We start from the raw sequence: 121,285 nt of genomic DNA, 5'->3' as shown, positions 1-121,285 counted from the left end.
CCCTGACTTGCAGGTCACAGCACCAAGTCCCAGGAAGTCGGGACTGCTGGGGATTCACTCTTCACAGCACCACACATTAGGCGGGTCCCAGCGGAGAAGGAGAACTCAGAAGCGTGAGGCACTTGGAAAATGCAGAAGAGAAAACAAGGAGCACTCAAGAACAGTGGCGAGCGGAGCCGAAACCTTTGGCTTGACGGCTCAGAGGGGGCCGGGGCTGTGCTCCCCCTGCTGTCTACACTGCCTGCAAATAGTACCTGTCTGAGTCAGAGTGACCCTTGGGAGTAAGGGGATGCGGAGGCTTTGGTGGGGGGAGGGGGGCGGCGTGAGGAGGGAACTTGACGTGTTCACATATGGCCACAGAGCCAGGAGCTGTGACCTCAACCAAGCCCTGGCTGGAGTGACCCCTCCTGATCAGTAAAGCTAAAAGGGACAGTAAGTGCCCAGCCTCTGTCCAGCCTGGGACCTCTGAGGAAGATGGAAGCAAAGGAAAGCTCTCATGCGTACCCTCCTCCATAGGACGTGGATGGATGGCTTCTCCAAGCTGAGTCCTGGCCTCAAGGGCTAAACAGACTTTTCCCAGCTGGGCTCGCCAGCTCGGACAGCCTGCACCAGCTCGACTGTCACCTCTGGGGTGAGGGGCCAGCTGAAGGGCGGATAGGGGACGAGCAGCCATTCAACCTCTTCGGCTCTGCCCTCCCTACCTGGGGCTGAATATTGCACAAAACAACACTTGGATGCCATTGATGGTAGGCACTCTGGGCCTCTGTGGAAGCCGAGGTGGCACTGAGTCAAGGAGGAGATTTTTCAGAGATGCAGTCGTTCCAGGAGGAGGGGAGGGGGGTGGGGGGACTCAGAGGTGGCCAGGCATGCTTCCTCCAGATTCCGTGGCCACGGCTCCTCTGTGGTGTTCAGAGTCCTCACAGGAAGGGAGAAGCGCCTTCAGACGGGTCTAGATTTTCGAGCTAGCCATCCCCACAGCCCTCTGTGACCTGTATTCAGGAAACTGCAGGGAAAAAAGAGAGGGAGAGAGACATCAGCTCCGTGCTATCAGTGGGGAGCTGTCCTCTGGCTTGTGACAGGTGGGCATGAGTGGCAGGCTGTCACCTGAGAAGAAGGGTTTCCGCAGAAGTCTGTCCACATGTCTGCTCGTCCAGACCATCAACTCTGCAGTAAGAGGCATGGTGGCAGCCCCCAACCCCCAGCTGACAAGCCATTCCCCTCCCCCCTCCCAGCAAAGCTGCAGCTCAGCCTGCAGAGTTCCCAGGGCCTCGCAGGAACACAGGGCAGTGAGCCAGCTTCCTCACCTGCTCCCCTCTGCCCCAACTCCCAGGACTAAGACTAAGTCCCAGGACTAAGTCCCAGGGAAGATGTATTAAGAGGGGCCATTTGTGCACAGCCTACCATAGGCCAGCGGTTAATGTAAATTAACTGCCTTGACCTTCACAGTAACCCGATGGGGTTGGCTATTTCTGCTTCGTAAAACCTCTTTCTAGATAAGGAAACGGAGACTCAAGATTGAGTGATTTGCTCAGGGCCGCTCAGCTCAGCTCAGCTCATCAGTTGCAGACCCAGGTTTGAAGCTACCATAGCTCAGCCTCCTAAACATCACCTTTCACATGAAACCAAAAAAGGGGGTGTGCAAGGGTCTCACCAATTTAAGGGACAGTCATGCAGGCACCAAGAAATGCCAAGCTTCTGTCCTTTGCTTTTGTTCTGGAAGTTCAGCACTACATCAAGAAGCATCAACTGGTCTGTTTTCTCAACTCTTATTTTTGTCCCCTGGATCCCTCTGCCCCAGCTTCTACCTCGAGTGTTTCTGAAGACTCACCTTTGGGGTAAGCACAGCCAGGGGCCGGGTCTGCTGAGGTCTAGAGGCAGGGGGCCACAGAATGGAGACACCACCTGGCCTGGGGAGACTCTTGCGGCCTGGCACCGGGTTAGCCGGGAGTGCCTTCTGGGGCGGCCGAGGCCTGGAGAAATCCTGGGGAGAAAGCCACAAGCCTCACTCAAAGGCCAGAGGGGCCTGTTCGAAAGAAAATGTTCTCAATATTTTACAGGTCAAAAGCAGATGAGAAAAGGGATATACTATTTAAAAAGAATGGTCCCTCCGGAGCCTGTGCTCCGCAATGGGAGAGGCCACAACAGTGAGAGGCCCGCGTACCGCAAATAAATAAATAAATAAATAAATAAATAAAAATAAAAAGAATGGTTCCATTTAAAAAGAAATTGTGTGCATACATGTTTACATGCTCAGGAAAAAGCCTTTTTGGAGAGCAATTTAGCAGTATCTATTAAGATTAGAAATGATCATTCTCTGACCTAATACATAATTTCATTCCCTCTGAGAACTATTTGCACAGGTGCACAAAAATGAAATTGCAAGGATGTTCCTTGCAGCACTGTATGTGACAGCTAAAATAAACTATAAATAACTAAAATTTCCATCAACAGACAAATTACTAAAATTATACAGTGATATATAAAGCAGCATTTCAAAAGAAGGAAGTAGGTTGATACGTGCTGAGGTGGAAAGATGGTCAAGAGTCATGGCAAGCTGCAGTACAAGCTATACAGGATAGTTTAGAGAAAATAAGTCACCCCACTACCCCCCACCAATGTAAATGCAGAGGTATAGAGGAAAGTCAGGAAGGATGAAGACCAAATTGATAACAGAGGTCAGAGGTTCAGAGTGGGCTGTGCATAGGGAGAGGGGTCGTCCAAGTGAACATTCAGTTTTTTTAACAAAGCATATATGTGTATTACTTGTGCAAATAAAAATAAAAATTGTAAAAAGAAGAAATCATATTTTCCGTATTGTTTGTCTATGGGTGGCACAGTCTTTCCTTTGTGCTTTTACATTACCTTCATGTTTTGCCCCCTTCTCAATAAGGCCTTCCCTGATGACCTTATTTAAAATTATAACACCCCCAAACACAACAATACACAATCAACAGGATGCAGCAAAAGCAGCCTAACAGAGAAGTTCATAGCGATACAGGGCCTTCCTCAAAAAACAAGGAAAATCTCAAATAAACAACCTAACCTACCACCTAAAAGAATTAGAAAAAGCAGAACAAACAAAACCTAAAGTCAGCAGAAGGAAGATCAGAGAGGAAATAAATAAAATAGAGATTTAAAAAAATAGAAAAAAAAATCAATAAAACCAAGAGCTGGTTTTCTGAAAGGATAAATAAAATCGACAAACCTCTGGTCAGGCTCACCAAGAAGAAGGAAGAGGACCCAAATAAAATAAGAAATGAAAGAGAAGAAATAACTACTAACACTGCAGAAATACAAAAAATCATAAGAGAATACTATGAACCATTACATGCCAACGAATTGGACAACCTAGAAGAAATGGACAAGTTTCTAGAAACACACAGCCCACCGTAACTGAATCAAGAAGAAACAGATAATTTGAACAGAATGATCACTAGAAGTGAAGTGGAATCTGTTAAAAAAACAAAACAAAACAAAACTCCCTGCAAACCAAAGGGAGTGGCTTCCAGGATGGCTTCACTGAGGAATTCTACCAAACATACAAAGAAGAGCTTACACCAATCCTTCTCAAACACTTCCAAAAGATTGAAGTGGAGGGAACACTCCCTAAGTCATGCTATGAAGCCACCATCACCCTGATACTAAAACTAGACAAAGACACTAACAAAAAAGAAAACTACAGACCAATATCTTTGATGAATATAGATGCAAAAATCCTCAACAAAATATTAGCAGACTGAATCCAACAACGTATAAAAAAGACCATATACCACGACCAAGTTGGATTCATCCTAGGGTCACAAGAATGGTTCAACATATGCAACTCAATCAATGGGAAACACCACATCAACAAAAGACAAAACTCACATGATCATCTCAACAGATGCAGAAAGAGCATTTGATAAAATTCAACATCAACTCATAATAAAAACTCTCACCAAAGTGGGTATAGACGGAACATATCTCAGCATAATAAAGGATATTTATGACAAACTCACAGCCAACATAATACTCAACAATGAAAAGCTGAAAGCCTTCCTGCTAAAATGTGGAAGAAGAAAAGGATGCCCATTCTCATCACTTCTATTCAACATAGTATTGGAAGTCCTAGACAAAGCAATCAGACAAGAAAAAGAAATAAAAGGAAATTGGAAAGGAAGAGGTAAAATTGTCATTATATGCAGATGACATACTATATAAAGAAAACCCTAAAGACTCACACAAAAACTACTACAACTGGGACTTCCCTGGCAGTCCAGTGGTTAAGACTCCATGCTTCCAATGCAGGGGGTGTGGGTTTGATCCCTGGTCAGGTAACTAAGATCCCACATTCTGTGCAGCACAGCCAAAAAAAAAAAAACTACTAAAACTGATAAATGAATTCAGCAAGGTAGCAGGATACAAGATTAACATACAGAAATCTGTTGCATTTCTTTACACTAATAATAAAATTATCAGAAAGAGAAGTAAAAATACAATCCCTTTAAAAATTGTATCCAAAATAAAAATACTTAGGAATAAATCTGACGAAGGAAGTGAAAGACTGATATGCTGAGAATTATAAAAAACATTGGCAAAGGAAACTGAAGATAATTCAAAGAAATGGAAAGATGCTCTTGGATTGGAAGAATTAATATTGTTAAAATGGCCATACTAACCAGAGCAATCTACAGATTTAATGCAACCCCTATCAAATTACCCATAACATTTTTCACAGAACTAGGGCAAATAATCATAAAATTTATATGGAACCACAAAAGACCCAGAGTTGCCAAACGATCCTGAGGAAAAAGAACAAAGCTGGATGCATAACCCTCCCAGACTTCAGACAATACTACAAAGCTACAGTTACCAAACAGTGTGTTATTGGCACAAAAGCAGACATATGGATCAATGGGACAGAATAGAGAGCCCAGACATAAACCCACACACCTATGGTCAATTAATCTCAACAAAGGAGGCCAAAATATACAATGGAGAAAAGACAGCCTCTTCAGCAAGTGGTGCTGGAAAGCTGGACAGCCACATGTAAATCAATAGTTAGAACACTCTCTCACGCCATACACAAAAATAAACTCTAAATGTCTTAAAGTCTTAAATGTAAGACATGACACCATAACACTCCTAAAAGAGAACATAGGCAAAACATGCTTTGACATAAATCGTAGCAATGTTTTCTTAGGTTAGTCTCCTAAGGCAAAAGAAATAAAAGTAAAAATAAACAAATGGGGCCTAATCAAACTTACAAGCTTTTGCACAGCAAACGAAACCATAAACAAAATGAAAAGACACCTATGAAATGGGAGAAAATATCTGCAAATAATGTGACTGACAAGGGCTTAATTCCCCAAATATACAAACAAACAGCTCAATATCAAAAAACAAACAACCCAATCAAAAAAATGGGCAGAAGACCTAAATAGACATTTCTGCAAAGAAGACATACAGACAGCCAAAAAGCACATGAAAAGATGCTCAACATCGCTAATTATTAGAGAAACGCAAATCAAAACTACAATGAAGTATCATCTCACACCGGTCAGTATGGCCATCTTCAAAAAGTCTGCAAACCATAAATGCTGGAGAGGGTGTGTAGAAGAGGGAACCCTCCTATACTGTGGGTGAGAATGTAAATTGGTGCAGCCACTATGGAAAACAGTATGGAGGTTCCTGAAAAAGCTAAAAATAGAGCTACCGTATGATCCAGCAATCCCACTCCTGAGCATATACCCAGAGTTTTATGGTGTCATGTCTTAATTCAAAAAGATACACGCACCCCAATGTTCATAGTCGCACTATTTACAATAGCCAAGACATGGAAGCAATCTAAGTGTCCATCGATAGATGAATGGATAAAGAAGATGTGGTATATATATACAAGCGAATGTGCCATTTGCAGCAACATGGATGGACCTAGAGATTATCACGCTAAGTGAAGTAAGTCAGACAGAGAAAGACGACTATCACATGATACCACTTATATGTGTGGAATCTAAAAAATGATACAAATGAACTTATTTACAAAACAGAAACAGACTCACAGACTTAGGAAACAAACTTATGGTTACCAAAGGGGAAGAGGCAGGAGGGATAAATTAGGAGCTTGGAATTAATAGATACACACTACTATATATAAAAGAGATAAACAACAAGGACCTACTCTCTAGCACAGAGAACTACATTCAGTATCTTGTAATAACCTATAACAGAAAGAATGTGAAAGAGAATATATATATATATCTCTGAATCATTTTCCTACACACCAGAATCTAACACAACACTGTAAACCAACTATACTTCAATTTTTAAAAATTGCAACACTCCCCCAGTCAGCATTCCCAGACCCCTTTATCCTAATCCACTTTTTCTTTTTTGGTATATATCACTTATCCCATTCCACCATACTATACAACTTACTTATTTTTTATTTTCTGCCTCTCCATCCCCCACTGTATAAGAAACAGGGGCAGGGGTCCTTTTCTGTTTGATTCAGTGGTACAGCTCAAGCTTTAGAACAGTGCCTACTATACAGTAAGCACTCAACACGTATTAGCTGAAAAAATAATAAAACTCTGCACCTGTCAAAAAAATTTAAATAACTATATTCTGTGATTCAAAAAATAATTTTAAGGGGCAAAGAATGGATCTCATGCCACCACCCACAGATCCCCAAGCTGGTGGGGTGCAAGAGAGAAGCTGATTCCACAGGTGAGAGTTCCAGTGCCTACTGTCCTGGATCGCTCCCCTTCCTGAGAAGGTCACTAGCAAGCATAAAAATGGCTCAAAGGCAAGCATGGGGAGAGAATGGGAGTAAATCAGAGATCTTCTGAAAGCAGCTTCTCAGCCAGCAGAAAAGTGAGAGCAGAAATGAAAAAGAGCAGCAGATTCTCATGACCAAAGCACCCCGTTGTCCAGCGCCATCCCTTCCCGGAAGGACAATGCGATCCCACACGCTTCCAGCCCAGAAAGCTGTCAAATCAGTGGCTGCTGGAGGCCAGGACAGAGACCTTCTGGGGGAAGCAACAGCTGGGGGCAGATATCAGGATGCCGTGGGGAAATGCTGTGCTCCCTTGGCTGCTTTCTGTGCCAAACGAACGATTTGTGTGTGTGCAAGTGCACACGCAGGGCGGGTCATCTGGGCAGAAGCCTCATCAGCATGGCAACACTGGGCCTCCCAGAGCAGGGTCATGCCACTGGCCACGTCTGCTTTGACCCAGCTCGGCTCTACCAGGGGCCTCACCCAGCACTGTTTTCTAGAGGCAGAAACTGTCCTTGAACCGCTCTGGCCCACTGCTCCTGTCCTCAGCGGGTGGCACCTCCATCAGTCAAGCTGCAGAAACCAGACACTGGGCAGTTGTCGGGGGCGGGGGGGGGTTTGGGGGGGGTTGTCATCCCCTCCCAACCCTCATCAGCAACTGTTCCCCTGTCTTTTCTCTTCTACACATCCTTCATCAGCTTTACCCCATCACCGCTGTCACCCCCCCCTGCTCCAAGCTACCATCACCTCTCCTCTGGACGCTGTTTAAACTTGTAACCCCTGCACCCAGTCTCATCCCTTGGATCACAATGCCACTACAGTGAGCCTTTCATTCTTTAAAACTAATTTTTTAATTAAAGTATAATATACATAAAAAGAAATGAGTCATACAAGCAGATGAATCATCAGAGTGAACACACCTATGTAATCCTCACCCAGGTCAAACAATGGAAGATTAATAGTCTCAGAAGCATCTCTGGGCACCCTCCCAGGCACTGTGCCTCCCTCTTGCCTAAATGTAGCCCAAAGTGAGATCCCTGTAGATGGCAAATCTGTAGGGAAATTTCCCTGTAGATGGAAATCCCTGTAGATGTCACCCATGCTCCACCACTGCCCTGTTCCCATCAAATGCAGACCAAATTCCTAGTCCGTGCCTGTGGCACAGTCTGGCTTCCCCTGGCTCTCCAGCCTTTCATCATAGCTCCATGGGCCCCAGGCAAAGGGGCCTTGAAGTTCCTTCCATCTGTGGGCTCTCTCCATCACAAAGCTTCCCTACCATCAGGTCCCTGGTCCAAGAACCTCTCCCACCCCTCACAGCCTGCTCACCCCGCAGGTCTCAGCTCAAATGTCACCTCCTCACGGAAGCCTTCCCAGATTTCCCAGGCTAAGTCAAGTCCCCCATAACTCTCTTTGTAAGAATGCTGAACCTCTCCTTCATAGCACTTACCACTACTGTCACTACATGTATACCAGTCTCGTCCCCAGCAAGCTGTGAGCTCTGTGAGGCGGAGATGGCATCTGCTTTGCTAACCACTGCCTAGTACAGAGTAGAAGTTCATACACATTTGTAGACAGAATAGGAGAGGTTACGAAGCTTCACCGTCCACCTCTCCAGAGTGGTCCATGTCACCAAGCTAGGAGGTGGTGGAGCTGAGATCTGGAGAGCGTGAATTCCCCCAGGGCAAGTGGTATCTCAGCTCTGGGCTCCAGGGCCTAAGCCAGGACCTGACCCACAGGGTGGTGAAGGGTTTGGAGTCAGCCCTGGGTGCAAGTCCTGGCTACTCCACTTACAAACCGCCACTTTGGGGTAGCCCCTTCAACACCATGAGACACAGCTACCCAACACCGAAAATGAGGGCAGCAGAAACTCTCTCCTTGGAATGGTTCTGAGGAAGGGGGCGGCGCCCCGATTTAATCCCCGCCACCTGCTCAGAGAAGCTGCCTCCCACTCCCCGCCCTTGAGAAACCCCCATCTGGGCCCGGGCCCAGCAGAAGCCGTGCTTGGCATGTGTTTTGGGATAACTTCCACCGGCCAGGTGGCCCTCTGAGCTCTGGATTCCTGCCAGCAGCCACCAGGGAAAGTGGGAGTCAGGGCAGGACATGGAGCCTCCAGGCTTCCCGTCCCCCCAGCTGGAGTCCACTGCCCCTGGAGACCCCTCCCCCAACCTACTGCGCGGCACCTTGGGGTGAGGCTGACACCATCTCCACTGAACAGGCCTCCAGTGTGGGTTTTTTAGGACCAGTGGTTTCAATGGACTGCTCCCTCCTCCTACACCTCTGTTCTTCCCACACCCCTGTCTGCACGTGGCTGCTTTCTCCCCTCTTCCTCCCTTTCTCTCCTCTTTCCTTCTGTCATGGGCTGAACTGTGCCCCGCCAAAATTCATACGTTTCCGCTCTAACCCCCAGTACCTCAGAACGTGACTGTATTTGGAGACAGGGCCTTTAAAGAGGTGACTATGTTGAAATGAGGCCGTTAGAGTGGGCCCTAATCCGGTCTGACTGGCGTCCTTATAAGAGGAAATGTAGACACAGAGAGACATCTGGATGCACGTACACAAAGGAAGGACCATATGAGGACACGGCAGAATGCAGTCATCTGCAAGCCAAGGAGACAGGCCTCAGAAGCAACTAGCCTACTGGACTTCCAGCCTCCAGAACCATCAGAAGATAACTTCCTGTTGTTTACACCACCGGGTCTGTGCTGTTTTGGCCCCCCAGGGAGGCTAACGCACCCTCCGTCTCCTCGTCCCTCCTCTACTCCTCTTGCTCTTTTCCCTTTCTCCTTCCCTCTTCTCCCCCTGTCAGTCTTTCCTTTCCCTTTCTGCATGGAATTTTCTATCCCCCCGCTGCCCCAGATGAGAAAAGTGGGATAGTAGCAGCTTCGCATCATCAGAGAACCAAAACTGATGCTCTCGGCTCTGCTAAACCATGACACTGCCATGTCCCAGGTACCCCCCCAGGACCCGGAGCCAACCACAGTCCTTAGGGGCAGAGACAGCCTGGGCCCCATGGAGCCCTCTGGACCATGCCCAAGAACAGCAGTCCCAGGAGGAAAATGGGCAAGTCCCCTACCCCACCTGAGGGGCTCCACACCAAAAACACAGGCCGCTCTGGAAGGCACCACGCCTGGCCACCTTCCTGGAAACATCTGTGTCTGTGCTACAGGAACTTCTGCCAGAAGGTAGAGCTGGAGCCATCAGAGCACAGACACACCGGGTGAACAGACTGCTGGGCAGGCAGCTCTGCTTCCAAAGAACACCAGTGGTGGGGGGATAGCCCAGCCCCTACTCAGAGGCCCGGCCCCTTGACCAGCCTCCCAGACGAGCGAGGCATCACCACCGTATGTCCCTCAGTAAGACTTCCCGACTAGTGCAAGATACCAAGAGGCACAATTTGGTGGAATAAGTACTATGATGACAGAAGTACAGAGGCACCAAACTCAGGCTTGGGGGTCAGAGAAGGCTTCTTAGAGGAAGTAGCATCTAAGAGGAGACCTAAGGATGAACAAGAGCTGGCCGTGCAAAAGGAAGTATATGTGGCAGAAGAAACAGCATTTGCAAAGGCCTAGAGGAGAGAAAAAAGACCATGGGGAACTGAAACATTAACTGAACATTAACATTTGGGGTGGAAGGTGGGTAGTGGCTTGTCACAGAAGAGGCCAGCCAGGAAGGAAGTCCTCGGTAGTGTATTTCCTCATGCTCATCACCCTCACTCTCTGTGTGCCCTGTATCTACCAGAATGCAGAAAAGGCAGCCAGCCCATGAGCCAGCAAGCTCCCTCTTCCCAGCCTCTGTCATTCCTCATGGCTGATGGCCTGAAAAGTGATGCTTCCGGCCCAGGGTTGCTGAGAAACCACTTACCTGGGAGAGGATGCACTTTGGTGCGGGGGGCACTGGCCGGCTTGGGGGAGGCCTCCTGGATGATTCTTTCCTCTCTACTGGGGGTCCGGCCCCTGGGGAGTTCCTAGCAGTCCTGCTGAGGTGCGCTGGCAATGGCGCAGGTGGGGACCCACCATGCAGGTAGTCCGCAGGGGGCCTAGGAGGAGGCTGGGAGGGCTTCCGTAGGGTTTCAGGAGTGTTGGTCACCTGTATGCATAAGACGAGGAATGCCTGAGACACAGGAACCCTTAATGCACTTAAAAAGTCAGGGGTGGTCTTGTGTGTCTCACTGACATGCACAGAGGCCTAGGATCCCAGAGGTCAGATGCAACGTTTAAAGTCATTAGGGGATGGCAGAACCAGCTGACCATCTCTCAAGCCAAGAAAGTGTCTTTTATCACCAATCCCGTGGGCCCACAGAGGCGCTTAGGAAAATCTAGCAGAGTCCTGAGGGACAAAGTTAAAGTGGCAAAGTTCATGGTGCAAAGCCCTTACCTTTCGCTTGCCCTGGGGTGTCTGCAACTTGAACGTTGGGTTGGCGTGGCCAGTTCCACTGTTCTGAGACACCCTGAAGGGACAACTAGTAACAAGGAAGGAGAGAGGAAGAGTAAAGGGGGTGTTGTTCATTGAGGATCAGTGCCTGACATCCCTCTGACCGAGGCATGGCAGTGAGCAGCTCAGTCATCCCAAGTCTGCTCTGGTGGAAGTGGGATGGGTCCTCCTGAAGCCCAGCTCCCTAGGCATGGACACGGTGGCCAATGGAAAACTCCCAAGGAAAGATAATTGGCCTCATACAAAGCAGAGTGTTCCTCAGCACCTTTCCTTCACCCTTTTAAGACCTTTCTCCCCCAAGAAGACGAGGATGTCACCAGCCATCAACCAATCTCCCTCAGGCGTCGTGCCAGGAAGACCTGGGATTTAAAATCCCCTCTGGAAAAAGTGCCATCTAAAAGAGGACTCAGAGACTATACACCTTCAATATTCAAAGGAAGGAACTGCTTAGGAAAAAAACTACTCTGTCTTGAGCTGATGTCCAGCCACCCCTGTGATTGACGAGCTAGTCAGTTTTTCTCTGTTGCCTGCCTCAGTTTCCTGCCCTTTAAAATGGGGAGCAAATCAATTAGATAGATACACGCTAGCAAAGAGGTTTCATTTCTATTCCAACTTGAATTGGTGGGGGCATTCTGCTGAGAAGGATTCTGAAGTGATGACCAGGCTCAGCCAAGCTTACTTATTAATAAAAATCAGCTAGTAATGTCTGCCACGGTCAAGGAGCATGGCAGCAGCGGAGAGAGTGGCGTGTACCTGGCATTTGCCTTCCCCGAATTAGACCCACCACCACCAACTTTCTCACCAGGTACTGCTTATGGAAAGCTCTGTGATCTCCAAGTGGACCCCAAATCCTTCACGGTACCCCGTCATACCTGAACTGTTGCCTCAACTTGGAAGGGAGGGCTAGGGGCTTGAGGTAGCCCAGTTTGTTGTTCTGTTTACAGCAGTGGTACATCAGCATGAGGACCGCCAGCGCAAAGATGGCCGAAAACACACCGGCTACTACAGGACCAGCACCTTCCAGAAATAGAACCCAAGTGAAAGACTTAGAAGCGGTCTGAGCTTTAGCTGTGGATTTCAAATAATGTATTCCTGACACCCTTCAGATATTTGATCTTCATTTACGTTGTATTACTTACTTTAACTTAAAAACTATAATAAAAAAACACACATTATGTCCCACTGGGAAGCCACTATTGTTAGCTTAAACAACCAAGTCAACTTGCTTGGCACAGATCTCATAATAAAGCTTCTCTGGCCACTTCTGCCTAATTGAAGAGAGTGCCTTTTAAGGCAAGGAGTTTCAGCTCTATTATTATTTACCACTAGTTTTCAGCCTGAATCATGATGTTCCCGGACACAAAGCAACCAACACAAAACACTGAGAGTCATAGATTGATGTAAGATTAGAACTTTCACACATAATCCACAATTTCACATTGGGTTTCATCAAACTGCCTCAATGTTCTCACAAATTATAAATCTAAATGCACAAAATATATATAGACCAGTGACCCACTACTTTTATGTTTTACATGTTGAGGTTTCTTCCTTAAAAAAAAAAAAAAGTTCTCTATTACTTTTTAAAAGCTTGGAAACCAAAGAGCTAGAATCCCTTAGATTTCCACTAAAAAAAACTGTAACATTTTCTGAGTTTCTGGTTCCTCATTGGAAGCTTTGTTCATCCAAGGAGGTCTGAGCCACTATAATGTGCCCTAGGTTCATGATTATTTTTAAGTGGCCGAGAAGGGGTAGTCGCCTCCACCGCCCCCCAGAAAGAATGTGATTATTCAGTAACCTGTGGTCTGTCTGAATCTCTCTCTAAGCAGAACCATGCCCCTCAATAGAAGGGACAGAGGAAGACCAACTGAGGCTGAGCCCCACACCAGGCTGCTAGCCTGGGCCACTCCTCCCACTCGGTCCCTCTTGTTCTCTCATCTACAAAATCAGGAGAGTGATGCTGACTCGTCCTCTCTCTGCATCATGCCACCCGCTCCCATGGCACCCACCCCTCCTCACAAAGGTGGGCAGAGGCCCACACAGGCCAGGCACTCACTCTCGGGGGGCATGGGCCCGCTGTCGATGCTGCCCCCTTGGCCCGGTGTGTTGCAGAAGGGCGGGGCCCAGCCCCGGAAGCAATGGCAGTTCTGATTGTTGTTGCAAACCTGGAGCAAGGGCAGGGCAGAGGCGTCAGCACCCTGGAGAGCTCTGGCCTCCCATAGGGCCTCCCCCCTCAGTCATCATGGCAGAGGAGCCCCAAAACCCCAGGCACGCGTACCCCGTGGCCGTGACACTTCTTCCCACAGCCTTCTGTTTCGAAGAACGAGGTGTTCCTGCACTGCCCCTCGAAGCAAATCTGTAATGAGGAAGAAGCCACTCAGTACAACGGAAGGGACACTGGTTGGCAATTAGGAGACTGGGGTTTTGCACTCAGAACTTACGGGACTCAAAAAGGCAGCCTACTTCTGGTTATTACTGTGAAAAATTAAAAACAACCTAAAGAGCCAAGGACAGGATGGCAGTTAACTAAATTCTGCTATCACTTGTGTGATTAGGGAGAAAAAACCAAATATTGTATTTTTAATAAATATGTGTTATTCCACTCTACATTACTATATGTTGGTGATATGTTAATTACTTAACTGTGTATTAATATGCACTAATTGAAATATTATACTTAAAAATAATGACCATGGTGACAGCTGTCTGCTTTGTGCCAGGTAGTGTGCCAAGTGCTTCAAATGTTTTTTATAACATCATTCTCATAGTAAACTCTGAGACGCGGCCATTATTTTCCCCAGGCTTCCCTGACTCCTAGTCTAGTCCACTTCTCAGTTCATAAGATAATTAATGATAAGGACAAAAGAGATAATAGCCAGCCTTCTAAATGGTTTACAGGGATTATCTCGTTTAATCCTTATAACAAGTCTATGAGGTGGGTCTTGCTCTTACTAACATGCTTATTTAATAAAGGAAGCAAGCCACAGGGCCAGAGAGGTTAGGGAAGCCGGGACTTGAGCCCAGGCACCCTCGCTCCAGATTCACACTTTAGTCACTGCAACCCAGCGACTGAGTGAGGCTGGAGAAAGGGACTCACGTGGTTATGGCCGCATTTGGTCCCGGTCATCACCAGGCCTGGGTCCAGCATGTCACCCTCCTCCTCGGGACCTCGGTAGACGTGGGTGCCCCGACATCGGATCTGCCTCCCGTTCATGATGATGGTGGTGTCGATGGGCACTGCATTGGACTCCAGGGGCCGGGCCTCAGAACTCTGACACTGGATCTTCCCACACTTGGCATCTCTGGGCCCGAGAGAGAAGGAGGGAAGGAGATGGAATCAGAGGCAGGGGAAGAGCTGGGGCACCAAAGAGCTTCAATCTTTCTTGACCAGGACAGCAGGCTTGGATGGGGGAGAGGCAAAAGGGCAATGAGTGTGCTGTAGGGACTCAGCAGGAAAGACCCCATGTGGACCGAGACCAAGGATAGGATGCTAGATCTTTATCCCCAAGCAGATCGAGGCCAGAGAGCTAGCCTTGGAAAGGACAACTGCCTGACCTGAGCAACCTGCCCCCTTATGCTCCTTGCACCCCCATGCACTCGAGTGCTGCAGCCAGAAGCCTGGTGTCATCCCCGACTTCCCATACTCCCTCCCTCCTATATACCTACTCTAATTCACACCACCATCCTTCCTCACCTGGACACCAGGAATCTGTCTCCCTGCCTCCAGTCTTGCCCTATAAGAGTCTAATTTCCAAACTGCTCTCAAGCCAAAGTCCAAACTCCCCTAGCCATGCATTCGAGGCTTCTCATGATCTGGTCCCTGCTTAACTAGCTAGGCTCATTTCTCAGAAGCCCCCTCCCCACTGCACCCCAACATTATACTTTAACTCTATCAAATTGTTATCAGTTCTTCCTACCAAGGAGTTTTCTCTACTCATCTCTCTGCCTGGTACACTCTCCCAGGTACCAGCGCCATTCCCCATCCTGTTCAACTGGATAATTTCTCCAAATCTCAGCTTAGGCATAACTTCCTTTGGGAGACCACCTCAACCCACTAACATTTCCATTATTACACCGTATTGTTATGTTCCATGTACTCAGCACGGTATCTGGCACATGGTAGAGCCACAATAGATAGTGGATGGGTGGGTGGGTGGATGGATAGATGTTTGAAATGAATGAATGAATGGGTGAATAACAGGCTGTTCAGATGAGGGTATAATTCGTACCCTGTGGAAATGACCCAAGAGGGCTGATGCCCCGCCCTACTGTAAGAAGGCCCCAGAAGGAGGTCGGACCAGCTTTCTAGGAAGCATTGCCATCCGCGCCCTCCCTCCCTCAGACTCCCTTAGGGCTGAATGGCACATTGCCAAAAGGGCCTGGAACAGATTTATTTAAAGGCCCAGTTTGGGGCCAGCCAAGCTGCTGAGAGGGCGGGAGTGAGGACGGAGCAGGAATTGCTTTGTCACCCTCATCTCATGGGGTCTGCCCTATGGTCATCACCTCATGTTGCACTTCTTGTGTTTCCCATTCATGTCCTTCCCACAGTTTCCAAAGGTGTCCCCTGCCACATTAACCTTCTCGAAGCAGAGATCTGGAGCGGGCCGGGCTCCTGGGTGGGCAAGAAACATTTATCAGTACACTAGCCAACGTTAGCAGAAGCCAGAAGCCCCCAAAGGGCAGAGCTAGCCCTTGGCAAAATCAGAAGGTTAAGAAAGTTTTAGGGGAGGGAATACTCAGCCTGTTCTTTCTTTACCCCTATCAGTTATTCGACCCCCACCTCCTCAAGACCTACTCATAGAAAAAGGTTTTACATCAGTTCTTTATACCTTATTGGGGTTTTATATCTGTGGGAGGTTTGTGTGCTAAGCCTTCTCTCTAATGAAGAAGGCCTGTCCCACTTCAGGTTTTTTACTAAAGGTAATACCTGCACAACATTTTAAAGAATAAAGCATGTCTTTCAGTTTTTTCTACCTAGTCATTCCAGTTCCTACTTTCCTACAACCTGGTGAAGCAATCTTAATTAACAGTGTATCTTCTAAAGATAATTTTATCTCTACCGTCTAGATACAATTCTTGTGTATCTTCTAGAGATAATCTGTCTAATAAAGAGTGGCAGCATAGTCTATTCACTGGTCTGCGTCTTGCATTTTTCACTTAATTTATCACGAGAGATTTTTTTTTTAATTCAGTACATACAGAGCTGCCTCCTTTTATTCAGCTGTATAGTGTGGAGGTACCAGAATTACTTTAATTGGTCCCTACTGAAGGATTTATAGGTTGTTACTGGTATCACTAACAATGTTGCAATGAATATCGTTGTAAATCTATCTTCACATAAATGTGCAAGTGCAAATGTAGGATACATCCCCAAGGAGCAGTATGGATGAGCCCAATGACAGGTGCACTTAAAATTCTGGGATCTCCAAACAGCTTTCCATTGAGTTTGTACCTACCTGTTTTCCCACACCCTCCACAACTATATTATTATTGTTCTTGTTGTTATAGTATTATTACCTTATTATATTAATTCTTCAGTCTTTGCCAATATGATACATGAAAAAAATCCCATCCCTCAGTTGTTATAATTTGCTTATAGCTTAAGGCCATTTGCATTTCCTTTTCTGTCTCCATCCTCTGCCATTTCTGTTGGATTATTCTTATCCACTCACCCACTCTGAGAATTTAAAGCATCAAAGAACAAGGAAGAACACTGCCTACTGCCTCTTCCTGAAAGTCTACCCTGAGGCAAGGGGTTTGAAAAAAGGTAATATCTGGAGATGTTGTTTTAAAGCCAAGGATTCTAAGCTACCCAGAGTGCCTGAAGGGGGAGGCTGGCTAGGAAGCAGTGGGGTGGGAGGAGGGCCATTCCCCCCAGGAGAGCCTTACCAGGACCCCACAGCTGCTGGCACTGCTCCTGGTAGGTAAGGCACATGCCATTGTAGCAGTAGGCCTGGCCACCCTCGCAGGGGGTGCCGTCCATCTGGTAGAAGTTGGTGGGGCAATGGGGGGACTTGCCCGTGCAGAACTCCGGGAGGTCACACTGCCGCGCCTGCTCACGGCACAGTGTGCCAGGGGCCAGCAGCTGAGCCGAGGAACGAGAGCAGAAAAAAAGGTCAATCTGCCACCTGCCCTCAACCCTCCCAGCAAGGGCTCATGAGCATCACTCTCGTGGAGCAGAATTTCCCATTACCATTATTTCGCAGTGCTTTTTACATGACCTCATTAGCTCAAATCACCATCATTCGTCTAATATGAATAGTGACTTAGGGTTTCGAGGTGTTTTCACAAATGCTAACTCTGCATAGCAGTCTTAAGAAGTAGGTAAAAAATAATATTTAGCAACAATTTACAGTTTACTAAGTGCTTTAGTAATCACAGCTACTTTATGGAGCTCCCACTTAAGTGCAGTACAAATATTACTTCATTCAGTTTTCATGATAGTCCTATGTAATATAATTATCCCTATTTCACAGATTACGAAACCTGAGGCGAAAGAGGTTAAATAATGTCTCCAAAGTCTCGTGGTTAGTAAGTGGCAGAAGAGCCAAGCCCACTAATACATATGTAGAGATACACACACACACACACACGCACACACACACACACACACACACACACACACAGAGTAGCATTCATACGTCTTTTTTTTTTTTTCATTCATACATCTTTGAATTTACAAAGCACTCTGGCAATGATACATCCCCGTTACTGAGCCAAGCGCCAGGCTAAGTATGTTACACCTACTCAAGTCGTGAGATCCTCACAATATCCATGAGCTACATATACTGCTATTTGCCTCATTCTGCACATGAAATAACCTGATCAATAGCACACCTTGGGCAACCGGTAAACGCTGAGTTTCCACTTGAGTCTTCCAGCCTCCCAGGGTGGTCAGAGTTATTAGTACTCTTCCCGTCTTACAGATAAAGAACCTAGGCTTGGATGGGTAATCGGCTGCCCCAAATCACACAGAGGGCTTGAACTGAAGGCCTCAGACTCCAAGCCTCATCTTTTCCCACACACTTCTCTCCAGGAACTCCTTTTCAAGATCCAAGCTGATATCCTGGGACTGGGAGATGGGCGCTCTCCACACTCACTCTCAGGCCTTAGCCTGAGACTTGAGGACCTGACCCCAGCTAGCACAGCCTCCCTGGGGGACGCCGGGTGCATCCTAGAGTCAAACCAGATGGCGTGGGAGTTCCCCTGAGCCAGGCAAGGAGAGCTACATCTGAGAACAGCGCCCCTCCACACTCCCGGGTGACTCCACGCCACCCACAAGGCCCTCCCAAGACAGAAGGCAAGAATGGGCCAGCTGAGCAGCTTTCTGACAGTCTCAGTTCAAGGGTGGCCTCAGGATGCATCTCTCCACCTGAGAGCAAGATGGAGGGGAAGAGGACCCACCATGGAGCCAGCCTGCCTGGGTTCAAATCCCAGCTCCTTAACCAGCAGTAGGACCTATGTTTATGCACCCGTGAGGGTAATAACCCTCTCGTGGTTATTGCTAGAAGGTCATGCTAGAGGGAATGTTCTAATAAAGTACTTGAACAGTATGCAGAACATCACGAGCCCTCAGCAAGTGGTAGGTAGAAGCACAGTCCACAGTCCTATCCAAAACCGTGGGATCAGATGGGCTTCAGACTACAGATTTTAGAAAGCGGACACTACACAGATGTACATACGTGTGTGTGTGTGTGTGTGTGTGTGTGTGTGTGTGTGTGTATATATATATATATATATATATACACACACACACACGTACACATTACATATGTATGTTACATAACCCACCAGCAAGGCCTAGGATTATACTTTTTAATCACACACATTAATATTTCTGCAATGAAATATAATATTCACTTTAAGTATGATTTTTTTTTAAGACTATAATTAGACTCATGTCAATTCAGGTCAAATTTTGCCACCAGTAAGTTTAAAAAATTTTTTTGAGTTTTCAGAACTTCCTAAATTTCAGAATTATAGATAAGAGACTGTAGGCCTATAGTAATATTAGTGGTAAAAATGATGTGATCTTTCACATCAATATTAAGAGAGTGGGCTCCAGAGTCAGGTCAGCCTGGTTCAGCCTCCTCCTGCTGTGTGACCCCAGAGAAGCCACTTACCCCTTCTGAGCCCCAGTTTTCTCATCTTAAATTGAGGATATTAATACACATCTCATGGGGCTTTTATAAGGATTGAATGAGATGACATATATAAAATTCTCTGTACCATGCCTGGCACCTAATAAGCAATTCATTAATGTTAATCAAAACTGTGATGAAGACTACTATGAGTTCCAAATAAAATCAAGCCTACTCTTTCTGGACACTTTTCTTTTTTTAATCTCCCATCTTCCAGGAGGCACACACAGCCCTCTGGGATGATCTGGTCTCAGTGAGGCCCAATATAGAAAAAAGGTAAACTTTGTTCAAGGGCCCTTTCTAGCTCCATGTTTCTGAAACTTTGATGCCTCCACTTCCCCAGGATAGAGGCTGAATCCTGGCCATTACCCCCCAGCAGACTCTGGGACTGTTAGGTCAGAACCCTGGGCAGGGAGGAAAGGGCCACTTACCTTACACCGGTGACAGCAGGAGCCATGGGCACACTCTGCCCCCTCTCTCAAGGTGCAGTTAGAGGCATTGCAGCAGGGGTTATCACATTCCTGGGGAGGCAGTGGGACGGGGCGTGAGCCTCTGGGGCAGCAGGGCAGGGATACAGGGGACTAGGCAGGGTGAGGGCCTTTACCCCCTATCCTGCCCCACAGGCCCCTGGGAAGTCTCCACCAAAAAATCACTTTATAGCTTTATCATTAAGGTAATACGTATACATCGTAAAAACACACATATGCATAATCATCAGTAACACACAACTTGACACAACTACATTTTGTATTTTTCTAAGCACTTTCCTATACACACACATAGACATATACTCATTTTATAAAATCATAGTATCCATACTGCTTTTTTTATTTTTTATTTTTATTTATTTATTTATTTTTTGGTAAGCAGGCCTCTCCCTGTTGTGGCCTCTCCCGTTGCGGAGCACAGGCTCCAGACGCGCAGGCTCAGCGGCCATGGCTCACGGGCCCAGCCGCTCCGCGGCACCTGGGATCTTCCCGGACCGGGACACGAACCCGTGTCCCCTGCATTGGCAGGCGGACTCTCAACCACTGCGCCACCAGGGAAGCCCCATACTGCTTTTAACGTAATATGCCCATTTCTCCTTGTAATCATGGATTCTTCTAAAACATGGTTTTTAGCATAGTATTACATTATATGGAAATTCTGTGATTTGGTTTTCTCATCCCCAACACAACATCCAGAGACCATGTCTTCTACTGCTGTGCCCCCCACACTCCTAAACCTTACTATCTGATAAAAAGAGGCCATCAGGAGTCAGGGCATGCTGGAACAACTCCTGAACAATTTATGTCAGCCCCCGGGCCTGCTTCCCCAGACTTCTCTTGCCATCTGCTGCTCCTCCTCAATCCTCGCTGGCCTGGACCCTTCTCTAGGGGTTCCATGCTCTCCTCTCTTCCTTCCTGCCCTACGGGTCCTGATTTGCTGACATACAGAATGAGATTTAAAAAGAGGACGGGACTCCCCTGGTGGCACAGTGGTTAAGAATCCGTCTGCCAATGCAGGGGACGTGGGTTCAAGCCCCGGTCTGGGAAGACCCCACATGCCATGGAGCAACTAAGCCCACGCACCACAACTACTGAGCCTGTGCTCTAGAGCCCGTAAGCCACAACTACTGAGCCCACACACCACAACTACTGAAGCCCACGTGCCCTAGAGCCCATGCGCCGCAACAACAGAGCCCATGCGCTGCAACTACTGAAGCCCAAACATGCTAGGGCCTGCGTGCTGCAACTACTGAGCCCGCATGCTGCAACTACTGATGCCTATGGGCCTAGAGCCTGTGCTCTGCAACAAGAGAAGACACCACAATGAGAAGCCCACGCACCTCAACGACTGAGCCCACTTGCTGCAACTAGAGAAAGCCCGCACGCTGCAATGAAGACCCAACGCAGCCAAAAAATTAATTAATTTTTAAAAAAAGATGACTTTTATCTACAAAACAGAAATAGAGTTACAGATGTAGAAAACAAACTTATGGTTACCAGCGGGTAAGGGGTAGGATAAATAGGGAGAATGGGATTGACATATACACGCTACTCTCTATATAAAATACATAACTAATAAGAACCTACTGTATAGCACAGGGAACTCTACTCAATACTCTGTAACAGCCTATATGAGAAAGGAATCTAAAAAAGACTGGATATGTATACATATAACTGATTCACTTTGCTGTACACCTGAAACTAACACAACATTGTAAATCAACTGTACCCCAGTAAAATTGGAAAAAAAAAAAAAAAAAAAGATGATGAGATGCCCAGTGACTCCAAATGTCCCTATCACACCCCTACTATAGAGACAGGCCCATCCATGGGTCCCTCACAGCAGGATTATGAGGCACAATTATGCCCATTTCACAAAAGGGGAAACCGCAACTCAGACAAGTCCAGTGGCTGCTCGAGGCACATACCTGGCAAGTGTTGGAGCCGAATTCAAGCCATGTCTGCCTGAGGCCCACCCCGTGCTTATTAACCATATCATAACCATCACTGTCCAGGTCTGGCTTGTTGGAGAGACACATGCCACCACCTGACTACAGATACTCATCCACCTGTCTCCCCCTCAGAGAAGGAATAAGGGCACTTTGTTTCCATGAATCTCCTACCACCCTGGGCTGCAGGTAGACCTGTGTTCCTTCCCTTCTAGCACACCATGTTTCTTCTCACCCTAAGGCACGGTTCCTCCTCTAGCTGAAATGTGCCTTGGACTCCCTGCGCTCCTCGCTAACGCCTACCTCAGCCTTCGGCTATGGGGTCAGAGGTCACACTCCCACCTGAGTAGGGCAGTTCCCCTCACATTACATATACTCCTAGCATCATGCCATTGGCCCTCCTAGCACTTACCACAGTTGTATTTATACGTTTTTGCAATTATTTGGTCAACGTGTGTTTCCCCCACTGGACTATACCCTCCATAAGGACAAGGACCATGTCTATTTTTTCTGCCTATCTATTTTCCTATCCCTGGCACATGACATAGTACCACATACTCAGTAAATATTTGTTGAATGAGACGCTCCTCTGAATATAAGCCAACTGGCCAAGCCCACTCACAGTCTGCTCTTCAACCCCACCGGGCCCTCCGTGATAATACAACTCTCTCCTTTCTGAAGGGTCTGGGCTGATCTCTCTGAACTCGTGGTGCGGATGGTGAGCCTTTAACTAGTTCTTGTTTTATTATGAAAGTTACGTGCTGGCATTAAAAAAAAGTCAAACCATGGAGAGGATTAGAAAATCAAATAGTCTTATCCCACATATACAGACCCTCAATCTCACCCGCATAGTTTATTCTGAATACATAGAATACTCACGCATTCTCCCACAAATTATTTTGCATGTTAACGTACATATTTTCATCCTTCAAAAAACAGATATGAAACTATTCAGTTCTGCTTTCTGCAGAACAGCGAGCATCTGTTAAAAGTGAGAGAGCTATGCTGTACGCCCACCACTCTCATTCTGAAGATTATAAGGAAGGAAAGAGCTTGTACACCAAGAGTTCTGCTCCTTCTTCCTCCTAATAGCCCCTTTCAGACTTGCCAGTACTTCCTACATCTCCTTCCTTTCAATCATCTCTTCTCCAGGCCAAACAGCATGAGCTTGTTACCTTAAGCATCCTCGTAAGGCCCAGGTTCAAGTTCATATATCTGGCTGCATGGCCTTCAGAATAAATTCAGTGCAGCTGGAGGGCCAAGGAGGCCACCTGTGGCTTCACTGGCAAAGACTGTGGTTTCTGGGTAGACCTGATACTCACAATCTGAACATAAACAATGTCAACTTCAAACCGGGAGAGTCCATAGACATGGTCCATATTTAAGGCTTACCCCCCACATCTTATTTGTGACGGGGTCTTTGATAGCCACGTGTGTGCAGGAAATGCCTATGACTAATTTTTCACTTGCATTCTCTTTAACCTTGAGATTTGAAGCCAATGCAAAGTCTTCCCCTCCCACTAGCACCAGCACAACAGCTTACCTCCTCCTCTCCACAGTCACACTCTTCCCCATCTTCCAGGTACCCATTTCCACATCTCTGGCCTCCATACAGCGTCCTGGTGTCTGGCATGTTGGAGAGACACATCCCTCCGCCTGACTGCAGATACCTGTCCAGCTCCTTCCTGTTGCATCTATTGAACACTCTGGGAAAGGGGTGCCTGGGAGAAGAACAAGGTTGGAATTAGCTGGGAGTCTAAGCATCAAGCAGTCAGAACAGCATCAATCCTGCCGCCCATGAGGCTGATTCCAGCTGGACTCAGACCCCTATAGTCCCATATGCACATATATTCTGCCCGCCTAGAACATCAGCTGTACATTAACATCCTAAGAATTAAGAAATATTAACCACCCCATAATGCTTTTTTTTCTCACGCCCCATGGAGGATTTACTTGAGAATTTGAAGCAACAATTTCAGCCGTTTTCATGAAGGAGTTGCAATAAATAAAGGATAACTAGTGTGTCACAATAGGTCTCTTGAGCCTTAGAGCTGAATAAAATACCAGCCAACCCAAACTCTTCCTGAAGCTGATATTAGATGGAGATTTTCTTAGAACAGAAGACCAGGCCAAAAAAGGCCAAGTTCAAGGGTTTAATTTCTTTGTTGGGCCAGTGATCTGATCTCTGTTCTAAGGATGCAGGCAGCACTCCAAACTCAACCAGCTAACTCACAAACACGTGGTCTTTAATCACAAGAATATAAAAGGTCCTGGATCCCGCTATTGGGAAAAAGAGTCAAAAGCCGCACACTCTCTGGCGGCAGGTCAGTACCACAATTTGGGTCTGTAAGGGAAGAGTTATCCTGATCCCAATTCTCTAAACCAACTAAAGGTTAAACACTGGAGGGCTTTCTTCAGTTGTCAGGAATGTCACAAAGAACTTGTTACTAATAATTGTTAAACTACTAAATTTTGTGAACAGCTTAAAAACAAATATAACTCTCTCAACCATTTGTCTACAGATATGCTTTTTAGATTGAGAGAGAAAGAGGTGGACTTAATGGTGAGCTCACAGGGATTTGAGCGTGACCCATGGAGTTGTCCCCTGCATGTCAACATCATCCTTTGTGTGTCACTTTCTCTGAGAAGTGAGGAGAAAGCAATGGACACTGGAGCTCCAAGAAAGCTGCATCTCCTATCTATCTATCTACCTACCTATCTATCTATCTATCTAATCTACTTATGTATTTAGGCTGCGTTGGATCTTCACTGCTGTGCGCAGGCTTTCTCTAGTTGCGGCAAGCGGGGGCTACTCTTCGTAGCAGTACGCAGGCTTCTCACTGCGGTGGCTTCTCTTGTTGCAGAGCACGGGCTCTAGGCGCACGGGCTTCAGTAGTTGTGGCACACGGACTCAGTAGTTGTGGCTCTCGAGCTCTAGAGCGCAGGCTCAGTAGTTGTGGCGCACGGGCTTAGTTGCTCCGCGGCATGTGGGATCTTCCCGGACCAGGGCTCAAACCCGTGTCCCCCGCATTGGCAGACGGATTCTTAACCACTGCGCCACCAGGGAAGCCCCTGCATCTCCTCTTGGAGACACACCATTCCCTAAGAAGCATAAGCAGACCCTAATGGTTTGGGGTGGGAGGAACACAAGCTCCCACCATGGTGCCTTCTGAAGAGTGACTAGGGTCCCGGAAGAACCCAGTGTTCTCTGCTGTCTGAGTCCAGGCACTGACTTTTAAGCAACTCCAGAATTCTCTTCAAAGGCTCTGGTTTAAAGACCCCTCACAGCTACAGGGAGATGGAGCTGCCTTGTCCTTATTCCTTGTGGTAAACACAGCCTGTAAATTCCCTGAGGAGTCACTGGGGGGGTGTGGATGCTCCCCTTCCCTTTCCTTGTTCTGGAGGCCACCTCAGCACGTTCAATCTGGCCTGAGGCATAACAGCACTGATCACACTTCGTTCACATGGAGGGATTAAGGACTGTGGCTGTTATAAATGGGTTCTCAGCAAAAATTCATGAAGTGGAAAAGACACACGTGGTTATGCCAATTTTATAGCTAAAGAACCCCAAGACAGAAACTAAGTATATCGAAGGTTACACCACACCAGACTTGCTGCTAGAAACCTGTGCTCCTTCCACACGATTGTTTTCTTGGTCTTCTTCCAATGCTTTTGTTGTCAAAACCCCCTGTTTCTTCAATGCCCCCGTTAGTATAACAGAGGCTCCCTGGGCCGGGAGCAACACGGGGGCCACGCTGGCCTCTCGTGCTCTGCCGTCCTCCCCGTCCTCACCTTCCTGCTTGACTCACCCAGTGGCGGCTGCCATGATGCACCCACCATCCGCCGCGCTGGCGGAGCAGCAATCCGCAGAATCATGGCTCATGCCGAAGTTGTGGCCCATCTCGTGGGCCATGGTGGCAGCCACGCCAATGGCATTCTCAGAGTGGTCCTGCTCAGGGAGACAGTTCAGGTCAAGGACATCTCCCCACTACAGCCCTGCCTCTCCTTTAGCCAAGCCTCATGGTCCTCCACTGACTGTACAATTGCTGTGCGTACAGGCTCGGTGACTAGAGCCCGTGCTCTTAACTACCCTGCTGCATCTGTCAATAAATACAGGTGGATGGAGGGGTGGACAAATAAATGGACAGCAGCCTCCTTGCTGTCTACTTCACAGGTCACACACGAGTAGTCCAAACACTCCCACAAAGTCAGAGAGAACTTCAAAAGGGGGCAATAATTTCCTGTGACTCTGAGACAGGCTCTTGCTCCATAAAGATATACAGAACAACACGAGACTTCAGATAAAAAAAAAAAAAATTTCATCTCTGTATCTTACAATTTCTCAACCCCTGGTCTGGAACATGTAAGACATCTAGTGATGTATGATTAACGTAATTGCTTCAAGGTGTCTCCTGAGCTTGAAAATTGGGAATAAATTACAATAAATGAAAATTCATCCCTGAGTACCTCCACCTCTTAGAACGTAATGCCTTCATTTTAAACAACGGCCCTTCTTTATGTTCAATCTCTTTTTTCCTGCAACAATTAATACAAAATTATTCTTTATAAGATGACCTCCTGTCTTGTGGGGCAGTTCTCCGCCTTCTGCAGCATCAATATATTGGCTGAGACTCACCATGTTGACCCCTCCAGACTGGTACACAGAGCACATGGCCATGAGGGGGGCCAGGCCGATGGTGGTGCCGTGGAAAGACATGCCCCTGCAGGAGGGAAGGAGAGAGGGTGACTGGAGTGGGGACCGAGAGGGCTGTTTCCATGTGCCCAGGAGTGGGTGGCCATCACGGCATTCCCTGGCCCTGCTGACATTCCCAGATCATTCCCAAGGGGACAGATCCCACTACTCTAGGCCAGCTGGACAACTTCCAGGTCACCACCCCTCTCACTTCCTCTCACCTACTCTCTCACTGCTCCAGAGAAACAGAAGAGAGAGCAAAAGTTCACTTCTTCCCACAATATGCCCGTAGCCCCATTCCCTGGAAGGAAATGGGCAGGGCTTGCAAAGCTGCATCCCATTCCTGCCGCAGAGGAAAAGGTCAGAGGGTGGGGATGAGGGAAGGGTGGCACAGGTTCTGAGGCTGAAGTGAATCATGCCCACTTCCGCCAGCTGCCAGGGTGCCCTGCCATATCCCTGGCTCTGTGGTATGTGTATGGGGAGGGGGGGCCAGGGCAGCAGCTGTGGGGGCTGATGCTTCATTCCTGCATCACTCTGGGGCCAAGGAAACAGATGTGTCCCATCAGGAGCCTCACAAAGTGCAGCTGGGTGCAAGGATGAACTGTTTCTGCCTTTGTTTTGCAACTGTGCTCCTAACCTGCCAACAGCCAGCTACATTCCCCCAGTTTAATACACGCTCTTCTCAGCTGTACGCATCCAGGGCAGGGGCAAGGGAATGAGTAAAATACCAGTGTTTTCGTGCATACCACAAACATGAAATTTATTTAAAGCATCTACATGGACGTTCATTACATCATGCTTTTATATCTCTGTGTTTGTCTTCTTACTTAGACCATGATATCTTAGAGAGTCAAGGCTATCTCATGTATTTTGGGGTCATTAGAACTTAGCAAAGAATCAGACACGTAGTGGGTGCTTAATACATGCTTGTTGAATTCAAGGCACACTTATCTTCAGAGAAACACTCTGCAAAAGAAATACATGCAGGGCTTCCCTGGTGGCGCAGTGGTTGAGAGTCCGCCTGCCGATGCAGGGGACACGGGTTCGTGCCCCGGTCCAGGAAGATCCCACATGCCGCGGAGCGGCTGGGCCCGTGAGCCATGGCCGCTGAGCCTGCGCACCCGGGAGAGGCCACAACAGTGAAGGGCCCTTGTACCGCAAAAACAAAACAAACAAAAAAAACATGCAAAGCTCTATGACGCCCTACTGGTTATCTGATAAACTCACACAGGGCTCCGAGGAAGTCCTACTGGAAATTGGATTCAAGGTCTTGCCCAAAGCAGAACTCCAGGCTTTCAAAGATCAGGCCAAAGTTTTGGTAACCAAAGACTCTTCCTAGGTAAATGTGCTATCATGAAGTAAGCACTTGGGTTTGTGGTACGGCTATTTCCCCGGTCTCTTTTAAAGAGTAAACAAAGGTTTAAATGATTGTTGTTTCAGAGATATTTAGGAAACAGGAAAAAAAAAATTGGTTTTATTATGTATGTGCCTTTTGTTGTAACTTCCTGAGAATACCTTTGGAAGTCAACACTAATAAATACTAGATAATCACCACGGGGGACTGTCACGGGCCACCGCGACCCCCATCAGTTTCTGCTCTTTTCTCTCTGGGGATTGAACAAACTCCAACACATCCGCCCTCTCCCCCCACGTCTCCCTCCCCCCAAACACACTATTCCTGCACCACCTGCCACTTGACTGTCTCGCAGTCAACCCTGAGCCCCTGGGAATGACGTGAACGACAAGCAGAGGAGGCCCCTCTCCTGTGCCTGCTTTGGGCGATTAACACCTGTTCTAGAACAAAGCGCCACGAAGATCAAGGTGAGCCCCTTAGAAAGTCTATTTCAAAGCAGCCATGACCAACAGTCACTCACTTCCCAAATACACACCCAGTTGTTTCAGAGACTCAACTAAATATGTCTAAGGCTAATTGTCTTATTTGGGCTGTAAACACTTCTTGGGATTGCTATGACTCAGGCTTTTTAATATTTTCCTGCATATACTGGGTACGGAGCACACGCCTGAGGAACACTTCGTTACCTGGACTGGAGAGTAAGGATGGCTTAGTCCAGCCAGCCTTCAGCACTGGGGAGAAAAGGGCAAACAGCACACGCACTGCAGGCAGGGGCTTTGCGGCCAAGGCCAAGGCAACACATACGGAAAAGGCTATTTACGTGATTAACTGTGCATTGTCATGGTTCTTCCAGGCGAGCAGCTTGCGCCTCCAGCTAAGAAATGACCAGAGGGTAGAGTACGGGTTCTCCGAAACTTCACACATATTTCCATGAGTCCACACTTCCAAGCCCACGAGGGCAATCCGGATATTCAAGGATCGGTAAAACTGAAAACACACAGAGAAGAGAGTCACAGCATCATCTCTCAACACCACTTGAGATTATGAGCCCCTTCCTAGCCCAAGCGCTCAGAGCACAGATTCCAGATTTCTCTTCTATACATGCCTCCAAGGGGAAGAGGGAACACGTGTTGCTCTTCACCTTCTCAGAAGGGGGACATCCTGAGACAGGCACGACATCCTAAGAAAGGCTCTGCCCCTGGTGGCAGAGATGGGGTGACTTAGCTTAGAGAAATGAAGACTGAGATAGGACACAGAGTTGCTTTCAGACATGCACGGGGTTCTCATGTGGAGAAAGGATCAGCATTTTTGCACATAAGCCTAAAGCGGGGCTCAGTCTATAGGTAAAAAAGACAGGAAGACATTTCATTTCAAACAGGAAAAAAGCTTTCAAAGTGAGCTAAGCCACGCTGTCATCTATAATAAGGACCTTTGGCCCAGGTGTCTGGTACAATTATCCCTCCCAATTCCTTTACGGCCCTTATCATTTTTATACATGTCTAAAAGTTCTCTTGTATATGCATTTTCAAAACAACTTTATTGAGGTATAATTTACATATCACAGAATCCACCCATTTTAGGTGTACAGCTCAATATTTTGTAGTAAACTTACCAAATTGTAAAGTGATCACCATAATCCAGTGTTAGACTATTTTCATCACACCAAGATCCCTTATGTCCACTTACCATCATTGCCCATTTTCACCCCCAGACCTGGGCAATCACTAATCCACTTTCTGTCTCCACAGATTTGCCTTTTCCAGACATATTCTATAAATGAAATTATACAATATGTAGTCTTTTGTTATTTCTTTCATTTAGCATGTTTCTGAGATTCATCCATCTTGTAGCCTGTATCAGGCTGCCATTCCTTTTTATTGCTGACTAGTATTCCATTGTGCAGATATATTAATGGATTTATTGGAAGACGTCTCCGACTCGTTTTGGAAGTAAATGGGTGTAAGTGAAATACATGTAGATAGATGTGCTTACTTTGAAAATTTCCTTCCCCATCACTGGAGGTTTTTGGGTTTTGTGAAGGATGCCATAAGCAGGTTGCAAGCTTTAGGTTGCAAAGGTCCCAGATAATCTTCAGGATTTTGTCCAACCCAGAGATCCTGAAATTCTATACACGAGCCTTGATCCTTGGGCTCCTTAAGGCTAGAGCTACGCCTAACTTTCATGACACAGTATATTTCATCTCACACACACATAGCAGGAAGAGGGTTTTCCTTAAAGCGAAGTACTGGAAGGCGTAGGTACAAGGAATTCTTTGGCCTATCCTAGAGAATACTGAGACAGCAACTTAAAAAAAAAAAAAATTGCAGGTAAACCTAGGTCATGTGAGCAGGAGATGCCATCTTAATCCGAAAGTGGCAGGTACTGCCCCAAGGTAAATATAACAATCATAGCACCAATGCTTATCAAGTGCTTTCTATGTATTAAGCACTGAGGCCTAGAGAAGTTCAGTAACTTGCCAAAGTCTCAGCAGGAAGCTGGCAGAGCCAGGATTAAGGCCCGGATTATTAGACCTCAGAGTCTAATCATGACGACACTACACTGCTGAAGTGCTACCATATTTACACATCCAGAGAATCAACTTGCCCCCAAGAAACTGTGATGTAAATGGGCTCCAGATTCAGCAGAGTATCAGTTGATTTCAATGGAAATTTTGATTTTCCTGTTTTATGCTAGGTCAATCATTACAGAAAATAAAGGGTTTGGATTTCAAATTGAACTTGCTTCACTAGGGAGCTTTTTGAGGACTTAAACTTGGCTTTTTTCACAGTTAAGGAAAAACATTTTTGATTGGGTTCATGATTCAGCTGATTAGTGCAGTGCATTCCAGTTTTAGTTCCATAATAGTTCAGTTCAAGTAGGTGGGTCAGCAAGCCTCAGAGAAGTGAGTTTGCCTTCCCTAACCCCAGCCGGGAGTGACTAACCTCAGCTGCAGATGAGATAACCGAGACTGCTTCACAGAGCAGACCAGCTGGCAAGGCTGGGGACCTTCCAGCAAGGATGTGGTTTGCTAACGCCTCTCTTCTCCTTCCACTTTTCACCAGCACCACTGGTTCGATCACCCAGACCAGCTGCAGAATCTACATAGCGGAGACCCAGCCAAGTCTCCCACCTGCAGCATCTCCAGAACAATAGATGTCACATGGGGGATAACATGGTCTACCCCCAGGGAAACAAGCTTTTCTTGTTTTCCCAGATGCTGAGTGTTTGGGTTGTGGGATCATTTAGATGTTATTGCTGAGTGAACTGAAGGCTAGAGAGAGGACTGGACTGTGTCCCTGGAGTCCTTCCTTCCAGGAAATGCCAGTGTTTGACTTTCACCAGGCACCAAACACTGACCAGCGTTTCCAGAGTCATCTACGGCAAAAACACAGGGCATAGACCTGCCCATCCAATGACTTCAGTACACTACCAAATTTGCTTGTAAATCCCTAAAAATATTTGTTCTCTTCCTTATCCTCTAATATTTTTTTAAAAAATATATATATATATTCCCCCTTGAGACCTGGGATCCAGGAATCCCTAGCAGGCCCAGAGTTAAGGTTCAGAAGTTTCGTGAGTGCCCTGAAACTGTACAATAAATGTGATCAGATTCTCAGAGACCTGCGATCCCAAACATTAAAATCTACTTTTTAAAACTATTTACCACTCGCCTATCAAGAGGCCACTGTCATTCTAGGTTACCTCTTCTGCATTTTGCACTCTTTCATATAAACAAAGTATTTCCAAGTCCCAGACCAGCCTATTCTAGTAAAATTCAAGAATCTGGGTATTTCCTAAGAGCTTGTTTAAAAGAGCCTGACCTAGGAAAGTTAACCAACTGCATGGCTTTTCTAAGAGACAAAACCAAATGATTTTAGAACTGTTTTACAGATGGAGATTATACAGATTGACCCCAAACAGCCCACTCAACTTTTAAGGCACGGATGAGGGGAAGGGGGTCAGAGGACAGCACTCTGGGTCCTCACCCCTGCTTCAGCTTAGAGGAGTCTGTTGTCATCGGACTTCTATATTAGACATTGCAAAAAGGATTCCATCAGAAAAACAAAAACAATCCAAAGCTCTTGATTTAAATCAACCCCTCATTTTGTAAATTAAAAAACAAAACAAAACAGCAACCCAAACAAGACAAGTTACTTGGCTAGGTCCATGCAGTTGACGGTCTTGTCGTGACCACTGAGCTTCGGCTGCATCGCTACTGCCTCCCAGAAGCTGGTGGGGCGGCCAGTCGCGCAAGAGGCAAGTCAGGTGTGATCTCCTGTCCTGCAGCTCCTCTAAGGTGCTGGCACCTTTCCCACAAGGACACACCTGGTCTCACCTTATCAACGTAATTGGCGATCTCCATGAGCTTGTGTTTGGTGGCGTCCTGGTCTCGTCGATTCTTCTGAAACTAAATGGGGCAAGCAGAACTAGGTGAGACCCCAGAACCCTTCGCAGGACCCCTCGTGTGCCCCATTACTGGTCTTTGAATTCCTTTTCATTTTCTTCCGTCTTCTATGACGACTATCTCCCTGACACATAGTGTCAGCTTGGGAGGGCAGAACCTGGGTCACATCCATCTTGGTACCTCCAACTACTAGCTCAGTTCCAGGCACACGGTAGGCATGTTAACAGTTGTGCAGTGAACTGAACTGTCTTCCTCCAGCCTGTGAAGTCAACCTTGTTCTCCTGTCCTCCTAATTACAAGGCCTCCTGCAAACTTCCACTGGGGCTTAGAAGAGGGACCAATCCAATCCTCGCCTCGGTCATCACCCCAGCATGGAGCCGCCATCACAGGGATCTCACAAGGCCTCCGTGCACGTGATCAGTCAACACGGTCAAACTGTTGCTGAACAACTGCAGTGTGCAAGGCACTGCACTTGGTGCTGGGTAGGATACAAAGTGTGTGGTCCTGGTCCTAGCCTTGAAGGAGCTTCAGTTAAAACACAGAGCGGACCAGAAATAACAACAATGGCAGATGCTATGTTTAAGGAGTATGAAATAGAAACGGGCTGAGAAAACCTGCACAGAAATAACTGCAACAGGAGGCTGTGTGAATGACACAAAATGAGTGCTGGCAATGAGGATCATAAAACCTTGGGAAATAGGCTTCATCTAGGCACGCTACTCAGATCAACTAGCAATGCCTTCCACAGTGAGAAGAATTCTAAGACTGCAAGGGGCTCGGCAGCAAAAAGTGCTGTGCTCCATCAGAAATATCTGCCGTGGGCAGCAAGAGGGGCACATTTCTGTAGGTAGCCTCACTTAATCACGCCTGCTTCAAAAGGGTAGATCACGGGCTTCCCTGGTGGCGCAGTGGTTGAGAGTCCGCCTGCCGATGCAGGGGACACGGGGTCGTGCCCCGGTCCGGGAAGATCCCACATGTCGCGGAGCGGCTGGGCCCGTGAGCCGTGGCCGCTGAGCCTGCGCGTCCGGAGCCTGTGCTCCGCAACGGAAGAGGCCACAGCAGTGAGAGGCCCGCGTACCGCGGAAAAAAAAAAAAAAGGGTAGATCACTTTCAGCTGCAATGATGAAGGAAAGCTTCACAGCATAAAGATAAAACTTGCTACAACTGAAACCTAAATTTGAAAATGATGGGTACGTCCTATATGCTGCCATTGTTACACAGAACCTGGGTACCTATCTGATTTACCTTGTGTACACACGATATATGTTACTTCAGTCCAAACCTTCACGTCCTTCCTCCACTGCATCCCACAAGAATATACAAGAAAGAAATGAAAAGAACAGCCAAATAAAACACCCTGGGATATTTGTCCAGATGGGGGTGTGTCTCAGCCACGACAGGGGGAGAAACGCACCGTTTCCTATTCTCCCACTGCTTCTGGACCTTCCTGGGCCTCCTGGGAACCGTGACTCATCAGAACTGCAATCGTCTCACTTTCACCATTGCTTTCTACGGAGTTAAATTCAATGTAAGATCCTGGGACTTAGACCTTTCCAAGGTGTTAATCCTGAAGTTCCTCTTTACTCAGTCATCCCATTTCTAAACTCGTCTCACAGGCACAGAAAGTGCTGCAGCATTTAGGGAGTATTTATTAGAACATCAGAGTCAGACTTCATTGTCTTTCAGATATATTAATCCTATCTTCAAACAGCTGCCCGATAATACCACCATAGTTTTAAGGAATGTACCATGCTATCCTGAAGAGCCTCAGGCAAGAGTCAGCAAACTTTCTGCAAATGGCCAGACTGTAAATATTTTAGGCTTTGCAGCCATAAAGTCTCTACCACAACTACTCAACTATGCCATCGTAGCTCAAAAGCAGCCATGGACAACACATGCAGCGGCAGGCATGGATACGTTCCAGTAAAACTTTATTTATAAAAACCCGGAGTGGGCTGGATTTGACCATGGGCTATAGCTTACAGACCTCTGATGTAAAGAAAAGAGTATCTCCCACTTACACTTTCTGGGCTGACACAGGCCTTAAAACACGGTGCATCACCTGGTCTTTCCCAACTGCCCCACGTTCTGTCTGTATCTTGAAAAGTCCTTGACATACCTGTTCTCACAGCTGCCCTGTCTCCTCCTCCAAATCCCATCTTGCTCTTCCCCCACCTGGATCTCCCATTTCACCTAAGGAATGAATAAACTGAGAACCACCCCCAGGTGCTCCCACCTAGGCCCAGGGAGCTGCATGGTCATTTTTACTGCTGAAAACCCTCTCTCCAGGCAGCAACCCCATCCACGTCTCTGCTCCCTGTGCTAAGTCCAGAGCCCAGAGGCGAAGCCTGCCCTGTCTCAACACCAGGTTATAAATCACAGATAAGGCGCCCTCCTCTTCCCTGTCTGCCGTCCTCTCAGATTAATTAATTGTCAGTAATACATTTCTGCCCGTGGAGGATGAGAGGCCGCTTGGAGAGGGAGTGGGGGAGGAGGTGGTGAGGGGGGCAGGGATTTGTGAGCCTGTGAGCCCAGCCTGGCCTATTACTTCCCCACCCACCCCTGCCCAGGACCTGAGTAGTGAGCACATTCCCTATCCACCATCCCCTGAGCTGCATGAATCACGGCCTGTGGGCAGCACCTATGGGGCGCTGCTGGAGACCCTCCCTCTAGAACAGGAAGATGGCTCTATGCACAGCACAGTTCTGGAGGCACCTTGGGCGCACACTTTTCCTTTTGGGGGTTTGCTGTGACCCTGGAGGTCAGGAGACTGAAGATGTCCGATCCTCACCCCACCCCCGCTTCTCCAGCTTTCAGACTCACACCCAGTGGGTTTTAAATCCCCACACCAGGAGTCCTCTGGTGAGAGTGCAAGGCCGAGGGGGAGCATCACCCCACCTTTCCATTAGAGCAGCTGTGTTTCTATATGCTTAACTATCGGGGTCCCAGGAGCTTTCATCTGAACAAAGGATTCTGCAGCACACACACAAAAAGGTTCGAGACCACTGTATTAGAGGATCTCAAGATGTCCCGGAGCCGGGGAAGCTCAGCTCTCTTCCAGCAACCCTCCCACTGTGGCAGTTCTGTTAGGCAGGGGCCAGCGCCATTAGCATCCCCCATGACTGTGCAGCTGCGGCTTTTAAATCACTTAGGATTTTGCTCCCCACACCACTCCCCCATCCTACACACACACCAGTCTTTGGAAAGGAAAACAAAAGAAAAAAAAAAAGAAAGAAAGAAAGGCTGCTGGAAAAACCAATACCGACACCAATTAAAAAGCGAAACTCCTCTCAAAGCAGAACAAGATGTTTCCTCGGGGCTTCCCTGGTGGCGCAGTGGTTAAGAATCCGCCTGCCAATGCAGGGCACACGGGTTCGAGCCCTGGTCCGGGAAGATCCCACATGCCACGGAGCAACTAAGCCCATGCGCCACAACTACTGAGCCTGCGCTCTAGAGCCCACTAACCACAACTACTGAGCCTGCATGCCACAACTACTGAAGCCTGCACTCTAGGGCCCACAAGCCACAACTACTGAGCCCGTGCACCACAACTACTGAAGCCTGCACTCTAGAGCCCACGGGCCACAACTACTGAGCCCACGCCACAACTATTGAAGCCTGCACTCTAGAGCCCGTGCTCTGCAACAAGAGAAGCCACTGCAGTGAGAAGCCCGTGCACCACAACGAAGAGTAGCCACCACTCGCGGCAACTAGAGAAAGCCCGCGCGCAGCAACGAAGACCCAACGCAGCCAAAAATAAATAAATAAATAAAATTGAAATATATATATACATATATTAAAAAAAAAAAAAAAGATGTTTCCTCGGCCTGGGAAAGCCCTTCACCTCCGCGTCTCTGCGCAGTTAACGACTCCGTGTCCTTGCAGACACTCAAGGGCCACTTCCTCCTGCCACTAACACTGGAAGGCAGCTCTTCCAGCGCGAAGTCTAGTATTCTTCCCCCTTCCCTGCACTGCCTCCAGGATCTGTGCTGTGGGATTGCTCCTCTGGGGGAGCTGCTAACTAACCCATTTGGATGGTATGTGACAGATGGGAACTGTGATGAGTTCTGTCAGAAAGGGAGCCCCAGGCGAGGTGCAGTGTTAGAACGTGGGGAGTGCTCAGCTCATCTGACCTTCCATGCCCAGAAGATATGTCAGTTCTGTGGTTGAGCCACTACATAAAGTGAGAATGAGGTAAAATACGGCTAATTTAGGCAAATATGGGCCGTAGGGCCTGAATCCATTCTTTAGGAGTCAGCTTCAACACCACTGCCTTGGGAAGCTTTTCCCAATTCATTATCCGCACTCTAATCCTCTACAATGAACCATCCTACAGCAGTCATCACACTTGGAACTAGAGAGTTTTTGTGCTGCTACTGTAAACCCTGTGATGTGAGGGGCAGGTCTATCTCTATTCTCCCAAAGAATAAGCACCAAAACCTAAGGGTCTTCAGACCCAGTCTAAGAAATGTTAACCCAAATAACATCCTTTATCCTGATGTTCTGATTAATGCACTGAGCTGGAAGAGACTTCTCCTTGTTTTTTTTCCCAACTATGTTTAAAATAGCAAAAAGAGCCCTTGGTCAGATTTAAGGTCAAAATCACATGACAAACCGGAAAAAGAGGAATGCTTTAGTATTTCCCCAAAGCAGTTTGAAGGCTGGAATGGAAGCTATCAAGAGAGCAATTTTTCTGCTAAAACCCATTGCCTCCCCCTTACCTCTTCATAATCAGCCACAAGGTAAAGCTCCACATACTTCATGGAGTGTAAATCTTCCCTTTTCATCTAAGAAAGAGACATAAGCAGATCAGAGCTATAGAAATGGTGGACTTGACCTCATTTCAAAAAACTGCTCAGAAATGGTGCAGTTAATAAGCAGCGGCCCTCCTTACTAAATTTGTACCTGGGATCTAGAGACAACCCCAGCTATGGTCGCTTCATCATCACCCTCACTACACCTTCCGCCCGCCATCTTGGTTATCGCGGGAGGCTGCTCCGGGACAGCGGGTCCAGTCCTTTAGTCTCCAGAAATAACGAGCTGGCTGCCTAGTGCAGACAGAACAGAGGCTGACATACCGTGAGGGAACATGCTGACAGTCAAGTTCCCAAAAGACATTTAAACCACATACCTCTATTTTCGGTATAAATAAATACAAGCATTTTGTGCACATGGTTAAGTGGCTATTCCAAAAAGGGAGGCGTATATTTTTTTCTCACATTTTAAAGTTTCTGAAATCAGCACCTTATTTTAAAGGTAGTAATGTTTTCCCCCAAAGCTGTTATTCTGTCGAAAACAAGGGTTTCTCACACTCAACAATGACTTAGACTAAGAGGAAAAAGCTATTTCCTCCTTCTTAGCCATCTCCCTTTAATTTAGAAATACACCTGGATCCAAGGTAAGGGTCCTCAGAAGGGACAAGCCTATCCCCAGGCTAACTCCTGTGCTAAGAAAAACTCACCCTGCGAGGTCGCTTCTTGGTCTGGTTTGTAAACGGAAGGACCCAGTCCCTGGCGGTGGGCTTGGAGTGCTCGAACCCACAGTTCCTGGGGGGAAGCTTGAGATGTTCGGATCTGTAAATAAGGTGGTGGCCCTCGCTGTCAGGGAGGGGCTCGATGATGTAGCTGAGGTTACTGCTCACCATAATCAGTCCTCTGTTGACGGGAGAAATAGAATCTCTGGTCAAAGATTGTGGTCCTGGAAAAGTCCCTTGCTCAGGCCTCAGTTTTCCCCTATAAAAAATTTCACAGTTGGTTTTGATCATTGCTTCTTAATCTTATTATGGGGTCGTGCGCTCCTTGGTGAGAATCTGACGCAAACTCAGACTTCCTCTCCAGAGAAATGCACATGTACGTGAGATGTGGTGCACGGTTTCAGGGTACAAAAGCATATCACAGAGAAGCTTGAAGGTTCTAAAAGGGCTGGGCCAGGGACAGTTCATACTCATAAAGGATGGCAGGACTAGGATTCCAAAAAGCCTCCCAAACCCAAACATAGCATACAACAGATCACAGGTCAAAACTTGATAGACGGAGAAAAAGACATTCTGGTGACTGGAGGAAGCATGCTGGCCTGAGGATGAGGAGACCCAAGTTCTAATCTCAGCTCCAACATTAAATTGCCAAATGCTCTTCAACAAACCTCTTCAATCACTCCAAGCCTCAGTTTCCCCAAGTGTAAATGCAAATGATAATTTTCTAACTTCACAGGACTCTTGGGATGATTAAATGGAAAGACAAGTGTCCTTGCTCTTGGAAACCAAAGCTAGAGACATCACTGATGGCATGCCTACCAGCCCCAATTTCCCCGTGTCAGCAAGGCAGCTCTGCGGTGAGGTGACACCCACAACCAAGCACGTGTGACTACTCTTTTCTCTGGGTTACAGATACTAGCCTTGAACTCAGAATAAATATGTGTGTTCATTCATTATATTTTTTCATTCATTGAACCCTTACTCTGTATTAGATGTAATCTAGACATAATCCCTGCCCTTGTGTAATTCACATTCCATTGGAGGACAGACATTCATTCCACAAATACTTCCTGAGCTGCTGCTATGTGCCAGGCATCGTGCTAGTTGCTGAGGACGGACTAGTGAACAGGACAGACAAGACGCCTGCCCTCACAGAGCTTAGAGTCTGAACATGGGAATAAATCACTATAGTATGTTAACAGAAAAGGCAAAAAGCTTTCATCGCCCTTAACCCTGATGTTGGATGCTGCGGCCTGGGGTGCTGCATCAATGAGGCTTCTGGGCGCTTTATCTGGACTCGGTGAGAAACAGCGCACAGCTTATCACCAATCACTATCACCAATAATCAATGGAAGGGACAGCAGAGGCCCCCGTAGCAGGTATTTGCCATCCTTGACACCGTGAGATGAAAACTAGAGCAAGGGAATGTTATCAGGGCCCTGGGGAAGGAAGGTCCCAGCAATGTACCCCAGGGACCCCACAGCATTTCGTGTGCTCCAAAACCTCAGGCTCTATCCATCCAGAAATTTCAAAAGGTAAAATGTAGCCAAGTCAGTCTTTGCCACTCCAAACTGGCAGGACCTCTCTTCGGCTGTCTCGGCTTCCATCCCTGCCCCTAACACCTCCGGATCCCCGCCCAGGTTTTGCCCTTTGGGAAGAGCCTGTGATGCTCTCAGGAGAGACAGCGCCAGGCCCTGATCAGCAGCAGTCCTTCCTGGAATCCATCCCTGGTTGACCTCATTCCTGTGCCAGGGAGCCTGACGACTTCCCGGCTACCTCATCCAGGCTGACGCAGCAATCCCAGACCAGCCCCCCGGCGGGACGCCCAATGGGCTGCCTGTGCAGCTGGGGGTGAGAGTGGAACAAACAGCAAGGGTCACATCCGCTCCTGAGTCCGGACGGGAAAGGGCAGAGGGCAGAGCTGCTGTGGGCATCCTGTTCTCAATCTATCTTCTCATCTTGGCTGACCAAGGCCCCTCCCCGTCACCTCAGTTTCCCCCAATGGCTACAAACACTACAAACCAGCTGACGGCTTTGTGTGCACTAGGTTGTGGCTGTGGAGATAACACCCAGTGGGTGGAAAGTTCCAGTGTAGCTGACCAGGCATCACTTGAATAAACCTCTAGGCCGAATAGGACAGAGACAACACAGAAGTTTGGTGCACAGTGAACAACAATCATGGTGGTTATAAACTATTGAGTCTTTACTATGGACCAGGCACTGTGCTGAGTATTTTATTATTCACACCAACTTCTATGATCCTTACAAATATTATCCTCATTTTACAAACGAGAAAACTAAGGCTCAGCGAGGTTAATCAACTGACCAAAGTCACACAGGCAGTAAAAACCTAAGTAGTCTGGTTCTAGGTCCCAAGACCTTAACCATGACCTCACACTGCCTCTGTCACCAGAGCCCTGTAGAATAGCTATAAGTGACAAGAATCAGCAACTCTCCTCTGAGGCGTGATCAGCCATTACCCAACTGGCCTGTCTGAAGTAAGACACCAGCTGGGAGAGGCAGTCAGTCCACTTCTCATTTTTAGACACCATTTTTTGAGAGTTAACTATATGCCAGGCACTGTGCTTATAATTGTCATTCTTATTTCATTCTTACATCAATGCTGTAAAGCACCATTATGGGTCCCATTTGATAGATAAGGAAACTGAGCTCCAGAGAGATTAAATAACAAGCTCTCATGGGTATTCTGGGGCCAAAGATTTAAGGTCCGGCAGACTCTGGACCCCATGCCCTTAACTTCTATGCTATCTGCCTCTATCAGTGAGTTCCAAACCTAGGGGTCAGAGATCTTAGGATCAAATCTCCCAGATCTATCCATTAGAATATTCTCCAGGGTGTATTAAAAATGGAGATGTCCAGGCCCCACCTAGGAGATGCAGATTCTGTAGGCCTGAGCAAGTGAACAAGTCCCATAGGAATGTCCTGCACAGCCACACTCAGGAACCTTGACCTGGAGCCCAGCCTCTGGCAGGGCCCTGTCTTTTCACAGAGCTCTAAGCAATTCTGTTCCAGGGAGTGGGCAGATTATAACTGGAGAAACACAAGCTCAGAAGGACACTGAAGGTCCTTCCAGCAATACGACTCTGCGGCCGCTCCCCTCCCCTGCCCCTGCTGCGGCTGCTGGTAACGCGCCTGTGTCACAGTCGCCGCCTTCCCGACTGCCAGGGGATGGAGAACAGGCTGGCGCAAGCCCTAGCATGTCACAGCGAAGCCCAGCTTTGAAAGTGGGGGGATTTGTGAGAATCTACTTCCCAGGGCCCTTCACTGTCACCAATCCCAAGCCCTGCTAGCTGCCCTCCCCTGAACACTCGCCAGTCATTTCTCCTTCTAAGTGTCTCAGTTGATCTAATTTGCTAAATGTAAGCACTGGCAGAGCTTAGCGGGGGGTGGGGGTGGGGTGGGGTGCGCGGGAGGGGGACCCATGAGGTTGGGTGGCCAGGACCTCACACGCTATTCATTGTTGAGAGCGACCTCACAGGCTATTCATTGTTGAGGGCTTGATACAAATGAAATTGTACAGAGGAACCCTGGCAGGGCAGGCCAGGCAGGCAGCAGGTTTAACCCCTGAATGACTACAAGACTCGCTCAAATGCATCCTTCCAGGAACTAGGCAAGAACTGCTTCTTAGGAATTTGTCCATTCAGAGCTGAACCCAAGGGGACACACCCTACATGCCTACATCCAGAGCTGCCCTAAGAGGTAATCACTCTGTCACACTTCTTTCCTTCCCCCAAAATCTGCATGCAAGTGAGAAGGAGTTACAGGGAGCTTCAAAGGCAGCACAGAGGTGACGTGGTCACACGGGTGATGTGGTCCCTCTGGGATGGGGTGGCAAGCCACAAGTGGAGAGCATGGGCTCGGGAGTGGGACACACCTGGATTCAAATTCTGGCTCTGCTGTCTGCTAGCTTTGGGCTAAGTTACTCAACAAAGCTTCCCCTCTCACAGGGCTGCTATGACAGTTGACTGAAGTAAGAGGCAATGTTTACTAATAATTAGGGTAATATTTAAAAAGGACAGCTAATAGTCATTGAGCATGTATGATACACAAGGCAGGGTACAAGGCATCTTATTCAGTAGCCATTCAGCACATATGTATTGAGCACGTACTGTGTGACAGGAACAGTTCTAGGCACCGGGGATGCAGCGTGATAGGAAAACAAAAAAAAGTCCCTGATCTCAAGGAAGTTGCACTCATCACCTCATGTAAATCCACCAATGATGTCACTATTGTTGCTCCCATTTTACAGGTGAGAAAACTGATGCTAGGGAACTGAAGCAACCTGTCAGGTTTTATACCAGGAACTGCCTGGCTCCAGAATCTACACCTGACAAAACTTGATGCTGCCCTGTGAGCGCTTACTCTATGCTTGACACAGAGGTAGCATTTCTTATCTGTTCTGCAGAAGGAAGGCCAGGTATTCAAATGGGAAAGGGCCACGCCTCTCCTTGGCAAAAAGGCAGATAGGCATGGACTGGCTCCTTCTGTCCCAGGCGCCCCACCTCCTGGAAACTCTGCCCACTCTCTCTGCAGCACAGACATTTCTACACTGAAGAGTCCTTTCCATGGTCTTGTCTACCCTGCTTTCTCAGATCAGAGGAACCAAAGCCCAGAGAAGTAGGAACTTGCCCAAGGTCACCTAGTGACCTACTGTTAGAGCTGGGGGCAGATCCCAGGTCTCCTGACATCCAGGCTCCTTACTCATGGGCGGAGCCATGACACGACCCTCAGCCTCCCACCCAGGACTCAGCAGCCCCCTGCACCGTGGGCATCATCTAGAGAGCTGAGCTGGCCAAGGCAAAGACAAGGAGGAAATGAAATGAAACAGGGGGAGGAAAGCTCAGAGATCACAGAGCCGGGAGGTATGGAGCTAGATCTGAAACTCAGGTCGCTTGACTCTAAATTGTGAGCTCCTTCTAAGCCATCTCATAACGTTCACACACATCCTCCTCTGCACACTCTTAATTTCATATCCTCTCTCTCCCTCTCTCTCCCACAAAGTCTGAGTCCAGGGACCTGGGGTAAGGTATAACCACAGTGAGTATGGGCCCCAGGGTTTTGAGGTCAGATCTGCTATAAGAGTGATGCATCAGGGCTTCCCTGGTGGAGCAGTGGTTGAGAGTCCGCCTGCCGATGCAGGGGACGCGGGTTCGTGCCCCGGTCCAGGAAGATCCCACATGCCGTGGAGCGGCTGGGCCCGTGAGCCATGGCCGCTGAGCCTGCGCGTCCGGAGCCTGTGCTCCGCAACGGGAGAGGCCACAATAGTGAGAGGCCCGCGTACCCCCAAAAAAAAAAAAAAAAAAAAGAGTGATGCATCAAATAGATGACTACAGGTGATCTACTGTATGTCTTTGAAAGACTTTCTATGTAATTAAACTTGCCAGACATTAGTACTTAAGATACTATACAGCCATTAAGAGAATGAGCTAGATCTATGTGTGCCTACGACACAATGTTAAACTGGAAAAAGAAAAAAACAAATTACAGAATGGTATGTATAACCCTATAACCAATCTCCCTTGGATTAAAAAATCATATATACACATAATTATGTATTTCAATTATGTATACTCCCCAACAGATTACAGATGGGGAATGAGATTGATTGAAAGGGCAGGACAGGATAAAGAATTTTCACTTCTTTTAGTTTTATGCTCCAGTATTATTTGGATGTTTAGCACACTCATTAGTTACATAATGATAATCTTCAAGCACTTTCTTTACAAACAAAGTGACCAATCAGGTTTAAAAAATGTTTTTACTGTAATCAATACCTCTCCTGCTGATAGACAGTGAGTTGGACACACATGTGTGCACGTGCACACACACACACGTACACGCACGCCCAGTGTCTGCCAAATCCCACAGGTTCCGTCAAGGACACCTCAACCCAGTAATGTCTAGATTTCTTCACAAATAATCGTTGCTCCTAAAATTTATACTTTATGTTAATTTGCAAAGCATTTGTGCACACAAGACATCGTATAGGACATTTAGATGAGTCCTTCACAGGAGACAGGCTTGGGGAGTATGGACACTAAACACCCCTAGGAAATGGTGTGCCACATCGTTTCATTGGTGTAGTTTATAAATATCCAGAGCTGCCACTCTATTCTCGAAGGGGTCAGGGGCCTAAACAAGATCACAGAGCATTATATTACATACCCATGTTCCTTTTTGGAAGGAAGATTTCTGAAAGGATACACAAGAAACTGGTAACAATGGCTGCCTCTGGGGAGGGGGGATTCGGGAAACAGGAAGCGTACTCTTTCATTGTACGCTCTTGTATTATTTGAATGTATTCTTACTATGATCCCGTATTACCTCTTCAATTAAATGAGCCTAAAGAACTGCTTTGGAGAGAAGAGGACGCCCAGCAACAATCTAGAAACTCAGCTGGATTCCTCTGTATTTGTATCATCAGCCTGAAGATCCCACTTGGTATAAATCCTACCTATTTTCTCCAATCACAAAGAGTATGTTTCCAGGAGAGAAGCACAATTGCTATGGAGATTTTCCATTGCAGCATCGCTTTATGAGCCTTAGTGGGGGGCGACTGGAGTGTTCCGCGTTCCGTGGGTTTGAAGCCTGCTGCTGCTACAGCTGCTCCTACTCCAGAGTCTGAATCGAGCCATCTGCCAGGCGTCTCCAGCTCTTAAATCAGTCGGGCCCACAGACACCCTTGGTTTCTTAAGGTGTGCAGTGAGAAGGCTGGGAAAATAAGGCGGGTGGACCCCATAAAAGGGAAGCGTGCAAAATAGAAACACATGGACGGCTCACCCAGTTCCCCCCTATCAGCACAGCTGTGGGAATGATGTACAAGAGGCCAAGCCAAATTCCCACTGCCCCAGACCAAGAGGACAGAGGAATAGGCAGAGAGAAGCAAGTCACACCCGCATGTTCCCTTTCCTCCTTCTTGGGACAGACGCTGTTCACTTGCAGACTGCAGACGACTGGGCCTGTAAACACCACTGGAAGGCCAGTTGGCTAGGCTCAATCAGGTCACTTGAGCAGGGGATTTGGGGTCTCTGTTATGGCCTCCCAGCCAAAGCTTGTTTCCTGCCTAATCCCCTCCGGCCAGCTCACCATGAAGCCTTACAGATGAGACATGGCTCGATTTATAAACAAACACGTGGGATCGGCAGCATGATGGGCCTCCCGTTGGCATGCGAGCCTGGGTGAGTCTTAGCATGGTTTCACTGTTATAAGATGATGATAATCCCGTCTGCATGCTGTAGCGTTAACACAGCACTTAACATTCTCTACCATGCCTATCATCCATGCCCACTTTACAGATGAGAACCTGAGGGCTCAGGAAATTACTTTTATATGCCTGTCTTCCCTCCACCCGTGTAGGACATGGGCATAGAGCAGACACCCACTGTTAATTTGCTGAATGAAAGAAACAATCATTGGCTCAATCGATCAAGAGAGAGGAAGGGTACACAGTGGAAACACCTCCTACTGGCTCATGAGGGCCAACGTGTGCATATCTGCCCAATGCTGCCTTCAGTAACATCATGTTGATAGCTTCGAATTGGTCATGGTGGGAATATTTTTACCAGCATACTGGCAGATGCTACATATCAGTGCTTTTTTTTTCTTTTGGTTTTCATTGAGCTAGGTTATCAACACACTGGGTATAGGTGCCACACAGTATAGGCAATTAAAACCCAGGCAATTAGTATAGGCAATTAGAACACAGGTTTTTCAGATCATCATCTCTTTTCCAAAAGGAGGGGAGGGTGGGAAGAGTCTAAATAAATGATTTTTATTACTCCAACATACATGTATAGATCCTACTATATGCAAAGCACCAGGGTAGGCTGGAGGAGAGCAACAGATATTGAGATAGAATTCATATTCTCAAGGAACACATATTCTCAGGTATAAACTATAACGTGCACACATATCACCTGGGGATCTTGGTAAAAATACAGGTTACAATCCAGTAGGTCTGGGTAGGACCTAAGATACTACATTTTGAACAAGCTCCCAGGTGATACTGATGGTACCCCACTGAGGGCCCCGCCCAGGAAGCACGGGTCTGGGAGGTGACTGAGTGCTTGTATATACTGGCCAGTTCTAAACGTTAGATATCTATTAGCACGTGCAATCCTCACAACACGACAGATATATATTTCCCTTATCCACATTTTACAAAAGAGACCGTCAAGGTCCAAGGTCACCCCTCTGGTCAACTGCTACTTGCTCAAAGCCAGGTCGTCTGGCTCAGAGAATGAGGTCACTCTCTTTCCAACATGCCCCCTCGTTGGAACTTTTCAGTTCATTTTCTGTCTTGAAGATTATCCCTGCTTCTCCCTTCTCTTCCTGCTCTTTTCACTAGCTGCCCATTTCCTTTTTTGCCACCTATAAGCACTTCTACCAGAGAAGAGCAAAGGAGAAGTGGGAATAAATGCTCAAATTCATCAATTTCAAGTGTATGAACCATGTCTTCTATTTCCTATATCCTGGTGCTTTGACACTGGGACCTTGCTCCTGCCCCCAGGGTTAGCCACTTCCTACAGATGGTAACTCACCAGTGAGCACAGCATGCCTTTCCAATGGGCTTCTCACTCTCTGGGCTGCCCACCTCCCCGGGCCTGTTCACCCCAGGGCCAGGTACCAGACAACTAGGGACAGCCCCATGCCCCAGATCCCACCAAAATTATTCAAACTAGCCAATCCTAAGCCTGCTTACCCTGCCTTTCCTGTTCCTTTCCACAGAAACCACAATAAAGACTCTTGCCCACATTCCCTCTCCCCCGTCTGCCTCCTGACTGACCCCTGTGCTGCCCTGTGCCCCAGCCCCAGCATGGCGTGCCCCTCCTCCTGGGATCTTGAGTACAATAAAGTGTCTTTTCAACGGCAGTTGTCTCCTGCTCTGTGGGCTTCACCATACCTAAATAATAAGAAAACCTCAAGCTCCTCAGGAAAGAGTATGCTCAATCCCCAGTGAATCTGTGGGTTATCTATTATTAACGTTATTATTTTTACCGTCACCATCATCAAAGGATTACTTCCCTTGTCCCTCCCAAGCTCAGCCCTTCTCAGAGCTGGCTTGCATACATTCTCAATAGACAGCTTCTCAAAGTCCCTGCCCAAGGCCAGCCCCGCTTAGCTTAAAAAATTCCATTGCTGGGGAGAGTCTCAGGTGCGCCCCACCCAGCACTGTCAGGGCCTCTTACCTCATTCCCCGGCAGGTGCTGAGCATGACACTGGACTGTTCTGCCTTCCTCACCGTCCCATGGTAAAAGCAGTGATCCTAGCGTGGAGAAAGCGGGTGGTCAGACCACAGGATACTGATAAGCATGGCAACGTTAGTGTCTCGTGAAAGTCAGGGATGATTATATAGCCACCCTAAGCTTACAACCTGCAAAGAGCTTTCTAAGCCACCATTTTGTTTGACCCTCGCAATGTTCCTGGGCGGTGGGACAGGATGGATGCCATCATCCTCACTGAAAAGATGAAGAAGCTAAGGCTCAGAGGAGCAAAGAGATTTGCCGCAGGTCTCACTGCTAGTTGGGGAACCCGGGATTTCAGATCTCTTTTTTTTTTCAGAGAAACAGTTTATTTATTTATTTTTGGCTGCGTTGGGTCTTCGTTGCTGCGCGCGGGCTTTCTCTAGTTGTAGCGAGCGAGGGCTACTCTTCGTTGCGTTGCACGGGCTTCTCATTGCGGTGGTTTCTCTTGTTGTGGAGCACAGGCTCTAGGCACGCGGGCTTCAGTAGTTGTGGCACGTGGGCTCAGTAGTTGTGGCTCGCAGGCTCTAGATCACGGGCTCAGTAGTTGTGGCGCATGGGCTTAGTTGCTCTGCGGCATGTGGGATCTTCCCGGAGCAGGGCTCGAACCCGTGTCCCCTGCATTGGCAGGCAGATTCTTAACCACTGCGCCACCAGGGAAGTCCCTCAGATGTCTTTCTATGACACGATGCTGGCCACAGGAAACACTGGCTTCTCAAAAGCCTGCCTCCCCACTAGACTCACATCTTTGACCCCCCGTAAGGACTGAACAGTGTCCCCCGCAAAATTCATGTCTACCCAGAACCTCAGAATGTGATCTTATTTGGAATAGGGTCTTTGCAGATGTAATTAAATTAAGATGAGGCAATACTGAACTACTATTCTTATAAAAAGAAGCGAGGACACAGAGAGACACACACACACAAAGAGAAAGGCCATGTGCAGACGGAGGCAGAGATTAGACAAAACTAGAAGCCAAGAAGCGCCGAGCGTGGCCAGGAGCCACTAGAAGCTGGAAGAGGCAAGGAAGGATCCTTCCCTAGAGACGACAGAGGGAGCATAACCTTGATTTTGGGCTTCTAGCCTTCAGAACTACGAGAGAACACATTTCTGTTGTTTTAAACCTCCAAGTTGATGGCGCTGGTCTATCCCCCATCCTCCCTGCTCCCCTTGAATCCCTACCCGCCTGGAGCAGACTTGATTTGGCACCTGTGTCCATGGACGCTTGCAGGTCCGCTGCTGCTCTCTAGCCAGGGCATCTCACGGCCATCTGGTCTTCCGAACCCGGCTGGATTCCTCATGGCTACAAACCACTCTGTGCTAGGCCCAGGACTAGGCCCCGAGTGAGCAACAGACACAGCTCCAGCCTTCGTAGGACTTAGGGTCTTGTGAGAGCCAATATTAGTTTAAAAGCCGTACAAAGATAATTACAAATCATGAAGAAGGGCTTGAAATAAAGTTCGAGGTGCCAGCGGAGTGTTTGATAAGCAGGGCAGCCAGAGCATTTATGAGGCAAACCAGGACCCCGCTGAGAGTGATAAAGTGCTAAACCAGACAGACGGACACAAACCAGGACTGTTCCCAGCACGCCAACGGGTGATAACAAGGGACACATTCCTACAAGCTTCTTCCCAAAAGGTCAAAAGAGATAAGCTGGTCCGAAGAGAAAGAAGGTAAAATCTCCAGGGCAGAGCCAGGTTCTCAAAAAGGGCTTAAGAAGGATGTAAACTGCGTAGCTGCAGACACAGAAGCTTTCTCTTTCCCCACCAACGTCCTGGGCCTGAGCAGGGCCAACTGGGAATCTCTGGCATTCACCTACATAACAACAGTCCGAGTGACCCATCACCAGGACCACACTTGATTGTGGTTGTGCCTTGGTCCCCAGCAGGCAAGCATGTGACCCAGGAGACAGCTAACCCATTCGTCTACATTCTCTGGTTCCACCCTCTGCTCAGCTCTAGGCATGAGTATAGTGCAGCACACTTTACAAAGGGCTGTCACACACATCACCGCACGTGATGATAATGCCTGCCATTTACTGTTATTAACAGTAAGAGCTAACACCTACCCAGCTCTTGCTCCTGGATAAACAATTTACATGATGTTTTTCCCTTTAATTCTGACCACAGCCTTATGAGGTAGATACTCTCATTCTCATTTTTTAAAAGGGGGAACTAAAAGTTGGAGAGGTTTTAGGTCATTCACAGGGCCACACGGCAAAGTGGAGATTCAAACCCCAGCAGCCTGACTTCAGACTCCATGCTCTGTCTCTCTTAGCAAAAGCAGACCCAGCAAAGTGCATGGAACTTAGTTTGTCAAAGCTCTATTATCTTCCAGCACCAACCGAGACTGAGGTACTAGTCTAAGCCTTGCCTCTCACTGGTTATCTCGACTTCGGCATGTTCCTTTTTCTCTTCTCCCCTCAATTTCCTCATATGTAAGATGTGGCGTTGGAAGAGATGTTTATAAATTCCCATAAAAATCAGTGATTCATCTTACCCTTCCACAGCCCTGAGAGTCAGATCTTAGTATATCCAATTTTCAGATGAGGAAACTCAACACTAGTGTGGTCAAAAGGGTTTTTCAGGTCACACAGCTAGTTAAAGCCAAGACTAAAACCCTGGCTTCAGACCCCAAACTCTGCAACTCGTTCTACTGGAACACACTCACAGACCATTCCCCCAGTGATCTGACCTAGATCAGGGCTGGAGCCCACAGGCCCAGCAATGGGTTGGATAAGATTCCCACAAATCCCACTACCCCTGGCCAAGTTTGGTAGGAGAGTGTGATCCGCAACATCTGGGTCAAGCGAGGCTAAGTGGTTTATTCCATTCCCATTTCTCTTGGAGTCTTCAGCTCCCAAGTAAGAAAGCTGACTGGAAGCCCCCTGGGGCTGGGTGGGGGGCTTTGCAGGAGCCTAGGAGCAGGGGATGTAAGAAAACAAAGAGGCATCCCATGCTTCAGGCGAGATGTGCTTCTGTGCTTCAGTCAACGAGACCTTCAGGAAGGAGGGGCTCTCTGGGAGGGAGGGGAAGTTCTCTCACTGTCCTCTGTGTCTCAAAGGCCCTCACAACATCTCTGCCTAACCCTGAGAGCACAAAGAACAAGTACACAACAGCCATGAAGTCATCGCATTCCTTCCCAGCTTCTCAGCCTGAGGGGGCCACCCTGAGGGGGCTTTCGTAGCAGGAAGCATGAGCTCATGGCAAACTCAGAGCACTGAGACCCATTCTTCAGCACAGAAGTGCAGAAGCCAAGCCCAGAGGAGGGTGCTTTGTGAGGTCATAATGGCGAGGGGCTTTTGAGGCATGTCTGTCCCTTCCCCACCGAGCTGGAGACAGAGAACAGAAGTCTCAAGGGAGGAAGAAGTTTCAACCAAGGGGCCTTGAAGAAGGTGTGGAGCCACAGCTGGCCAGCCTTCCCAGAGATGAGAAGACAGAGCCTACTTGCCTCCCGTGGGCACCAGCCACTCCCCCCACCCCAGGAAGGTCTTGGTGAAGAAGGCAGCCCTGATCTTCACACCCAACAGTCCAACATAACCCCTCAGCTACCGACCCATCGAAACCTAACTGTCCTGTGTCCCTCTCCTCATTCAAGGGTGATCTGATAAACTCGTCTGTGCTGCTAACAACTGTTAGTGGCTGTCATTGTCTTCTAGGCTTTTGCACTCCGGCAGGGCTACTGTAGAGACTGGATCACGTGGGAACCTCAGGGTCATGGGAAGCTGTGGGAGGAGCCCATCGTGCTGCCTACACACCACACCCCCCAGATACGCACACCACAAAAGCCCATGACATCCAGCCCCAAAGGCAAAAGACTGCTCCTTCTGCTGGAGTCTGTCTTCCCTTCTCCTTCACCCCTGCTCTTTGGCACAGAGTCTCAGAAGGATCACTCAAGTCCAGAATGTCTCAGCTTGGGCACTATTGACATTTGAGGCCAGATAATTCTCTGCTGTGGAGGACTGGCCTGTGCATTGTAGGGTAATTAGCAGCATCCCTACCCACCAGATGCCAGTAGCATCCACCTCCCAGTCATGATAACCCAAACTGTGCCTACAAATTGCCAAGGGTCCCCTCCTTTGTTGGCTAAAACAGTCAAAGAGACAAATAGAATATTTTAGGGTAGCACCTGATTAAAATTGGTATAAATCATCACGAAGCGTATTTCCTTTGCTTTATGTTCATTACCAACATATTTAACAAAAATTTAAGGAAAAGAAATGATTTAAAACAAAATCACTCCTAGTGGAGAACCACCACTCTAATGCTACAAATTCTAAAAGGTGCCCTGTAGGAAAAGCTAGCAAACCATGAAATGTGTATGATTCATGACCTTAAATGTCCACCAGTGACCAAATGGTGTGGTGGAGCAAACTAAAAGACTAAAACTGAAACACCATTTTTTAAATGACGAATCTCTGTGCAAACAGCCAAACTCAACTTTGAGGGCAAAAATACCCAATATGAAGATAGCAGCAAAATAAGAAAATCTTCACATCCTAAAACCACATTAAAAAGGCAGAGTACAGGGCTTCCCTGGTGGCGCAGTGGTTGAGAATCTGCCTGCTAATGCAGGGGACACGGGTTCGAGCCCTGGTCTGGGAGGATCACACATGCCGCGGAGCAACTAAGCCTGTGAGCCACAACTACTGAGCCTGCGTGACTGGAGCCTGTGCTCCGCAACGGAAGAGGCCGCGATAGTGAGAGGCCCGCGCACCACGATGAAGAGTGGCCCCCGCTTGCCACAACCAGAGAAAGCCCTCGCACAGAAACGAAGACCCAACACAGCAAAAATAAATAATAAAAAATAATTAATAAACTCCTACCCCCAACATCTTAAAAAAAAAAAAAAAAGGCAGAGTACAAAACCTTACATGTCCATATGAAAAAAAAACCAAACACCTGATTGGGTGAGATGACAGGATTACCAGTAAATCATTTCTCTTACTTAAACTTTTGTTAGTATGTGGGTAATTAACATAAAGCAAAGAAAATGTATGCTTCACAATGATTTATATCAACTTTAATCAGATGCAACTTGCTTAAAATATTGTTTGTTTCACCATTTTAGCCAGCAAACGGGAGGGTACGCTTACGAAACAACAAATTCATATTTCGTGTCTCCTGCTCACTCCCTGGGTCTCAGTCAGGGAAACAATTTCTTCAGGGGAGGGACTGTCTCCACTGAGCATCTCCTCACTTCCTAGGGGTGGGTCTGGGATAGGGCATCTGCTTGACAGATATTGACCTGAACTTACCTCGGATTTCAGTGTGGTAGTTCGAGGGTTGCCACTTGGAGTATATTGGGTTTCTGTGTAGGCTGGAGCAAAAAGGTGCCTGAAAAGAATAAAAACAGGCATTTGTCTCCTTAGATGATGGACTTCACGGTCCTGGGAACAGCAGCCAGTGATTCTAACTAAACTTGGTAGAGCCACCCCAAGCGTCTCCACACAGAAGGAACTAGGCAGTCCTATGGAACGGCTCAAGGAATAAAAAGAAAAACAGAGTGAAGTTTGTTATGAACTTTGTGTTCATTGGGATCATCGCTTAAGTCAGCCACAACCAGATAGAGTTGACCACAAAAGCAGTTATCTCAGATCTTAACTTGTTCTGGGTCCTGGGAAAATACATGTGCAAACACATTCACAAAATTTCCCAGGGTCTATGGACCCTATTGTGTACCTTGACTGATTATTTCTCCAGCGTATCCACCAACTTTTGGTATCAGCACACCAATTTTTCTTTAAGGGAACCCCTATTCCCTGTTGCATGTTTTGGTAAGACTGTCAATCAAGGTATCCTATCTGGCCTTGGCCAAGGGTGGCCCTCGGCGCTAGCCAAGCCAATGGAGCAATGCTGCAAGAACTTAACAAATGGGAGCTATTCATCTGCTCCTGTTCCTGCTGCATGGGTTCCAGGAGTTTCCTTTGCCCATCTTTTCTGAGACCTAGTGGTTCAGATCCCCTGAGACCTGGTAGTTTTACGTGTTACCCTTCCAATATTGCTTTTTCTTTCCTAAAATTGGACATTGGTTTCTCTCTTGCCACAGACCTCTTGCAGCTGGGGTTAAAAATCCCTCACCAGGGCTTCCCTGGTGGCGCAGTGGTTGAGAGTCCGCCTGCCGATGCAGGGGACACTGGTTCTTGCCCCGGTCTGGGAAGATCCCACGTGCTGTGGAGCAGCTGGGCCTGTGAGCCATGGCCACTAAGCCTGCGCGTCCGGAGCCTGTGCTCCGCAACGGGAGAGGCCACAGCAGTGAGAGGCCCCCGTACCACAAAAAAGAAAAGAAAAAAAAAAAAAGAAAAGAAAAAAAAGAATCCCTCACCAAAGGCAAGGTGACCTCAAATAAGGCTTTCAGAATTTCCCTGAAAGTTAAAAGACAGAAGAGCCAAATGGACGTTTCAAATAGCTCAGCCACGTTAAAAGCAGAACGAATCTAAAGAAAATCGTGGTCAGGGGGCAAAGTTTGTAATGGAAGGCACCACTAAAAATTGAAATCTAACAAAAAAGAATTAAGTGGATCTATATCTACTAATGTGGAAAGATGTCTAAAATGGAGTTAGATAAAGACAATAAATTTCAGGAAAGTATGTACTTTTTAAATCCCTTTTAATGAAAAAGTAACAGCAGTACACACTAGTGCATGCATCAACAACAGCTGGAGGAGGGCACGCCCGTCATTAATGGTGGTTATCTCAGGGAATTACAGAAGATGTTCACAATGTAAGCTGTATAATATTTCTGAAAAACTGGTTGATCTTAAAGAATAATTATCATGTATTTATTCTGAAAACAGAAAATCTAATTTGAAACTGCTTTTTAAATAAGAAGATACAAGCTGAGGCCAGCATAGAAAGCCAAAGGGACCTGCAGGGACCACCCTGGTTTTGTAAGAGGTGACATTTCCCACAAGAGAGGGTCATTGAAGAGGATCTCCAGAGTCTCTCGGAGTCACTTCCGGCTCTAAGTTCCGGGACCCCAGACTCTCAGATTCCCCTCCACCCAAAGAGTGCAGTCGGAAGGCAAATGCCACAAGGGTTGTCTCTTGCACTATGTCAAGCCCTTCAACGTGCTGGCTTGGACGAGAAGAAAAGAAACCCAACAGGGAGATGTAAAAACAAAGCAAAACAGAAAACCCAGCTTGTGTAGAGAAACTCCAATTCACATGGAAAGCTTGGGTCAGTAGCTAACTTGCCAGATTCCGTCTCCCTTTCTCCTTCTCCTTAGCATCTAACCAGTCAAGGATCGAAGGGAAGAGTCACCCATTTGTCTGAGCGAGATAAACTGTAAGCCCCAGGAGGACAGAGGCCAAGCTGTTTTGCTCACCAGTATATACTGGTGTTTAACATGTACTCAGTGAAAGAATGTGTTAACTAATTACTGAATGAATGAGTGAGTCGTTGAGCATACTAGGAGCTTAGAACATGGTCTGGAGTCTGAGAGACTAAGTTTCAGTGCCAGTTCTGACATGTACTGTCTCTATGGCCATGAGCGAGTTGTTTTACCTCTCCAAACCTTTGTTTCCTCTTCTGCAAAATCCCTTCTACTTGACAGGGTTGTCATCTGAGTAAAATAACATAATGCATGAAAAGAGCTTAAAACCAGTCCTGGCTCAGAGTGGAGCTCAGTAAAGGTTAGTGATTATCATTATTGCTTTCAACAGGGATTATGATGGGAAGAACCCAGAAAAACTGGTGGAATTTACCTATTTCCTTTCAATTCCCCCCAGCCATTAACTCCCCAGTATATCACTTGAGAGAGGTGAAAAAACAATGAGCTCATTCCTGCAGCCCATTTCTTTGGTCTGCTTTCACAGACTGCATAATGGACGGCGAGTCAGGAGTTCAGAATTTAACAGTCCATCCTGGATGACAGTAGGGAGACGTGAGTTTTCCCACAGGAATGCACTCCTGGAAAATACACTCCCAGCCTCTTCTGAGCCTTAGTGGGGGGGAAATATTCATCCAGTGACACCAAGATGCTCCAAAGAGAGCAATCCAGACTGAACCTCAGAGGAGTCCACATTCTTGTCGTTTCTTGGCCACACATCCTCAGAAGGGTAAGCATCTTTCTGCACCTTCTTATTCAGGAGTTCTGCCACTGTCATCATAGGACTCTCAGAGCCTCAGTGCTGAGAGGGACCTCAGGAATCATTAAGCCAAACTCACTAGACTGTGGACTCCCTAAGAGCAGGGAGCACGGCTGCCTTGTTCAATGCTTCTCCCCAGCTCCTAGTACCAGGCAGGTTTATTCTGTGGAAAAAGTGGATGAATGAATAAATGAACGAATGAATGAATCTTCTACCTTGTGTAGGAATCTGCCAGATGGCCATTCGGCACTGGACATCTCCAGTGACAGGGAGCTCCTGAGACCACCCACATAAAATAGTTAGAGAAAGTTCTTACACTGAACCAAAAACTACCTCTCTCTGTAACCTGCACCCACTGGCCTCATTCTTGTCTGCTGAATCTACAAGAAACAGTCTGCTCCCTCTTCCACCTAACTGCCCTTTTCAGGACCAGCAGCATTAGCACCACCTAGGAACTAGTTAAAAATGCAGATTGTAAAAAAAAAATATATATATATATATGCAGATTGCCAGGCCCCACTGCAAACGTCCTTGCACACAGAAACTCTGTGGTTGGAGCCCAACCATCTGTTGTTGTAATAACTCTCTGAGTGAGTCTCGGGCAGAACCACCACCCTAGACCACGAGTTCTCAACATACTTTTAAAGCAGGCAAACTTCAGAAATATCCACTTGTCTCACTACCCAAGCCTCCATCACCCTTCTACCTCCACCACACCCTGGATCATTCTGAGCTTAAGAAACCCTGAAAAGTTGCCATCAAAACAGTTCACATGCCTTTAAGTGAGAAAGCATTTCACCTTCACAACATGCCTAGGAGGACACTGCAACCTCGGAACTGTAACTTGTCCAAGCTGTCACGGCACAGTGTCAGAGCCGGGTTTCAAAGCCAAGTCTGTTGGGCCAGACCATACTTTTTAAGCAGTTCTCTGCTCCGTCTCTATTAGAAGGTAGAAGCATAAAACTCAAGCACTGCCAGCAGTAGTCCAAAGCACAATTTGACGGTGATGACAGCAGCCTTGAGAACATGTGATGCCACAAAAAGGAGGCTCCTGGGTCTTAGATGTGAATACATGCAGAGAAGAGCCGTAGGGGTAAGCAAAGCACGGGGCAAGATAAAGAGGAGAGACATGTAAGGACGTCAGGGGTCGTTTTTGGGGGGGGTTGTTTGTTTTTTTTAATAACAACCCTTTCCCCAAATGCGGTTGCGGATGTTGACCAGGAGGGTCATCCTTCCTTCTAAAAGCAAAAGGAAGGGTCATGTTCCATCACCACTATCTGTGCAATTGTACCGATTCACAAGACACTGCTTTCACACGCTCCCCATCGCCCCAAGCCAGGCCCATCTATGCCTCCAGTCCCTGGTGGTGCCTTGGCGCTGCTCTCGGCACCAAAGACACTATCCCCTCAGAGACAGGACTGCAGGGCCACTGAGCAGCCCAGTTCAGCCCAGCCACCCCTTCTCCAACCACATCTTGTTCTCATCTCCTCTCTGACAAGGGGCTGGCTCAGCAGATCTGCAGGAAGCTGTCTCTCACCACTGGAGTGTGCTAGGATTTTCAGGAAACGAGTTGTGAGTGATGTGCATCCAGGAAGAGAGAAGGACTGTCCAAGATTTCCCACCCTGCCCCCTCCTTTTTCTGGCTTTGATGGAAAAGCAATTTCTGAAGAAGTGCCTCCCACCCGTGCCTTCAAGGCTCACAAGCCCACAGGCAAGCAGAGATCACACATCATCCCAATGCTAATAGCAGCCGGCACTGCAGTGCTCCCTTTGGGTGAAACTCAGGTTGCCCAGACCCCAAAGTCCTCGAGCAATCTTCTGAATCTTTGTATCTTCTGCATCCCAACTGGCAAAATAAGCTGTCCCCCAAATATTGGACATAAAATATAAGGTCACTCTCCAGGGAGGGAAAAGAGAATTGCCCTTGGTGGCCTGGTAACTGTACACGCAGCCACACCCCCCAAAACACACTGCAGCTCCAACAGCCCTGACCCACCTTTCCTAAGGCTCACAGCCTTCGAACCCAGAACCGTCCCTTTAAGGACTACGTACTGTCAGACTAATTTCAAATGCTTCTCTAAAACCCCCTCTAGGGAGAGAGAAGCAGCAGGACTAAAATTTGCAAAACATCTTCCCCAGTCCAATCCCCCCATCCAGCATGCTGCTTCAGATAAGCAAATCGGTGAAGACAAAGGGATAATTTCCAAACTACCTTGAAAAACAACCCTACCCAGATATGCTCAGCATAAACAAACAGCACTCTGCTCATCCCAGCGGCTATGTTTACTGACACCTCCTTCTCCCAGGTCTTGCTCCATATCTAGCTCTTTCAGGAGTATTGGGGGCACTTATACACTGGTGATGCTTGGGAGGTACAGCCTTGCTGGTCCCTCTTATCTTCTCTGGAGGAGCCTCACCCTCACCCTGTCCAACCATGCGGGTGATAACATAAGGCTCTTTCATTTCTCACTTATACTTACAATGCTGTCATAACGGGACTCAGCCCAGTAACACCACACCCGGAAATGCTGTTAAAAAATATAAAATCCCAGGCCCCATCCCAGCCCCACTGAGAATTACATTCTCTAGAGAAGGACTCAGAAATCTATATTTTTAATAGTTTTTCCAGGTGATACTTTTTCAGTCTCTGGGAATTCTCCGCTGTACCAATTTTAACATTTTTAATTCTTTTTCTTAGTTCTAGCCTCCTAAGCACCCTGTCAAAATCTAAAGATGATATCAGCACAGCCTAGAGGGAAAGTCCCGGGCTCAGAAAGGTTTGGTTCGAGCACCCGCTGCATTACTCTCTACATGACTGTCATTTCAAACCCTGCCAATGAGGCAAAAGATCACCGTAATGCCTTTCAATGTCATACAAGAGCACCCACCGTCAAATCACAGGCTCTGGGAGCCCTAAGGTTCTTTGGACTCCTTGGGGGGAAATGTAGCTTTGAAAGACTATTTACAATTAATTAGGGCAGCTCTTGTAAAACCCTGTAAAATCAGATGTTAACTTGTAAAAACCTAGTAAGATACAATAGAGATACAAATGATTTCCATCTAGCAGAAAAGATAACTCTCAAGGTTATGATGTTATTGCCCATAGAATATTAACCAGTTTTGTATGTAATTTAGCAATGTTATCTCAGCATTCCTTCCTCACTATTGAAAAAATATATATGTTTCCTTTATCTATCCAATTTTTAAACCAGTTTTATCATTTTGTTGGTTCCCCATTAATTAAACAAAACTTTGACAAACGCTCACTATCTGTATTTGAGAACTGTTTTCAGTTGAGCCACATAAATTCTGTTTTTTTCCTAGACTGAAAATGAACAGGGTGATAATTATGATCTCACAGCCCCACTGAGAGGATCAAATGAGAAAATACATTCAAATACTAGCTAGGACGTTTATGAGTTCTGTGAACTTGGGCAAATCGGCTAGCCTCTCTGTGCCTCAGTTTTCTCATCTATAAAATGGGGGAAATAATAGAATCTACTTCATAGGGTTGCTAGACAATGTTAGGAGAGTGTCTGACTATGAATATTTGCTAAATAAAATGAACAAATGTGAAAGAAATCTTTGCAAAGTATAAAGTATTTCTTTCTACAAATATCAGTTAACATTTTCTCCGGGACTATCTATGTGTACATGTGGTAAAACTTGGTAATTGTTAACCAAGATAATGGGCTTCTGAGAGTTCATAATACTAGTCTCTCTCCTTTTGGGTATATTCAGAAATTTTAATATTCATATTTTTTAACTAGCAAGGTGATACTATACACATCACAAGCTATTCAACCTCAGTTTCCCTTTCTATCAGTTGGAAATGGTGATGCCCAGGACAGGCAGACATTGGGAAGAGCTTTTGAAAAGCAGAGAATGATATTCTAATGTAATGGCTAGTGCCTGCCCATATTTGGGACAAAATAACAAATTCAATAAGTAGTGTTTTGTTGTCTTTTGTTTTCAAAGAGCAAGAAAGAAAAGGGGAGAAGAGACCGCTCAAGCTGTCTCAGAACCAAGATTTCCAAAGCAGTGCTCACTCCACCTCTGACTCCAAAGGAATGGAAACAAACCAACATGCCAAAGGCATGGCCCTAAAGCCAAATAAGGGGCCCACAGGCAGAGGCATTCCTTTTTGAGGGAACAGAAAGTTTAAGGAAGGGGGAACTTTAAAGGTTGCTCCTGATGTAAAGAGTAGGAGATCTCCTCCTACTCCAAGGACTCACTTGAGCAAGCATCATCGCTGCTAGAGGCCCAGGTCCAGAAGCAATGCCGCAAAGCAAGATGGTGCCACCCACAGCCTGGCATAAAGCCGAAGCATGTTGTCTTTACTCTTCTATTAAGGAAGTGTCCAAACAATGCATTAAATCAACGCTCCTTGTCACCAAACGCATCCCATTACATCTTCTCCCAGTCCCCACGAGACCCGGCACCCTTCCGACCAGGCCCTGGTCCTGTGTTTTGCTCTTGTGTTGTCGACCAAAGGATGTTTGGATGAGCACTGTTTACTCCTTTGGCCAGCAGGGTCTTTATTTAATCCTCTTCAGGCCTCGCTCTTGGCTGCCTCCACGAAGATGGAGTAACCTCTCTGTGCAAATAGGGCTGACCTCTTGGGATCAAGATGCTGAACTGTCAGGGACCCGAGAGGCCCTCCGAATGGCTCACCCGAGAAGAGTTTACGGGTTTGTTTTGCAGTGTCCTGTAAAGTACCCATTACAGGCACTTATTGGAATTGGATAAGAACAGTTCAGGGAAATGGGGTACTATGTTTACTACTTCTGAGAAAAATAAAGAAGTGGAAACCAGTTACCACGAGCAACCAAACCCATTTCCAATAGCAACAAGTTTCTGGTAAATCACCCCAGTTATCAGATTAACGTGAAGGGAAGGGCCAATGCAAGAGGCAATGGTTCAGTTGTACAGATAAACTTTGGGGATAAGACACAGGAAAAGTGAAGAAAAGAAATCTCTAAGATCACAGGACTTATGAAAATATGCTTAGAAAAAGGGGAGTAGGTGGGCTATCCCATGAATAAAAGCACACAAAGAAAAAGCAAAGACCACAAACCAACCTGCCCTAAATGTGGGTTCTTGGTCCCTTTTAGGCTCTGATTAAATATCCCAGTAACTCTGATAAACCTTGACCAATGTTTCTTAGCATCCTAAAGCACAAATCACAGTGAATGCACAAGTCAGGAAGGTTAGAACTTGGAAAGTCCTCCTAGAACATAGTGGACATACGTTGTCCTGCACTGCCCAGCAGCCCTGCCACTTTCTTGGGAAAACAGTGCCAAATTTACATTTAGAGAAGTGTTCCCCTCTTGCTGCATGCTGACTGGGCCCACCTGGAGTCAGTCATAACAAGTCAGGACCATCAGGTCTCATTTCACTGAATTTCTAGATGAGTGACACCGGTAAAAATGGCTGGAGCTGAGACACACCATTGGTGGTGCCTGAAGATGATGTTGAAATCTCAGCCTCTGCTTACTGATGCTGAATCGAACCTCAGAGACAGAGTTTCGGGTGAAGTAGAAAGAATAGTGTTACTGCTGTGCCAGGCAAAGGGGACCACAGCAGGCTCCTACACTTGAAAACCATGTATCCCAATCCGGATGGATGTTTTTTTTTTTTTTTTTGGCTGCTTTGGGTCTTTGTTGCTGCGCGCAGGCTTTCTCTAGTTGCAGCTAGTGGGGGGCTACTCTTCCTTGTGGTGCGCAGGCTTCTCATTGCATTGGCTTCTCTTGTTGCGGAGCACGGGCTCTAGGCACGCGGGCTCAGTAGTTGTGGCTCGCAGGCGCCAGAGCGCAGGCTCAGTAGTTGTGGCACACGGGCTCAGTTGCTCCACGGCATGTGGGATCTTCCCGGACCAGGGCTTGAACCCATGTCCTCTGCATCAGGCAGGCAGATTGTTGACCACTGTGCCACCAGAGAAGTCCCCAATCTGGATCTGATGAGGGGTTTTATAACAGTGGTTCAAGGGTGGGGTCGCTGACAAGATCAGGATGTACACACAGGCCTGCACTCCCTTAATCCCAGGTCTCAGGTCTCCTAATCTTGATGAGCTTCTCGGGGTCCGTTTAATCTCGCCTCAGGCGGTTTCTGGGCTGCTCCTCCCTTGATTAGCAGCTGTTCGAATCTGCCTTTTGGAACTCAGGGAAGGTCATGGGGGCTGGAGTCTTGCCTACAAGAAATGGGGAACAAAAAGGCCTCCGTGCCCGGGAGCCCCACAGGGTCCTGCTCGGTTTCAAAGAGACTCTCTATGAATTCCTAGACCCTGTCCTTTTCAAGCCCTAGTTCTTCAGCTTTTCCCTCATTCTATGTGTTGCCTCATACGCTTCCCATAAAGTTTTTTTGGAGGGGAGGGGGACTGCTGAATAAATGGCAGAGTCTACTGCAACAAAAAATCTTTACATGTCACCCTCTCTGTTCAGTGCTTACCCCCATTCCATTCTCATGGATGAAAAATTTGAAAAAGAGCAAAAGCAACTTCCCGACATCACAGAATTATATTTGGCTTCTAAACTCGTCAGTCTAAATGAACGAAAGCTACCTAAACATCAGCATCAGCAGTAGATAAGCCAAGAGTTAGGCCATCCAGACACTCCCAAAAGGCAGAGAGGAAAGATGTTCATGCAAACTCATCAATGAACGCTTTTTAAGCAGCATAATATGGTACAAACTGCGGGGCACATGGCCTCGGGAAGACCAAGTTCCTCCTGGCTTGAATTCATCACGTATTTGCTCTGGATTCTTGGCCAAGCTGCAGTGCCTCTTCTGAACACCCATTCCACAAATATTTAATGGAGGCCAATCATGTGCCAGGCACTGTGCTGGGGGACGTGAAGGAGGCAAGCACAGCTTTCCTGCCCTGCACGTGGCATCTCGCTCATGAAGATGAGAGGAGGCTGAAGGGCGGCAGCTTATGCCACCCCAAACATGCCACTTTAGCACAAGGATCATTCTGAGCTGAAGGCAACTGAGAAGAAGCAGATACAAGAAAAGCTCCTTGCCCTCCTACTTGCCTAAAAGCGGGTCATCAGTTCTCAAAGGTGTCCCTCCTCCTCTCTCTACCAGGAAGGACAAAAGTTAATCACCAGAGACAACTTTAGACCCCATCAGCCTGGAGACGGCACCAGAGGAATCCACACAACAAACTTTAAAAACTAGCCTTTATCTATCATTTCCCAAATATTTACCTTCCCACAGTGTACGGCCTTTAGAAGCCTAAAACCTCTTTCCTTTTTCCTAACATTTCTCTACAAACTTATTGTTCTTGGTTAAAGATGCTACAGAAGCCTCAATTCTGTGTCACTCACTTTTCTCTGGGTATCTCCCATGTATACATGTTAATAAACTTCTGTTTCTCTTTTGTTACAGGGTACCCAGCCGAGAACGTAGAAAGGAAGACAGAAAATTATTTCCTCCTTTCCAAAGTCATCTGTGAAAGTACTCTGCAAACACTAACAGGCCACACAGAAGGTAGGTATTACTCTTTGGTCCCTAGAAACCAAGTCTCTATATTACAACCTATCTTCCTTCCTTCCTAGAACTGCTGCAAACCACAGCTGCAATCAACTTCCAATTTCCCCTAACAAGCTGCCTACACAGCTTCGGAGGAGGGGTGCCTGTGCATGAGAGCGAGAGAGAGAGCGAGAGAGCGAGAGAGCGAGAGAGAGAGAGAGAGAGAGAGAGAGAGAGAGAGAGAGAGAGAGAGAGAGAGAGAGAGCGCGAGAGAGAGAGCGAGAGCGAGAGAGCGAGAGAGAGAGCGAGAGCGAGAGAGAGAGGGAGAGAGAGAGAGAGAGAGAATGTTGAGCACAGAGAGAAAGGGCCGCCTAGGGATCAGGAACTCACTATCCTCAACACTGCTGATCTCCTTTTCCACAGCCATATTCCTATCACCACATAACTGAAAGGCCAGTTTAACCTTCGCATTCTTACCCAAGCCCCAAAGCCAGCATCGATAAGAGACCAAGAGTTTCTAGAATACAAGGGGTCTGACATCTTTCCCAACACTTAGATCTCCTCCTTCTCTAGCACTCCAGTCTTCCTCCAAAGGAATCCCTTTCCATGACTTGTCCTTCCTTTCCTGGGAAGGGGGGCAGGGGGGCGGCCTTGGAAAAAGAAACCAAGCCTGATATAATGCAGTCATCATAGCCCCTTTGGCCCATCTAGACCTCTCTCCAGGGAGACTGATGCAAGAGGAGAAAACGTGGGGGCCGCCAGTTTCCTGCAAACCCGTAACCTCGGGGGTAAAAGAAGGAGGAAAAGGGGGCAGTGGGGCACATGGGAGCCATGGAGAGGACTGGAAGGGAGCCATAAGTACAGAAGTCATAAAGACCCATTTCTCCTTAAACTGGCTCAGGAAAGCCTGGCCCAGCTCCACCCACTCAATGATATCATTGTTTTCAACAAAAGCTGGTCTGAGAACCCGAAGGGAGACCCCCAGCGAGGCCTCTCCAGTTCCTGGGAGATCAATCAAGTGCTCAGAATTGTAGATAAGGGGGGAAGTCTATGTAAGGGTGCAAATTACAGAGATAACCAGGGTAAGGACAGACTTCGCTTCTGCCAGGACTTTTAGGGTCACAGAAAGAGTATAGGATGCTACTTGTCACATAGATTTTATCAGTGGATTCCCCACCACCAGAGTTGATGACTGGAGATTATTACCTTCAACTAATGAGAAAACTAAAGATCTGAGAAGTTGCTTATCCGAGGTCCCACCACAAACTAAGGACAAACACGGGGACTTGTACCACTGTCCTGCTACTTACGCAAGCCCGGAACCTCAGATTGGCCTTTGAATCCATCCCCTTCCTCAGCTCATATCCAACCCATCTCCCAGTCTCCATGATTCCACCCTGTAAGTATCTCTGGAATCTGTCCCCTTCTCTCCATATCTGCAACCACTTCCCTATATTAGATCACCATAATTACCCCCTCAGATTAAAATAAAGCTTTAGAATGGGTCTTATTACTATCGCCAGTCTTGCCCTTTCCAATCCATCCTCCACACTGTAGTCTAAGTAATTTTTCTCACATGCACTTTGGATGCTGTCACTATCTGGCTTTTAAAATTTCTTCATCGGCTCCCCATTGTCCTCAAGATACACACCCAATCCTTTTAAGGAGCCTACAAGGCCCTTCGAGGACTCGCCCCTGCCTACCTGGACAACCTCTTCTCTCACCGTTTCTTTCCTCCCTCTTGCTCTCTGCTCTAACCACAAAGAACATCTTTTCATCATCAACAAAGGCCTTAGAGCCTTTGTTCCTGCTACTTGCCCTGCGTGGAACCCATCCCCTTCGTATAAGCCACAACTCTACCACCACCCTACTTCTCCTTTTACTTCGCTTCCTCCTAGAAGCCTTCGCAGGCCCTCAATCCAGGGTAGGTTCCCCTTCCCCATGCTCCCATGGTACCTTCTACTTCCCCCAACATAGCCTGTCCCAGACTGCTCAGTAATGGTTGGATTATCTCTCTCCTCCACTAAGCCCTAAGCCTCATGATGGCAAGCTGTGTTTGCTGGCCGTTACTCTTCCAGGAATACCCAGGACCTAGCCCAATGCCAGCCACCAAACTGGCACGCACAATATTTGCTAAATGAAGGAAGAGAAGGTAAGAGAGAAAGGAAGTTAAGAATTCCCAATGAGTAACCCAGAGCTCAAGCCCTGGAGACTCAATACACTGGAGACTCTTGTCAGAAAAACCACAGGTTCTCTGACCCAATACCTACTCCCAGTTGAGTTTGAGCAAGACCTGCAACTTGCTCCGGGGTGCCCAAAAGCCTATTTATTTAGCATCCAAGGTATCAGCCAGAGGTCTGTGTACGTCACTGAGTTCTAAATAGAGAAAGAGTAAAGGTTACATTCTTAAAATCAGAGTATCTCCTGGGCAAAATGTAAACGTGGCTTCATTCTCGGGACAGAACCAGTCCAGAGGCCTCAGAACTGGCCTCCTCCTGTAGACATTTCCCCGGGGGTAATCATGCCCCATGTCCTAAGCACAAAGGTTGGAGAGTAGAAATCCAGCTTCCAGGGAGTCTGCATGAAGAGCCTAGGCACATCCTTGAAGATGAAAACAGAGGTCTGGAAGGGGGGACTTCCAGCACGTCTCCCAAGTCCCAATGTAGATCCGTCCCGCCCACCAGACCCTGCTTCAAGGAGATGCCCCCAACTCCCCGAGTTATGAAGAAGCCATCTTGGCCTTGGGCTCAGCCCCTTGCAGTCCACGGCTCCATCCGCCAGGTACACCTCCACCCACTGGGCTCAGCCCAAATTTCCCTTCGACGGCGAGGGGCTGGGGAAGAACTTCTTCTCATCCGAGGTGCAGAAAACACAGCTCAGCTTTAAATTGCACCTCAAGCCTCTTTCCTAAAAATACCCCATCTACCTCTCTGACAATATGGTTTTACCAGAGGCAAGAGAAAGCCCAACTCAAAGTCAAAAATAAAAGAACAAAAAAATTTGAACTCTAAGCCACTCAAATCCTCAGGTAGCCCAGCTGTGGAAGGGAGAGAAACCCCTTTCCCACTGCCACATACCACTCTTCTGAATTATAATGATTTGGCTAGCTGGAATCCTGAATTCCTAAGAGCTTATTAGCACTCCAGTTTTGGTTCCCCTAGATCCAGACCAAATATTTATATATTAATTTCTCAGTCTGAATTCCTTTCTCATTCTTCCACTCATCTCTCTTCCCTCCCTCAACCGAAGCCTCCCCTCCTTGCTCCCACAAGACAGAGCTCCAAGGTACCCTCCTGAGGGAAGTTTTCTCTAACCCCCAGGGAGAAATTCCCCCTTCCTTATCGCCCCCTCAGCACTTTACTTTTAACGGTATTAAGTAAATTTGTAACCAACCTCGGATTATGCTGTTTGAGCATTTTCTCTCCCTTAGAGAGTAAACGGCCAGAGGGCAAGGATATGGTCTTTGCATCTGCTCCCTACAGCACCAAGCATAGGACTTTACACACAGGTGCTCAATCAATATTTGCTGAAATCAATACTACAAAGCTACAGTAATCAAAATAGCATGGTGTTGGCACAAAACAGACATATGGATAAATGGAACAGAATAGAGAGCCCAGAAATAAACCCACACACCTACGGTTAATTAATCTTCGACAAAGGAGGCAAGAATATACAATGGGAAAAAAACGGTCTCTTCAGCAAGTGGTGTTGGGAAACTTGGACAGCCACATGTAAACCAATGAAGTTATAACACACCCTCTCACCATACACAATAATAAACTCAAAATGGCTTAAACACTTAAACATAAGACCTGACACTATAAACTCCTACAAGAGAACATAGGCAAAACATTCTCTGACATAAATTGTACCAATGTTTTCTTAGGTCAGTCTCCCAAGGCAATAGAAATTAAAAGCAAAAATAAACAAATGGGACCTAATCAAACTTACAAGCTTTTGCACAGCAAAGGAAACCATAAACAAAATGAAAAGACAACCTTCAAAATGGGAGAAAATATTTGCAAATGATGCAACTGACAAGGGCTTAATTTCCAAAATATACAAACAGCTCATACAACGCAACAACAAAAAAAACAAACAACCCTATCCAAAAATGCACAGAAGACCTAAACAGACATTTCTCCAAAGAAGACATACAGATGGCCAACAGGCACATGAAAAGATGCTCAACATCACTAATTATTAGAGAAATGAAAATCAAAACTACAAGGAAGTACCACCTCACACCAGTCAGAATGGCCATCATTAAAAAGTCTACAAATAACAAATGCTGGAGAGAATGTGGAAAAAAGGGAACCCTCCTATGCTGTTGGTAGGAATATAAGTTGGTGCAGCCACTGTGGAAAACAGTATGGAGGTTCTTCAGAAAACTAAAAATAGAATTATCCTATGATCCAGCAATGCCACTCCTGGGCATATATCCAGACAAAACTATAATTCAGAAAGATACATGCATCTCTATCTATGTTCATAGTAGCGCTATTCACAATAGCCAAGACATGGAAACAACCTAAATGTCCACTGATAGATGAATGGATAAAGATGTGGCACACACTGCTATTTTTAATAAAATAGATAGCCAACAAGGGCCTACTGTAAAAAAAATTTTTTAGAAATTTAAAAAGAACTATATATGTCAGTAAATGTTAATAACATAAAAAAAAGATGTGGCATACACACACACACACACACACACACACACACACACACACACACACACACACAATGGAATACTACTCAGCCATAAAAAAGAACAAAATAATGCCATTTGCAGCAACATGGGTGCAACTAGAGATTATCATACTAAGTGAAGCAAGTCAGAAAGAGAAAGACAAATACCATATCATATCACTTATATGTAGAATCTAAAATATGACACAAATGAACCTATCTATGAAACAGAAACAGAATCACAGACATAGAGAACAGACTGGTGGCTGCCAAGGGGAGGGGGGATCGGGGGAGGGATGGAGTGGGAGGTTGGGGTTAGCAGATGTAAGCTTTTATAGAATGGATAAACAACAAGGTCCTACTGTATAGCACAGAGAACTATATTCAATATCCTATAATAAGTCACAATGGGAAGGAATATTAAAAAAAAGAATGCATATATGTATAACTGAATCACTTTGCTGTACAGCAGTAATTAATACAACACTGTAAATCAACTATACTTCAATTTTTTAAAAAATCTGCTGAAATCAAACTTGTAGAGTGGAGTCAAGTTAGCTCTGGTTTATAAGGCAGGAGATCCATCAACTGATGAACAGATAAACACAATGTGGTACATCTATACAGTGGAATATTATAAAGCAATAAAAAGTAATGAGGTACAGATGCATGCTATACAACTTGGATAAAACTCAAAAACATTACACAGTGAAAGAAACCAGTCACAAAAAACCAATATTGTATAATCCCATTTATATGAAATACCCAGAATAAGCAAATCTATAGTGACAGATAGCAGATTAATGGTTGCCTAGAGCTGATGGCGTTGGGGGAACGTTGTGGGTAACCAGTCATATTAGTTTGCTAAGGCTGCCTTAACAAAGTGCCACAAACTTGAGAGGTTTAAAAAACAGGAATTTATTGTCTCACAGTTCTAAAAGTTAAGCCTAAGATTAAGGTGTTGGCAGGGCCATGCTCCCTTTGAAGGTACTAGGGAAGGATCTGTTCCAGGCCTCTCTCCTAGCTTCTGGCATTTCCTTGGCTTGTGGCCACATAACTCTAATCTTCATATGGCATTCTCCCTCTGTGCGTGTCTGTGTCCAAATTTCCCCTATTTATAAGGACACCAGTCATATTGGATTAGGTGCAATCCTACTCCAGGATGACCTCATCCCAACTAACTACATCCACTATGACTATCTCCAAATAAGGACACTCTGAGGTATCAATACAAGGGGTTAGGACTTTGACATATGAATTTGGGGGGGGGGACATATTCAATCCATAACACTGCTAATGGCTTCTTTTTGGGGTGATGAAAATGTTCAAAAATTAGAATATGATGATGGTTGCACAATTCTGTAAATATACTAAAAAACATTGGCATATTTATATAAATGGATCAGCTGTATGGTATGTAAGTTACATCTCAATAAAGCTGTTAAAAAAAAAGCAGAAGAGTTGGGTTTAAAGATTCTGCCCAAGCTCAATAACCAACCCATTGGTGAGAGTGTGTGAAACAAATTCTCTCAACACAGGTGGTGGATTTAACTTACAGAGAAGCCAAAGGCAAAGTGCCTTTATCTACCTGTTCTGTGTAAATTCCCTGTGACCCAGTGATTCACATCTAGGAGGTGATTCTCTAGAAGTACCTCTCAAAGAACATGAAGGTGTCCACTCCAGCACTATTTGTAAAAATGAAAAAAAAGAAAAAAAATAGTTTGAATGCCCATCAATATGGGGTGATTAAATTGATCATGACATCTTGATTATTACTGAATCTGAGTGATGGGTATAAGGGATTCATTATATCATTCTCTCTACTTCTATGTGCATTTGATAATTTTTCATTATACGAAGTTCTAGAAGTTAATTATGGCATATGCATACAATGTACCATCATATAGCCGTATGATCTCACAAATTTACATGGAAATGTATCCAAAATATACTCCCATACTGTGCTGTATGAACGTAAAATGGTACAGCCTTTGGGAAGGAATCTGTGGAATGGGAGGTACGATTTGTCAAAATTTAAAACATTTTAGACATATATGCTATATGACCTTGCAACTCTACTGCTAGGTATTAATCCTACAGAAATACTTGCAAATGTACTCAAAGATTATGTATAAACCTATTACTGCAGCATTATTTGTAATAGCAAGAAATTAGAAAACTGTCTATTAATAGGCAAATTTTTAAATTCCGGTTCATCCATTCAGTGGAATCCTATGTCATCATTAAGAAGAATGAAATAGGTCTATAAATATGCTAATGTGGAAAGATATTGAAGAGAAATAATAAAAAAGCAAATTATAGAATGGTACATAAAGTATGATCTCATTTATTTTAAAACTCTATTACTGGGCTTCCCTGGTGGCGCAGTGGTTGAGAGTCCGCCTGCCAATGCAGGGGACGCGGGTTCGTGCCCCGGTCTGGGAAGATCCCACATGCCGCGGAGCGGCTGGGCCCGTGAGCCATGGCCGCTGAGCCTGCGCGTCCGGAGCCTGTGCTCCGCAACGGGAGAGGCCACAACAGTGAGAGGCCCGCGTACAGGGAAAAAAAAAAAAAAAAAAAACAACTCTATTACTTATGTAATTTTTTGCTAGAATTTTATTATCAAAGTTTCAAACACTCCAAAAAGTTCTTCTGTAAATTTTTAAAAATAATTGATGATTGCCCATGTTATATTTCCAAATGAAAAAAAAATAGGTAATAAAACTTAGGATATAGTATAACCCCATTTGGATAAACTTACATGGAAATTTATACAGGGTTAAAATAAAAATCCATATGAAACAGTATGTTCAGGGTAAATGTTCACTCACTGGATGCCAGCTATCGTTGTTATCTTAAGGTAAACAGCCTGATGGTCAAGGGTTCCTCAAACTCAAGAATCAACTCTCGACTTCCTCCAAGTACACAGCTTCCCTTCGCTCTGACAAGGGTCCATCTAAGGCCAACAGGGCAGCTGACAGCTTCCTCCCATTCATTTTACCCTGTGCTCCTGCTGAAGGGCCGCCAGGAGAAATAAGCTTGAGACAAAAGAAAACCATGGACATCCTTCCTGGCTACACAGGCAGCCCTGGCTGCGGGTCCCTGAAAGGAGATAGAGCCGGAACTGGTGTACAAATCCCAACCTCCTTATCAGACAGCTCAGAACCTTGCCAAGGGAGTGCCCAGGCACTGATTCTGCAGGCAGAGACAAGAGGTACAGTTTGGCCGCCTGGAGAACACTGCACAGCTGTATTCTCGAGATACAGTTAGGTCAAACTGGGCACGGCAGGGGAGCAGAATTGAGTTTCCTCCCAGGGGCAATGGGTTTTAAGGTCATCTTCCTAATTACATTTGGAAACCAGCTCAGGGGAATTCCCTCTTACTTCATTCTTAAATGTTTTTCCCATCCTGCAAAATACAAATAATAGCAACTCTTTATTGGGCTCTCACAGTGCACCAGGCACAGTGTCCTTTAAGAGAACTGTGTTATTGAATATCACATGACACCTGATGAGGTGGCCACTATTACGAGCCCCATGATGTGGATGAGGAAACTGAGACTTGCATAGGTAAGCAACTTGCCAAAGCTTACACCTCCAGGAGGTGCAAGGAACCAGCCTGACTCCTATGTGCCTGGATTGCAGCACTACAGTCCACTGAAATCCAAATTCTAACCTAGGCCTAGGGAAGGCAGGAGGAAAGGGAAGAAGTAGGGCAGAATAACAGAGAAGTAACACCAGTGTTCATCGAAGAAGAGCATACCAAGTAAGGACAGGGCATCCAAGAGGCAGTATGAGGCCACAGCTAAGACCCCGGGCTTGGAGTGCCCTTCCCACCCAGATGTCCTTGAACAAGTCACACGGCTCCATGCCTCAGGGTCCCCATCTGCCAAACAGGACTAACACAGGTACCTACACCTCACAGGGTTGCTGGGATGATTCAATTAGAGATTGCACAACAGAGCCTGCTACACAGGCAACTCCTATGTTGTAGCTATTACTACGGTTGACGATATCATTCTTCCTATCTGACCATCATTCCTCAGCCAGAAGCCGCCTGAAGGCAGACTGTGCATCAGACAACACGAGCTGGAACTTAGGAAATGCTGATGAACGGTAACCACACATGCTATGTCTCAATATGTTTTTCTCTTGCCACTCTTACTTGAAGACAGTCACAGGGGCCACATGCAATGCTTTGCGTCACCAAGACACTTTAGAAAACATCCGTTCTTGACTCTGCATTAATGAAACTTAGCATGTACTGAAAACCAGCTTATTTACGTGCCACGAGTGATACTACGCACAGCGTAATACATTATCGCTGGGACGTCCCTGGTGGTGCAGTGGTTAAGACTCCACGCTCCCAATGCAGGGAGCCTAGGTTCGATCCCTGGTCAGGGAACTAGATCCCACATGCATGCCACAACAAAGAGTTCACATGCCATAACTAAGAAGCCCCTGTGCCTCAACTAAGGAGCTGGTGAGCCACAACTAAGGGGCCCACCTGCTGCAACTAAGACCCAGCCCAACCAAATAAGTAAATAAATAAATATATATTTTTAAATACATTATTGCTAAGGCTCACAAACCTGGTGTATTTGTTTCCTGTGCCTGATGTGTAACAAATTACCACAAACTAGGTGGCTCAAAACAACAGAAAGCTATTCTTTCACGGTTCTGGAGGTCAAGAGAGTGAAGTTAAGGTGTTAGCAAGGCTGCACTCAGCCTAAGAGATTCCATTCCTGGCCTCTCCCAGCTTCCAGTGGCTGCTTGTATTCCTCGGCTTGTGGCTACATTACTCCCATCTCTGTGGTCACACTGCCTTCTCCTCTTCTGTCTGTCAGCAAATCTCCCTCTGCCTTCCTCTTACAGATATACTTGTGATTGAATTTACAGCCCACCCAGAAAATCCAGAATTATCTCCCCTTCTCAAAATCCTTAATATAGTCACACTCACAAAGATTCTTTTCTGCCACGTAAGACAGCATAGTCTCAGGTTCCAGGAATTAGAATGTGGGTCTCTGGGAGGGTGGGGAACATTTTTCAGCCTACCTCATCCCACAATGAAGTTATTTTCTATTTTCTATGCAGGACACAGAGTATAGTAAGAAACAGACAGACCTGAGTGTGATTCCTGGATCTGCCTGACATTGAGTGAATTACTCAAACTCCTCACACTTGAGTCTCCCCCTTTATAAAATATGAATAATAATATCTTCTAAAAAGAGTTGCCATGCGGATTAAATAAGATGGCATGTGAAGTGCCTCTGCACAGTGCCTGGCTCTCAGTAAATGCTCACTAAGGAGTGAGCGCTATCGCGAACACAAATGAATAAACAACATTCAGAAGGCAAGTGACTTGCCGAAGGCCACCTAACCAGAAAGTGTCAGTGCCTGGAACTGAATCTGGGCTCTCTCTGGCACCAAAGCCCAAGCATGTTCTACCCTATGGATTAGGCATTTCGGGCTTATGTGCTCACAGCCTTAAGAGTCAACACATCTAGGTTATTTCAATTGTGGATGCTACTTCATACTCTCTTCCGGCTAGTGTACAGCTGCATCCCTTCAGATCACCACTTCTAGTTACTGAGACTGACTTTACACAGTCTACCCTAAGAAAGCAATATCATGTTTCCAATGATTTAGAAATACTGGAGACCCTGCTTATGCAGGGGTGCGGTTAAGAGTTTGGCTTGTACAAAATCACATCAGATTGGCTGGCAATCCATTTAGTCTGCAACTCCAGGGGTTCTGGACAATATGGGAATTATAACCGAAATCAATCTCCACCTACAAAGCTACAATTGGAAACTGCATTTCAAACAGGACCATGAGGTCTCTCTGGGGCAAGGTGCCTAGCCCAGCACTTAGAATTTAAATCCACGTAGGCATTCGCTCCCTCAGAGTCAACGCAGCAGGGTTAATTCCAGTTCCTGATACTTCAAAAAAACGTTTGAAGAAAATTTCAGACACTCACAGGGAGCTCTCTTCAAATTCTCATGTCCCCACCCATCCATCCAACCGTTTCCTCGGCACCGGTCTCCTCGGGTTATACAACATCGGCTGCAGGGAATGGGGAGCCCAGCTGTGTGCAGAGTTTGGAGAAAACATTCTGAATACTTTAGCTCTGCCAAATACTTGGTTAAAGAACGATATCCTCTAATTTCTTAAGCCATGTGTATTTTAAGTGAAATGTAATCCATATGTCTGTGACTCATTTAAATGCACTTCAGTGAAGCATGGTTCACCAAGAGCGCTGGGATACGTCTAAGCCTTTCTTAAGCTTCTCTTTGATCCAGGAAATTGAATTCTGCCAACGACAAATGAAGCTCCTGACAAGAGAGGGTCTAAGAGAGCTGTCCTTTATCCTAGATAAGATGTTAAAATCTATTCCTCACCCAGGAGGAAGCCGGGGAGAACTCCACAGCCTGGGTGATATGCAGAGTTTTGCTCCAGATCAGCTACGCATTTCCACCAGGCCTCCTTGGAAGAGAGGTGCGGCAGCAAGCAGTGGTAACTAACCTACCCCGTCTATTGCTGAAAACACTCCTCTTCTGCCTATTTCTCCCCTTCTTGGGTCCTCCAGTATTATACAACTCAAATAGGGATGAAGGGGAAAAAGCCCAGGAGCTAGATCACTCCATTAGCAGTGAATGTTAATTTTCCAGGACAATTAATTTTGTTGCTTGATTTCCAAGACAACAAAAGCAGTCTCCATCCCTAAGATATCTCTGAGGGACTGGTAAGAAGTTAGAGATATGAAGTGAGATGAAAGTCGGAAGTAGTGGTAGGTACAATAATCAGTAAACCTCCAAATGCCTAAATTCTGCCTTGACCATTACTATTCCCCATGAGGTCTGGAGGTAGATATGCACACAAAAGAAAACAAATATCCATTCTTATTAGCTAGCCTTATACAAACAGGATTTCTCTTTCGCTGAGCTGGAGCACAATGAATGGGGTGAGACCAAAGGACATCTCTCCTTTTCCCAAGCCAAAACCTAAATCTGGCATCATTTGGACTCAAGGAAGGAAGTCTACTGAAGAGATGAGAGTTGCAGAATGTGCTTCAGAGACTAGCAGAGAGAAGTATATAGATGGCCAAAGATCCTCTGGGCACAGCGCCCACTGGCTGAGCTGCTCATTTGCTTTTGAAGGTGATCTTGTAATGTAGTAATTGAGCCAGTGAGCATCCTGCAAGCAGGTTCAACAGTTCAGTGTGCCCTCCTCTTGGGAGAAAGTGGAGAAGGGAGAGAGCCAGGGCCTACATCTCCCTGGAGGCGACCAACTCCCCAGATGCCTACAGCTAAGGAAGATTCCATTTGATTTCAGCAAACAAACTGTTGTCCAATAGGGTTTCTGGATTGATGAGGCAGTCCTCAGAGCCTGGGGGAAATTACGTGGAGAAAAAAATATTATGGATTTCTACCTCAAAATTGTGGGTTGTGGAAATAGCAGCCTATAATTTCTTCCCTGTAATTTCCCTTCTCGTGCTTATGTTGCCGAAACGGTGGGTCCTGAGCTATCAGTTCATCCCCAACGTCAAGGTCTGTGGTTTTGGGGGTATTTGCCTTTATCCCACTGTCCCCTATTTCCAGGAATGTCTACAGAACTGGAGAATAAATGCCCTGAGGCAGGGACCTCTTTTCCATTTTCCACTTATGTGGTATCCTTTCAATAGGTAGCACAGGAAAGGCTTTTAGAACCCAACTGGGACAAAACCCTCATTCGACAGATGAGAAAGTTGAGGCCCAGGAGGGCCAACTGGCTTGTTGACCAATTCCACATTGTCTGTCTCTGAGTTCAGTACTCTCTCCACTGTACCACACAGCCCTAATCACAAGTCAGGTTCTCCTAACGACAGCTATGTACCAACAGTGGCAAATGATGGGTAGGTGTGAGTAAATGTAAGACTAGGGAACATATCAGAGCAGAGTACTACCTTCATCACATACAGGTGAGTCTACAAAAACACGTGTGGAGCAACATGTAGAGTATGATCTCATTTCTGCTCCTCCCTCAGCACAAAAACAGCAGCCTGGTGTGCTTCTGTGTGATTGTGCCGATGAGTATCTACGTGCGTGCTCTCACACGCAGAGAAAAGGTCCATGGCAGGCTCACCAACTGTTCACAGGGGGCTCTCCTTGTGGGTGGGAAACTTTCATTCTTTCACTCATTATATGCTGGTATTGCTACATGTTTTACAATGAGCACGTACTGCTTTTGCAATTTAAAAAAGCACAAGCTAGAAAAAACTAGTGGCTGCCATTTACTGGGTATGGAGTACAAACCAGGCACTGTGCTGACCCCCTGACAGGCACCATCTCATTTCATCCTCCCAGCGGCTCTACGGTGTGGGACTCTTATTATACCCCAGATAGGGAAACTGAGGCTTGAAGAGGACGTACGGTTAGTAAGTGGCGAGTCAGGATCTGAACCAGGACCCCCCAACATGAAAGCTGCATTGAGGTTAGCCCTACGATGTCACTCTATTCCACCTGCACTCAACAGAGAAAAGAGTGTGTGTCCCCCATGGGAATGTCAACCGTTTATCCCGAGTTGCTTCACAGCAGAAAAAGGCCGCCAGCTGCTGTGCTATGGAACTAAGGCACCTTGGGGTGTCTGCTGCCTGAGCTGAAGGCCCATTCGCTGTGCCCCTCTCTCCTGGCCTAACCCCCATGTTCCCCATCCTCACTATGCTTGGCTATCTCACCATGTGTGAATTCCATTAGAGGCCTGCTCACTGCTATTTTGGGCTGTGCATTAGCACATGGGCTTTGATTAGACGAGAGAAGGCCAGACACTTCAGGATGATGAAAAAGAAATTAGAAATGTCCTCTCCCTCCCCTCAGAGTCCCAGAAGCCCTTGTCCACAGCTCCTAGGAGGCTGAGAATCCAATATATGAGGAGACGTACGTGGGGGCAAGGGGAGGGAATGGAAACCCTCATAACCTATTAGGACCTTTGAACCCGGCTGTTCTTGCTCCTTGGAACTGTCATCTCCCCGCTGTCCACGTGGCTCACTTCCTCGCCTCCTTCAGGTCTGGACTCAAATATCAATTCACCACCAAGGCCTGCTCTGGCCACCGTTCCCAGCACCTCCCTCCTGAACCCCTGCTCTCCAGAGCCCTTATGTTCCTTTTGTTTCTGCCACAGCAGTTGTCACTGGACATACTACACATTCACTTGTGTATTTATTGTTCCCCTCCACTGAAATATAAGATCCAGGAAGGCAGAACTGTTTTATTCACAACTATATCTGCAGTACCTGCACTGGTGCCTGGAATGCTACAGATGCATCCAAGAGGGAAAAGATAAATGAATCAACTGAGGAAGTTGAGAACCAGAGCCTGAGGATCACTTAGCACAGGGCCTAGTTTCCCCCTCAAATATCATGGGGTTATAAAAACTTTATAATTTTGATAAAATGTGAAAAATCAGAAAAGCAGCACCACCACCCCCCAAGCTGTTTTGAATCCAGACTTGCACGCACCATGAATGAGAGGGCTTTGGGAAGTAAACACACTAGGAAGTCATGTGCAGTTGGAGTTCCGCTTGCTAACACATGTTCAAAAACAAAAAGCCCAATTTAGACGAAAATAGCAGGAAGCCATCCCCAGGGATACCTGGTGAGGTCATATTGCTTGGCTCTGCTGCTTCCACTTTTGTCAAGTCTCCTGCCTGCTGCCAATTCAAGGACGCCAGGAATCACATCCAGGCCACTGCTGATCACTGGGAAACAAAAGAGCTCCAGGCAACAGACAACAGAACCCCATCTCCGGGCTCTCCCCTGGAACCTCAGTGTGGGACTGTAAAACATCACAATAGTAGTCAACTACTTACTGTGTTCTCTGTGAGCACTTTGCGTACATCACTGTGCTCAGCCCTCACAACCACCCATATGAGGCTGGTGTTACTAGTCTCATTTTATAAGTGGGGACACTGAGATTCTAAAAGACGCAGCAATATGCCCCAGGTTACTCGGCTAGTAAGTTGAAACTGGGTTTCTGTGACTCCAGATCCAAGAACACAAATGATCCTCATTTCACCTCTCTCATTTACTTGCTGTGTGGCCTTAGGCAAGTGCCTATCCTTCCCTGAGTTGAAGTTTCTGCTTCCATGCATAAGACTGCTGCACTCAGTGTTTTCTATGGCATCTTCACGCTCTAACTTCCTATGACCTCTTGCAAAGAGTCCAAAATACGAAGGAAGGATGAGTCCTGGGATCCCTGCTTGGCCAGTCCAACTCCAAAGGATTTGCCCATGACACTAACCCCATCACGTAGGCAGCCCAGAGGAAGCTGAGGGGTCAAATGCCCCAGCTGGTGGCAGAATAGGACAGATTAGACGGAGGTGGCAATAGGGAACAACAGACTAGAGCTAGAGGGTTAGGGCCATGAGAAACTGAAGAAGGCCCCTGAGAGAGACTAAAAACAGACCCTCTGGGGGCCTTTCCTGCAAGACCAAAGGAAGACAATGCAAGGAGAAATCCCAGGCAGATTTCTGGGCCTGCACTCTCTGCAGACACAGCCAGCTGGGTCTATTCCAGGGAAACGGGACAAAAGGAACACATTCTTGGGCTGGTTTTACTCCAGGAGTAAGGTAGGAGGAAAGTAGCAAAAATGATTGAGATGCCCATCTTTCTGGCTTCCCGAAGGCCACCACATTCTGGAGGCAGAGGAAAGACTCGGATGAAGCCCGTTACTGCACAGGCTACTTAAGTCATACTTTTACTGCACTTCCGACACCACTCATCCTCCTCTGCGAGTGTCCAAAAAGCCCAAATTTGGAATAATTTATATTCTTGCTTTCCACCCAAGCTTAGCAGTCATTCCCATCCTCCTGGATATGGGAAGGTCCCTATCCATCGCTTTCTTGGCAGGGATGCGTGTGATTACTCATCTGCTTCCAAGGGACTCCGGAGGCTGCCAAGAGGAGACAGGCGGTTCTGAGAGCCATGCAGCCTTATCTGCAAGGTCTGTGCGGCAGAATGTAAGTGGGACTGTTGGTGGGGAAATATCAGAAGCCCTCAGAGGACCCCGGCCAAGTAAGGAGAGCTCTCCAGTGGCCAAAGCAGATTGGGAATGGCCAAAGAATGGGCAAAAGACACAGCCGTGCCTTATGTCTATTCACCTGCTCGATAACGTGAATCAAGATACAGCTGCACTTGATGGCAAATCCATGTGGAAATATTTCTGAGCCAGGCAGCCACCCAAGAGGAGTGAGGTTAGGAAGATGGAGGAACCAGCCCGATGAAGCCAGGAGACTGCTGACCATATGCCCTTATTGGCAGGAGCTCAGATGCAGCTGACCCAGAATGGACAGAGCAGCCAGGGTGTGAGCATCAAATCCCAGAACACTCCACCTTGCCTCTCTCCTTTCTGCTGTTTTCCTCTAATCTCCTTCACTTCCTGCTGTGCACTGTGCTGGAGCTAGTAAGACAGCTGCCAAAGTCCTCCAGCCCATCCCTCCCTTCATGTCTCCCACATACACACACTCACACACACTCACGTGCAGTGAATTCTAAGAGGCCCCAGAAATACAGCCTGAGGAAATTCAAGGAAGACGTTAAACAGTCCACTAATTTCACAGCAAGTCAAGAGACTGTGGAAATGCTGGCTCTGTAAGATGCTCCCCACAAAGGAACCCTAGCTTGAGAGCTTGGGTCACTTCGCTAACTGTTTCCTTCCAAAACAGCGGCACCTGCGTCCGGCACTGACATGCAAGTGGGTTGTTTCATTTCAGACAAAGGAGAAGTCCACTTACTCATTCTTCTCCAGGTCCAGGATCAGTTCTCGCCCCTCAGCCATCACCCTGAGCTCAGCTTTGAGTGGATGCTAAAAGCAACAACAAAAGAATGTCAGTTCCTAAAAGCAGGGGACGAGGCTACCAGGAAGGGGCGCACGATCTAGCACAGGGCTCTGACCTGGATCCACAGGAAGTGGATCGACAAAAAAGGCTCAATCTCATTTCCAGCCCAAACGTGAAATATCTTCACTCCCAGAAGGACCCAATTCCCCTCCCCCATCTGCATTCTCCTCAAAGACAAAGGAGAGAAACTCCAAGCCGAAATGTGGTTTTAAGCGCCTGCATGCAGGCCTGGTAAAGGCAAACCCTGAAAAACACGATCTCGGAAGACAAATTCTGAGTGGAGTTAGATCTGGCTTCAAGTGCTGGCTCCGACACTATAGTTGTGAATTGGGCACATTACCGAACCTCCCTACAACTCAGTTTCCTCATTTATAAAACAGAGGAGTAAGAGTCAACTTTATGGGTATCTTGTAAAGACTAAGTGACATGGTAAATGTAAAGAATTTATTACAGTGCTTGGCATACAGGAAGCCCGTTACATGTTGGCTGTTATCTAAAGTACCAGGGAAAGCCTCTTCATCATGGTCTCGTATTTTATTTTATATTGGCTCTCAGTTTGGATACCCCTCAATCATCTCAGAGGAGACAACTAGAAGAACCTCCTACTAAGGTTTTAAAGGTCTGAAAGATACATTTTACACACAGGAGAAAATTTGCTGAGGGCCGAAGTAGCTACACACCCAGAATAGACCATTTAAAGTATCATATAAATGGCCAATAAGCATAAAAAACATGTTCAGCATCACTGGTAACTTTCCCTCACCCAGAAAGATTTTTTTAAGATATCTTTTAAAAAACCAAAGCAACAAAGATTTTTTTTAAACCATAAATCACAATGCAGTGGAGTATACTATAGAATGGGCACTCTCACACCCTACCAGTGAGAATTTCAATCAATACTGGCTCACCGGAAAATAATCTGTCAATATGGACCAAGAGTTTAAAAATGTTTAGGCCCTCTAACTCAGAAATAGAAGATTCTATCTGAAGGGAACAAATGGAAACACAGGCAATGGTTTATACACAAGGATGCTCATTACTTACAATAATGACTAATGAAATAGAACCTAAATGTCCAAAAATAGGAGAATGGTTAAATAACTGATAATCCATTCACATGACAAAACATTACACAGTCACTAAAAATGATGACTTTCAATAATTTTTAAATTATCAAGAAAGTACATATGATAATGATTAAGCACAAAGGTTTAAAACATAACATTGTATGTTTTATTCATTCACACTTTTGTAAAGGGACTAAAGTAGAGAGAAATAAACCAGAAGGTTACCATAGTTACTTCTCAGCAGTGAGAACATGAGTTAATTCTATTTTCTTTTGTGCATTTTTCCATGTTTTATAATGGCTTTATATATATATATATATATATATATATATATTTTTTTTTTTTTTTTGGACTGCGTTGGGTCTTCACTGCTGCACACGGGCTTTCTCTAGTTGCGGTGAGTGGGGGCTACTCTTCGTTGCAGTGCACGAGCTTCTCACTGCGATGGCTTCTCTTGTTGTGGAGCTCTAGGCACGTGGGCTTCAGTAGCTGTGGCGTGAGGGCTCAGTAGTTGTGGCTCGCGGGCTCTCGAGCGCAGGCTTGGTAGTTGTGGCGCACAGGCTTAGTTGCTCCACAGCATGTGGGACCTTCCTGGACCAGGGCTCGAACCTGTGTCCGCCGCACTGGAAGGCGGATTCTTAACTACTGCCCAGCAGGGAAGCCCAAGCTTCTACCCCTTTTCAGGTTGACCTCAAAGCTTAGTTCTGGCATGTATGAGGAAGTGGGTCACCTGCTTTGCCACCTCTGGTTGGCACCTGCCTCTTCCAAGCACGTTTCTCTTCTTATCAACTTCAAACTCCACTTCCCATTAGGGTCCTGGGCATCCCTGAAACTTTTGTGCCACTGAGGGCTCTGATGAGATGTGAACATTGTGATCTAGGATGCTTATGCAACTCTGTCCTTTGCTATTTTTTGCTAATTTATCCTACTCACTTCTCTTAACAAGGGACATTTCAAAAACATGGGGAGAGGAAGCTAGGGGAATGTTTACCCAATAACTTTCACTTAAGAAATTCACTTCTCTGTTTCTGATGCCTATTTCTGATTCAGCTCCACCAATACCTATTTCTGGTCGCTGGTCTTTTGCCACTTCACTCTGGGGGGTCTGGAGCAAGGGCCCTGCCCAATCACATTAAGCATCAGAGACACAGTCCCAAGTGGGCATTTGAGGAAAAGCGCACAGCAACAGAGCTGTATCAATCCCTTATCCAAGAAGTAGGTGGCCAAGAGTCCACACAAAAAAATGAAAGTTGACACAGATCAAAGCACTTTCACTTCTCCCCCAAAGAGACACAAGCTGCAACATGAGTACGAACATTTATTTTTAAGTGGGTAATCCAAAAATATTTCTCTAGTCTGGAAGATGCTCAGACACTGATATTTAAGATATGATGTTTCCAGGGGACATTTCAAGCAAAACAATGAAATAGCACTGTAAGGATTTATGTAGCTTCCCTGTCCAGATTCACTCAGTTTCTGTCTTGCAACTCCACTCTGTGCTAGGAAGGGGCAACATCACCTCTCCTAGGAAGTGTAGGAGCTGACCCACTGCTTATACTTCCCCAGGGCAGGGTTAAAATGCCTTTCTCTTTTGAGCTAGATTAAACAGATCTTCAGCTCCACAGGGTATTGGAAATCTGTCCTATATATCTGTACCCCCCTTAAGACATAGTACAATATTTAGCATATAGTGTTCAACTAGCGTTTGATGAATGAAGTAATTACAAAATGAGAATAAGATGCCTGAGTGAGACCTACCTCTCCCTCTCTTGACATTCATTCATTTGTTCTTCAACAAATATTTATGGTGCCAGGCACGGTGCTAACTATTCCTACAAAATACAATGACCCAGATTCTGGGCAGACAATGGCTGGGAACAAAGACAGGATCTGAGCTCCACTTTGTTTCTCAGGCCCTTCCTGAGGATGCCCAGCATCCCACATCTGGAGGGAACAGAGAGGCGTCTATAAAAGTATCAGATCCATTCCTCAGACAATAATGGATAGGTTGGAATATCCAAGATCTTAATTTTTAAAAATAACCTTCTCTAGGACGGCCATCCATTAATTTGTCTAGACTTTTCCTGAAGCTATTTTCAGTCTCTCCTACTTTTTGATGAAATGAACGCCTTTAGGACAAAACATTATTTGCTTTCATTTGTCCTAATATTTTTGCTGTAAATTCCCTTATTAAATCCAAACTGGAGCATTTTTGGACATGTCTGTATTACTCTAGGCATAACTTCATGTATTCTGGGCATTTCTACTCCATTTACCTTTCCAGACTCAAGGACCACAAGTCTGAAATCTTTCCTGACACAGCTCTCTCCTCTCTCTGCTACCGTAATCTGGCTCTTATATGTTGCCCAATAAATCACTGACCATTTGAACCCAAAGGGCTCTTGTTAACTACCCCTCCTCTCCAGCCCTCTTCCTTCTTATCCCATCTAAGCCCTATTTTATAAATGAGGAAACTGAGTTCAGAAAGTGAAAGGTCCAGTAGCTGGTTACTGACATGCAGCAATCACATCTTCCTTTCCAGTTCTTTCTTGTCTCACTTGAGCTATAAGAACCAGAACCAAAGACTATCCTAGATGCACAGATCCTTCCTGCAAGAGCAGGATAATGTTTTCTGTCTTATTCCCAATCCCCTTTATAAAGCCTGTGCATTCTGCTGGTGTCATGGCCCAAGGAGCCTACTGAATTTTAAGATTATTGGATTTGAAGACAGATTCCTCAGTACAAGGTCCCTACCCTGCGTCTTATTTTAAAAATAGTCTGTGTTATCATTTTTCTCTCCAAGTATATTATTTCATCAATAAAGTGAAGCAGGGACTTCCCTGGCGGTCCAGTGGTGAAGACTCCGCACTCCCGATGCAGGGGGCACGGGTTCGATCCCTGGTCAGGGAACTAAGATCCTGCATGCCTCACAGTGTGGCCAATAAAAAAATAAATAAATGAAGTGAAACACATATTATGCAGAGCAAAAACTAATGACAAAATTTAATCAATCCCAGCTGAGAGTCGGTGATTTTTGTGACACATATTTGCACTTAGCTAATGTCAGCATTAACATGGATTTTCATTTCCTCAACTACTTGCATTTAGAAGTGTTTCTAGTAGGTTGTCACACAACGAAGGAAAGCCCCATCTGGGATTTCCAAAACTGGAACACAGAGCAGAAAGAGTGGGCCAGAAACGGAACTAGTGGTGATAACTGGGCTTCCAGGAAAGTTGAGTAGGTGACCTCAAGCCTCACAAAATGGAGTTGTCAGCTTCTGCCTGTGGAAATGAGATTCTTTGTCTTACCTTTTCCCTCAAGGGGCTTTCTGCAGTCTTCCACTGAGGTATTATTAGTTCATGCTGTGGCTGGGGGCTGCCTTCCCCACTTCCTCCTGCCAACACAGGAAGCACACCATTGGAATCCCAGACCTCTGCACCCTAGCTAAGCCAGGCATGCACTGCCAACCGGAAAGACCCATATTGGGTTGTCAGGAGACCTGATGGATTCCAGGCTCTTGGCACTCACTATGGGTCAGGCACTCTGCTAGGTGCTGATAATATAGTGGTTGGTCTGTGTATACTTCACAAAGTTTATCTTCTAGAGATGGGAAGCAGACAACACAAATATTCTCCAATGGTACCAGAGGGTCATGAAATAAAGAGACCCTGAAGAGGAGGTACCTATTTTAGAGAGGATGATCAGCAAGGATGGCATTTAATTGAGACCTGAGGGACCAGAAAGTTGCAAAGATCTAGGGCAAGGGTGTCCCAGGGAGGCAGGTCAGCAAGAGCAGAAATGGCCTTGGCCTGTTTAAGGAACAAGCAGAAGTTAGAGGTAGCTAGAACGTAGCAAACGAGAGGGGAAATTGGTAGATATGGTCAGCAAGACAGCCATGGGTCTGATATCACAGAGGGCATGGAAAGTGTCTGGATTTTATTATAAATAGACTTGGAAGGCACTGGAGGGTTTAGACACAGAGCAATATGATCTGTATTTGGTTTTTAAAAGATCTTTCTGCCGCTGGGTGGAGATGGAGAGGGTGGAGGTGGGGGAGGGAGGCAGGAGTGCAAGTAGAAGCAGGAAGGCAAGGCTGGAGACTTGCAGGAGCCCTAGTGAGAGTTGCTGGTGGCTCAGACTAGAATGACATCAGTAAAGAGGAATGAAGTGTTTGGATTCTGGGTATATCTGGAGGGCAAGCCCCTGGGTATTATTTCCATTGAGTTTCAGTTTTCTCATCTGTAAAATGAAGACAATGATACCCACCTGCCCATCTCACAGCATTACTGGGGAGAGTTACTGTGAAAGTGCTTCCCAATCCGCAAAGCATCATCGCGTTAACCTGAGCTTCCTAAGGGCAAGTTTGCTTTTTCATATCACTTTCTACTTCCCAAATGATTCTCACCACCCAGTTCTCTGTACTCAAGACAACCCTGGGAGCTAGGTAGGAGGATTCCTATTTTTCAAGAAAGGTGAATTGAAATCTGTTTGAGGAGACTTGTTCCAGGCAGGGCAGACCTCAAACATTGGTCGCAGGCAATCTTAATAAAGTGGTAATTGCTCAAGACCTAGGCAAATTAGTCTCCGTAAGAATAGGCCAAATCCACAGGACTCCTGGGGTTGAAGTGAGGACTCCAAAATTTATTCTTTCTAAAGCAACCACATCAATCACATAGAATACAATGAGTGACACAGAAGATGGCCATAGTTGTTCTGTTAGACTGGCCCAATTATGAGTGATTAACTTTCCTTTGAGATTACTGATATGATGTGTTCTCAATCAAAATAGATCCTAAAAAATAACCTCATTAGAGTAGAATTAGTTTCATCATATTAGTAAAAATGAGAAGCAATTCATTCATTTACTCATTACATATTTTCTGAGCGCTTAACTGTATGCCGAATACTATGCTAGGTGCTTGATATTCACTGGGGAATCAGGCATAGTTTCTGATCTAGTGGCTCTGATCAATCTAGATTCTCTGCAACAAAAAGGAATTATGCTATTCAATGGAACATTCAAAGGAATGAAATGATCTTTATGATTGCAAAAATTATTGAAAGCAAGGCTCAATAACAGGAACACAGTACATCTTAAGAAAAATTGTTCAAACCTTGGAAATAAGGCAAAAAGAACAAGCAGGATGTCCTTTCAATGTTACATTTGGAGCATTGTTTAACGGGCCTTCCCACATATTAGTGAATTATCTAGAGGAATGTACCTTTGTTTGACTTTTTTGTTTCCTATTAATTAAAGGCTATACTCTGTGAAGTTATCTGTTAACTGCAGCTTTCAGTCTGGTAGAGATGCAAATGACTTCAGCATAGTAGAAAGATAACTAAGAATTATGGTTGTTTGGCCCCATGGAGCACTGACCACTTGTGTATCTGTCCCAGCACAGGATTTCAACATTCTTTCTCCAATGCTCGTATCACTCCTGTTCCTCTAATGCTTTGAACTAGCTTTACCATTCTATTCACTGCCTCATTAATGAATCAAATCAATCTTTGCCAACCTTTCATACTATATTTGTATAAGAGTCATGTTTTTAACTTTTTGAAAATTATACTTCTGCGATTTCTTGAAGGAATTTATAGTCATTGAAACCATGTTTTTGGAGAATGTAACGATGTGGCAAATGCTCATAATGTGAAGTGGCTTATGCAAGACACAAAACAGTACCTATGGTATGGCTCCAATTTTATCAAAATATATTTATAGGCACACACACAAAGACTGGGGGAAAGAGGAGAGACTAGGAAAGCAGCGGAAAGAAAAGCCAAAAGCAGAAAAACCGAGGAAAAGGCGAGAGAGGGAGGCAAGCCAGGGAGGGACCGACTGTTTTCTGCCTGCTCCGGGTCTCCCGCATCTCCACCACCTCCCCTGGCGCACAACGTGGGAACAAAGCCGGGGCTCCCGGCCTGGGGGCCGGCGGGGGCGCTGCCCCGAGGAGTTGCGGGGGGCGACTCCCAGCTCCCCAGGTCCCCCAACCCACCCACCTCCAAAGCCCCCCGTCCCCCGCCCCGCTACTTACTTCTGGTCCACCCCGGCAGGGCGAGCGCCAGCAGGCAGAGCTGGGCAGCGCCCACGCCCCGGGGCATGGTGGCAGCTGGCCCCTCGCGCACTCTGCGTTCACCAGCACGCGGCCATGCCAGCACCCTAACCAGGCCGCGGCGCTTCTGGAACCCACGGTCGCCCCGCAGCTCCCAGCCCTGCTCCCAGCCATTGGCCGGGACGCTCCGCCCCCGGCTCCGCGGAGGAGGGGCGGGAGGAGCCGGGGGCGGAGCCAGCGCGACCCCTGGGAGCCAGGCGAGGTGGGGGCGGGGGGGCGGGGGGCGGTGTTCGGCGGTGCTCAGGTGCTGGCGATCAGGGGAGGGCGAGTCCGAGCCGGAGGAAGGGTAGGGATTCACTGTGGGCGCGGCCTGAGGAGGGTCGGGGGCTTGGGTTTGTAGGAATTAAACTGGACCCCTCTGGGTACAGCGGCCCATTTCCTCTGTCCCGCACTGGGCTAGACGCCTTGAGTGACACTCAGAGGCTACTCACCCAGCACCGTCCTCTAGAGGCCGCCACGCTTGGACGCAGGTTCTGAAAGAGTTAACCTGGCACAGAGAACTAAGTGCTATATGGAATTGTTTTCTTAGCAGGACACAAATCAGGGATCCTTTCCTTCTGACTGGGAGGAACGGGGTGGTGAAGAGAGGATTCCCAGAGGAGAAGACGTCTGAGTTCAGGAGGAGGCGAAATGGAGCACCAGGCAGAAAACGCGAGACAAACAGACTAGGGCGGGAAAGTCCATGGGCTGTACTGGGGAAAAACTGGAATTTGGGATGGTTAGGATTTAGGGCTTTGGAGGGAACGGAGGGAGATGAGACTTGAAAATAATAATAATGACTGTCACTTACTGAGGGTTTACTGTTTGCTAGAAAAAGAAAATAATAACTAAGACTGATAGAGCGCTTCCTAAGTGCCAGACACTGTCTTCAGCACTTTACATGTCAACTTATTTAATTAATCAATCTAGGAAAAGAACTACCTTTTATTGTCCTTTAATATGTGCTGGGGACTCTCTATACATCATCTCTTTTCATTAGCCCAATGATCCCCTGGGGTAAGTACTAAGAGTTTCCTGGTTTAGAGATAGAAAACCAAACCTGAGAGGCTAAGTAATTTGCCCAAGGTCACACAGCTAAAGTCAGAGTCTGGATTCAAGTCCACATCTGAATAACTCCAGAGCCTCTTACAGCACACCTTATTTTACAGATGGGTAAACTGATAATCAGAAAAAACTGCCTTGCCTAAGATCCCTTAGCGAGTTTTGGCAAAGCCTGTTTCTAAAGCCTCAGACCTCTTGTCATCTATTCCTTTCACTGAGTCTCCTTCTTCAAACCCAGGTTTGTACAGTTAAACAAGATGCTGTGTTTGGGGGAGGAAAAGGCACTCCTGAAGATTAGTAGGTATGTCTGTTGAAACCACTGGACATACATAAAAGACACTGCTCTTGCCATTGATGTACTTAGAGGCTGTATTATTCTGTTCAAGCTGTCATAACAAAAAACACAGACTGGATGGCTTAAACAACAGAAAGTTATTTTTTCACAGTTCTGAGATTAAGGTGTTGGCTTGGTTGGTTTCATACAAGGCCTCTCTTCCTGGCTTGTAGAAGGCATTCTTGCGCTGTGGCCTCACATGGCCTCTTCTCTGCTTGTGTGAAGAAAGCAAGCTCTGCTGTCTTCCTCTTCTTAAGGACACTAATTCCATCAGACAGAGCCCCACTCTTATGATCTCATTTAATTTTTATTACCTCTTTATAGGCTCGATCTCCAAATATAGTCACTGGGGGTTAGGGGTTCAACATATGAATGTGGGGACACAGTTCAGTCCATAACATTCTATCCTGTGGTCCCCAAAGTTCATGTCCTTCTCACATGTGTCAACTGAAAAAAATGCACAATGCGAGAGTTGTGAGTTAAGTTTATTTCGGGCAAAATGAGGACCATAGACTGGGAGACAGCATCTCAGGTAGTTCTGAGGAACTGCTCCAAAGAAGTAAGGGGGAAGGTCAGAGTTATATATGACTTTAATGAAGGGGTTACATACATCAAGCACACATTTTGGCAGAGGCTTGCTAGTCAGGAGGAGCAGATGTCACTGTTAATGACTTTAGTGCTCTTCTAGACGTGAGAAGATGCAAGAATTTGGGCTCATAAAATCTTCTCCTGAAGATATCTAACTATTTAAAGGCCTGTTCTGCCAGTTTTTCCCAGAGCACGGAGTGCCTCATTCCTGATCTCCACCCTGAACTCCTTTCAGGAGGTGTTGAAAGTCAGTGACTGCAGTGGCTAGTGACTTACTTCCTTCTTGTAGAGGCAGATGGCAAGTGCCAAGTTTTAGTTATTGCGTGCAATTACCCCATCCCAACAGCCCCCGAAGACTTAACCCATGCCAGCATCAATTCCAAGCCCAAGGTCTCATCTAAATCAGATATGGGTGAGATTCAAGGTATGATTCATTCTAAGACAAAATTCCTCTCCATCTGTGAACCTGTGAAACCAGACAAGTTATATGCTTCCAAAATATAGGTTTAGGGGGACATTCTCATTCCAAAAGAGAGAAATCCGGAAGAAGAAAGGGGTGACTTCCCATGCAAGTCCAAAACCTAGTCCAAATTCCATTAGATCTTCAAGCTCTAGAATAATCCTCTGGCTGGATGTTCTGCCTTCCCAGCCCACTGGGGCAGTAGTGTCATCCCCACATCCCTAGGCAGTGGCACTGCCCCCTCTGCTTTAGGCAGCAGCCCCACCCTGTGGCTTCTTGCTTCAGTCCTGCTCCTGAGGCACTGGGCAGGGGAAGCCTGGCTCCCTGAAACCAAGAGGGGGTCCTACCCTCTGAAACCAAGAAAGAAATAGCCTTGCCCTCTGGGCCTGTATGCTCTACGCATACAGTGGGAATGGCAGCCCTGCTGGTCTCTGAATCACCTTCAGGGTCGTTCTTCCCTTTTCTTAAAGGATAAAGCACATTCACAGCCAAATAGCTCTATTGTCCTGTCCTATAGAATCCCAGTTCAAAAGCCTTCCTTTATTTTGTCTTATCTCTGTTCTCCTACCTCCGAACTGGCAGCGTCTCTGCTAGCATAATCCCATCTCTATTTCTGGCAGCTGCAGAGATGGCTGATTAACGGTTTGAGTCATCTCATTATCAGGTGATTGTCCAGCCACATCCTCAGCATCTTCTCTAGAACATGTGCTTTCATTTTTTGCAATGTAGATGGGCTGAGAAGTTTCCAAATCTTCAAGCTCTTGTTCCTTTTTGCTTAGAATTCCTTCAATTTATCTCTCTCCTTTTGTATTTTACTATAAGCAACAAGGAGAAACCAGGTCACACCTTTAACATTTTGCTCAGGAATCTCCCCATCCAAATATCCAAGTTCGAAACTTGGAATTTCTACTTTCCACAAAACACTAGGACACAATTCAACCAGGTTCTTTGCCAATTTATAACAAGGATCACCTTTCTTCTAGTTTCCAGTAACATGTTCTACCTTTTCATCTGAGACCTCACCAAAATCACCTTTAATATTCACAGCTCTACCAACATTGTCTTCACAATATGTCTCTTCTCAAAAATGATAGCCGCTTTCGGGCTTCCCTGGTGGCGCAGTGGTTGGGAGTCCGCCTGCCGACGCAGGGCACGTGGGTTCGTGCCCCGGTCTGGGAAGATCCGACATATCGCGGAGCGGCTGGGCCCGTGAGCCATGGCCGCTGAGCCTGCGCGTCCGGAGCCTGTGCTCCGCAACGGGAGAGGCCGCAACAGTGAGAGGCCCGCATACCGCAAAAAAAAAAAAAAAAAAGAAAAAGTTTTTGGGCTTCCCTGGTGGCGCAGTGGTTGAGAGTCTGCCTGCCGATGCAGGGGATACGGGTTCGTGCCCCGGTCCGGGAAGATCCCACATGCCGCGGAGCGGCTGGGCCCGTGAGCCATGGCCGCTGGGCCTGCGCGTCCGGAGCCTGTGCTCCGCCACGAGAGAGGCCACAACAGTGAGAGGCCCGCATAGTGCAAAAAAAAAAAAAAAAAAAAAAAATGATAGCCGCTTTCTTTAGAGTGCTTCTCTTTTTTCCTGAACCCTCACCAGAATTGCCTTCAACATCATATTTCTACCAATAGTCTCTTCAAGGCAATCTAGGTTGTTTGTAGCATGGACCTCAAAGTTTATCCAGCTTCACTATTTACAATAGCCAGGACATGGAAGCAACCTAAGTGTCCATCGACAGATGAATGGATAAAGAAGATGTGGCACGTATATACAATGGAATATTACTCAGCCATAAAAAGAAAAGAAATTGAGTTATTTGTAGTGAGGTGGATGGACCTAGAGTCTGTCATACAGAGTGAAGTAAATCAGAAAGAGAAAAACAAATACTGTATGCTAACACATATATATATATGGAATCTAAAAATAAAAATGGTTCTGAAGAACCTAGGGGCAGGACAGGAATAAAGATGCAGACATAGAGAATGGACTTGAGGACACAGGGAAGGGGAAGGGTAAGCTGGGATGAAGTGAGAGAGTGGCATGGACATATATACACTATCAAATGTAAAACAGATAGCTAATGGGAAGCAGCCGCATAGCACAGGGAGATCAGCTCCATGCTTTGTGTCCACCTAGAGGGGTGGGACAGGGAGGGTGGGAGGGAGACACAAGAGGGTGGGGATATGGGGATATATGTATATGTATAGCTGATTCACTTTGTTATACAGCAGAAACTAACACACCATTGTAAAGCAATTATATTCCAATAAAGATGTTAAAAAAAAAAAAAAAAGCTTATCCAGCTTCTACCTATTACCCAGTCCCAAAGCCACTTCTACATGTTTAGGCATTTGTTACAGCAGGACCCCACCTCTTGGTACCAAAATCTGTATTAGTCTTCTAGGGCTTTGCATAACTGAACACCATAGACTGGGTGGTTTACACAACAGAAATGTATTTCCTCAGCTCTGGAGGATGGAAGTCCAAGATCAAGGTGTTGACAGGGTTGTTTTCTGGTAAGGCCTCTTTTCCTGGCTCCTAAACAGCTGCCTTTTTGCTGTGTCCTCACATGGCCTCTTCTCTGTGTGAGCATGCAGAGAGAGAAAACACTGGTCTTCCTCTTCTTTTAAGGACCCTAATCCTATCAGATCAGGGCCCCACCCTTATAACCTCATTTAACCTTTATTACCTCTTTATAGGCCCTATCTTCAAATACAGTCACATTGGGCATTAGGGCTTCAGCAGATGAATTGGGGTGGGAGGGGAGACATAATTTAGTCCAGAACAGGGCCTCTAGCCCTAGAGCCATGAGACTAGAATTCTAGTCCCAGCTCTCTCCGACCAGCTCTGTGACTTTGGGTAAGTCACTTCTCTTTTCTAGGCCTGAGTTTCTGACCCAATGGCCTGGGAATGGTAATGGCTACCCCAATCCATCTCACTCAGGAGCTGTGAGAAGCTGTTGAGATAATGGTGGTGAAAGTGCTGTGCCAGTTAAAAAATATTGAAGTATCAAGTCTAACTCATCTATGGACAATCTACTTGCAAAAGGCATCCAAGCTCCGTATCTGAAATTTGCTCCCAATTGCTGGCACTCAGCTGAACAATATCAGCATGTGCCCCTGAAAATTGGGAAGTAGCTCACAAGAGAAAAAGTCCAGTGGTTTCTGCACTGACCAAAAAATGATTCCCAATTCTGTCTCTCATCTATGCCCTTCCACACTTATACACAGAAACATATACACAACTTTTGACCCCCAAAAGACTTTCCATTTATTTGTAAAGAATGTATTTGTTATTTATAAAGAATACTACATCTCTACATAATCTTTAAAATATTCATGACATTTAATCTACTAATTACATTTCTGGGAAACTAGCCTAAAAAAATAATCTGCAGGGCTTCCCTGGTGGCGCAGTGGTTGGGAATCCGCCTGCCAGTGTAGGGGACGTGGGTTCAGGCCCTGGTCCAGGAGGATCCCACATGCAGTGGAGCACCTAAGCCCGTGCGCCACAACTACTACGCCTGCACTCTGGAGCCCGTGACCCGCAACTATTGAAGCCCGTGCACCTAGAGCCTGTGATCCGCTGCAGGAGAGACCACGGCAATGAGAGGCCCAGGCACCGCGACGAGGACCCAACGCAGCCGTAAATAAATAAATAAATAAATAATTTAAAAAAAAAAATAATAATAATCTGCAATGCACACAAAGATTTATGGACTACAATGTTCATAGTGGTGTTATTTATAATAGTGAAAAATTAGAAACAACATAAATGTCCAACTGTGAAGGAACAGTTAATAAATTATAGAATATTCATATGATGGATTATTATGTGGCCATTTATTTAAAATAATGTTTGCAAAGAGTTTATGCTCTGATGTTAAGGGAAAAAATCAGTGTCCAAAATTACAAATGTAAGTATGAACTCAGCTATGTAAATAAAAGACTAAAAAAAACACTAGAAGGAAATGTGCCAAAATGTTAATGGCAGTTACCTCTGGATGGTGAGACTATGGATGGATGAAGGTTTTTTGTTTGGTTTGTTTTTTTTGGTTTTTCTTCATCATTTTTTGTTTGTTTGTCTTGCCCCTTCCATTTTCTACAATACTTCTCTACTTACGTGTTACTTTAGTAATGGGGGTGGGTGGACAAATGGTAAACACAGGAAAGAAACACAAAAGGAATAATGGTTTATCCTGATGTCTTATGCAGAGAGTTTTGCATACTTGACCTCTCTACACAAGCTTGAATCTCTCCTCTGATGTTAGGGAAACTGAGGCAGAGTTAGAGCAACCAGTTCCAAATTTCAGGAGTCCAGGTGACCGAGGTTACTCTTCCTTCTAGCTACAGTATAATATCATGGTTAGGAGGTGGCCACCCTGCCAGGTTTAAATCCCTTTTCTGTCCTTTACCAGCTGTGTGACAACAGGCAAATAAACTTTTCTGTGACTTTGTTGCCTCATCTATAAAAGATGCTAATAATGATAGTTCCTAGATCATAGAGTTTTTGTGAGGCTTAAACGGATGCTTAGAATAATACCTCTCACTTAGTAAGCAGTTAACACATGCTAAATGTAATAATTCTCATTCTACTGCTAATAAGTATGGGGGTGGGGACCATATTCATAATGCTTAACTTGTGCTTTTAGTTGTGTAATGTGTGAAGGGTCTAATTATATACTGATTCCTTAATTATTATCAAAGATAATGATCACATTATATTGTAACTGTCTTTTTCTTACCCCACATTCACGACATTGTGAGCCCCTCATGAACAGGAGCTAGACCTTTTCTTCTCTCATCCACTCCCTGCATCTGGAAGGCACAATAAATGTTTAATTAAATTAATTATAAATTAAATAACTAATAATAATTCTTTCATTCTGGCTCAGCACAGACTTCCAAGTTGCTCATGGGAGAATTTTCTTCATGGGCCCTTACTGTGAAAATAGTGTTGGCCCTGTGATAGCTTTCCTTTGTAAATCATTTTCCCAGCAACTAGCTCTTTTTTTTTAAAGTTCGGTTTATTCGAGTATAATTTACATACATTAACATTCTCCATTTTTTTTAGTACACATTGCTATTAGTTTTGACAAATGCATATAATCTAATAACCACTTCCACAATCAAGATCACCCTCCTGTCTCCTGTCACTCCTAACCCCTGGCAATCACTTATCTGTTTTATGTCCCTATAGTGCTGCCTTTTCTAGAATGTCATATAAATGAAACCATACAGAATGTAGCCTTTGGAGTCTGGCTTCTTTCATTCAGCATAATGCATTTAAGACTCAGCCAGGATGCTGCATGTTTCAATATTTCTTTCCCTTTTTATTTTGGCCGTGCGGCTTGTGAGATCTTAGTTCCCTGACCAGGGATTGAACCCGTATCCACTGTCCACGGCAGTGAAAGTGCTGAGTCCTAACCACTGGACCTCCAGGGAAATCCCGATACTTCTCCCTTTTTATTGTTCAGTAGTATTCCATTGTGTGATTATACCCTAGTTGTTTACCCATTCACCAGCTGAAGGGCATTTAGATGGTTCCAGTTTTTGACGATTATGAATGAAGTCACTATAAATATTCAAGTTTCATGTGAATGTAAATTTTCATTTCTCTAGGGTAAATAATTCAGAATGGACTTCCTAGGTCTTGTGGTTAAATATATGTTTAACTTCATAAGAAACTACAAAAAGTATTTTCCAAAGTGGCTGTATGATTTTGCTTTCCCACCAGCAATGTATCAGAGTTCCAGCTGCTCTGCATCCTGGCCACAATCCCGTCAGTCTTTTAATGTTAGCCATTCTAATAGATGTGTAGCTCCCCAACAATGTTCTTGCTCTTCAAATACTCCTTGAGGTAGCAGGTTAGTATTACTGGATCCATTTTGACAGAAGGAATTAAAGTCTAAAGAGGATCTTTTACCCAAGTCTCTTGGTTATATTCAAGATTTTAGTCTTTAATTTTGAGTTTTTACCCACAGAACAAGCAAATCTCCCTAACCCATGGGAAACCCATAAAGCTCTTGGAATCACTCATTCAACCAACAGCATTTATTATAGGCCTGGCCTTTGCTATAATCTATCAATACAAAGATTTCTAAGATAAGATCTCCACTATAACAATTAGGGCAGGAGGAGGTGGGGGAAAGAGTGAAGGAGGTAGAACTGACAAGTAAATTAAAGGGCTAGTTACAGACAGTGATCAAGTTTCTTGATGTGTGACTTGGGTCTCTCGATTTCCCAACACCAGGTAATGTCTCCAGGATTGTGGACCATCATCATCATTATCATCATCATCATCACCATTAAGCACCTCGAACGGTGCTTAATTAAGCACCGCGCCTATATTATCTCATGTAGTTCTCGTAACAGTCCCATAAGAGATACTAGGTCAAACCATATGAAATTATTGATTTTATAGGTCATAAAGAGTCAAACTTTGTCAGTGTAATATGGTTCAACCTAATAAATAATAGTTGTAATTGACTGCACAAGGCTTACAATGTGCCCAGTGCATTATTCATTTTATCCTCAGGATAACCCTCTATGGTGGGTACTACTGATATTCCCACTTTATAGATGATGCAGCTGAGTCTGGAAGTGGTGGTGGAAGGGTAACTTAAGCACAATCATGCAGCTGCTAAGTTGGAGACAAAGCCTGAATTCAAACTGAAATGTGGGGAACTTCAGAGCCACTGAAGCCATAGTGGTCCGTATCCATACGTATCCGCGTATACTCTGGTATTATTACAGATGAGCAAACTGAGTGAAGAGGTGAAGTTGCCTGAGGTGACTGTGGGATCTACCATGCCCAAATTTGTAGGGCATCCTAGCTTCAGATTCCTGGCCAAACTGCCTTTTTTTCCTCATCACCTGCTTGTCACTCTGGAAATTGGGCTGAATCCAGGCCATCCTCAGGTGCACTTCCATCAGGGTAGTGACCCCATAGCCAGGAAAGAGGCATTGATACTTGTTTGCTCTCACTAGACCCTAAAAGAAATATATTTTTTATTTAACAAACTTTATTTATTTTAGAGCAGATTTAGGTTTGCCACAAAATTTAACAGACGGTAGAGAGAATTCCTTGTACTTCCCCACACATGCACAACCTCCCCGCTTCTTCATCCGTGAAATTTCCTTGCTTTGACGTCTTCTCCATCTAAAATTAATATAGCTCCTCCTGATTTCTTTTTTTTTTTTTTTCTTTTTGCAGTACGCGGGCCTCTCACTGCTGTGGCCTTTCCCATTGTGGAGCACAGGCTCCGGACACGCAGGCTCAGCGGCCATGGCCCACGGGCCCAGCCGCTCTGCGGCATGTGGGATCCTCCCAGACCGGGGCACGAACCCGTGTCCCCTGCATCGGCAGGCGGACTCTCAACCACTGCACCACCGGGGAAGCCCCTCCTGATTTCTTTTGGATAGTGTTAGAATGGTATATTTTTCTCCATCCATTTAATTTATATACATATATATACACATATATATGTATATACACACACACATATACATACATATATATGTATATACGTATAGGGTTTCTTGTACACATGTAATTGGTCTTGTTTTTTGATCCACTCTGATGATCTCTTTTTTTTTAATTGGTACATTTAGACCATTGACATTCAAAGTAGTTATTGATATAGTTGGATTAATACCTATCATATTTGCTACTGTTTTCTATTTGTTGCCTTTGTTCATTGCTTTTGGGGGTTTTTTTTGTTTTGTTTTTGTGATTTTTGTTTTTTTCTTCCACTCTTTTCTGCCTTTTGTGGTTTTACTTGAACACCATATAGGATTCCATTTTCTCTCTTTTCTTAGCATCAGTTATACTTTTTTTTTACTTTTCTTAGTGGTCCCCCTAGAGTTCACAACACATATTTACAGCTAATCCAAGTCTACTTTCAAATAACACTCCACCACTTCACAGGTAGTATGAGTACATTATAATAACAGAATAATCCTAATTCCTCCCTTGTATCATTGCTTTCATTCATTTCACACACACACACACACACATATATATATATATATATACACACACATATATATATATACGCTCTGATGTTTTGTTCTCAGGTGATGCTGATACTGTTGACAGGAGCACATTTTGAGAGCCACTGCTTTTGAATGTCATTGAAAGAAACTGTAGTAATCCTCTTCCCTCATTTCCAATTTTTGGATAATTTTTATCAACATTAAAAAAATCAGAACATTAAAAATAGGCAGAACACTCTGACATAAATCATAGCAATATTTTTTTGGATCTGTCTCCTAAGGCAAAAGAAATAAAAGCAAAGCTAAACAAATGGGACCTAATTAAACTTAAAAACTTTTGCACAGGAAAGGAAACCATCAACAAATGAAAGGACAACCTACTGAATGGGAGAAAATATTTGCAAATGACGTGACCGATAAGGGGCTTATATCCAAAATATATAAACAGCTCATATAACACAACATCAAGAATACAACCTGATTTAAAAATGCGCAGAAGACCTGAATAGACATTTTCCCAAAGAGGACATACAGATGGCCAAAAGGCACATGAAAAGATGCTCAACATCATTAATCATCAGAGAAATGCAAGTCAAAACCACAATAAGCTGTCGCCTCTCACTGGTCAGAATAGCTATCATGAAAAAGAACACAAATAACAAGTGTTGGTGAGGATGTGAAGGAAAGGGAACCATTGTATACTGTTGATGGGAATGTAAATTGGTGAAGCCACTGTGGAAAACAGTATGGAGGTTCCTCAAAAAACTAAAAATAGAACTACCATATGATCCAGCAATTCCACTCTTGGGTATATACCCAAAGAAAACAAAAACATTTATTCTAAAAGATATATGCACCCCAATGTTCATAGCAGCACTATTTACAATAGCCAAGATACGGAAACAACCTAAGTGTCCATCAACAGATGAATGGGTAAAGAAGATGTGGTATATATATGTACAATGGAATACTACTCGTCCAGAAAAAGACTGAAATTTTGCCATTTGTAACAGCATAGATGGACTTAGAGGGTATTATGCTCAGTAAAATATGTCAGACAGAGAAAGACAAATACTGTTTAATAGAATTTATATGTGGAATCTATAAAACAAAACAAACTAGTGAATATAAGAAAACAGAAACAGACTCACAGATATAGAGAACAAACTAGTGGTTACCAGTGGGGAGAGGAAAGCAGGGGAGGGACAAGATAGGAGTAGGGGATTAAGAGGTACAAACTACCATGTATAAAAGAAGTAAGCTACAAAGCTATATTGTACAGCACAGGGAATATAGCCAATATTTTATAATAACTATAAATGGAGTATAACCTTTAAAATTGTGACACTATGTTGTACCCCTGAAACTTTATTCTATTTCAGAGCAAATTTCTTTATATTAAAAAAGTTGTCAATACATAAAGAAGTGTGTCATAAAAAAGATATTTTAAAATGTGGAGGAAATGATTAAGACTGTCCACTGGATGCGGGAAGGGGACTGTTCTATAAAGTCTTTTCATGATGCTATGTAATGACTAAGATAAATCTTGAAGAATCAGTAGATATTTTCCAGGTAGACAAAATAGTTGTGAGTGAAGAATGTTTCAGGAAGAGAAAGCAGTATTTATAAAAGCATAGTGGTGTGAATCCCTCTTCATTAAAACAAAATTTACGCAACCAACATTTACGGAGTTCCCACTAACTGCCAGGCTCTGGACCAATCAGGGAACTGCAGGAGTTCAGATTGGCTGGCATGCAGGCAGCCGAAATGGGGTAGAAGTTCAGAGCGTAGGCTCTGGTGTCAGACTTGAGTTCAAATCTCAGCTCCAAGTTGTGCAAACTTAGGTAAGCTATTCAATCTCTTTGTGCCTTGGTTTCCTCATCCATCGATACGTGCAGTGAGTATACACGAGAAAATGTATATAAAGCACTTTGCCCAGTGCCTGTGTGTGATCACATGTCACCCACCAATACGTTCATGTTGTTAATTTGGTATAAATGAGTACATATTACTTGTATGGGTGTACAAGATAATAAACTTTTTGTAACCACAAAAAAAAAAATCAGGAGTTAGCTTTTTTTTTTTTTTTTTTTAAAGTCTTGATCCTGGCTTCTCTTGAAAAGTTAGAAGGTTGGGCAATAGTCAACCTACATTCTCCCATGGTCACCACCACCCCTAGCCCACATCACTCATTTATGTTATAGGCATTCGATTTTGCTATTCCTGTAAAACATGGTAGAGCCATAAGGCCCACTTCTGAGGAGGGGCATGAGCATAGCTGGTTAATCCTCTCTGATTAATTCAGAGACCCAGGGCTGGCTTCGCAGAAGTATGACTCAGGCAGTCTGCACAGGACCCCTGTCTCAAAAGGTCCCCATACTTGGCTTAATACCTTGCTGTTGCTATCTTGAAATTCTTAATAATTCTTGGACCAAGGAAACTGCAATTTCATTTTGCAGAAGGACCTGCAAATCATGTGGCTGATCCTGCAGCCACCCCACACTTAACGTTAACCCTCTCAGAGATGGTCAAGGAACCGAGACCTGGGTATGTACAACTCCATCCCCAGACCCACTGTGTTTGGCTCATTGATGGGTATGTGGTTCTAAGCTGGACCAATGAGCATCCTCCCCAAGACTCTTGACAACCCTACCAAAAAGTTGCTTTCTTTTCTTCTGAGATGGTGAGCAAAGTAAATTTGGAGCTGTGGGTGGTCCTTTTACTCCCACGTCAGGAAAGAATCTGTCTGAAAATTAAGCCAAATAGTGGCAAAAGATAGAAAAAGAGAGGGGGGGTGGGGGTGTTAATAATATTATTTGAACCTGTGGATGCAACCATGTCTGAAGTGAACCTACCCCCGGAACTTCTCAATTACTGAGCCAAAATTTTCTTAAGCTTGTCTGAGTTAGGAGTCTGTCCTTTGTGGCTGAAAATGTCTCACTAACATAAAGGCCTTCTCCATACTAGGCACTGTGCAAGGTGCTGGGATTACAATAGTGGACAAGACACATGTCATTCCTATCTTCGTGGTACTTAGAGTCCAGTGGGAGAATGGCAATAAGCAAGCAACTACACAAATAAATAAAATATAATAATTACACACTGGGATTTGTAAATAAAAGGAGCTAAGAAAGAGACTAAGAAAGGAGGACTACTTAGCATGGTTGGGAAAGGCTCTCGGTTGAGTGTATTTTAAGCTGAGAGTCAGCAATAAGAAGAACAGAGGGAAAAGACTTCTGGGCAGAGCAAACAGGAACTGCTTTTAGGCTTCAAACGGCTTGATTCATTCAAGGACTGAAGGAAGGTCTTCATTTGTTCATCTGTTCATCTATTCAACAAACATCTAGTAGGCAGTGACATGGTGCTAGGCACTGGGAGACAAAGGGAAATAAAAGCAGTCCCTGACAAGTTGGCAAGATACATTGAAAGATGTAAAAATGTTCAAACCATTCAATTCTAGGAATTTAGTCAAAAGAAAAAATAAACAGGAATGTCTGAAAAGATATAGCTACAAGGATGTTCATTACAGAATTACTTATTTTTTCAACTTTTTGTTGAAGTACAACATACATACATGTGTTAAGTGCACATATCATAAATATACAATTCAACTATTTTCACAACCTAGATACACCTATATAATTTGTATGCAAATCAAGGAAAAGAATATGAGACCAGAACTCCAGAAGCCCCCTTTTGCCCCCTTCTAGTTACAAATCCCCTTCCCACCAAGGGTAAATGTTAGCCTGACTTCTAACAGTATAGATTAATTTTGCCTCTGTTTATACTTTATATAAATGGAATAACACAGTATGTGATTTGCAGTTGGGTGGCGGGGTTGGGGTAGTTGGGATGCCCTGTCTTCTTTTGCTTAACATTGTGTTTGTCAGATTCACTATATTGTTCATGTAGTTATAGATTGCTCATTCTGTATAATATTCCATTACTGGAATGTCCCACAAATTATTTATCTATTCTGCAATTTATAGACATATGGATAGTTCCTAGACTGAGACGATTATAAATAATACTGTTGTGAACATTCTTTTAGTTAATGTATGTCTGCATTTATTTGGGGTATATACTTAGGAGAGACATTGCTGGGCCATAGAATGTTGGGTCAGAGTATACAATCCACTTTAGCAGATATTGCTAAACAGTTTAGCAAAATGATTCCACCAATGTACACTCCCACCAGTTTTGTAAGAGAGTTCGGGTTTCTTCAAATCCTTGATAACACTTGATAGTTCCCCTTTTAAAAAACTGTAGCCATCTGGTAGTGGTATCGAATTGTGGTTCCAACTTTCATTTCCCTAATGATTAACAAGGTTGAAACTTCTTCATATGATTATTGGCCACTGGACATCCTCTTTTCTGAAAAGTCTGTTCAAGTCTATTCCCCATTTTTCTACTGAGTAGTCTTTCTTTTTCTTATTGGTTTTCAGGAGTTCTTTAAACATCTCGTCTATAAGCCCTTGGTCGGATATATGTATGCAGATATCTGCTTCCACTTTATGAAGTGCCTTTTCACTCACTTTTGGTGAAAAGAAATTCTTAATATAATACTAATATATCCAAATTTATCAATCTTTTTTATGGTTAGTACTTTTTGAGTCCTATTCAAGAAACTGTGTCCTACCCCAGGATCAGAAAAATGTTCTCCTCTAAAACTTTACTGTTTTTATTTTATAGTTAGATCTACAATTTATCTGAAATTCATTTTGTTTATAGTGTGAAGTAGAGGTCAAGGAAATTTTTTCCATATGGCCATGGCTCTCAAACTGTGTACCAAGTACACAGTGGTACCTTGGGTGCCACAGTGAATTCACAGGGGTGTCATGGGATATTTTACATTTTTGAAGGCAGCACAGTGACATCTGTTGGGTACCATATAAACTATTAACCTGAAGTAGTTCACAGTTTCATCATTAAATTGTACTATGTTCCCTTCAATGACATCATATTTTTGCAAAGCTGCGTTTTTCAAAGTTGCCGTGACATAAAATAAATATCACATGAAATCAGGAGATGAGAGTAATGGTGTTCAATCTGATTCTAACACATGATAAGCTCTGCAGTGCCCAATAGGAGCACAAGTCCATTAGCAAATATTGTGGTTGCTCAAAAGTAAAATAAAATGTTATTTTTTCTTTTAATTTGTGTGTATTATATAAATACTCACTAAGTTGTTTGGATCTAGCTATTTAATAAACAGAATTATTAGGTATTTGTATTTGGGCCTAGAGGTGCCATGAAAAAAATGACTGAGCCATTAAATGTTCCATGCATCAAGAAAGTTCGGGACCCTCACTGAGGCAGAGCCTAGAGCAGTCCCAGGATTCCCACCCTGGTGTTTATGTTCTGTGTGATCCCCTCCTCATGAGTGTACGTGGTACTGGTGACTTGCTTCTAACCAATAAAATATGGCAAAAGTGATAAGATATATGTGATTATGTTACTTAAAATTGTAACACTCAACTTCAAAGGACTCTCTCTCTCTCTCTCTCTCTCTCTCTCTCTCTCCTTGGCTTTGAAGAAGCAACCTGTCATTTTGTGAGCTACTCCATAGAGAGAACCATGCAGCAAGGAGGTGAGGGTGGGCTCAGGTTCTCAGCAGCAAAAAACAGGTCCTGAGTTTGGCAGCCTGCAAGAAGTCGAATTCTGCCTATAACCACATGAGTTTGCTTGTAGATCCTTCCCTAGTTGAACCTCTGATGAGACTGCAGCCCTAGCCAACATCCTGATTGCAACTTTGTGAGACCCTGAAGCAGAGGGACTAGTTAAGCCATGCCCAAACTATTGTCTACAGAAACTTTAAGATAGTAAGTATGGGGGGCTTCCCTGGTGGTGCAGTGGATAAGAATCTGCCTGCCAGTGCAGGGGACATGGGTTCGATCCCTGGTCCGGGAAGATCCCACATGCTGCGGAGCAACTAAGCCCCATGGGACACAACTACTGAGCCTGCGCTCTAGAGCCTGCATGCCACAACTACCGAAGCCCACGTGCCTACAGCCCGTGCTCCGCAACAAGAGAAGCCACTGCAATGAGAAGCCCGCACACCGCAACGAAGAGTAGCCCCCGCTCTCTGCAACTAGAGAAAGCCCACGCGCGGCATCAAAGACCCAACAGAGCCTATTAAAAATAATAAAAAAAAAAAGTGTGGGGACTTCCCTGGTAGCGCAATGGTTAAGAATCTGCCTGCCAATTCAGGGGACACAGGTTCAATCCCCAGTGCAGGAAGATCCGACACAGCGAGGAGCAAGTAAGCCCGTGAGCCACAACTACTAAAGCCCGTGAGCCACAACTACTAAAGCCCGTGTGCCTAGAGCCCATGGTTCGCAACAAGAGAAGCCACCGCAATGAGAAGCTTTTGCACCACAACAAAGAGTAGCCCCTGCTCTCCGTAACTAGAGAAACCCCGCGCGCAGCAGCAAAGACCCAATGCAGCCAAAATAAATTAATTAATTAATTTTTTAAAAAAGATAATAAATGTGTGTTGGGAATTCCCTGGCAGTCCAGTGGTTAAGACTCTGAGCTTCCACTGCATGGGGCACAGGTTCGATCCCTGGTCAGGGAATTAAGATCCCATGTGCCACGTGGCACAGCCAGAAACAAAAGCAAAAAATAAGATAATAAGTGTGTGTTGTGTTAAAGTGCAAGTTTGTGGTAATATTGTTACATGGCAATAGGTAACTAATACACTCGCCATGTGGATATCACACTGACCAGCCTCATTTAATGAAAATACCATTCTTTGCAGTGTCACCTCTGGCATAAATCAGACACAGCATTTTTTATAATAATGAGAAGTAGAAGCCACCTAAATTTCTAATAGATTTTTGATGAATAGATCATGATACATTTTATCCACTTGACAGAATAATAGATGGCCAATAAAAATCATGTGGAAAAATAGCTAATTACATGGGAAAGTTTTCACAATATATAATTAAGTGAAAAAAATGAGTTATAAAATCGTATGTTCAAATATATCCTAATTGTGTAAAAGGTGAGTTTTGTGTGTATCTGCATTATAAAAATGGTGTTAAAGTGTGAGTCTTGTGTGTATCTGAATTGTAAAACTGTTGTTAAAGTGTGTTTGGGAGAGGAAGGATTACAAGTGTTTAACAATCTTTTTGTGTGTTTTTAAAATTTTCTATAGAGAAATTGCCTACAAATTTCCTACAAAGAGAACATACTACTTTTATACACACAAATTCATACACGCATATTATTTAAATCAAAGAAAAGTCCCTGCCTTGAGGAATTTACAGGGTGGTAGAAGGAGACGGACTACAGACAAACAAGGGCATATAAAGTTAGAGATTGTATGTTCAGGACCATTTAGAGATGCAGCTTGAACCATCTTAACACAAAAGGCTCATGGGCTGTGATTGGCCCTGCTTGGGTTATATAACATAGTTGGACCAACTGCAATTGCTAGAACATGGGGTTCTAAGCCTGGATCATGAGGTCACTCTATGAGCCTTGCCTGTCATCAGCACCACGTGGAGAGTTGGGGGGGAATCTTCCCAAAGGAAAGAGAGTACCATGAACAGAAGCGGGATGAGAAAGGTGACAGTGAATGACAAGACAAGAAGCAGTCAATTTTGCCTGGAGGAGCACGGCAAAGGCACAGAGGAAGTGATGCTTAGGCTGAATGTTCCAAGGTGAAGAGGTGTTTCCAGGTATCTGGGGTCAGGAGGGCACTTGAGGAGGAGGGAGGGAGTGATATGAACAGAGGTGAAGGGAGCCAGAGAGATAGATAGAGACCAGATCATCCGAAAGTGGCTTCTGTATCAGGCTAAGGTATCTGAGCCTTCATCCTGAGGATAATGGGGTGTCCCAAAAGAACTGAAGGCAAGGACCAATGTGTTTGATCACCTTTGCTTACCTTGCAAGGTACAATACCCGATGCATACTACTAGAAGCAAGAATAGTTAATAATATTTTCTCTCTCCTGCACTAGCCTTCATGAACTCTCCAGTGACTGTGAGGAGGATACTTCGAGGAATCGTTTATAATAGACTCCGCTAAACCAGTGTGTTTCCATGTTTTTGACCATGATCCTCAGTAAGAAATACCTTTTACAACAGAATTCAACTGAATTATGTTTAAAAAAAGAAAAACACTTCCCTAGACTATCAAATTCACGATGGCAGTGACAAAAATGTATGACTCTTTTGATTATCACTATAGCCTCTATATCTGGCTCAATACTTGTCCTATGGTGGGCCCATGATATTACTATTATTACTAAGTATGTATTTACTGAATGAATGAATAGATGGACATTCGATAAATGATTCAAAATGCGTTGCAAACTACAAAGAGTTATACAGATACAAACAATTGCTGTTAGCATCCAACTCAGAGCTGGATTTATGAGGCTCTATGTTAGATCACCAGAGCAGGCAGGGGGAGGGGATGCTGAGGGCAGAGTAGAATTTGGATATAATGCCAACAGTGGGTGGTGCCCCATACACCCCACTGGAATGATTCATAGTACTTCCTGGGCCAGGGTCCCCCTTCATAGCCCCACTTCGTCTTTAACAGACCGTGAGTAACTTCAGTGGCATACTGAGACCATGATTCAGAGACTGGAGATGAGAGGGTTTGAAGATTCCCTCTCAAAGAGAGTGCAACAAATGCACAAGGTAGTCTTCTTCACTGATTAGGGGACCTGGGTTTTAAAAAGCCACTGCTTTAGATACCTTGAAAGTGCGTTTGGCTCAGGGAGGGTAGCCAGGGACCACTTAAACCCATCATATCCTCCCTGCCTCTTGAAGCTTATTGACCAGTATCATTTGCAAAGCCCTTCTCTTGCGTTCTCTGTAACCAAAGTTCTCTAAGCAAAAAGCCAAGCCAAGGAAACAACTCTAAAAGGAGTTGTTTGCCCAAATATTAGCAATGCTAACTGGGGCTGAGAAATTACTTCCTCCCAGTGTCAATATTCCTGCAAGGTTTAAGGATTAGAACCCCATTTGAAGAAGGGCTGGTCAGAAGAAATAATGATTTTCTGTCATTTTCAAAGAGCCAGAATCTTTTGTGATGAATGAAGTCATCATTAAAGATCTTTAGTTCAGGACTGCACTAACAATAATTTAATAGTTATAGATGACTGTGGGGGGAATTTCCAATACCAATCACATAGAGCCTTTTTCATTCAAAAAGCAAGCCAAGGGCTTCCCTAGTGGCACAGTGGTTAAGAATCCGCCTGCCAATGCAGGGGACACGGGTTTGAGCCCTGGTCCGGGAAGATCCCACATGCCGTGGAGCAGCTAAGCCCGTGCGCCACAGCTACAGAGCCTACAGTGTAGAGCCCGCGAGCCACAACTACTGAGCTCTCAAGCCACAACTACTGAGCCCATGCGCCACAACTACTGAAGCCGACGCACCTAGAGCCCATGTTCCACAACAAAAGAAGCCCCTGCAATGAGAAGTCCGTGCACCGCAACAAAGAGTAGCCCTGCTAGCTGCAACTACAGAAAGCCCATGTGCAGCAATGAAGACCCAATGCAGCCAAAAATAAATAAATAAAATAAATACATTTATAAAAAAAAAAAAAAGCAAGCCAAGGGTTAAGACAATGTTTGAAAGCTAAGGTTCAAGATTAAGGGACTTTGGGAGCAAGACCTGGGTTGGATTCCATTCTCTCCCCTGTACCTTTTAAGTAATCACTTTGGTCAAGTTAAAGAACATACCTCTCTAAGCCTCAAATATCTCAGCTATAAAAATTCAAAGGTACTCTGAGGATTGGAAAAAAAATGTGGAAAAAAATGTAGTGCTGTACCTGGCACATCATGTGTTGGATAAATAGTTGTGGTAGTAATGATGACAATGATGATGATGGTGGTTGTGATAACCTTTATTATTTTGTCCTAAAGCAATATGAAGAGATATAAGATCAGGTTAATACTCAGATTCCAGTTGGAAAAATAAGCTGGATTCCCAAATAACCACAGTACCAAGCAGTATTCAAGAATGAGTATCACATTCCTATCTTCTTGAATTTATCCAAGCTGTTCCAGCTACTGGAAAAGACGTCTCACACCATGTTCACTTCTTCAAATATGGCCTGACTTTGTTTCAAATGCTGTTATTCTATGAGACTGTCCTTGATCACTCAAGTCAAGGAAGCTCTCCTGCAAGCCCCCCACCCTTCATTTGTGAGACAGTCCTCCTGCAGCCTTTCAATAAACACTGCTTTCTACTTGAGTTAATTTGAGTGAGTTTCTGCTTCTTGCAGCCAAAAGAGCTTTGATTCAGATACTGCCAACGCATGTGGTTTCAGACATATTGAGTGTGAGGGTGCTGGAAACGCAAGGGAGGATGGAAGCAAGCCAGGCAGAGGGTAGGATGTGGGAGTCACAGGCTGATCATCAAAGATGGTTCAGAACCCATGACATCTCTAGGGAGGGAAAGAGAGATGAGAGAAAAGACTGGAAACATGACTGATTTCAAGAAGAACTTAGATAAATTCTTGTCCCACTAAACGAAATCACACTACCACCGAGCACCTAGTGCGTGTGGCTGAGCACTGCCTAGGCACCAGGAGAGAATGTAAAGTAGAGCAAACACGACCTCTGACCTTCAGGAAATTACACCTACACCTACAACTTCTAGTGAGCACAGATGAAGTGCAAGGATGACTATCTTGCAGTTCTTTCTCTTAGAGGGTCTTAAAGCATGAGACAGAAGAATCGGACAAGACCATACCAAATAATATATTCAAAAGTGCTTTAGCAATGGTAAACAGCTTTGTATATATAACTGATGTTAGTGTTCAGTCCACAGTTATGGAGGACCTACTGTGCCAGGCACAGTGGCAAATCTTTTATACATATTCTTTGAAGGAAAAAAAGTACCCTAGAAGTAGGTGCTATTATCCCATTTTACAGATAAGGCAATGGAACCTCAGAGAGGCTAAGTCCTTCTGTAAGGTCATGAGCTGGTGAGTAGCAGAGCCAGAAGTAAATGCATATTTATGTTTAGCAGATTTTTGACAGAAAGAGAAAAAAATTATATTTTCAATAAGTGGTACTGGAACAACTGGATATTTGTACGAAGAAAAGGGAATCCTGGCCTTTACCTCACGTTGTATACAAAAATTACCTTGAAATAAATCATACAGCTAAAAGTAAAGCTAAAACTACAAATTTCTAGAAGAAATCACAGGAGAATATATTCACAACCTGAGGTAGGCAAAGATTTCATGGACAGAATACAAAAGTATAAACCATAGGAGAAAAAAATGATAAATTAGACTTCAAAAGAAAGCCACCAAACTTCTGCATTTCGAAAGAATGCAGAAACAGCAAGCCACAATTTGGAAGAAAATATTTGCAATGTAAATATCAGATAAAGGGCTTGCAACCAGAATAAAAAGAAGGTAAATCAATCTTTTAAAAAGGACAGAAGGTTTGTAAAAGATGATACATGAATGGATAACAAGCACAAGAAAAGATGTTCAACATGATTAGTTATCAGGGAAATGCAAATTAAGACCACTGTGAGATACCACTTTATACCCCTGAGAATGACTAAATTTAAAATGACTGACAATACCAAGCATTGGGGAGGATGTGATGAAGCACCTGGAACTTTCAGATATTCCACTTTGGAAAACAGTTTGGCAGTTTCTTATCAAGTTGAAAATATACAGGACTTCCCTGGTGGTCCAGTGGTTAAGAATCCGTCTTGCGATGCAGGGGACACTGGTTCAATCCCTGGTCGGGGAACTAAGATCCCACATGCTGCAGGGCAACTAAGCCCGTTGCGTCACAACTTGAGAGCCCAAGTGCCACAACTACAGAGCCCACATGCTCTGGAGCCCGCGCGCCACAGCGAAGAGCCCACACGGCGCAATAAAAGATCCTGCATGCTGCAACTAGGACCCAACACAGCCACCAAATAAATAAATAAATATTTTAAAAATATATATACTTATTCTATGACACAGCAATTTCACTCCTAGGTATTTGCCCAAGAGAAATAAGTGCACATACAAAGAGAGTTTTACTTGAATGTGCACAGAACCTTCATTCATAATAATCAAAAAATGGCTAACTCAAAGGCTAAACAGATCATTGTACATCCATAGAATAGTATATTACTCAGCAACAAAAAAGAACTATTCATATATACAACAACACTGATGAATCTCACAAAATTTCTGCCGAATGAAGCCGGGAACAAAATACTACATTCTCCGTGGTTCGATGTAAAAGACATTCTGGAAAAGGCAAATCTAAGCTGCAGCGGCAGAAGATACATTGGTGGTGGCCTGGGGTGGGGAGTTGGGGGGTGGGCATTGCTTGGAAGGGGCAGGTAAGAATTTTCTAAATCTTGATTGTGGTGGTGGTTGTATTGGTGCACACTTCTGTCAAAATTTATTGAGCTATTTGTACATTTAAAATGGGCACATATCACTGTATGTAAACTCTACCTCCAGAAATAGTTTTTAAAAGAACCTTAAAATGTGGCGAATTGTTCCACAGGCTCTGCGGCGGGGAGAGGGCCTCCTCAGGTAGACTTGTTGTGGAAGACGTGGAGTTGGCATGGGCGGGAAACCTTCCGGAAATTATTTAGTTTATAAGTCACTCTCCACCTTGCCAAGACCTTTCACACTCTTAGAAGTTGCAGTCCCTCCTCAGGTCCTGTCAGACATGGAGTGCTGGGCCGGCAGGAGCAGGGCTGCCCAAAGGACAACAATATGGAGAAAGGGGACTGTTTTTTCCAGGTACCTCCCTGAACCTAGGACACATCATCTCACTTAGTTCTGAGTTCCCCACAAAAACCCTCACGGCCTTGCTCCTCCTCTGGGCTCACATCTTTGCCTCACTTCCTTAGAGGGCTTGTCTCTGTCTCTAGCTCTCACTCAGCAGCCAGGGGCCCCTCACAGGTCCTTGGGCAGAACAGAGACTGCAATAGCCATCAACTCTGAACCCTTTACCTTCTCCTTCAGGGAAGCCACAGGACACATTGGATGGAATAAATCCCGCCAATCACAAGCATTCAAACATTCTCATAAGTACTGTTCTTTTAAAAAGCTGGAAAGTTGGGTTGAGGAGTTTGGGGTTATTATTAGCACCACACACTATAAAAAGGAAATGCCACTGATGATCTTAGATGGCTGTATTTTTATATGGGATAATTCAAGCTTCCTTCTTAGAGTTTCCAGTCATAAGAAATCCTTAATAAAAATACTACCTCAGGTCGTACCCTCAAACCCAGCTCAGCATTGTTGAAATCCGTTGGGACTATTCCAGTCAGGACTGACTGGGAGAATTAGGATTGCATTTTTAGCCCATTCTTATGGCTGTTCCCTTCTGAGCTGCTCAGGTCTGTCCTACCAGAAGAAAACAACCAATTAATCAACCTATGTATAAATATTTATTTGTAGTGACCATGTGGAAGCAGCATGGCAATGGGCTGATCTGCAGACTCTCATCAGACTGATCTGAGCTTGGTCCCTGTGTTGCATAAGGCAAGTTGCTCAGCCCTTCTGTGCTTCCTCTACAGAATGGGTCATTGTGAACCCTGTGAGCTAATGCCTAATGTCTGGCACTTAGTAAATACTCAGTAAATGCTGATTCATTATTATTATGTGTTCACTCATGCCTCTTACCATGGGGACTGCAAAAGTGTGGTTTTGCCTTTGGGAATTCTATATTCCATTTTGACACTCAAAACATACAGGCAGGAGAATAAAAGAACAACAGAAGTAATGAAATCTCACGTTAGTGAAGTTGCTAAGAAACGTGCAATTTAGCCTTTCAGATACTGCTGGCCCCCTGCTTTGAGCTTTATTGGAGAGGAATTTGTCAGTGTGTGTCAAAAGCGTTTAAAATGTGTTTGTCCTTAAGAAAGCAATCTGTCTGTCATGGAGGACTGACACAGGAGGACCATGCCATTTCTGTATGTAGACTAGATAACTTTAAGGTCTCTTAGAGCCCCAGGAGTCTGGGGCATCTTTAAGTGAAAATATTAATCTGAATTTGGAAAGTCATAGGGGTTAGGGGTACCTAACTCCATGTATTCAGTTTAGTTAGGCTGTAGCAGATCACTAATTTTCCATCTTATTTCACAGAACCCAAGGCATGACTTGGGATTTACTGACATAGAAAATAGTCACGGCAGTTGTGTTTCCATTGTATTTGCACCCATCACCTCCCATCCCAAGAAGAAGGAATAAATCTGCAGCTGTTGTTTGAACTTCTGCAATCTGAAACAATTTGAAAACCACAGCTGTTAGAGGCATAAACCTGATTCTGGCTTTGTCCTTGATCCACGTCTCATGTTTCATGGAACTCACCAAAAGCCACGCTCCGGGGGTTGAGTCAGAGAAGGCCGCTTCTCCTAACCACCAGCCTCCCAGAAAACAGAAGTGCTGAGTGCTTATTCCTGAGGGGACTTTCCAGCATGAAGCAGAGCCCGTTTGTGCCTTGGTTCAGTGGAACCAAACCCCTGAGAGGGGTGCTGATATTCCTAAAGTCCTACGAAAAGTTCAGCTACTACCCAGCTTTGCCCACTGGCAAGCAGAGATGAACACTATGGCAAACACCAGCATCTGGCTCCCAGCAGCCTGGCTATTTGGAGGAAGGGGCAGTCTGGAGGGCTTTAGTGCAGCTCAAGTTAACCACGCTAGTCTACCCTCACTTCCATAGAGAACAGCAGGCTGTATTCAGGCATCTCAGCGACAGCTGTGCCTTCCAAACCAAAACGTTGTTCGGAAAGATGATCCAAATGTGGGCTATGTGTTTCAGTGGGATTAGGTGGGACTTTCCTACTCAAATGGCCCTTTGTGTGCTTCTCAAAGACAGGGTATTAACCTCACGCGTGCTAAAGCATGATGGATGACTTGGAGCTCTCGATCTACATTTGGCTGGCAGTCAGAACTGAACCATCAGAATGCCTGGGTATCTGATGGACAGTGCCTGGCTTATTCAGACTTGTTTCTGATGGAGCGGGTGGATCCTGGGGCTTTTGCTCCATCCAGGTTTGATAAGCTAAACAAGGCTGGAATGTTGTTACAAAGTTCCTCTCAAGGCAGCAGAATTCAGTGTCCTGAATCAGTAGGCTCTATTATCATTTTTGTTTATATTCAGCATCTTTACCTACTTCCAGATCTACTCCGACCTCTGCCCATTTGTTGCAAGGTGTGGTCTCACCCGAGACTGGGGCAACTGGAGCACAGGGCCTCTGCTCGAGTCACTTCTCCCAGCTCCTTAAAGTCACCTGCTTGGTCTTCTTGCTTTCTCAGTAAGATCCCTTGCAAGTGTGAAGTGCTTCTGTCTTCATCAGTGCTTTGGACTGTCTTCCCAGGCCAAGGGGAGTCAGAAGTTGACCTGCTCTATCTTGCCTGTTACAGGCTTGCACCATTATATGACAAGAGTTCAACACTCCCAGGCTGGAAGTGGGGTGGGATTGCCCCTCCATTCTCCTACAAACCAGAGTGGAGAAGGGGCTGCTTCATCTTCTGGTGAAGAACTGAGATTTTAGAGGTTTCAGAATGATTCAGATGTCTTGGTTCCCAACAAAAGCTGTGTGGGAGACTTAGGCTGGCCTGCTGCACTGATCCCTTGACTAGGCCCAATGGCAAACAAGTTATCATGTGGGAGGAGCTAAGCTAAGTACCTGGGGTGTCACCAGAAGTCATGAACCCAGAATCCAGGCATTATAAACCTAATAAAGGATTCAAGGGAACAAGCACTCCTCTGGCCTGGCAGACCCTTCACTCCACATGCTGAGTCTCTTCACTCAGTGTGAAGAAGGGGCTGAGACTGAGATGTGTGGGCTGCTGGCCTGAGACAAAGTGAGGTCTGGGGTTGAGGTGGAGAGTGGCTGCATCTGCCATCATGGAGCCCTGGTTCTATGTGCAGCCTCTGCCCTGCTCGCTGGCATTGGCAACAGTGAACCAAAGTGAGAGCGACCTCAGTAGAATGGCACATCTTCTCAGTTATTCCCAGACACAACCAGCCTTTGTGCTCTGGCCTAGCTCAGAGGAAATAAGAGAGCCTCTTAGAAAGTTTAACTCCGGGACTTCCCTGGTGGCGCAGTGATTAAGAATACGCCTGCCAATGCAGGAGACACGGGTTTGAGCCCCAGTCCGGGAAGATCCCACATGCCGCAGAGCAACTAAGCCTGTGTGCCACAACTACTGAAGCCTGCATGCCTAGAGCCCATGCTCCACAACAAGAGAAGCCACTGCAATGAGAAGCCTGTGCACCGCAACAAAGAGTAGCCCCTGCTCACTGCAACTAGGGAAAGCCTGCGCACAGCAACGGAGACGCAATGCAGCCAATAAATAAATTTATATATATATATATAAAAAAATAAAGTTTAACTCCATGGAAACTTTTACAAGGTCAAACTTTTTAAGCTCTGGCACTGAATTTACTTACAGGAATCTATTCTAAACAAAAGAATTTGTTGTCCTCTCCATGTTGGTAATCACAATACATGTCAGAAATAATTTAAATTCCAATAGAAAGGGATTGATTAAAGGGATTATGTTATATCAATACAAGTAAACCATTAAAAGTTGTATTCTAGATTAGTTCTTCCTGGTAGAAGTACAACCCACCACCAAGAAGTTTTCTGATCAAAACTCTAGATCTAACCACCAATTTATAGAAAATTCAGAGGACAGAGAAGCATGTTAAATGACAGCAAGGGAATGCAATCAGGAAAATTCAGAATGCAACTACTCTACAAAACAAACCTAGTTTCTTCTTCAACAATAAAATATACAAGAAAAATAAAAGACAAAATGGGAACATACAGAGAAAGAGACTTAGGATATATCTGAACCAAATGCAATGGGAAGACCTTTCTTGAATCCTGACTCAAACATACAGTTGCAGGGCTTCCCTGGTGGCGCAGTGGTTGAGAATCCGCCTGCCAACGCAGGGGACACGGGTTAGTGCCCCAGTCCGGAAAGATCTCACATGCCACGGACTGGCTGGGCCCGTGAGCCATGGCCGCTGAGCCTGCGCGTCCGGAGCCTGTGCTCCACAACGGGAGAGGCCACAACAGTGAGATGCCCACGTACCGCAAAAAAAAAAAATAATAATAATAATATTTGCAATTTGCTTTTTAAAACTCCATGAGGGGTGGGGGCGGGAGGGTAGGAAAGTATAGAATTGGTGATTGTCAAATGTGAGTGATAGGTACAGAAATTTTATGATAGTATTTACGCTTCTTTTTAATAATTTTATTTATTTATTTATTTTTGGCTGTGTTGGGTCTTCGTTGCTGCACGTGGGCTTTCTCTAGTTGTGGTGAGTGGGGGCTGCTCTTCGTTGCCGTGCACGGGCTTCTCATTGCGGTGGCTCCTCTTGTTGCGGAGCGTGTGCTCTAGGCACCCAGGCTTCGGTAGTTGTGGCATGCAGGCTCAGTAGTTGTGACTCGTGTGCTCAGTAGTTGTGGCTCGCAAGCTCTAGAGCGCAGGCTCAGCAGTTGTGGTGCACGGGCTTAGTTGCTCCGCAGCATGTGGGATCTTCCCGGACCAGGGCTTGAACTCATGTCTCCAGCATTGGCAGGCAGATTCTTAACCACTGCGCCACCAGGGAAGTCTTATGCTACTTTTATATAGTTTGAAATTTTTCATAATAAAAAGTTTTTGGAAATCATGTTGTGGAAGAAATCTTGTATCATGGAAAACCGTTTATGGCATATTACATTAAAAGAAAGAGGGAGTTGTATCTTAAGTACTATTATGATCTCATTTTTGTAACTCTGTGTATGTGTGAAAAAGTCTGCAAAAATATATGAACCAAAATGACTGATGAACTATGATTAATTCTGAATGACTGAATTACAGTGATTACACTTTTTTAGTGTGTTCACTGCTATAAATTTTTATAATAATCATTATTACTCATATATAAGCACGAAATAACAATGAATATATTTAAAATTAGAAAAAATATATGCATAACTATATTTGCACAGAAAAGTTATGGGAGGATAGTCTTCTAGGATTTGGGGCTTTCCTGTGTTTTCCTAATTCACTGAAAAGAGTAAAATTTCTTATAAAAAGAAATTTAAAACAAAGAAAAGTTGGCTTCATTTTAGGGCACTGAAATGGTTCTGATCACCAATTCCAACCTGGGGCAGGGGGGCCTTTCCCACACCACCAACAGGCAATTCTCCATGACACTGGCTGGGTATTCTACAATGTAGCTCAATTCTGACACCATCCACCTGGAGATAATGTCAGACCCTACAGGTGAAGGACTCAGTCCCACAAGACTGTTTCCACCCTACTTCAGACACCAGTCATATCCCCAGGTTACCACCTGTGTTTCCGACTGACCAGGTAGAGAATGAAGCTTCCCAGTGACCCTCTGCTAGGATTCAACCAATTTGTTAGAGTGGCTCACAGAACTCAGAGAAACATTTTATTTATTAGATTACCAGTTTATTATAAATGGTAATAAACGGATATAAGTCAGGACCATCCAGATGAAGACATGCATCAGGACAAGGTATAGGAAAAAGGGCATGAAGCTTCCATGCCCTCTCCAGGTATGCTACTCTCCCAGCAGCTTCATATATTCAACCTGGACGCTCTCTGAACCTCATACTTTGGGGATTTTTATGGAGGCTTCATCACATAGGCATGATAGATCATTAACTCCATTTTCAGCCCTTCTCCCTTCTCAAGAGAATGGGGGGCGGGGCCGAAAATTCCAAGCTTCTAATCATGGCTTGGTCTTTCTGGTGGCTGACCAGCACTCATCCAGCCGTCATCCAGGAGCCCACCCAGAGTCACCTCATCAGAACAAAGACGCTCCTATCACCCAGAAAACTACAAGGGTTTCAAGAGCCCTGCATCAGGAACCAGGGTCAAAGACCAACTATTAGAAAAAAAGATGTTCCTAGTTCTCTGATCACTTTGGAGATTCCAAGGGTTTTAGAAGCTCTGTGCCAGAGACAAAGACCAAATCTGCATTTATTGTTATAAATCATAATATCACAGATATTTTAAGAAAATGTTTGAATACGTCATAACTACCAATTTATGCACTCTATTTCTGTACAAAGTTGAACAGTTCCCTGGCAGACCTGAGTTCTGTTCCTCCACAGAGGAGATGTTTGATGTGGGACAAGTCAATTGTTCCTGAGTCTCAGTTTCTTCCACTCACTTGGTGGGTGGCCTTGGATAAGTCACTTCACTTCTTTAAGTCCTCAGTTTTTTCATTGGTTAAATAAAGAAAACAACTATTTACAAGCTTGTTATGAAGACTGAGATAATCCCATAACATACCAGATACAGTTGCACATAGTAGGTGTTCAGTAAAGTGTAGCTCCTATCTATTAATTAATCCAACAAATATTTATTGAGCATGCAATACACTGCAGGCACAGTGCTAGGTATTAGGGATAATTCGTCAAGCAAGAAACACAATGTCCCTGTTCTCTTGAAGCTTCTAGCCATGGTTGGTGGGGAGAAAATAAACAAGGAAACAAATAAATGAGATAATTACATTTGGTGATAAGTGCTTTGAAAAGAAAATTATTTCTGTGGTTATATTTACTATTAGTGTAAAAACCTTCCTGGTCAATCTCTCTCTACTCCTTTATGTTTTAGGAGCCACTCTCAAATTAAAGAGAGCTCAACAATGACTTTAACTGAGCTTGGAAATTCACTGAACTATTGACTCTTAAAGCGACATGAAGAAGACAGAGAGAAAAATGAAATGTTGGTGAGAGGAAAATCCTGAAGCTCTACCATAGCTCCCAAATGCCATTTGTGAATCATTGCCCGGTGGGATTCAGAATTACCTGGGGAGCATTTTAAAGATACAGACTCCCGGGGCTTCCCTGGTGGCACAGTGGTTGAGAATCCGCCTGCCAATGCAGGGGACACGGGTTCAATCCCTGGTCCAGGAAGATCCCACATGCCGCGAAGCGGCTAAGCCCGTGCGCCGCAACTACTGAGCCCGTGCTCTAGAGCCCGTGAGCCAGAACTACTGAGCCCGTGTGCCACAACTACTGAAGTTCCCATCCTCAAATATTCAAATTCTGGAGATCCAGGAATTTTTGTTGTTGTTGCTTTTTTTTTTTTTTTTAAGTTCACTAGTAATTCTTATGGGCAATCAATCATGGGAAGCAGTGCTTGTCAGGCAACTTATGAATTCCATTAGTCACTGAAGCTGAGAATACAGAGCTGTGTCTGTTAGTCTGCTGGCCACCATATATTTATTTTTCTAATTTCTCAAATACTTGCCCTGGTTGGCCCTCAAGGAACTTAGAATGTAGTGGGAGATATAAATGAAGGTGCTGTGGGAATACAAAGCAGGAACAACTAAGTCTTTGAGGGTTAGAGAAAACTTTCTGGAGGGGAAGAATTCTGAATGAGTTAGAATCTGCTCCAGCTGCATGTGACAGAAAACACAAAATTATAGTGGATTAAACTAGTTAAAAATTTACTTTTCTCTCATATAAAAGCTTCTAGTCTGTAGGAGTGCTCACTCTGAAATCTCATCATTGAAATTTACTAGGACAAATTACTGAAACTGCAAACCTAACACTTTCATATGATTAATTATGGCACATCTGCCTGAAGCCATATTATGCAAACATGAAAAGTCATCACTTAGGGGCTTCCCTGCTGGTGCAGTGGTTGAGGTCTGCCTGCCAATGCCGATGCAGGGGACACGGGTTCGTGCCCCGGTCTGGGAAGATCCCACATGCCGCGGAGCGGCTGGGCCCGTGAGCCATGGCCACTGAGCCTGCACGTCCAGAGCCTGTGCTCTGCAACGGGAGAGGCCACAACAGTGAGAGGCCCACCCACCGAAAAAAAAAAAAAAAAAGAAAAGTCATCACTTAGGAAGCTACAGAGTATGAAAAACAGCTCGTGATAAAATATTGAGGAAATGCAAATTTGTGTATATGCAAAATTGTGTATTGTTGTGATTACAACTGTGTGAAAAATGTGTGTATATGGGCAAATATAGAAAGACCATCATAAAATAAAAACAATTATTGGATGGATCACAGGTTTTTTCTTCTCTGAAGATTCCCTTTAGTACAGTTATATTGTTTCATAACAAAAATTTAAATGTCTTGCAAACTTTACATGGTGTCAAAGGTAGGAGTGCTTAAGAATCACCTGAGGAGCTTATTAAAAATGCATATTCCCAGGCTCTAGCCAGAGAGATTCTAATTCTATAGATCTAGGGAATGGCTGCATTTTTAACAAGCATCCCAGGTCATTTTGTTGGAAGCAGTGCACTGACCACATCGGAAAAACACCACCATATCTAGTGTCTCAGAGACACTTAAAAGTGTATAGAGTTGGAATATTATGTGTGCCAAGACAGCCCAGCTTTGCATTGTCCTAAGGACTCTGGCCAATATTCCACTATCATTGTTGGGGAAACAGTAAGAAAGTTTAAAACAAAGACTCCATATTCACAAAAATGTTTTCTCTCCCTGGTTTATATAGTGAAATATCACTAAAAGGTACAGCTTTGATCATTTTTCTTTTGTCTTTAAGCAAACTTGAAGCTACCTAATAAAAGCAACCCAGGCACTAACAGTTATGTATCTCCAGTTCTCTTACAGTCCCCATGTATCCTGTAACTTACTCCATGCCTTTCTAATAGGCCCAACACAAGTTCAGCGATAATCTGCCTTCGTGAGTGAAGCTCAGTCATTTCAAATTCGACATCTGCATTGCACAATGTGCATAAGCGTAGATCTGCATAGATCCAGTTGATTCTGTACTCACTGTATTCACTAGAATGATCAGTTTATCTTAGTTTGCCCAGGAATTTTCTGGTTTTATCACTGGTCCTAGGTCCCATGACCTCCACCCCTGCAACCCCTCAGTACTGGGCAAACCAGGACGGTTGGTCACCCCCATACCTTTCCATTGCCTGTGACCCATGAAATCACGCACAGCTGAAAAGACCCTTTCCAGGAGGGGTTATCAGCCTCCACAGACAGTGTCCCAGGGAATACAGGCACGAACATAGCTTTTGGAAGATCTTCCTCTGAAAAAGAATACATATAAAATGCTGTTCATTATTTGTTAGAAATAAAACATTTCCCTGAAGTGGTTTCAGAGGAGCCAGGGATTTAAGGTGCAGCAAATGGTCCTCCTCCTACATCTCCATCTCCCCCTTTTTCCTGCAAGCATTCATCATTTAATGAAAAGTTTACTAAGATTTGTGTGTGTTACCCATCAGAAAAGACACATGTAGGGTTCGGTCAGGCAGTTAGAATGAGGAAAGCAGAGATAAAGGGTAAATCTGTCTAGAGGATGTGGAATTTTTCATCAAGTAGAATTAGAAAGTAACTCCTTCCACACTTGTTTTCAGAAAAGTAGTTTTATTGTGAAACTCTTGGAATTTCTCTAAAATCCTAAAAAGTTAAGATGATTCAGAAAGCTGGAACAGGATGTTCCTCAGCAGAGTCTGTTCTAACATGTAGGACAGATTTTTCAGAATTACGCTGTTCACATCAAAATTATACTACTTTAAAATATTGCAAGTAACATAGAATCCCCAGAATTTCATTTTGAAATCATTTCCAAAATGGAACTTTCAAAAGTAGCTTGTATTTTTGGCTCAGGAATAATCCTTCTGACAGCTGGTTTTCACTGTGAAAAATACACTTATATGGGAATTTAGCACATTTGCCCACTCAAATTCTTGGGTGCAATATCAACTTTCATTAAAAAGTCAGTTTAGTGGACAACCAGATTTATAACAACTCTAGGTTTCAGTTCTTCTGTCTTTTAAGACCATCAGATACTTAATGCAGAATACAGGTTAATTAGTCACCACCTTCTTTCAGTAAATGATTTAAGGATTTTTTCCGATCAATGCAGAAAACCATATGTGAAGCCAACGACTGAAAACCGAAGCAACAGCCATAAGCAGCATTTTCCAGAGTGAATTCTGTTAGTAGACATTACGTTAAAAGAAAAAAGGATACTCACGCTCAGGTAGGGGAGCACTGAGATAAACAGAGCTCAACATGTCATGTCAAGATTTTTGAGAAGCTTCGTAAAGACAATAGGCATTGGCACTCTCCAAGGTGGGAACACAGCATATATTTCCCAAAATTATTTGACCAAATATTGTCAGAATATCTAAAAGGCTTGGGTTCCAACTAACACCCTTAGAAAAAGACTGCTGTTGACTTTCTAAATTTGATGATTCAACTACTTGAAGTTGGGACTAAATCTATTTTCAGTCTATTTGCAGTGAAAAGAATTTTTATTTGCAAATAAGAAGGGAAGATTTGTCCAAAGCACAGAACAGTCTGAGTGACATTCAACACACTTTGAAAGGAAGTTATTCTTATCACAAATATGGTTACCTCCAATTTACAATAAGAACAAATAAGGCCTTGAAACCTATTAGAAAGTGCTTGTGGTTTCAAGCTTAGAGAATTTCACTTTGATGACTTGGAGAGGCAAATGAATTCATTCCAATAGGGCAGGGTTTTGTTTAGTCTATAGGTCTCTACTCAGAGCTAACAGTGGTTTGAAGAGCTATAAATGAGCAGATATGGGCATTTGCAGCTAGGCATGCTTAACTGCTATTGGATATTGTTTCACCTAAGAGATACCCATATTTCCCAGCCCAAATTATATTGTGGATCTGTAAACAATCTAAACTGACTTCTGATCCCAGCATTAAGGGAGAGAAGGAAGAAGATTAAAAGAGTAGCCCTGACTCAACAGCCATTAAAATGAAGATTGGGGAAGGACTAGCCTGAAGACAGTTAGTTAGGACACACTGAACTATCCTCTATATTATTCCACTGCCTTACAAAGGGATTCCCCCAGTGAATTTGCAAGGTCCATTGGAGATATTGCCTCACACCTCTCAGAATGGCTATAACCAAAAAGTCTACAAATAACAAATGTTGGCACAGACGTGGAGAAAAGGGAACCCTAGTACACTGTTTTTAGAAATGTAAACTGGTGAAGCCACTACGGAAAACAGCATGAAGGTTCCTCAAAAAACTAAAAGTAGAGCCATCATATGATCCAGCAATTCCACTCCTGGGTATATATCCAAAGAAAAGGAAAACATTAATTCGAAAAGATATACACACCCCAATGTTCACAGCAGCATTATTCTTTTCACTGCAAATAGACTGAAAATAGATTTAGTCCCAACTTTCAAGTAGCTGAATTATCAAATTTAGAAAGTCAAGAGCAGTCTTTCTCTAAAGGTGTTAGTTGGAACCCAAGCCTTTTAGATATTCTGACAATATTTGGTCAAATAATTTTGGGAAATTATTTGGAAGATGTGGAAGCAAACTAAGCGTCCATCAATAGATGAATGGACAAAGACATACACACACACACACACACACACACACACACACACACACACAATGGAATATTACTCAGCCATAAAAAGAATGAAATTTTGCCATTTGCAACAACATGGATGGAGCTGGAGGGTATTATGCCTTTTTTTTTTTGGCCACATCACGCAGCATGGGGGATCTTAGTTCCCCGACCATGAGGGACCCATGTCCCCTGCAGTGGAAGCACAGAGTCCTAACCACTGAACCGCCAGGAAATTCCCTATTATGCTTAATGAAATAAGTCAGACAGAGAAAGAAAGACAA

At 45.1% G+C, this 121,285-nt stretch overlaps 1 protein-coding gene across 1 annotated transcript; it reads right to left on the bottom strand.

The window, feature by feature from the left end:
* Positions 1-949: 949 nt before the first annotated feature.
* On the bottom strand, positions 950-86,331 carry ADAM19 (ADAM metallopeptidase domain 19; the record flags this gene model as incomplete). The annotated part of the gene is made up of 23 exons (XM_082835631.1): positions 86,184-86,331; positions 83,457-83,542; positions 78,976-79,046; positions 52,212-52,290; positions 46,901-46,977; positions 37,680-37,872; positions 36,940-37,005; positions 32,150-32,221; positions 28,634-28,800; positions 26,403-26,487; positions 25,576-25,715; positions 23,310-23,487; positions 19,761-19,850; positions 17,078-17,273; positions 15,692-15,800; positions 14,286-14,490; positions 13,467-13,544; positions 13,245-13,353; positions 12,061-12,205; positions 11,132-11,216; positions 10,619-10,843; positions 1,829-1,981; positions 950-1,003 (listed from the first exon to the last, which is right to left on the bottom strand). Exons 1-23 carry the CDS (start codon positions 86,248-86,250, stop codon positions 950-952), a joined length of 2,730 nt encoding a protein of 909 aa, XP_082691757.1. The 5' UTR covers positions 86,251-86,331.
* Positions 86,332-121,285: the final 34,954 nt, after the last annotated feature.

This window comes from Leucopleurus acutus, assembly GCF_964270905.1.
Source record: "Leucopleurus acutus genome assembly, chromosome: 3".
In the NCBI taxonomy this organism is placed as follows: domain Eukaryota; kingdom Metazoa; phylum Chordata; class Mammalia; order Artiodactyla; family Delphinidae; genus Leucopleurus; species Leucopleurus acutus.
Note: the sequence above shows the minus strand (reverse complement) of the source record. Positions and strands in the feature narration are given on the sequence as shown.